This window comes from Malaclemys terrapin, chromosome 10 (genome assembly GCF_027887155.1).
Source record: "Malaclemys terrapin pileata isolate rMalTer1 chromosome 10, rMalTer1.hap1, whole genome shotgun sequence".
NCBI classification, from domain to species: domain Eukaryota; kingdom Metazoa; phylum Chordata; order Testudines; family Emydidae; genus Malaclemys; species Malaclemys terrapin.
In genome coordinates this window covers 38,549,427-38,692,554 of record NC_071514.1, presented here as the reverse complement: position 1 = coordinate 38,692,554, position 143,128 = coordinate 38,549,427, and the positions used below count along the sequence as shown (strand labels likewise).

The following is a 143,128-nucleotide window of genomic DNA, read 5'->3' as shown; positions in this document are numbered from 1 at the left end:
CAAACTTCAGGCACCCTCTAGAATTGGGGGAGTTTGGATCTGGGGGTTTGGTTCTAGCTCATCTCCTAAGCATAAGGCTTAAGCCGACACTAGGAAATTGAAAGCCTGCTGAAAGTGGTGTTTGGCCTCTAAAAATTCACTTCTGGGTCAGTTCAGGTTTAAGGGGGGGGAGCTTAGTTTAGTTCAGCTGTTAATAGACAGGAAATAGTTTGTCCATTCCTGGTTAACATCAGCTCCATGCAACAGTAATGAAGCCATCAGCTTCCATTCGGCACCTTTAGCTATTTGCTGGAGTCCACCTTCCCACTCTCCTTTGTTATCACATTCAGTTACAGCCTTTTATGGGAGGGAGGTTGCACAACAGCAGCCAAATCACTAGTCCCCCTCAGTCAGGCCTGCTAACTGGCTAGTTTAGCAATAAATGCAGCCCTCAGCTGCTGCAGCTAGGGCGACCAGACAGCAAGTGTGAAAAATCGGGATGGGGGTGGTGGTGGTGGTGGGGTAATAGGAGCTTATATAAGAAAAAGACCCAAAAATCAGGACTGTCCCTATAAAATTGGGACATCTGGTCACCCTAGCTGCAGCGAGCGAGCGTGGAAGGAGCCGGAGCATTAAGATGTTGGTTATTTTTACCTTCAAATAAATTCGGTGTGTGCAGTGCAGCCTGACTCTTGCCTATTTATCATGGCTCCAGCAATTACTCTGATCCCTGCATGTTGGCCACTGTCTCATGGCCGTCCTTGAATGATTGGACTTCATGGCCCAGGAGGTCCCTTCCAGTCCTAAATCCCATGTTCTTTTAGTCACTCAGAAATCACCATGGGATTTCTCTTATCAGGCCACGTTCCTGCAGCCCCTGGGTCTGGAGATGATATAAGGGAGGGAGGCAGGGTAAAGGTCACAGGGGAAGGGGCACGAGATGGCTGCTGGGAGTGGCTTGAGCTACACAGTGGAAGGTTCGAAGGGCAAAGCATCAAAAAGAAGAGGACACCTGGGGGGACAGAAAACAGGATGTCCTCCCTGCAGCTCCCCTAGTCAATCTGGGCAGAGGGAGGTGCTGACCACTCTTACTTGGGATAACACAGGAAGGCTTTTGATTCCATGCTGGCTGTGTCCTCCATCGCATCCTCAGCTATAACTTGCCCCGCCCCCAACTTTAGGACCCAATACCAAACCCTCTCTGGAGACTCAGCCATACAGCTGCACCTGGAAGGTGTTTCAATCAACGCTGAGTGAGCATGTTACCTTAGTGCACTGGGGCCTGTGGCTGCCTGCCTATGCCTCGCACACCTACAACTCTTGGTTCATTACGTGTAATGACATGGTCTCTGTTCCCCAAGGGGTGATGACAGCACCAGTCGAGGGGCTTACAACTGCTGCCTACTGTGAGATTGTTAGAAGCCAGCAGGAGGGGAACGAGCCACCCGCCCGCGCTATGTTGTGCATATGCATAATCTTGCCACGTTTTCTCTCTGAAGGGTAGGAAGCTTGTATCAAGTCTGGTATTTAGAGCAAACAAGACTCGCCAGCTCTTTAGGAACCATGAGAAAACAGGACGCATCCATGCTGGTAGCCTACCCACAGCATGCACAGTGCAGACAAATGCTACAGGACTGTCATGGGGGGGTTCTCTACCACAGTGTGTGCTGGGAAAGGGACCCTCCATGGGGGGATGCGATGGTCATTAGAACATCTGAAGGAGACCTGGTGAAAGAATTGTATCTAGGGTCTTTCTGAAAATGCAAATCAATAGAAATGAAACAATAGCAAAAAGCAGTAACATTACAAGGTGAAGAGCGAAGACCTGGAGCACACGGTGCTTGGCACTGCATACGCCATCAGGCATTTCAGACGAAGATGGGCCTGAGCTGCAGGCTTTGGGTCCGGGTTTGACCGTTCCCAAGGATTCAATGAGTTCAGGTCTGAGGTTTTGGATTAGCCCCAGAGATGATGAGGGCAGCTGCAGAGATATGGGACTGGGGAATCTAGTGAGTTTATGGTATTTCTATGATATGAACATTTGGGAAGGGATTTCTCACGAGATTGTTTAAAAATGTCACTAGTGATTTTGACTGCCTGAAATTTGGAATGCTCTGTTTGAAACACCTCCCATCTGAAAATTAAAGTGTCTCATGTTGGGCTCCCAAATCACTAGCCAGCTTGGCAAACCTTGATGGTTGATTTCATGTGAACTTCTGACAAATGCTTGGGAGCAGAGCTCTCTTTGTGAAAGATTCGCCATCCCTGGCCTCTCCAAATTGAGTTGAGAAAGCTCCCAGTCTATAGAGTGACCAGATAGCAAGTGTAAAAAATCAGGATGGGGGTGGGGGGATAATTGGTGCCTATATAAGAAAAAGCCCCCCAAATCAGGACTGTCCCTATAAAATCGGGACATCTGGTCACCCTAGCTGCAGCGAGCGAGTGTGGAAGGAGCCGGAGCATTAAGATGTCAGTTATTTCTGCCTTTAAATAAATTCGATGTGTGCAGTGCAGGGGTAAGAGGTGGGGAGGGGGAGGGAGTGGGTGAGTTGTTGAGGATTGTCCAAGTGCAACCACCAGGCAAACAAGAAGTAAACAAGTCCTGTGCAGATGCTGCAACTTACTCAGGCTGATATCCTGCAAGTCTGCCCCAGAGTTACATCATGGCCCTCATTAGCAGTCGTCAGCACAATCCCACAATCTCAGGCTTGTTCCGTATTTGTCAGGAGAAGGATATAGTGCTCTGTAAAAGGCTCTCCCCGGGGATGGCTTGGAAGCTGTTTAGATTATTTTTCTGCAGCCTCTTGTGCTTTCCCCTAACAAGGCAACAAGCCACATTAATTCCATATACCGGGGCCGGCCCTTACATAGAGAACCTGCCACTGCATTCTTCACAAGATCCCCCTGACTGGCAGAAATCAGTGCTCATGGCCAACAAAGCTCTAGAGGTGACACACTTGCAGACCCTCAGAATGTCACACCTATCTGAGTATCCACCAACCCCTGAAGTCCTATAGGTGTGTGCACAGCGCGGGCTAGCGCAAAGGGTCACACAGCGCATGTGTAGCTAAAGCCTGGTCTACACTTAACATTTAGATCACCCTGGCTACACTAGCATGTGGTGTGAAAAATTTCACACCCCTGAGGGCTGTAGTAAGCCATCCTCACCCACCGGTGTAGATGCTGCTAGGTCAACAGAAGAATTAATCCATAAGAACATAAGAGCGGCCATACTGGGTCAGACCAAAGGTCCATGTAGCCCAAGATCCCATCTTCTGACAGTGGCCAATGCCAGGTGCCCCAGAGGGAATGAAAAGACCAGGCAAGCATTGAGTGATCCATCCCCCGTCATCCAGATCCCAGATTCTGACAGTCAGAGGGTAAGGGACACCCAGAGCATGGTTTTGCATCCCTGACCATCTTGGCTAATAGCCATTGATGGACTTATCCTCCACGAACTTATCTAATTCTTTTTTGAACCCTGTTATAGTTTTGGCGTTCACAACATCCCCTGGCAACGAGTTCCACAGGTTGACTGTGCGTTGTGTGAAGAAATACTTCCTTTTGTTTGTTTTAAACCTGCTGCCTATTAATTTTATTGAGTGATCCCTGGTTCTTATGTTATGTGAAGGAGTAAATAACACATCCGTATTCACTTTCTCCACAACATTCATGATTTTATAGACCTCTGTCATATCTTTCCTTAGTCATCTCTTTTCCATGCTGAAAAGTCTCAGTCTTTTTAATCTTTCCTCATATGGAAGCTGTTCCATATCCTTAATCACTTTTGTTGCCATGCTCTGTACCTTTTCCAATTCTAATCTATCTTTATTTTTAGACAGGGTGACCAGAACTGCATGCATTATTCAAGGTGTGGGAGTACCATGGATTTATATAGTGTCATTATGATATTTTCTGTCTTACTATCTATCCCTTTTCTAATGGCTCCTAACATTCTGTTAGCTTTATGGAATGCCGCTGCACGTTGAACAGATGTTTTCAGAGAATTAGCCATGATGACTCCAAGATTCTTTTTCAGTGGTAACAGCTAATTTAGACCCCATCATTTTGTATGTATAGTTGGGATTATGTTTTCCAATGTGCATTACTTTGCATTTATCAGCATTGAATTTCATCTGCCATTTTGTTGCCTAGTCACCCAGTTTTGTGCGATCTCTTTTTAACTCTTCGCAGTCAGCTTTGGGCTTAACTATCTGGAATAATTTTATATCATTTGCAAATTTTGCCACCTCATTGTTTACCCCTTTTCCCAGATCATTTAGCAATATGTTGAACAGCACTGGTCCCAGTACAGATCCCTGGAGGCAGAGCCCTCCCTTGGGTATGGCAAATTGGGGCGACTGCTCTGACCCCGTGCTTTGGAGGGGCCCGCGGGACGCCAGTGCAATTGGCCAGCGCGGTCAGTCCTGGAAGTGATAGATTCATCACTTCTGACCTGGACCCCACACCCCTCTAGGGCCCTGCCTGGGGAACACCCCTATTTACCTCTCTCCATTCTAAAAACTGACCATTTATTCCGACCTTTTGTTACCTGTCTTCTAACCACTTACTGATCCATGAAAGGACCGTCCATCTTGTCCCATGACCCAGCTATCACTGCTCAGGGAGGTGAGTTACCTACAGCAATGGAATAACCCCTTTTGTCAATGTAGGAAGCGTCTACACTATGGTGCTACAATGGCATAGCTGCAGCGCTGCAGCCGTACTATTGTAGTGCAGGTAGTGAAGCCTTAGCCTAACTCTCTTGCCCTGCGGTGCTGCTGCAGAGCCAGTGCCTCTAAAAATATCCTGCTCAGTTAGAATTGGTAAGGCCAGCTGTGGTCTATTTCCACGCGGATGACACAAGTTGCCAGGTGCTTGGGCAAACTTGGGCAAGACCAGGACACGGAGATATGGTGTCACTGTGACATGAGGCAGTGTCACCCTGGCACGAGGTGGTGCGGGGTCACCCTGGCACAGGCCACCCTGCAAGCTGTTGAGGGCATGGAGCAGACCCCACCCAAACACATTCCAGACTACAGTGCAGCCATCTCCTGCTAGTCCCCCACCACCACCACCCCGAGACACAGTTTTGGCCAGGGCTGGAGCTGCTGTGGCCATGACCCCACATGCTCCAGCCCCTGGGGTGAATTTCAGCCCTGCCTGAGGGGAAGCTTTCTCTGGTTGGCTGCCTTTCCCACTAGCCCGCCTCTTGGGGGAAAAGCAGCCAATCAGAGCTGCTGCAGGAAGCACGTTGATCTCCTTTGCCTCAGGAGCCCACAGGAGTTATTGGGGAGTGGGGGGGAGGAGTGGTCCCTACTATCCCCCCCTAGGTCTGGGAGAAGGGGGTGAAGAAAAGCCACCTTTGTGCCCCCTCCCCTGGGGCCCACGCTCTGGAGGCATCACACAGAACCTCTCCCCTTCTGGTCTTTGGCTGTGTCCTGTCTATCAGTCCAGGCTGGGTGGGGGGATAGTCTCCGGCTGTGCTGGTTTACAGGTGAGTCATGATCCACAGAGCTGCGGATTTCTGCATTCAGAGATCAGCCGAGGGAGAGAATGGATGTGAATGTATTTCATTATTCGATAGCGCCTTTATTCCCAAGGAGCTTCACAAGCTAGATCCTCACCACACTGACATGCAGCAACTTCTGGGGTGGAGGTGGCAGCACACAGGCATATGGTGCATGACCTCCTTCACACCAGTGGGCAAAAGGGAAATTGACCAAAGACAGTGGGGTTTACCCTTTCTCTTACAAGAAGGACCATGGGATCTTTAGGGTCTAATTTTCAGACCCTAGAGAGGTGCAATCTACACAAGTATGGGCCTAGTTTCCACTAGGAAGGCACTTTCTTTGTACACATGTGGATGTGCATGTAAAAAGGCATACCTGTCTAGGAGCCAGAAGCAGACAGGCCCTCAGATTTCAAGGACACATCAGAAAACCCCACACTTGAAACAGTCAAGTCAGCAGCATCCAATGCATCTACCTCTGACGGATGGCGGGTTGAGTGGATGCTGCCAGGATCTGAATATCTCGTTTCACTTGAGGATGTCTTGGTATTACAGAACTGATGCATAGCATGCTAAGCCACCCCACCGGCCTTTCTGGCAGTGGATTTTCAGTGGGCCATGGCTGAGGCTGGTGAGGTGCAGTGGCTGAGTGGTTAAAGTGCTCAGCTACACGCCTGAGGGCGGTGGGCTAGTGTTGCTTGATCTCACACCGAAAAGCCCCCTCCAGTTCACCAGCTGCAAAATGGATACTGACCCCTTGGATTAGGGCAGTCAGATGTGATGCTGGCCACAGCACTTCCTTGGGTACTGTTAACTGACATGCCTGAATTGTGTCAGCCCAATGAGCTAGGTTTGGGGGAGCTCTTTGACATTGTAGCCCAGCGGATTACTTCACTAGCTATTATATCCTACTAATCCAGCCAGCCATATCAAATATGTTTCTCTTGCTGAATTAATCCATTTCATATATGATTCTTATATTTGATCAGTATTAATTCCTATGAAATGAGGATGTGTTGAGGCATATGATATGTGTTTCCTAATAATTATATATAGAATAAGTTTTGCTGAAATGCAAGAAACCTACCGGCCTGTATCCGGTAAGATCAGCTAAATAGCTAAAAGTATCAGTTAAGAGTAAGTCAGCATGAAGGCTGGCAACCTTTGGCACAGATAGAAATGGTCCCTGAACTTTGGAGAACCAAAGGGAGGAACTACACCCAACACTGAACAGGTTTATCCAGTGTCTGCAACTGGTTGGTAACCGCTGAGTACACCACAAACCTGGAAGTCACCAAGAGAGCCTAGGTTGGCAGTTTTTGGAGTGAGACAATCCTTATTAAAATATGTAGAGAGTAAGTGTCATAATCCACTAACCTATAGGATAAGGGTACCCATAAATTTCTTAGGGTACGGAAATAAGATTTGGGTATAGTAGGTCGGGCCTGAATTGCATAGTGTCAGGATCCTATAAAATACCATGTAAGGATATCTTAGAGAGCTTTTTTCTTTTCTTTCTTCTTCTATATTCTATAGACTGTCTTTTTATCTACCTATCATACCATCTTCTATCACGCTATCAGCTCAGCTTGTGCAGTATAGTATAACTGCTCAACCTTCCTAACCATTGGGGAAGCTAGCACCATCATGTTATCGGGCATGCCAGGAATAAGGCTGGTCCTTCACCTCCTATTACCGGGTCCTCAAGGAAGGGTGTGAGTATGTTAGGTTATGGCACTTATAATAGGAATGTTACCACCAGGAGTTTTGGAATTCTTTTACTGTTTTGCAGTCATAAGTTTCATTGCATTTCTTATTTTTTTGTTAATCTCAATAAAACTTTTATCAATTTGGTATTGTCCTTAGTGTAAGTGTTTTTGCCAAGCACCCCGAGAGTCCTCTCCCGATATAGAACTCTCTGAGTTCTCAGACCCTGTAGTCTGAATTGGACAAGAACCTATAAATCTTCTGGTCGGATGCGATCAGTGGTGAGCCATAAAAACTAACCCATCAAATTCAGGTCAACAACATGCAGAAGGCAATGCTTTCCCCCTTTCTCCTCCCACGCCCCCCCCGGTACTTACCCAGCAGTCTGAAGAGCTGAAGATATCTGCCCTCGAGATATTGACACCATGGAGAGATATGGGAGCAATTTTAGACTGGGATCTTAAACAAACAGGTTTCAAGATGGAGCTTGATAAGTTTATGATGGGGTTGCCTACTATAGCAGGGTACTGTGTAAGCATCCATGGTTCACGAATCCAGGTCTGCTGAACCTGGGCCAGCTCGCTCTCACCCGTCACCACTGGGAGGCCCTACACAGCCACACCCAGGGAGCACTGTGGAGATTAGGCACTGCAGGAAATGCTGCCCACAGGGTCCAGAGTGACAACACCCTTCTGATTGGCCATGCTCACTATTTAATCCTGGAGAGCACCCCAGGAAGTTGGCTGGGCAACCGTGCAGAATTCTGACCTGCTGTGACTCCAGACATCGCCTTGTTTTCTGATCTCCAGTTTCCAGCCCCAGCCTGTCTCTGGCTTCCTGATTCCAGCCTGGTAACTGTCTCTGACCTCCGGTCTCTGACCCCAGCCTGACTCTTGGCTATTTACTTGGAGCTCCAGCTATTACTCTGATCCCTGCATGTTGGCCACTGTCTCATGGCTTTCCTTGAATGATTGGACTTCATGGCCCAGGAGGTCCCTTCCAGTCCTAAATCCCATGTTCTTTTAGTCACTCAGAAATCACCATGGGATTTCTCTTATCAGGCCACCTTCCTGCAGCCCCTGGGTCTGGAGATAATATAAGGGAGGGAGGCAGGGTAAAGGTCACAGGGGAAGGGGCACGAGATGGCTGCTGGGAGTGGCCTGAGCTACACAGTGGAAGGTTCGAAGGGCAAAGCATCAAAAAGAAGAGGACACCTGGGGGGACAGAAAACAGGATGTCCTCCCTGCAGCTGCCCTAGTCAATCTGGGCAGAGGGAGGTGCTGACAGCTCTTACTTGGGATAACACAGGAAGGCTTTTGATTCCATGCTGGCTGGGTCCTCCATCGCATCCTCAGCTATAACTTGCCCCCCCCAAAACTTTAGGACCCAATGCCAAACCCTCTCTGGAGACTCAGCCATACAGCTGCACCTGGAAGGTGTTTCAATCAACGCTGAGTGAGCATGTTACCTTAGTGCACTGGGGCCTGTGGCTGCCTGCCTATGCCTCGCACACCTACAACTCTTGGTTCATTAGGTGTAATGACACGGTCTCTGTTCCCCAAGGGGTGATGACAGCACCAGTCGAGGGGCTTACAACTGCTGCCTACTGTGAGATTGTTAGAAGCCAGCAGGAGGGGAACGAGCCACCCGCCCGCGCTATGTTGTGCATATGCATGATCTTGCCACGTTTTCTCTCTGAAGGGTAGGAAGCTTGTATCAAGTTTGGTGTTTAGAGCAAACAAGACTCGCCAGCTCTTTAGGAACTGTAAGGGTACGGATTCACCCCTGCGGCGCCTCCTGCTGGTCGTCCAGGGAATTAGCTCATCCAGCATCTGGAGCACCCTCTGCAGGCCGGTGATCCACCTTGTCCCTACTTCTGGCCCCTGTGTCCCTCCCAGGACCCCCGGTGCCCCTTGCTCTGGGTCACTGCCCCCTGGCAGTACCCAACAGATCTGGGTCCTCCCCCCCCCCAACCCTCACCCACTAGCCCCACCTTGCCTCAGCACTAGGCCACTGCCAGTCACCAACTAGCCCCCACTCTCTGGGGCAGACTGCAGTATAGGCTACTCATCACTGGCAAGAGGGGTTTGGACCTGCTGCCTTGGCCTAGCCCTGGGCTGCCCACTGCAACCCCCAGTACCCCTTGGCCTGGGGCTATCCAGGCTGGAGCTCCCCAGCTCCTCAGCCTTTCCCCAGCCCTGCTCTACTACAGGTATCCTGTCTATCTTCCTACAGCCAGGCCCAGGCGCACTTGCTTGCTCTCAGCAGAGAGAGACTCTGGCCTGAGCTTCTGGCTCCCAGCCTTTATAGGGCCTGCTGAGGCTGTTTGGGGCCTGGCCCCAGCTGCAGCCACTTCCCCTAATCAGCTCAGCCTTCACACTGCCTACTCCCTGGGCTATCTCAGGCCCTTCCAGGCAGGAGCAGATGTGCACCCTGCTACAGGAACCATGAGAAAACAGGGCGCATCCATGCTGGTAGCCTACCCACAGCATACACAGTGCAGACAAATGCTACAGGACCGTCGTGGGGGGTTCTCTACCACAGTGTGTGCTGGGAAAGGGACCCTCCATGGTGGGATGCGATGGTCATTAGAATATCTGAAGGAGATCTGGTGAAAGAACTGTATCTAAGGTCTTTTTGAAAATGCAAATCAACAGAAATGAAACAATAGCAAAAAGCAGTAACATTACAAGGTGAAGAGCGAAGACCTGGAGCACATGGTGCTTGGCACTGCATACTAGGGTTACCATATTTCCACAAGCAAAAAGGAGGACACGGGGGGAGGAGCCCCGCTCTAGCCCCCCCCCCGCCCTGCCCTGCCCCCATCCACTCCCTCCCACTTCCCATCCCCTGACTGCCCCCCTCAGAACACCCAACCCCCACCGCTCCTTGTTCCCTGACTGCCCCCTCCTGGGACCCCTGCCACTAACTGCCCCCTAGGAACCCACCCCCTATCTAAGCCGCCCTGCTTCTTGTCCCGACTGCTCCCTCCTGAGAACCCCCCACCCTAACTGCCCCCCCAGGACCCTACCTGTCCCTTGACTGCCCCGACCCTTATCCACACCCCCACCCCATATTCACACCCCCGCCCCCAGACAGACCCCTGGGACTCCCATGCCCTATCCAACTGCTCCCCGCCCCCTGACAGGACCCCCAGAACTCCCGACCCATCCAACCCCCTCTGCTCCCTGCCTGCCTCGACCCCTCTCCACACCCCTGCCCCCCCTGACAGTCCCCCCAGACCTCCAAACCCATCTAACCCCCCCGCTCCCTGTCCCTGACTGTCCCAACCCCTCTCCAAACCCCTGTCCCCCTGACAGCCCCCCCCCCGAACTCCCGACCCATCCAACCCCCCATCCCTGTCCCCTGACCAGGGCCGGCTTTAAAGAGTCCAGGAATTAGGCTGCGCTCCGGCCGGAGCTCCGGCCGGGGTTGCAGGGCTTGGGGCTGGGCCGGAGGTGCTAGGCCGGTGCTCGGCCAACGTGCTCGGCCGGAACCGGGGCTGCTGCCCTTGGGCCCGAGCCGGGCCGGGCTGGAGCTGCTGGGGCCGGAGGTGCTCGGCCAGCACCACTTGGCCGGGGCCGGGCTGGCACGCTCGGCCGGAACTGGGGCCGGTGCCCTGGGGCCCGAGCCAAGCCGAGCCGAACCGGGGCCGGTGCCGCTGGGGCCAGGGCCGCGCCTCCCCAGAGCTCTCCTCCTCGTGTCCCCCCAGCCCCAGCTTACCTGCTGCTGCCTCCCGCCTGCCCCTGCTTTTTTTCAGACTTCCCGCGAAGATCTGATTCGCGGGAAGCAGGGGACGGGGAAGAGCAGGTGGGCGGAGCGTACAGGGGAGGGGAGGAGGGGGAAGACAGCTGCGGGGCTGAACAGTGTGGTAAGGCTGCAGGGGCTGCAAGGGATGGGGGGAGCCGGGAAGGGGCTTTGGCTGCCGAGAGGCGCTTGGCCACCACTTTTCTGTCCATAAATAGCTGACCGGGAGGAAATCCCGGACATTTTTAGATTTTTTTAAATCCCCCCCCGGACGGCTATTTATAGACCGAAAAGCCGGACATGTCTGGGGAAATCCAGACATATGGTAGCCCTACTGCATAACCATCTGGCATTTCAGACGAAGATGGGCCTGAGCTGCAGGCTTTGGGTCCGGGTTTGACCGTTCCCAAGGATTCAATGAGTTCAGGTCTGAGGTTTTGGATTAGCCCCAGAAATGATGAGGGCAGCTGCAGAGTTCAGCTGAAGAGATCTGGGACTGGGGAATCTAGTGAGTTTATGGTATTTCTATTATATGAACATTTGGGAAGGGATTTCTCACCAGATTGTTTAAAAATGTTGCTAGTGATTTTGAGTGCCTGAAATTTGGGGTGCTCTGTTTGAAACACCTCCCATCTGAAAATTAAACTGTCTCACGTTGGGCTCCCAAATCACTAGCCGGCTTGGCAAATCTTGATGTTTGATTTCATGTGAACTTCTGACAAATGCTTGGAAGAAGAGCTCTCTTTGTGAAAGATTCGCTATCCCTGGCCTCTCCAAATTGAGTTGAGAAAGCTCCCACTCTATAGGGTGACCAGATAGCAAGTGTAAAAAATTAGGATGGGGGTGGGGGATAATAGGTGCCTATATAAGAAAAAGCCCCCCAAATCAGGACTGTCCCTATGTAACCCTTCTGCCCCTCTGAGTTGGCAGCAACAAGGGCCAGGTTCAGTATCTAGGGGTTCCGTTTCAATAACGCAATGCAAAACCGGCTCGAGCCCCCACCCAGTGACCTGGGACAATTATATACCACCCCCCGGGCGCTTCTAGGAGGCAATACTTCCCCTCTCGCAAGCACGGAGTCTGAGTGTAGCAAAAGCCTTTTAATAAAGGAGGGAAACAATGCGGCATTATGTTGGAGAAACACCACAAACAGGATTCATAACACAAACCATGAGCAAAAGACCCACTTCCAAGTAAGTTTGGCAATGTCCTTTTCCCCTCAGGGTCTTAAGTCCAATCACCCCAAAGTCCAACAACCCAAAAGTCTCTGTCCCTGGTCAGTGCCGCCCCAGAGTTCAAAAGTTTATCTGCAGAGTTTTTACCCCCCCAGCCTGGGTGGAAATGGGCGGGGCACATGGGGTGTTAAGGGGCACCTTACGTGGTCCAAGGCCAACTGCCCCGCCTCTCCATGGAGTTCTGCTGCAGCCTTCACCACAAATGGCTCGCTCCACTCCTCTCCTCCAGCCGCCCCCACAAATTGCTCCGCTTGCTCGCTGTTCTATGGGCCGCTCCAATTGTCCCACAAACTGCTCAGCTCTGCCAGCCACTCCACTCCGCCATCCCATGAACCACTCCAGCTGCCCCCGCAAACTGCTCCACTCTGCCAGCTGCTTAGCAATCTACCTTCAAGCTCCCCCACTAGTTAACACAGCACTCAGTGATCTCAGCTCAGTAATTTCAGCTCTTAGTGATTTCAGTTTGTAGTAGGGGAGCCCCAGTGCTGGTGCACCATTGACCCAAAGTGAACGCAGCTCAGTAATCTCTAGTTAGACTCCTAATGAAAGCAAAATTAGCTCTGTTATTCAACTGGGGGGGGGGGGGGGGAGAGAAATTGGTGTGCCAGGCCCTCAAAAGGGACCCATACCATCAGGTACACATACCTGTCCCCAACCTCTCACAATTCACTGGGTTTTGGAACCCATGTCCCTTGTCTAGCAAATGCTACTTAGGTGATGGTGAGACCCTCTGTCATAAACAGTTTCATTGTCCTTGATTCACATAATCAGGGTAACAACACTTTATTCCTCCTGCCCCAATAACAGAGAAACTGGGGATCACACAGCAGCCAAAGTGACCATTTTGGGCTGCCCTGGGCTCATGCTAGGCGGAGTGGGTGTGCCTATGCAAACAAGATCAGCCCTTGAAGTTCTTTTCCCACACTCGCCACAATTCACCACCAGATGTCAGGGTAGAGCTCATCCTGACTCTGCTTACACCTATAAAATCGGGACATCTGGTCACCCTACCACTCTAGGTCTCCGGTCCTCCAAGGAGTCCTCCAGCAGAAGGCCAGATGTGATATTTCTCACGTGAAAAATAAGTAGAAGAACTGTTCTTGAAAATCAAGAAGGTGGGGAAGAGAGTGCTCAGGTCTTCTTTACACAGACAGGCCTTTTCCTTTAAATGTGAGGTGCCTGGGGGCAGCATGTATGAAGCCTGGGTCCATTTCAGGGTACAGAGATGCTAGCTAGCTGGGAAGAATTATAGCGTGGAGACTGGGGGATAGATGGGCCAATATCAGGAGTGCTCCAGAGCTGTCTCCCTGTGGCAGAGAATTGGGAGCCATACAGACATGATGTTAGAGGCTGCAATGGATCTATGACTACCCAGCTCAAGTGGGGATTGAACTCAGAACTAACCAGCTCAGCTCTCTACCACCTGAGCTGTGGGAGAAGCTCCTCTGCCTGCATTTGGGCCTATGACACCTATTTGAGCAGGCTAGTCATTCTGTCAAGTAGAGGGCAGTGGCGCAGATAGACTTTGTTGTTATGTATTTGCACAGCAGCAGCAGCAGGCATTTTGACAATGCTCAGTGCACTAAGGAGGGGCAGGGTGTGCCACAATGGACAGTGGTGTGGGCCTGCTGCCTGAGATCACAAGTGGTGTGTGGTTAAGGATGTTCCCAGCATTGGGTACGCACTGTACTCAGGGAAAGGGTGTATGGCTTTATCAAGGAGGAGGAGCCACAATCACCAGATCCTGTATTCTCTGCTGCATAAACATGATAAGCTTTCATTAAAGCTGGACTGAGCTGTACTCCCTGGCCCCTATTGTCTCTGCTACGCCGCTAGCCCCCCTGCCTGCTTTTGATTAGTGGAAGATTAGAGGGGAGCTCCCAGGGTCTGATTCTCCTCCCATTTACACTGGTGTAATCAGGAGTAACTCTGAGGAGCATCACTAATGTAAAACAGGCATCAAAAGCAGAGCCACATCCATGTCTGTGCCACAAAAATCATCACGGTTCAGCGTGGCTGTGTCCAAACTGTGTAATGAGGTGCCTGAGCGGGCACAGCAGAAAACCATGTTACAACCCTGGCAGATACCTACAGTCAGATCCTCCGCTGGTGTACATCAGGAAATCCATTGGTGCTACTCTGATTTACACCAGCTGAGAATCTGGGCCCTAGGTTGAACCATGGTTTTTTTACAATGTTCCCGTATTGTTTCTTTTTGCTCACTAGCCACAATGAATAATGTTCTTCTAGCATGGTTTGGCCAACTGTTTATCTATGGGTTTTTCTAGGGTTCAGGGGAGCTAGCGGACAAGGAGGGGGCTCCGAAGGGGAAGAAGAAAAATGAATTGTGGGAAATTAACTAGCAAGTATAATGTCCTCCAAGGATCCCCTCCATCAACCCGACCAGGATTCTGGAACAAGAAACAAGAGTAGAAGCAGCCTCTGAAGAATCCATGCCAGGTCACGTGTGCTCGGACTGGCCATTCTTGGGCCAGTTCTTGGCCACGTCCCATTTACCATAATATCCGTAGAAAGCTGTTAGCTCTTCTTCTATGCAAGAACTTTCTTTCTCTTCTGGTTCATGTATTGTACCCATCACAGTGGTGCAGAAACCTTCCAGTGCTAGCATCTATCATCTGTGATTTTCTTTCTTTCTTTCGAAAAATTATGTGTGGATTCTTTTTTAAACTCATTTATATTTATGTCTCTGTTTATTATTTCTGTGTTTCATTAGCAGAGTCAGGCCCAAGAAAGCATGCAGGGTGAGAGGTGCTGAGATTTCAGGTGGTTCCTGGTTCCTGCAGGAGTTATCTCCTCCACAGTCGAGCTTTATCCTTGGAGTGGCCCATTCCCCTGTGCTCAAGGAGAAGGGATGTAGACCAATGGTCCTTGTCCCAGAGCTTTAGGCAATCTTAAGTAGCTTGGGCCCAGATCACTGAGCACTTGAAGGCAAGAATCAAGACCTTGATATGATATGATATAGGAAACAGTAGGCCGTGACATGCCTCTCAGGTTCCTGTGGAAGAGAGGAACTAAAAGAGGTGGCTGTGGAGAAGGAGGTGTATAAAGGGGTGGGGGAGCAGCAGGTTCCTGGCAGGTTACACCCCTTCCCCGCTGAAGCCCCTCTACCCCAAGTCTGCAGAGTCAGGGCTTCAAGGTTGCAGAGGGGAGATACTGGGGGGTCAGGAAGAGAAGGAAAGTCCATGAGTTGGGACATAGTTTCCTTGTGCCTGTGTGGAGTTTTTCTCCTGTCCGGCATATTCTGGGCTGTTATTAGGGGCTGTGAGCTAGATCCTTATCAGGGGGAGCTATGATGATTTGCACCAGCTGAAAATATGGCCCGCTAGTTTGAGGAGCCTTTAGGGTACACTTGTGGCACATTATCAGGTTTTTCTCTGCAACCAACAAGGCTAGGAACACACTACTTTCAGTAGTAAATGAAAGCTGAGATTCTCCTGCAATTTTATTGAGAGCAGCTGAGCACCACTAGCTCTCTCTGCTCTGGCCCGTCAGTCCCTCTGCGTCTAAACATCTGGGAGAAGGTCATGTGAGGCTGCGGTGCTATATCAAGCCAGACATGACTGCATGTGGAGCTGGCCGATAAGAGCATAATTCCTCTTTTGGACCCACTCTGGCCTGTTCTGTCAAGGCGACGAGCCAGATCAGGCACACCTGGGACCACCGCACAGCCGGTCCGTTGGCCCCTCTCCCTGGCTGCAAGGCCCAGACTTCAATGTGACACATCTGCTCCAAACTGCTGAGTCATGCCAGCTGGCGCGGGGGGCTGGGAGGGCAATGCAAGGAGGGTGTGTGAGCAATGGAAACCCTGCCCAGAGCTTTTGTGTGTGTGTGTGTGTGTCTGTCTTCGGGGAGGGGTGGCTGGGAGGAACATGACGGGAGGTTTCCTCTAAGCATGCCCTGGCCAGGATAGAGATAAGGGAACTGATATCCCAACGCAGAGTCTAACTGCACTACACTGGAGTGTGCACACCAAATCTCACCCAGTCCCTCCATAGCACACTGGGCTCTTCCCAGCCAGAGGCTAGTTGCCTATCTGGACCAGCTCTGTCCATGTGGCTGCTATGGTCTCATATAGTTTGCTGTGGCTGGCTGTTAGCAGCCAAAAAGAACAGGAGTACTTGTGGCACCTTAGAGACTAACAAATTTATTTCAGCATAAGCTTTCGTGGGCTACAGCCCACTTCTTCAGATGCAGCCGTGTTTTCAAGCCTACCCACCCCCACGATCAGGAGGGAGGAGGTTGGACTGTGGCAAGTGGAAGCGCTGCCAGCAGATGGGAGAGGTGTTAGGTTTCACAGGTGCCCTGAGATAAAGGAAGGGGCTGCAATGAAGCAAATTGGGTTAAGCTAGCAGCAGCTGCCCTTCACGCCTTGGGTGATGCGTCATTTCAGCTAAGGGGCACGGGGGAGGCAGCATTCTTCTCCGAAGCAAAACATCTGCCCCAGCACAGCTGTCTCTGTCTGTGGGGCTCAGCGGGGACCGGGAGTGGGGTGCTGTAGTCAGGTTTGCGATGGGCCTGAACTGAAATCCTGGATCTGAGCTCAGGACACTCAGATCTGGATTTGTGTCCACTCTCATCTCTATTTCAGCTCCATGCGGCGCCCCCTCGGAAGAGCAGAAAAGCAGGAGCAGGCATGACATAGGGCTCAGACTCTTGGGTCCATGCTACACCCAACCAACAAGTCAGATGCCAACTGCTTCCGGTGGGACGGGCTGCCAGACAGCAGGGCTCTTCCAGGAGGGCTGCAGGAAAGCGCCAGCCCCTTCTGTTCCATGTGGCACCACCCGATGACACATACGTTGTTTCAATGTCACCACACAGTGATACAATGTCACGACGTCACCCAAATGCAAAGGAGGCACCAACTCTGTGTTGTTGGGAGCCAGCCTTGCTGTGCTGGGGTTCAGTCTGGGATCACATCCATAGCGGGGTCACTGGGTCAGCTCCCGAACACCCTTACTTGGCTCCTCTCTGCCTGTGGTTGCTCTGCTGCAGTTATTTCCTCTCCCTCCACTCAGCTGGTTTCCTGACCTTATGGTAATGGGGCCTCCAGTGGGAGGTAAATAAAGCAGCATTTGATACCTTCCTTGCTATGTATAATTTAGCTCTGCGAAAAGTGTGCTGATGGCACTGGACGCTGTCCTATATTGCTGCTGGATGGGTTCAGGTACAGAGAGGCTGTCTGCTTTAGACAGCCCTCCCCGCCCCCACTGACTCTCCACAGCCTTGACCTCCCACTGGGGCCATGCATGGACAGGTACTAGGCAACAATGGGAATGATATCTCCAGCTCTCCCAGCCCACTCTCTCCTTCTCCCTAGGTGGTTGCCCTTCCTGTCCCATGACACCTGGATGAGCTGATCTTCGGAGGGTGGAAGCTACAAGCCTCCTCATAATTAGGGTTCGTGGAAGATTTGTGATACATTCGCACACTTTGTGGGAGCAAAGGATTTGCAATTGCTGCCAGTGCACGGCAGTAAGTATGCATACAAATCAGGCAGGTAAATGAGCAGGCATTTGTGCACCTTCACGTCTGCAAATCACATCTCATTTATCAAGCCAACTTCTTTATTATGGTTTGCATTACAGTGGCATCTGGAGGCCCTGAGCGAGATCAAGGCCCCATAGTGCTAGGTGCTGGGCTCTGTGCACGGGTAACCCTGTAAAATTCTCTGGCCTGTGGTATGCAGGAGGTCAGATCAGGTGATCTAAGAGTCCCTGCTGGACTTCAAATCTGCGAATCTGTGAAAAAGTCACATCTGTTCTCTGTGCCTCTTTTTCCCCCTCTCTAAAATGGGGATAATGAAACTGACTTAGCTCTCAGGTGGGCAAAAGCACTGTCAGATCCTGGGGTGTCAGCATTAACAATGATCTATTAATTATTATTATCATAATTATTAGAGAAGCAGGGAGAGCGAGTGACTAGGAAAAAGCTCACTCAGATCATGCATTGCATCCGCAGGATTATCTGAGGAGCTACTTACTTGGCAGCTAGTTGGGCACTTTTCGGACGAGAGCTATGTCTGCCCTTATCTGGCCACTTGTGCGTTCAGTTGCCCAATTTGTGTGCACAACTGGAGTGATTAACTGCACTAATACAGTCACAAAATTGTGCATCTAAGGCATTTAAAAATATGGTCCTTAAGTGTGATTGTTAGACTCCAGAATCAACACCCGTTTAGATGGATACAGTAGTTTGCACTTACTCATTCATGCTAAGGCCTTGTTTGTGGTAGCAGACTTGCATCGGTGTAATTGAGTGGTTCTAAAATCTGTTTAAATTGCATTTAAACACACATTAAACGAAATGGATATAAACTTGATTCAATCCGGTGTTTGCACTGGTGTAGCTAGATTAATTTCAGATTGATTATTTACAAGTTATCTACTATAGACAAGGCCTAAAACTATTCTACATTAGAATTATGCCTGGAAGTTTTTCTTACCTATCGTAGGAGCCAGGAAGAAAGAACGAAAGAACGAAAGAAAGCTTAGATTCTGCAGCAGACTCAGTCCTGGGGTTGGACAAACAAATCCCAGATACAGGCTCTTCCACATGTCACACGCATTTCCAAGTGAACCACTTGGCCACCGCTCCTCAGCTTGTCTGTGTTGGTCCCTGCCAGCCATGTTCCAGGAAGTAGCACAGCTTTCCTTCTAGTTAAAGTGCAAAGGGCTGTCAAAGTCCTGATTCATGATCCTTCCTAACGGCCAGATTGTGGCTTTGGCTTCACTGCTAAAAAACGGTGTGTTTTTACCATCTGGTAACTCGCACACTTTAGCTCTAGCTCATTGTAAATCCCTAGTGGAAAGAAGACGCTGGAGTTTTACCTTGAAGTAAACTAGGTAAGATCAAACCTGGGCAGGGGGTACAGTGTTAACCGTGCCTTGTTACTTCCCACCTACAGGTGCCTTGTCTCCACTAGGCTTTTACAGGGAGATAACTATCATGTTTTAGTTATCTCGCTGTAAACTCTGCCACACTCCATAGTGACAGTGAAGACACGATGTGTGATTGTGACAGCAATAGCTTGGTCAGTGCTGCTAGGGTCTAGAGCAGGGGTCAGCAACCTCTGACACACAGCTTGTCAGGGTAAACACCCTGGCGGGCTGGGCTAGTTTGTTTACCTGCCGCATCTACAGGTTTGTCCGATCGCGGCTCTCACTGGCCGGCGTGGCCGCAGTTCGCCATTCCAGGCCAATGGGAGCTGCTGGAAGCGGCATGGGCTGAGGGACGTGCTGGCTGCTGCTTCCCGCAGCCCCCATTGGCCTGGAGTGGCAAACCGCAGCCAGTGGGAGCTGCGATCGGACGAACCTGCGGACGCGGCAGGTAAACAAACCCTGGTCTAGCGCTTTCAGACTTCCTGACTGTTTGCAACTGAATTTTGCTTCACTGATTTTTTATAATGGAGAGTCTATTGCACAATCCCTTATTTCAAGTCTGAACGTGTCTAGCTTCAACTTCCAGCCATTAGGTCTTGGTAAACCTTTCTCTGCTAGACTGAAGAGCCCTCTATCACCACATTTCTGATCCCCATTATAACAGAGGGGTGCTGGGCCAGTCAGCCCTGTGTAATTAGCCCCACCCTGCTGCACCTATGCAGTGTGCAGAGCTTAAAAAGAGGCCTAGCAGTTGAGGATTGGGGGGCCCTGGTGATGTAGGGCAAGAAGCTGGGCTTCAGCTTAAAACTGGCTGAGGCCTGCCACAGGCCCTTGGCAGGAGGATAGAGCTGACCTGGCTGGTTGAGTTGACTGGTGTCCAGGAGCTGGTGAGTAGACAGTGAGATAGTCTATTGGTGCTGGAAGCTTGCCTGTAAGGAAGGGGGCTGACGGCTGACACCAGCAGGACTGAAGACTTTGTTCTGATGTTCTTGGACTGGGGGCTCTGTTACCCTGGAAGGGATGTCATACTCTGAAGTGACTTTGCTGCAGAGACAAGTCATATGTATGGCTGGAGTGGGCTGAAGAATGAGGTGGGGAAGTTTGAGGTGAGCATGCTGCAATGCTGGGCCTTGCTATGAGGGGGTTCTCTGGGATGGTGAGTCTTGAATGCTCATGTACATGGGCAGCCGGTGACCCAGCCATTGGGGGTGGCTAGCTCCTGGCCCCTCCCCTTGTGCCCAAGGCCACGCTCCTCCCCTCCAGCCCTTCTCTCTCCATTCCCTCCTGCCCCCCCTCTCCTTCTGCCTCCTTCCCCCGCAGGCGCCCAGAGCACCAGCACCATGGCCTGGACCCCAGCACCGGGCAGCCAGGGGGTGAGGCCCCAGCCCTGGTGCTCCAGGCAGCCGGGTGGCAGTGCCTCAAGCGCCGGTGCTCCAGGCGGCGCAGCCAGCCCCGGTGTGCGGGCAGCAGCACCCCTAACCCTGGTGCTCCGGGCAGCATGGCCGCAGTACCAGCCACCCTGAGTCCCTGCGGGAGGCAGGCCAGCCTGCCTGGGCCAGCCTGAGCCAGCCAGGGTACTGGGAACCACAGAGAGGGTCCTGGCCTGGGGGTGAAGCGTGGGCTGGGCCACTCTAGGTTGTTTGGGGAGGCACAGCCTACCCCTGCCTCCGATACCCGCCACCCATGCTCACGTAGATACTGAGAGACTGACCAAAGCCTCCCTTTAACCTTTCATCAGACTCCCGAAGCTCAGTCTCTCCGTACCTACGTGGGTGTTCAAGACTCGCTCCTGTGAAAGGGGCAGTATGATGTTATGAGCCCCCTGAGAGGGCAGCAGCGGTTCAGTACCTAATATAGCTAGTCAAAATTCAAATCGCTATTCATCAAAATCTAGAGTTTTCATGGGAAAATTAATTGATTCAAATTTCTAAAAAAAAAACTGGCTCTTTTAAACGAACATGTTTTTTTATTGAAAATTTTTTAAAAACTGAAAGTTTGGTTTTCAGTTTAACTTTTTTTATTGGAAAAGCTGAAATGTTCATGGTGAATGTAGATGAAAATGCAGAAAACACTCCCCCCAAACTTCCCCCCACCAAAAAAAAAATCCCCTGAAATGTTTTTCTCCCAGTTCTAGTAATGACACAGTGTGTGATTTGGGGGCAAGTGTCTGCGCCTCGTGTTTCCTTTAGGGACCCTGTCTCATCTGCTTTACCTTTCTCCATACCTGCCCAGCTCTTCCTGGGGTGAGATAAAGACTCCAGCTCTGAACCCAGTGGGGAGAGTTCTGATTTCCCTCTTGCTGGCCATGTGTGTCTTCTCACCAGCCCTGCATGGAGAAGAGAACTTTGGCCTCTTGTCAAATAGTGATGAGACAGTCCTACCTGTACTTCTAAAGCATCACTCCCTGACTCTCTCTTTCTGCCAAGGCACGTGGTGCTGCAGGAACAGGGGGAAACCATCCTACCGGAGAGGGAAATAAATGAACTTGCCTTTATTGTCATCAGGCGCTGGGGGAGGCAGCAAGGCTGCACTGGCCCGCCCAGGTGGAACAAACACTTAGACCTGGGTACTTTATCATTGCGTTGCCATCAATATGTCTAGTGTATCATATCTTCCCCACCAGCTTCCCTGCACATCATTATTATTGCTAGTTAAATAATAATAGGAGGAGTTGTGGGGTGAGATCCCCACCCCTGCTCTGGCTCCTTTACCCCAGTTAAAAGAACAGTGGAAAAGGGGCTCTAAAAGCCCCAGTTCTGTTCAGAGGGCAGGAGGGGCATGAGGGCTGGGGCAGGGGGTTGGGGCCCGGGAGAGGGTCAGGGGTGCAGGCTCCACATGCTGGCGCTGCTCCTGCAGCTCCCATTGGCCATGGTTCCTGGCCAATGGGAGCTGCAGGGGCAGCGCTTGGGACGGGGGCAGCGTGCAGAGCCCCTTGGCTGCCCCTACGTGTAGGAGCCAGAGGGGAGATATGCCGCTGCTTCCAGGATCCGCGTGGAGCAATGGTACATGCGGAGCGGGGCAAGCCCCCAACCCTGCTCCCCGGTGAGAGCTCGAGGGCCAGATTAAAATGTCTGAAGGGCCGGATGTGGCCCCCAGGCCATTGTTTGCCCACCCCCGTGTTAGGGGCTGGGCTGGGGCATGAGGCCACAGGATGCAGTGATGCTGAGATTCTAGCACAGCCTGGGGAGGATGCATAACTCAGCCAGGCTCCCAGGGGAGTTATGCCAAAGGCTTCGGGGTGACCCATGATCAGGAAGGCACAAAGGTGGCTTGCAGCCACCCTAGCCTCCCCATCTCTTGGGTTGCAAGTTCTGTGCTGCCTCTGTGAGGCAACAGCAAAGATCACCCCTGGGATCTATTCCTGGCTTTGCCACTAGCCTGTGGCATGAGGTTGGGCAAGTCACCTCACACTGTATGCCTCAGTTTCCCCTAACAGTCTTTCAGGACAAGTTGCCTGAAAATCCTAGACAGCTGGGAGAGAGAAGATCATCAGGAACAGAAATAATATATTAGTTCTCTTATCTGTGCAGTAAAAAGAATAAAAGGCTGGGTGTAAATTGGAAAGCTGTCAGCGAACTTTCAGGGGATTCACAGAATCTGAGACATTTGAGGAAGCTGTTTGACTATAAAAATGACAATGTTTGCAGTTTCACCTCCTGTTTGTTATAAACTTTTCCGAGACACTTCTCAATGACACGGGTTCTCAAAGAGTTTAGTGACACTTTGAGAGACAAGCTGGATGAGGTAATGCATTTTATTGTCACTTACAGGTGACCTGCGTGTGGGAAAATTGTGCTTTCTCTTGCTGCTTTTTGATGATTAAACAAGTCTCAAAGGATGTTTTGCTCTTTTTACATTAGTAATGGAGTCTTGCTGACCTGTTTTCCTAGAAGACTCTATAGACAACAGGAAAACTAGTAAGAATATCATAGATACCAACCAAACGAAACCTGATTGAGTGAAGTGCTTTGAATTCAGAATTCAAGAATTGTTCTTTTGCTGTTTTTGAAAATGCTTATTAAACTCAAATGCCTAAGAACAGCTGTAAGACAAGCTCTCTGTTAAGGATTCAATATCCCTGCCTCTTCCATCAAGAACATAAGAACGGCCATACTGGGTCAGACCAAAGGTCCATCTAGCCCAGTATCCTGTCTTCTGACAGTGGCCAATGCTAGGTGCTCCAGAGGGAATGAACAGAACAGGTAATCACCAAGTGATCCATCCCCTGTTGCCCATTCCCAGCTTCTGGCAAACAGAGGCTAGGGACACCCTCCCTGCCCATCCTGGCTAATAGCCATTGATGGATCTATCCTCCATTAATTTATCTAGTTCTTTTTTGACCCCTGTTATAGTCTTGGTCTTCACAACATCCTCTGGCAAAGAGTTCCACAGGTTGACCGTGCATTTATGTGAAGAAATACTTCCCTTTGTTTGTTTTAAACCTGCTGCCTATTAATTTCATTTGGTGACTTCTCAAGGGTTGAGAAGTTGGTCTTCTTCCCTGAATCTCCAAGGAGGTCTCTAGCAAACCCCTTTAAAAAAAATTAGGCTTTTTGAATACGTCACAAAGAACTAAAAAAGGAGCCACTTTTTGTTTCCCTGCCGAGGTCACTTTTGAAATGCAAAACGACACTTAGCTCTGATTTTATTCATGGTTCAGGAGCTAGATGCCCCACACCATGGACTGCTGGAACAGTTGATCATCAAGCCGTACAGTGAGACATGCAGAACTCTGCCTCTTCAGCCCTTCATGAGCTGTCTGCACTGTGCCATCCGCTCTCTGTGCAAGGGGTTGAGGGGATGGCTGCTCTTTACTTGATTTAACAAGCTGGAATAGCTTTTTCCTCTGGGGGGCGGGGGGGGTGGGGAGGTAGCATTTCAGCATGATTGCCTCATCCCTGGGAGCTTGTTAGCTCACCGGGACAGGGACCTGGCTTTCTTCTCATTAGAGTCTGCCCTGCCAGCACGTATATAAGGGCTTGAAAACTCTGTCTCGGTGCCTCTGTGTTCTGAAACCTCTCAGTGCCTCTCTAGTATCTATGGATCCCGCTCCCTGACTCTCTGCAGCCCAGCCGCAGCTCCCCACATCCCAACCCCTCATCACTGCTGCTTCAGTCAGAAACTACTGCGTTCTGGCGCGTAGCGTCTGAAACCTTCCTCCTGGGGTCCCTTTTCTCCCAGAGCCAAGGCAGTATTTGCTTGCACCCTGCTGGTGCCATGGGCTGGGGTTACATGGCAATGGGTTAATGGGGAATAGCAGAAGATCTGACAAGTGAAAGGAAAGCTGCATGGGTTAATGGTCAAGCTTCTTGTCTGGGGATCTGATCCAGAACCCAATGAAATCACAGGAATGTCTCCACAGAGTTCAGTGGACTTTGGATCAGAACCTGAATGCTAATGGCACCCATAGCACACCATACACAGAATGCCAAATGCTGCATGTACCTGCAGTGGTGGAAATCCATTGAAGTTGGTGGGTTTATTCTGGATTTACATGAGTAACTGAGATCAAGGGTTCAGAGCTCAGCTGGTGCGAATTTACATCACCTTAGGATGTGCTCCCAGAAGTGTATTAGGGTAATGGAGAGCGGCTGTAAGATGCTGGTTGCAGCAAAGGGCTGGTAATGAGGAAGACCCTCTGTTCAAATGCCTGGCTGAGCTACTCCCTTACCATGTGACCTAGGGTGTAGTGACACATGGTCTCCTGGGCCATGCAGGGAGAAAGCTGGGGACTTGAAGCTGTCAGTCGCTGACATTCCCAATCAGTGTCTGCACTGAGCTTTCCTGAGTGCATAAACTACAAACAATAACAAGCCAAACAAAGCGTGCTTGGCTTCTGAGAGGCACACGAGGCATGAGCCTGTGGAGCAAATAGAAAGGGGGTGACATTACTTGGCCTCCCTGAGGAGGCATCGGGTAACAGTGTCAGGTCTCTGGGGTTGGCAGTGCAGACAGGAGCGTGTAAGCGTTGTGGTTGTTTGTAACACAGCTGCTGCTAAGATTCAGGAGGTTTCATGCCTGGATGCAATAGGAGGGGCATGTTTGGTCCTTGTCAGTGCTTTGAATGACAGATTCTTGGAGTAGTGACCCTTCCCCAGAGGTAGATGCTCCACCAGCTTAGATGTGTCTCTGCTGCACTTTAGTGCCATTAATATGCCAAGGAAAGGTCACCAATAGTGACCAATGAGAGGTCAGTGAGCAGTCTGTCCAGGACCAATAGGTGTTCAGAAAGGAACTAATCTTTCCACTGACTCTGATGAGCTTTGGACCAGGCTGTCAGGGCCCATGCTAGTAGTGCCTAACACTGGGCTCCTGAGATCTCCCCTCTAGGTAATCGTACCGGCATGGAACGCAGAGACCTCTCCCTGACACCAGGATAATGGTGCCACTGGGAGTTCGTTAAGCACCCTCACCCAGCACAGGGACTCCAGTAATGGGAGACTGCGGAGAACATTGCCCCATCTTGCTCCCCTTCACAGCAAGTGGGCTAATGGGGCACATATGTTGTAGCTTTGATCTTCCCTTTTTTCTTTCCCTGGGTCTCTAAGTTTCTTTCTTTCCTTCTCCATTCTGTTCCCTACACCCTGCCGCCTACATTCTTCTTCCTAGCTCTCCCTCCCCTTGCTGATGTGTTTTCACCAGCACTCAAGAATGATGCAAGAGAACCCGACAGGATGAGCTTGGGGAGTGTGCACACTGTAAATTAAGACCATCTGTATATCTCTTATTCCAATTAACTCAATAATTAGCACCTCATCAAAGACATTGTCTGCCTGAAAGCATCTCCCCAAGGCCCTGCTCTCAGAGGCATCCAGCTTGGAGTCACTAACTAGCCTGGAAAATGATCTGCTAGCATGAGTCTGGCTAGGAACTGGATGGTCACCCCATTGGGCTGGGAATGGCTGGGTGGGGCAAGTGTTATTCCATGAGCGAGCATGCCCTGACTTGGTGATATGCTCAAAGTTATTAGGCCAAATTCTTTAATGTAACTCCATTTAAAAGTTAGTGGGTTTACACCCGTGAGGAATTTGACCCATAACATTTACACTGGTATTTTAAAGGCACAATTGTTCAGTCACGTGAAAAGAAACAGTTTCAGGTAGGCTATAATTTTAACAAAAATGCATGTAATTCACAAGCCCAAAAGCACTGATGTTCTGTCCACGGGCTGGGAGTGTAACGTGATCATGCGGCGGCACAAATTGCTGCATCATTGGAATTATTTGTAAATTGCCTCAGATCCCTGCTCAGGGATCAAAAGCTTCATTAAAATTTTAAAAAGCCAGTTCCCCTGGCTTTATCTCAAGGAAGGTTCTCTAGCCTTCAGAGTTGTGAAGAGAACATTCAAAATGTGAAATCAGTGCAAACTATGCCTGAATCTGCAGACAGCTTGAAACAATAGCGGGCAGAGGTGTGAACTGACCTGCATTGACCTCAGAGGGGTGTGAGTGCTGAAGCCCATTTAAATGAATATGTAACCATATCACCGCTGATCTGTTTAGCAGAAATATCCAGCTGGATGATGAAAAGGCTGCAGTAAAACGCTTCAGGGCTGCAGTAACCTACTTCTTCCTGTCCCATCTTGGAGCGAGAAATTGTGGCTCTGAGTTACTACGCCAGAGCTGGCTGAAAAATTAGGAGAAATTTTCACAAACCTTTTTTTTGTTGATGAAACTTAAAAGAAAAGAAAAGAAACTGCAAAAATCCAGTCTGAGAATTCCATCTAGTTGTACTCGATGCCTTGTGGGAGTCTGGCTAGGCCGGCTCAGCCCATGCCCATCCCCTTATACAGGGCTAAAGTCACAACCTAGCTCTTGCCATCTTTGGGAGCAAATGCTGAATACTTGCTGCTGCTCTGAATACTCACAGTAATATAGCCCTGGCCTGCTGAGTGAAGGCTATGCACCAATTTGCAAATATAGTCAAGTACCTCATTTTTTCATGATTCAAACAACTCTAGTTTTACCTTGGTCTTCCTGCTGTACTGTACCCCCACCCTAATATCAGCCATGACCTCCGAAAAGGGGGCTAAATCTTCAGATGATGTAAACCCAAATCCATCTCTTTGTGTCTGCAAATAGAGACTGGATGCTTCTATGGCAGAACTGCTTAGTCAAACCCTAATTGTTGGGCTGAGAACAGGAGTAACTGGATGGAATTCTCTGGCCTGTGTTATACAGAAGGTAGGATTAGATGATCTAATGAGCCCTTCTGACTTTAAAACCTATGAATAAATTGTCATCTGGCCCAAGGAAATGATTAAGGCTTTGTCTTCTCTGTCACAAAGGTGATTGTTTTTTGTTTAGGGTTGGATAACTAATGGCCATAGTTATCTCACTGTAAAATGCTAATCCTGTAGCACTTATCAGGAGGTAGCTAGATTAGGTTAACACTTTGTGATGTCAAATAACCAACTCAGCAGAAGTTTTATCTAAGACAATCACTCAATTCTTAATACAGCACTATACAGAATATAGAAAGAAAACTATACATTAATAACAACCCTCTGTAAGTGATGCGCTGGTGGTAGCTTGTCCACTTCCAACTAACTTCTCAAAATTCATTCCTTCATATACTGGTTTAGAACACAGAAAATTCTTTGTCATTCTTTGATTCTATTTTGAATCTATAAGCCAATGACATTTGTAACTAATTTATCACTACAGAGACCATCTGGGACCACATTTAGCTCTTAATGCTTAGACATTAATCAATACATTACTACTTAATGGTTTGCTGTTATATTGATTATGGAGCACATCAATGTTCCCTCTAATTTTTTACATCCATGTAAGGAATGAATTTTGTTATGTGCACCAATATGGAGGTGACGTGTGGTAGGGGTTGGGCCGAAGGGTTCGGAGTGTGGGTGGGGGCTCAGCGCTGGGGCAGAGGGTTGGGGAGCGGGGAGTGAGGGCTCCAGCTGGGGGCTCTGGGGTGAGGCCAGGGATGAGGGTTTCAGGGTGTGGGAAGGGGCTCAGAGATGGGTCAAAGGGTTGAAGTGTGGGGGGTGAGGTCTCTGGCTGGGGGTGTGGGCTATGGGGATGAGAGATTTGGGGTGCAGGCTGTCCCAGGGCTGCAGCGGGGAGAGAAGATTCGCCCATGGCTCTCTCTCACCGCAGCAGCCTGGGGCCTTGGGAGAGGTGCCTCTCCCCATCTGCGCAGCCCTTGATAGCCTGCTGCACGGCCACATGGCCACGCAGCTTCAAAGGAACTTAGGAGCACAAGTGTTATTAACAAATGTTCCCTGTCCATTTTATTAATTACCGGAATTGTATCAATTATAGTACACATTTATGACAAAACATCTATTTGGGTAGTTCCTGATAAGTTAAAAGCATCTCTTGAAGGATTTGATCTGACCAATTACAAGTAGATGCTTTCTGAGCATCTAGACTATGTCAGCTGGGTTAGAGGAAGAGGACACACAATCTATTAACACACTGAGGTCCAACTAAAAACTTAGGGCATGTCTACACTGGCAAAGTTACACTGCCGGCAGTTACAGGGCTGCTCAGAGAGTGCAGAAGGAAAACAACTGTTGTGTGTTCACAATGACAGCTGCCTGCACAATAGCGTGTTCACACTTGCGGCATTTGCAGCGCTATTCGCCTGTGTGCAGCAATGGCAAAATGGCGCAGGAAAGTTACCGTTAATGGGGCAAGAAACAAAGCAGCTCGGCCGAGGAACCTGCGGCAGCAGATTGTCCAGTATCTCCAAGAGAGCTTCCTGGAGATCTCTGAGGGAGATTCCCGTGAAGTGAAGGAGTCAATCAACAGCCTGTTCCACCGCTCAGACTAGGCATGCGGTGGGAGACCAGCCTGCTTTCTGCAACCCTCCTGCCCCCAACAACTCGCTTCAGCAATTCCCAAAATCAGATCCACTTACCAGGGGCCTCCTCTCCTGTTTGCGCTTTGTCAAGATCTGACTGGCGAGGCTCCTCCGGGGTAGAAAAGAGCTCCTGACTGCATGCATCTCTGGCCTCCGAGTCATCCTCTGCCTCTGGGTCCTCCCCCCTTCGTCCAAGATTTCCCCCTCCTGGCTCAGTCCGCTCTCGACTGGCATGCAAGCCAACAAAGTATCCACAGGGGCCTTTGCAGTGGAGGTGCGGTCGCCACCGAGTATCGTGTCCAGCTCTTTGTAGAACCAGCAGCTCATGGGCGCAGCACCGGAGCGGCAGTGTGCCTCCCGTGCCTTGTGGTAGGCATTCTGCAGCTCCTTCACTTTGACCCTGCACTGCAATGTGTCCTGGTCATGGCCCCTTTCGGTCATGCATCGTGAAATCTGTCCATAGGTATCATAATTCCTACGGCTGGAGCACAGCTGGGGCTGCACAGCCTTCTCTCCCCAAACGCTGATGAGGTCCAGCAGCTCGGCATTGCTCCAAGCAGGGGATCGCCTGGTGCATGGAGCAGGCATGGCCACCTCGAAACATGCGCTGAGACCACTGCACGCATCACCGAGCAAACAGGAAGCGGACTTTCAAATTTGCAAAGGAATGTATGGGGTGGGGATGATGGTTGGTCACCTGAGGGCCGGGCAGTAGAGCTCAAACCGATGACCAGAGAGGCAAGAACAGGCATTGTGGGACACCTCCCGGAGGCCAATCGCAGCGCTGTAATTGACCAGGGTGTCTACACTGGCACCGCAGTGCTGTAGCCCTGGCGCAGAAAGCTCTACGCCTCTCGTCGGGGTGGTTGTTTTAGAGCGCTGCAGCTGCGCAGTTTCTGCGCACTAAGTGGCTTGGCAGTGTGTACACCTCGCGAGTTACAGCGCAGAAAATCGTTTTATTGCGCAGAAACTTGCCAGTGTAGACAAGGCCTTAGCTTATGATAAGACCTAAAGTTCAGTTTAAGTACAAAGAATTATAAACACGAAGGCAGAGTGACTTTGGCTCACCTACAAAGAATCAATGTTTGGTTCATTTACTAAAAATGCTTTGTGAACAACGCATATACTGCAAAAAATCAAGATCACATCAGGAATGATTTGTAAAGAGAAAAAAAAGTCTGGCTGTGAACTCTTTCATTCTGACACCTTACTACTTGTATGCAGTTTTGTTTGTAGTTGTGTAGGTCCCAGGATGTTGGAGAGCCAAGGCGGGGGAGGTGATAGCTTTTACTGGACCAATTTCTGATGGTGAGAGAGACAAGCTTTTGAGCCACAGGCACACAGAAGAGCTCTTCTTTATAGCTAGTGTTTTAGCTCTGTGACAGCTCACGCTTAAGTCGTGTAGCGTTGTACTTGCTTCCTCATTGGGTGAGGTTTTAAACAGGAGAATAACATAATGAGGAGCATAATTTCCTTGTTCCCATGCAAATAGTTGATTGTTTAAAGAACAGCCATTCCCTCCAAACAAACATTCAGGCAAACAAAAGCCCAACGATCACACATCGCTAACAATAAGGGCAGGAAGGTGGCCTAAACCAAACAGCTGTTCTGAATTCCAGTTTGAATATTTGTCAACCTGGGCTTTGCGGCATTCAAGGGACTCTTAGTAATAGCCATATCAGTGGGATGTAGTGAGGCATAATTCATGGCTATCTGTAAGGAGTTTTGCAATCCTCTGATGGGAGGGGCTAAAGAAAAATGGCCCACTAAAAAGCTTGAGAGCAGATCCTCAACGGGTACAAAAGCCCCATGCTAAATTGATTTACACCAGCTGAGGATCCGGACCCAAGCCCAAGTGCTATGCCTTTCCTGCTGTAGGCAGGTCTTTCAATTCTTCTTTACCTTCCTCTGGTACCTCCTTCTTCTGTTTTGGAGGCATCATCTCTTTGTTCTGTAGACTTCCAGTCCCAGCAATTTGTGCTTTTCACTTCTCCCTTGTCCTTCTCCTCTGCCCTCTCCCTCACACCTTCCTCTGTTATCAATGCCTGTGGCGTTTACATCATTATCAGAGGCACAGGAGCCAATTAGTCTGGCCCCCTTGGGGAATCAGTGTGAGGTAACTCTCCCTACCCTCCAGACTCTCCAACATGCACCCTCCAGGTGCCTCATCACAGCACGGTTTTAATTACCAGTCACCGATGCTCGTGAAATGCCAGCCCAGCCACTGCAGGTCCAGGTTTCATACCTGTTGTGTATCCACGGGTCAAAGTCATCTGTGGTGTAACTCCACTGAAGTTAATGGAGTTACAGCTGGGGTGAAATTGGCCCCAAGTGCCCGGAATGTATGTCCATTTGTCTTGTTTCTAGCATGACATCTGGGAGAGTGGCAGGATCCTTGCTCAATGTTTGAGTCTGTTCGAGTTCACTGTGTCTGAATGGGAACTTGTGGGCATTTGGCAAGGAAGGAGGTGATAAAGGGCTGCTCTCCTGCCCTGATTAATCATGTTCAGCATCAAACTGTGTAGTACCTGCTGTAATGTAATATGACGAGGTCCTTCAGGGGGGGCCTGGTTCCATGCACAACCACCCAGTTCTGAGAGTTGCTCCCCTTGGAAGAGTTGCCACCAGGAATTCTTACCCAAGCCTTAAACAGTGAGAGGAGGCTTGTGTTTCCCACTGGCAGATTCAATTACCAGACCTCACAGCCTCCCCGGTTGCTGAGCCCTCCCTGCCTTGGGCCTCTACACTCCGAGCGCTTGCTGGTAGTGTTGCTTGGATACTCAAAGAAAGCAAAAGGTGGCTGCCAAGAACCTGCTCCCTTTACTGTTGCGACAGGAAAGTCCTGTCACAAGCCTCGGCAGTGAGAATCACTCTTCACCGCCACACTGCTATGAGCTGTCCACCGACCAGCAGAAGACATGTTTCCAGTTTGCCCTACATCCCCCGCCCCTCCCCAGACTCCCCTTCCAGCCTTTCACAAATAGCAACAGGGACACAGAATGAAAAGGGAAGGAAACCAGAGGGAGATGCAGAGGATGATGCAAGATACCTCCAGGTTTCTGATGAACTGTCAGGGTGATTGGAAGGCTTTCTATAAGGGCTTTGGGGGAAGGGGTGTTTTGGGGGGGAGGGTGCAGGGACGAGCTTGTTGAGTTTATTAGTGTGTCCACTGACCTTGGGAAACTTGAAATAAATGCTGGATGCAGGAAGAAATCTGTTTAATTTCATTAAACCCTTGTGAGTTCGGTGCGATCAAGGTGCAGCGATAACCATCGGTAACCTCTCCTCCCCACTGTAATCAGTGCATGTGCTGACATTAGGGTGACCATATTTCTCAAAGGGAAAATGGGACACCACATGGGGCTGGCTCGAGCCGCCTCCTCCCCACCCAGCTGATCAGCCGACGTGTCCGTCCCCCCCCCGACACTGTTGCTGGTTGCTCAAGGATCCCCCCCCCCCCCCCCGGAGGCTGTCTGGTCGCTCAAACTCTGCCGGCCCCTCGCTCAAGGCTGTTGCTGGTCACTTGAGCCCTGCCTGCCCCCGCATGCTGAAACCCTTCCTGCCACCCTTCCCCACAGCCCTGCCTCCCCCTGCATGGAGCTGGCATCTCCGCTAACCCCCTGCACATTCCTACGTACCACACCCCACTTTTTTGGCAAACAGGACAATGCCCACTTTTGCCAAAAAGGTTGGGATGGCTGGGACAGGGCTTTAAAAAGGAACAGTCCCAGCCAAAACAGGATGTATGGTCACCTTCGCTGACATGGATCTGGCAGCAATGTATGCATCAGTGTGATCACAGGGAGGTGGGGCTCACCTGTACTGTACAATACACCAGCCTTTTGACAGCTGGCTGCTGCCTTCATTCCTTTTGTGCAACCACAGTGAATCTTTTGCAGCTCTAAGGAGAACTCCCCTTCTCGCTCTCTCCTTGCTGGTAGTGGTGTCTCACTAACAGTAGTGAACAAATACAATCCCTCCAGGAGATGCTTAGGGAGGAGGATCTCAGCCTCTCTCCTTCTCTCAGCTCAAGGTTGCTGATGGGATGCCATTAAGGCAGTTGGCAAAGTGCCAGTATTTGGCCTCCTGCACCACTGCAGAGTGGGTGTATCCTCGCCCGCTCCCCAAACCAACTCCAAAGGCACCAGGAATCTGCCTGGGCGGGATTTCTGGGCATTCTGTGCGCGTTGGGGCAGGTTATGAAAAATCTGCAGTTTTCTGAAGAATTTAAGATCTAAATGAAGGAAGAAAAAAAAAAAAAAGCCCTTCTGCATAGAGCCCTTCCAGTATAATATGATGCTGTGCTGACTTGGTCTGTGAGGCCAAGATCTGGTTTGAACTAGTATAAATGGAGGATTCTCTGTAATTTGAAGTCTATGAATCAAGATTTGAGGACGTCAGTAACTCAGCCAGAAGTTAGGGGTCTATTACAGGAGTGGGTGGGTGAGGTTCTGTGGCCTGCAATGTGCAGGAGCTCAGACTAGATGATTATGATGGTCCCCTTCTGGCCTAAAGTCCATGATTTAGAGCCTGAACCAGAACCCATTAAAAATCCATTGGCTTCAATGGTCTTTGGATCAGGCCCTTCCTGAATCTGCAAAGACTGAAGCAGGGACTTTCAAAAAGGTGCCTGTGGGTGTTAGCTACTCCGAGTCCATTGCGTGTCCGTGGGAAATTGGGCGCATAACTCTGTTAGGCCCTGTTGAAAATGCCAGCCTGAAACAATAGCCCTGCGCAAGGTGGGCAGCCCCCAATTCTCACCCTTGGATTTAATGCTAAAGTTGAGCAGGTCAGAATCGTTTGTGGGGTTTTTTCCCTTTTCTCCTCCTTAGAAAATTCGGGAGGAGAAATAGCTGTCGTTTCAGCAATGAGTAAACAAATCAGCAAGGCAAGTGAGGCAATATCTCTTATTGGACCGACTTGGGGGAAGGGACAAGCTTTCGAGCTTCACAGAGCTCTGCCTCAGGTCTGGGGAGGGCAACCAGACAGTGTCTGAGCTGAATCCAAGGTGGGACAGATTGTTAAGGATAAAAGGCTTAATGAAGTGAGCAATAGAGGATTAGCGGGCAGCAGGGTGTGTACCAAATTGTTGTAATGAGCCATAAAACCAGTGTCTCTAAGGCCGTGTTCTTTAGTGTCCAGCAGAGTTACGAATTTACATTCTTGTAGGCAGTTGAGCATGGCCCTGTTGGGGAATCAGTGTGAGGTAACTCTCCCTACCTCCCAGACACTCCAAAACGCACCCTCCAAGTCAGGGCCAGCCTTAGGGGCGCTGTGCACAAGGACAGAGGTGCACACTGCCGGTGTAGTGTCAGAGACTGCTCCCTGGGGAGCAGCGCGTGGGGGGACACCCAGATTTCTCCCCCCTTCCTCCCGGTGGAGGAACATGCCGGGGAGTGTAGACACACAGATACAGCTCACGCCCCTAATGCAGGGGTGGGCAAACTTTTTGGTCTGAGGACCACATCAGGGTTCTGAAACATTACAGAGGGCCCAGTAGGGAAGGCTGTGCCTCCCCAAACTGCCTGGCCCCCACCCCCTATCTGCCCCCTCCCATTTCCCGCCCCCTGACTGCCCACCTCAGAACTCCTGACCGATCTAACCCCCCTGCCCCTTGTTCCCTGACCGCCCCTTCCTGGGATCCCCTGCCCCTAACCACCCCCCTGAGACTCCACCCCCATCCAACCCCCCTGCTCCCTGTCCCCTGACTGCCCCGACCCCTATCCACACCCCTGCCCCCTGACAGGCCCCCTGGGATTCCCACGCCTATCCAACCACCCCATTCCCTGTCCCCTGACCCCTATCCACACCCCTGCCCCCTGACAGGCCCCCCGGGATTCCCAAGCCTATCAAACCCTCCCATTCATCGTCCCCTGACCGCCCCCCCTAGAACCTCTTCCCCTCCAACCACCCCTTGCTCCCTGTCCCCTGACTGCCCCCTGGAACTCCCTGCCCCTTATCCAACCCCCCCGCTCCCAGCCCCCTTACCATACCACTCAGAGCACCAGGACTGGCAGTCGTGCCGCCCGGCTGGAGCCAGCCATGGCGCAGTGAAGTTTTGCAGCCGCGCTGCCCGTCAGAAACTCGCAGCTCTGCCGCCCAGAGCGCTGGCGGCACGGTGAGCTGATGCTGCGTGGGGGGGAGCAGCAGGGGAGGGGCAGATGCTACCCTCCCCAGCTGGGAGCTCAAGGGCCGGGCTGGATGGTCCTGCAGGCCGGATGTGGTCCGCAGGCCGTAGTTTGCCCACCTCTGCCCTAATGTTCCTCCATGCTTCCTAGGGGGCTGTGAGGGGGTAGTGAGTAGGGTTACCATTCGTCCGGATTCCCCCGGACATGTCCGGATTTTTTAACTAAAAATAGCGTCCGGGGGGAATTTGTTAATGTCCGGTCTTCCCCCCATCCCCCCCATGCAGAGCACGCGCGGCTAACAGGGCAGCCGGATGGTGCCACTTACATGGGGCTCCGACAGCAAGAGAGAGTCCCTCCTCCCCCCTGCAGCAGAGCTCACTCCCTCCCTCCCTCCCTGCATTCACCTCGGGCAGTCTGGAGCTCCTCCCCCACTGCTGCCCAGCGTGCCGGGAAAACGGCTCAGGCCGTTCCTGAGCAAGCTCACAGAGAGACCTTAGGCAAACCGAAGGCCAACGACAAGGGAGCCAGGGGGTCGGAGAAGGGGCAGGGAGGTTCCGGAGGGGGCAGTCAAGAGACAGAGGGGGGGGTCGGGAGTTCGGGGGGGGGGCTTTCTGGGAGGTGTGTGGATAAGGTTTTGGGCAGTCAGGGTACAGGTAGGGGGTAGGGTCCTGGGGGGCAATTAGGGAGGGGGGTCTTAGGAAGGGGCAGTTAGGAGATAAGGAACAGGGAGGCTTAGGTAGGGGGTGGGGTTCTGGAGGGCAGTTAGGAGCAGGGGTCCCAGGAGGGGGCAGTCAGGGGACAAGGAGCGGGGGGGGGGTTGGGAGTTCGGGGGGGGCTGTCAGGGGGCAGGAGTGTGGAGAGGGATCGGAGCAGTCAATGGGACAGGGAGCAGAGGGGTTTAGATGGGTCGGGAGTTCTGGGGGGGGCTGTCAGGGGGTGGGGAGTGGTTGGATAGGGCATGGGAGTCCTAGGGGTCTGTCTGGGGGTGGGGGTGTGGATAAGGGTTGGAGCAGTCAGGGAACAGGTAGGAGGTAGGGTCCTAGGGGGCCAGTTAGGATGGGGGGGAGGGTCTCAGGAGGGGGCAGTCAGGGGACAAGAGGCAGGGAGGCTTAGGTAGGGGGTAAAGTCCTGGGGGGCAGTTAGGGGCAGGGGTCCCAGGAGAGGGCAATCAGGGGACAAGGAGTGGGGGGAGGGTTGGGGGTTCTGAGGGGGGCGGGAAGTGGGTGGGGCAGGGGTGGGGCTATGGCAGGACAGGGATGGGGCTAGGGTGGGGCTCCTCCTGTCCTCTTTTTTGCTTGCTGAAATATGGTAACCCTAGTAGTAAGGAGCAACACCAAGCGCTCTGTGTATCCATGTCACTTTCCCCACCTGGGCTGTGCAGTGAGGCAAGCATCAGGAGCTGCTGCACTCAGCCCTCCCCTGCAGCCCAAGTGGGGAAAGTGACCAGGATGCAGGGAACCCTGACCTCGCTCCTCACTCCCCCCTCACAGCCCCCTAGGGGTGCATGGAGGAACAGCGTCTGGGGGCGGGGAGGAGAGAGCAGCAATGCCAACTGCTCCGTACATCTAGGTCAGTTTCACCATGTGGGTGCAGGAGGGGTGTGAAGGGGGCAGTGTAGAGGCTAGGGGAGAAGGGGGGGAGTGCAAGGGTTAGGGGCAAAGGAGGAATGGGGAGCCTATGGGGGCTAGGAGCAATGGGGGGCGCTGCGTCCATGGGGGCCACGGATGCCAAAATATAAATTCACTGAGGGTGCCATTTTCCCTAAGGCTGGCCCTGTCCAATGCCTAATCACACCACAACTTTAATTACCAGTTACTGGTGCTCGTGAAATGCCAGCCGAGCCACTGCAGCAAAGAGGGATCATCAGAACCACTTGTGGTGGGTTTTGTGATGGGGACACATGGCCATTAGGGACATGACTGCAACTGAAATGCACATCTTAAAAACAGAGGTAGATGGGCCCGCACCATGGTGTTTGGCTCTGGTTCCAGCTCTCTGAGTGTGTTTGGATCAAGGGATTTTGGATTGCGACACCTTTTGCAGGGGATGGGGGGGGGGGGAGGGAGGGACAGTACAACTTAGTAACCAAAGGTGACACAGATCAAATTTTTATTAGTTTTACCAGTCATATTGTCATCTTGTTACTATGACAATGGATGACTGACATGAGCTGTCAAACCCACACTGTTCTTGCATCCACTGCTCCTCCACCATGCCAGGAGCATCATTAGAAAGGAATTTGTATTATAATTTAATTATTATTACAGTACTGCATAAAGATACCAACCACAATTGCAGCCCCATTGTGCAAGGCACTGTAGACACTCCCAGAAAGAGGCAGTCCCTGCTCCCAAAGAGCTTACAATCTAAACAGACAAGACAGACACACAGTGGGAGAAAGGAAATATTATCCCCAGATGGGGGATAGAGATATGAAGTGACTTGCCCAAGGTCACACAGCTAGTCTGTGGCAGACCAAGAATTGAACCCAGATCTCCAGAGTCCTGCCAGCCTGTGTGTGTGTTTGTTTGTGTAAACATCCTACATATTCACTCCTTGGGCTTCTCAGTGCATCCTGGCTATGGAGTGTCTGTCTTTCTTGGAATATAAACATCTGGGGGCTGGAACTGCTCATGCTCTGTATGCTGTGCAGTGCTGAATTCATTAGTGTTGAATAAATAATTTAGTAATAATAACCTCTACTGGCTTTTTGGTACTCTTTAGTTGTTTGTATACATTTAGTCTGAGCCTTTATGGTGGAGTTTTTAAATAGTCTCCATGCAGTTTGCAGGCATTTCACCGTTGTGACTGTTCCTTTTAATTTCCGTTTAACTAGCTTCCTCATTTTTGTACAATTCCCCTTTTTGAAGTTAAATGCTACAGTGATGGGTTTCTTTGGCATTGTTCCCCCTATAAGGATGTTACATTTAGTTACATTAAGGCAATGGTTCTCAAACTGGGGCCGCCGCTTGTGTAGGGAAAGCCCATGGCAGGCCGGGCCAGTTTGTTTATCTGCTGGGTCTGCAGGTTCGGCCGATTGTGGCTCCCACTGGCTGCGGTTTGCCGCTCCAGGCCAATGGGGGCTGTGGGAAGCGGCGCGGGACAAGGGATTTGCTGGCCACAGCTTCCCGCAGCCCCCATTGGCCTGGAACAGCGAACCGCGGCCAGTGGGAGCCGCGATCGGCCGAACCTGTGGACCCGGCAGGTAAACAAACTGGCCTGGACTGCCAGGGACTTTCCCTACACAAGCGGCGGCCCCAGTTTGAGAACCACTGCATTAAGGTCACTATTATTGAGTGCTTCAGCTATGTTCACCTCTTGGATTTGATCGTGTGTTCCACTTAGGACTAAATCAAGAATTGCCTCTCCACTTGTGCGTCCCATGACAAGCTGCTTCAAGAAATAGTCAATTATGGTGTCAAGAAATTTTATCTCTGCATCACGTCCTGAGGTGACATGTACCCAGTCAGTATGAGGATAGTTGAAATCACCTATTGTTGTTGCATTTTCTGCCTTTGAAGCCTCTCTAATCTTCCCATGCATTTCACAGTTACTGTCACCATCCTGGTCAGGTGGTTGGTAGCATATTCCTGCTACTACACTCTCATTGTACAAATATGGAATTTCTATCCCCACAGATTCTATGGTACAGTTTGAGTCTTCTAAGATTTGTACTTTCTATGACTTTATGCTTTCTTTCACATATAATCAGAGGGGTAGCCGTGTTAGTCTGAATCTGTAAAAAGCAACAGAGGGTCCTGTGGCACCTTTGAGACTAACAGAAGTATTGGGAGCATAAGCTTTCGTGGGTAAGAACCTCACTTCTTCAGATGCAAGAACCTCACTTCTTGCATCTGAAGAAGTGAGGTTCTTACCCACAAAAGCTTATGCTCCCAATACTTCTGTTAGTCTCAAAGGTGCCACAGGACCCTCTGTTGCTTTTCACATATAATGCCAGTCTCCCAGCAGCACAACCTACTCTATCATTCCTATATGTTTGGTTCTCTGGTACTATCATGTCCCATTGATTACCATCAAGTGCCATCAAGTTTCTACAATGCCTATTATACCAATATCCTCATTTAATGCCAGGCACTCTAGTTCACCCATCTTAGTATCTAGACTTCTAGCATTTGTATATAAGCATTTGTACATTTTATCAATATTCAGTTGCTTGCCTTCCTGTATTATATTAAATGGGACTCTTATATTTGACTGTTCCTCACTAGCTCCTACTTGTACTTTTGCCAACTTCTTTCCTATCCTTAGAGTTCCTTCTTTAATAAATTCACCCCTAGGGGATATGTCTGCCCATACCGTGTGCTCCTCTGCACCAGTCAGCTTTTCCCCAGGCCCTAGTTTAAAAAAATTATCTGCAACCTTTTTAATTTGACATGCCATCAGTCTGGTTCCATTCTGATTTAGATGGAGCCCATCCTTCCTGGAGAGCTTCCTCCTTTCCCAAAATGTTCCCCATTTCCTGATGACCAATATTATAGACTCATCCATACATTAAGATCCTGCAGTTCTGCCTGTCTTCCTGACCCTGTACATGGAACTGGAAGTATTTCAGAAATCTGTATATATCTTAGATATGTTTGTAGTAAAAACAAGACGTTTATTTAACAAAGAACAGAGGTTTGTGAACAAGCAAGTAGAAATAACAAAAAGAAATGGTTACATATAAAATAAAATCATAACATGCTTTCTGGAGCCTAAACTTAACTAACAAGGCACTATCATGTCATATAGTGTAAAAGTTCACTTTGACAGTCTGTGCCCCTGTAGTCACCCCTTGCACAATATTGTAAAAATCTTTGTACAAAGTATGCCTTGTGAGGTATCATTTGAATACTCATAATTTGCTGATCATTATTTTGTCCTAGTAAAATGTGTGGCAACATCGTATGTAAAGTTATAAGATTTCACTATATGGCATTACTGTCACACTTTTCCTGATTCGGGTCACAGCTGTGAATGCCAGATTCAGGACAGACTATAGGAAACAGGGCAGACACTCCAAAACTGGTGGTATATTCTATTTAAGATCTTACCAAGCCAGTAACAACAGTGAGCTCTTGTAGAACTACACTAGTTCACAGAGAGCCACACAACAGTCCCCTACGCACTCCAGCCCCTGGTTACCACTCAGACAACTGGACTTAGTGATGTAAGGTTATTAAAACCAAACTCTACCATACATTCCAATCCCAAAGAATCATACACTCACCCCCAGGTCAACATGTACTTTCAAGATATTACAAAAGACCACACTGCAGCCACACTTTCATAAACTAACTAAAGATTTATTTATTTTTAAAAGACAGAGCATTATTAAATGGTTAAAGGAATCATATACATTACAATCGATTTCAGAGTCTGTAGGTCAGTATAATAGAAGTGACAATAATTCTGCTAACTTGCAATAAGTGTTTCTGGATCACCCAAAAAGATCAGTCCTTTGTTTAAATCTTCCTTCATGTTTGAAAATCACAGTCCAGAAAAATGGAGCAGGACTGAAAACTAAGAATGATGTCATAGTCTGCAATTTATACCTCTTAGTCCAGGTGCATGGAAAGTTACTGGTACAAACATGGAGTCCTGGGTCACCTGTGCCTTGCTAAGTCATGAGGCATTCATTGCCTACGTGCTGCCTGAAGAGACCTCGTGAGGAGTCCCTGGAAAAGCTGATTGTCTTTAATGGCTGGCTAGTCTTGATGTAAATCTGTGTTGGGGGTGTTATCCAGAAACACAACAGGTTTGAGATACAAACACCTAGCAACATTTCATAACTTAACATACAATGATGATACATGCATAGAGACAGGATAATCGTGGTTAGCAGATTATAACTTTTCCAATAATAAAGTGGCATACTTTGTACAAGATTTATCACAACAGTGTGATACATCAGTGTAAACATGGTGACCTTTCCTTTATAGGACCACAGTTACTAAAACACATTCCAAATCTGGGGAGTGGTCAAACCAGATCCTCAGAGACAAAGGATAAACTGATGCCTCAGCCAGGTGTGAACAAGGTCAAATGGGCCATCACCTTCTAAGTGGCTATTCATTGGCAGGAAGAGGGACATGGGCAAAAAAATCTACATCTAAGCACAGAAATAGCATGGAGTTTCCAGCCACAGAGTCTGTCGGTCACCATGTTCCCAGCTGGAGATGTTTCTCAAAAAAGGGAGAGGACTATAAAAAGGAGGGACAGACACCCCAAATGATTCCTCCCTTCTCTCTGCCACGGCAGTCACAACACCTAAGGAACAAAAGAAGCAGCGTTGGATTCAGGGCCGGCTCTGGCTTTTTTGCCGCCCCAGGCAAAAAAGCCTCCGGCCACCCCCCGCAGCGCGGCAGGGGAGGGCAGGGGGGGGAGGGTGGCCGAAGCCCCGGGGGGAGGGTGGCGAGCCTCGGCCGGGGCTCCGCTCTCCCCGGCGGCAGGGCACCGGAGGGGGAGGGCGGCCGGAGCCCTGGGAGGAGGGCGGAGTGCCCAGCCGGGGCTCCGCTCTCCCCGGCTGCCAGAGCGCCGGGGGGAGGTCGGCGAGTCCCGGTTGGGGCTCCGCTCTCCCCGGCGGCCGGGGGGAGGGCGCCGGACGGGGAGGGTGGCCGGAGCCCTGGGAGGAGGGCGGAGTGCCCGGCCGGGGCTCCGCTCTCCCGGGCAGCCAGAGCGCCGGGGGGAGGGCGGTGAGTCCCAGTCGGGGCTCCGCTCTCCCCGGCGGCCGGAGCACTGGGAGGAGGGCGAAGTGCCCGGCCGGGGCTCCGCTCTCCCCGGCGGCCAGAGCGCCGAGGGGAGGGCGGAGTGCCCGGCCGGGCTCCGCTCTCCCCGGCGGCCGGAGCCGGAGCACCGCACCGTGCCGCCCCCCTCCAGGTGCCACCCCAAGCACAAGCTTGGTGGGCTGGTGCCTGGAGCCGGCCCTGGTTGGACTGGAAGGGCAGAATCCTGTCTGAACTTCTTTCCGCCAGGAGAATTGCTGAGAGAGACTTGCTTTCAATTTACCCCAGTTTAAGTTAGGCACTAATTGTGTTTTACTTTTATTTTACTTGTAACCAATTATGACATTTAGGCCTCATTACTTGTGCTCACTTAAAATCTCTTTGTAGTTAATAAGCTTGTTTTATTGTTTTATCTAACCCAGTATGTTTGAATGGAAGTGTCTGGGGAAACTCCACTTGGGATAACAGAAAGAATATGCACAAATCTTGTTAATAAAATGATGAACATGATCTGCACTTGTATTGTCTAGGATAAGGCCTTGCAGTGCATGACCCACACTTCTGGGGGGAAATGAGGGAGTGTGCTGATGTCGCCCTGCGATATATTTCAAGCTGGTAAAAGCCTCACTGTGACTGGCAGTTTGCAAGTGCACTGACATAGCTGGGAGTGACTTACATGCTAGAGGCTGTTTGTGAGCAATCCAGGAGTGGAAACAACAACAGCAAAGCAGTGTAAAGGGCACCCCAGGTGAGAGGGCAGGGGACATAGCTACTCACTAGTCTAGATTGTATCCTGTATATATCACACTCACCCAAAATCCTTCCAATATATTACAGCCAGGTTTGGCTGTTATCTTCCATTCATGAGACATCTCATTATCCTCCTGTCTTCTCAGTAGAAAGATCCTCTGTGCCTCTTTGCAATCCTAGATATATCAGAACAGTCCTTTGATCTTTATTCATAAAGAGGACACACCCTGTTGATTGATCTTCCCTGTGGCCTCCCTCTCTTTTAATTAGCATCTGGTTCCACATGCAGATAGGTTAAATTGTGAGATGTACAATACATACCTGCCTAGACACACAGAGAGAAGTGTCGCCTATCCCCTGCCTGAACAGAATCCATCCAGGGCTGGTCACCTCCTGGTGATTTGCCTTTAACTTCAAAACTTTAAGAACATAATTTCCAGTGTAGATAGATACAGACATTTTGCAATTACTAGGATGACCAGTGCAGTACTGGCTGTTGGTAGAGACCTCACACGCCACCCTTTGGTGCACTATTATGTAGACAGGCCCAGGGGATTCCTGTAAACCCCTATGTCCTCCCACCCCCATGCCCTGTGCCATTTGGCACCAAGAGGTTCCTGTGTCAGACACAGCTTATAAATATCTTACTTCAAGTAGTAGGGAGATGTCTCTAGAGGACAAGTGGTTGGTCAGGACTGAAAAAATAAACAGAGTCGCAGGTACGATGGAGACTAAGAGCAGCAGTTCAGAAGGAACGGAGGCCACGCGGCAGAAGTCTGAAGCCAGCGTGGTTCCTGAGTGCTCACAGAATGCCTAAAGACAGCAAATCACAGATAAAGTCACCCAAGTGATGAAGCTGAAGATAGGAATGATTGCTGCAGCGGCTGAGAAGCCTCAGAAATTAACGTGGAAACCACACCTCCAGAATTTGACAACCCACACCTCTCCCGCTGCTTTTAGCCCAGTCACGCATCAGACGCTGTAAGTGACTTGGCCTGCCTACACTAGGGATTTTTGGATGTAGCTCTCCCAGTGCTATCCCCAATCTAGATGCATTGCATTGGTTTAAAGTGGGGTTCACACTGGTTTGACCAAACCTGGTGTCATACTGGGGAAGCCCCGCTATGCACCTATGCAGAGCATCTACATTGGGGGTGTGAATCAATACAGCTACAGCCCCCCGCAAAAATCACTAATGTTGACAAACTCTTGGGCTTTGCCTTCTCTGCTAAAAAACGATGTGTTTTCACCATGCGCTAGACAACAATCACACATTAACTATCCTGCTGTAAAGTCATGGTGGAGACAAGGCTCTGAAGTTGTACCAGGAGGTAAACTAGGTTGAGGTCAACCCAGTACCCTTGCCTAGCTACTGCACTATAAACAGTACAGGTGCTTTGTCTTCACTAAGACTTTACAGTGAGATAACCATGGAGTGTCAGTGATCTCTCTGTAACTTCCTTCCCCTGCCCCCACACCTTTTTGGCAGTGATGACATAGCTTTAGAGGAGGGGCAGTTTCTCAGGCCATGTCTACACTACCAGCTAACTTGGCACTGCTGTTATCGATGCAGCAGTGTCGATTTAGCGGATCTAGTGAAGACACGCTAAGTTGATGGGAGAGTGCTCTCCCATCAAACTCTGTACTCCATCTCCCCGAAAGATGGAAGCTATGTTGATGGGAGACACCCTCCCATCGACATAGTGCGGTGTAGACACCGCTGTAAGTCGATTGTACGTAACTGAAGTAGCATAACTTGCATTGACTTACAACATTAGTGTAGACCAGCCCTCAGATAGATCATGGAGGATTTTGAGAAGGAAAGAACAACAAAGTGATTACAGAGGGGTATGAACGCTGATTTAGTGAAAGCAGTGTAGATGCCTTTGTGGACACTCCTATTTAAGAATGGCTTATTTTTGGTTTAAGCAAACATGATTCTGGGATGTATTAACAAGTGTGTTGTGAGCAAGACACGAGAAGTCATTCTTCCGCTCTAGCTTTGGTTTAAGCTTAAACCTGTCAACTTAAACTAAACCGAAAACCTGGTTTAAACTGAAATAAGATCATCCAGGCAGCCTTGAATGTTAACTGTTCACTAAACAATGTATCTGAAAGTCCATATGTGGAACATTCAAGGATAAAGGTGCTGAGCTTCTCCTGCAAGATGCTCAATATCCTCAGATTTGCACTGGAGTCAGGACAGAATCAGGCTCTTAATCAGTTCAAAAAAATTAGATACAATTTTGAGCTTACGTTACTCTCATTCAAGAATTCAAACTTGTTGCTATGGTCATAACTAGAATGAATGGGTGTGGCGGATCCAGATGAGCTAATCAGAGGGGAAGTGATAACAAATCATGGTCCTGAATCAAACTCTCAGGTCCAAATACCTCTGAACTCTGGAGAAGTTTGGATCTGTCATTATATCAGTCTGCCTTGCTGGATCACACACAGGATCAGGGCCTAGGAAGCATGCATTTATTTGTATAAACACCGATAGAAAAAAAAAAGATGCTTTGGATACTAGAATGGTGGGTGTGGTACAGGAACCCACAATAACAGTGACTATAATAGGTCTTAATGATTCCATATCTTGGGAGGAAAGTTTATGACAACAAATATTTATTTCAGAAAATAAATAAAATAAAATAAAACTGCATCTGTTTCCACTTCCCGGCTCTTTGAGCTCTGGTCAAGTGAAAAACTTCTCTGGAAATCTGGGGAGGCTGTAGGGAGGACCTTTGTCATACCCAGCAGTAATCAAAAGTTCTTAATAAGAAAAAATATAATTCAAGAGTTGGAAAATAAACCTATCCCAAGTAAAGCTACTAAAAATGAGGAAAAAGTTGAACTATTTAAATAAAGTCTTAATACTGTTATGAAAGAGGGTACTACATAAATACCGGGAAATAAATGTAAATTTATAACTGGAAATATTCATAAAAATATACTGCTCCACAGACAAATTTTCTAGGGAATCACCAAGAGACAAAAGCATGGAATACACCATAATGCTGTTTTCACACAGTCACTTCTCACTGCAGAAAGGCATGTTAGGATCTCCACTTAAAAACTGGCTGATCGGTTGAAAATAATACTAACAGCAATAGTTAATAATTGCTCACATAGCTTAGTTTCCCCAGGAATCTGACACAAATGCATAAGAACATAAGAATGGCCGTACTGGGTCAGACCAAAGGTCCATCTAGCCCAGTATCCTGTCTTCCAACAGTGGCCAATGCCAGGTGCCCCAGAGGGAATGAACAGAACAAGTAATCATCAAATGATCCATTCCCTGTCACCCATTCCCAGTGTCTGGCAAACAGAGGCTAGGGACACCATTTCATAGATTCAAGGACTGGAAGGGACCTCGAGAGGTCATCAAGTCCAATCCACTGCCCTCATGGCAGGACCAAATTCTGACCATCCCTGATAGACATTTATCTAACCTACTCTTAAATATCTCCAGAGATGGAGATTCCATAACCTCCCTAGGCAGTTTATTCCAGTGTTTAACCACTCTGACAGTTAGGAACTTTTTCCTAATGTCCAACCTAAACCTCCCTTGCTGTAGTTTAAGCCCATTGCTTCTTGTTCTATCCTTAGAGGCTAAGGTGAACAAGTTTTCTCCGTCCTCCTCATGACACCCTTTTAGATACCTGAAAACTGCAATCATGTCCCCTCTCAGTCTTCTCTTTTCCAAACTAAACAAACCCAATTCTTTCAGCCTTCCTTCATAGGTCATGTTCTCTAGACCATTAATCATTCTTGTTGCTCTTCTCTGGACTCTCTCCAATTTCTACACAACTTTCTTGAAATGCGGTGCCCAGAACTGGACACAATACTCCAGCTGAGGCCTAACCAGAGCAGAGTAGAGCAGAGCGGAAGAATGACTTCTCATGTCTTGCTCACAACACACCTGTTAATACATCCCAGAATCATGTTTGCTTTTTTTGCAACAGCATCACACTGTTGACTCATATTTAGCTTGTGGTCCACTATAACCCCTAGATCCCTTTCTGCCGTACTCCTTCCTAGACAGTCTCTTCCCATTCTGTATGTGTGAAACTGATTTTTCCTTCCTAAGTGGAGCACTTTGCATTTGTCTTTGTTAAACTTCATCCTGTTTACCTCAGACCATTTCTCCAATTTGTCCAGATCATTTTGAATTATGACCCTGTCCTCCAAAGCAGTTGCAATCCCTCCCAGTTTGGTATCATCTGCAAACTTAATAAGCGTACTTTCTATGCCAATATCTAAGTCGTTAATAAAGAAATTGAACAGAGCCAGTCCCAAAACAGACCCCTGCGGAACCCTACTTGTTATGCCTTTCCAGCAGGATTGGGAACCATTAATAACAACTCTCTGAGTATGGTTATCCAGCCAGTTATGCACCCACCTTATAGTAGCCCCATCTAAATTGTATTTCCCTAGTTCCTGCCCATCCTGGCTAATAGCTATCCTCCATGAACTTATCTAGTTCTTTTTTGAACTCTGTTATAGTCTTGGCCTTCGCAACATACTCTGGCAAGGAGTTCCACAGGTTGACTGTGCATTGTGTGAAAAAATACTTCCTTTTGTTTGTTTTAAACCTGCTGCCTATTAATTTCATTTGTTGACCCCTGGTTCTTGTGCTCAAATAAATTTGTTAGTCTCTAAGGTGCCACAAGTACTCCTGTTCTTTTTGCGGATACAGACTAACACGGGTGCTACTCTGAAATCTGGTTCTTGTGTTATGAGAAGGAGTAAATAACACTTCCTTACTTACTTTCTTCACACCAGTCATGATTTTATAGACCTCTATCATATCCTGCCTTAGTCGTCTCTTTTCCAAGCTGAAAAGTCCCAGTCTTATTAATCTCTCCTCATATGACTTGCAGCCATTCCATACCCCTAATCATTTTTGTTGCCCTTTTCTGAATCTTTTCCAATTCCAATATATCTTTTTTAAGATGGGGTGGCCACATCTGCACGCAATATTCAAGATGTGGGCATACATGGATTTATATAGAGGCAATATGATATTTTCTGTCTTATTAGCTATCCCTTTCTTAATGGTTCCCAACATTCTGTTCGCATTTTTGATTGCCGCTGCACATGGAGTAGATGTTTTCAGAGAACTATCCACTATGACTCCAAGATCATAGAATCACAGAACTGGAAGGGACCTGAGAGGTCATCTAGTCCAGTCCCCTACACTCATGGTAGAACTAAGTATTACCTAGACCAGAGGTGGGCAAACTATGGCCCGCAGGCCACATCCGGCCTGCGGGACCATCCTGCCCGTCCCCTGAGCTCCTGGCCTGGGAGGCTAGCCCCCTGCCCCTCCCCTGCTGTCCCCCATCCCCTGCAGCCTCAGCTTGCTTGCTCCGCCGCCAGCACAATGCTCTGGGCGGTGGGGCTGTGAGCTCCTGGGGCAGTGCAGCTGTAGAGCTCGGCCTGACCTGGTGCTCTGTGCTGTGTGGTGGCGGCGGCAGCAGCATGGCCTGGCTGCAGCCGGGCAGCGCGGCTGTAGCGCCTCCAGCCACCGGTGCTCCAGGCAGCGTGGTAAGGGGGCGGGGGAGGGGGGTTGGCTTGAGGGCAGGGGGGTTCAGGATGATAGTCAGGGGGCGGGGGTCTGGATAAGGGTCAGGGTGGTCGGGGTGAACAGGGGGTTGAATGGGGGCAGGGGTCCCGTGAGGGCAGTCAGGAAGGAGGGGGGGTTGGATGTGGCAGCAGGGGGCAGTCAGGGGCAGGGGTCCCGGGGGGGGGGGCGTCAGGAATGAGGGGAGGGGTTGGATGGGGCGGCGGAGGTCAGGTGGTGGTCAGGGGACAGGGAGCGGGGGTATGTGGATGGGGCAGGGGTCCCAGAAGGGCTGTCAGGGAACAGGGGGAGTTGGATGGGGCAGGAGTCCCGGGGGGGAGGCAGATTAGTAGGGGGGGTGTGAGCCACGACCCCCTCCCCTAACCGGCCCTCTATATAATCTACGAAACCCAATGCGACCCTCAGGCCAAAAAGTTTGCCCATTCCTGACAGGTGTTTGTCTAACCTGCTCTTAAAAACCTCTAATGATGGAGATTCCACAACCTCCCTAGGCAATTTATTCCAGTGCTTAAGCACCATGACAGTTAGGAAGTTTTTCCTAATGTCCAACCTAAACCTCCCTTGCTGCAATTTAAGCCAATTGCTTCTTGTCCTATCCTCAGAGGTTAAGAAAAACAGTTCTTCTCCCTCCTCCTTGTAACAACCTTTTATGTACTTGAAAACTGTCATCATGTTCCTGTGATGTTATTGACAGGAACTGTGCTCATATAGATCATTGTTGCAAACAGGGTCATATGGTTGTACCAGGTCTTGTACAGAGGAGGCCAAGTGGGGTGTCTATGGAAAGGTTGCAGTTTGCTGGTTATGATTATGCTGTCTATATGTAACATTTTTGTATCTGAAGTTATGAATATTGACTATGTACTTGTTTGATTCTAAGTAGACTCAGTGAAGCATTTGGTCAGCTTCTTGAGAAAGGACTATTCTCAGTAAGTGCCCAATCAAGAAACACTTAACTGACAATAGACTTTGGGAGATGCCAATCCACATCTGAGCTTTCCTGGGAAGGTTCAAACTGTTGTAGGAGCAGCAGTGATCTGTATGCTATGTATACCTATATGCTCAAAAGGTCTGTTACACCTCCCCCCCCTTTTTGTCTCCTCTCCCTCTTTGAATACCTGTGAAGTGGCTTTCCCTCTCCCCCTCCCTCCTGGAATGCTTGTGGGATTAATGGGCTGCTTGAACAGCTGGAAGATCAGAAGAGCTCCCAGATAGACAAGGTGTCTGGAACTCTAATTAGGCAGTGATCACACACGCAATACATGGACACTTCATGGACACTGCCCAAGGTGGAGTGTGACCAACCAGATGTGGCCAAGTCATATGTAGTCGCAGGCCATGCAGAGCAGGTCCTTAAAAGGGGAAGGGGCCATATGCTCAGGAGTGCACTTACAAGACTGTACAGGAACTCCTCACTTAACATTGTAGTTATGTTCCTGAAAAATGCGACTTTAAGCGAAACGATGTTAAGTGAATCCAATTTCCCCATAAGAATTAATGTAAATGAGGGGGCTAGGTTCCAGGGAATTTTTTTTCACCAGACAAAAGGCTATATATTATATATATATATACACACACACACACACACACACACACACACACACGCAGTATAAGTTTTAAACAAACAATTTAATTTTGGTACACAGTGATGATGATTGTGAAGCTTGGTTGAGGTGGAGGAGTCAGAGGGTGGGATATTTCCCAGGGAATGACTGAGTCCTCAAGGGTTAACTCTAACAACACTCTACAAGGCAGCAGGAAAGGAGGGAGGACAGACAGAGACACACACCCTGTGTGTGAGAGAAAAAATGCGCATTTCCCCTTTAAGTAGCTGACCCCAGGCTTAAGTACATTGCCTTGTTAATTAAATCAGCTTGCTGAGACCTGAGATGGTAGTTACTGCCTAGAAGCTCCCTCCCTCCCTTGTGTGTCCCCCCTGCTCTATGGAAGATGGGGTAAGCGGGGTGCAGGAGCAGAGGGGAGGGGGAGACACCCTGACATTAGCCCCCCTTTTCCCCCCTCCCCCCGTACAGCAAGCAGGAGTCTCTGGGAGCAGCTCCAAGGCAGAGGGCAGGAGCAGCACATGGCAGTGGGGGGAGGGACAGTTGCTGCACAGGGAACTTAGGGGAGTGGGGAGCTGATAGGGGGGCTGCCGGTCCACCCTGGTTCCAACCGCCTACCAGCTAGCTGCAACGGGCTGCTCTTCCTGCAAGCAGTGGACAAAACAGGCGGCTGCCAAACGACGTTAGAAGGGACGGAGCATTTCACAACTTTAAATGAGCATGTTCCCTAATTGATCAGCAACTTAAAATCGAAACAAGGTTAACCGGGACGTCTTCAAGTGAGGAGTTCCTGTACCTTCCATAAAGGCCCTTCACTCGGACCGCCTTGCTAGTGGTTCGCCGCGTTGCATTCTGTCATGTCTCGGGAAGATTTACCTTCTTTGCACCGTGCATCGCTGTACTGTGGGACACTTACCTTGAAGGATTCTGACATCTCCAGTGCCGTGCCTGTCCTGGGAGTGTGAGTGTGACCCCCCCCCCGCCCTTCTTTTGAGCTTAGCTATCAGTATAATAAACATGCTGCTTTCTGTCAAACTCTGGTGGGTCATTAGTCTTCCCTAAGCTTACTAGCTGGCCCAGTTTTGGGTAACACAAACTAACATGTAAACAATGGCGTTGGCCTGCAAAAAGCTGATTCATTCATAGACAGATGACTTGCCTAGGTGGCTACAGACTCCATCTTGTGGCTGTGATCTTACACAGGAGAACAAAGGGGTTTCCTCCCACAAGAGAAAGAATATAAAAGGCCCTAAAACCCCCTCCATTTTGTCTTCAGCTAGCTCAAGAGATAGCCTCTCCACCCCAAAGAGATGCCCAAAAGAAACTGGAACAAAGGACAGTAACTAGGGGGGTGTGAGTGATTGCTGGACCCAGACTAGGAAGGAGTCTAGTCTGTGAAAGAAGCTTATTGGAACATCTCTGAGCGTGAGATTTTATCTGTAATCAGTTTCTTAATGTATTAGGCTTAAACTTGCGTGTTTTGTTTTATTTTGCTTGGTAACTTACTTCGTTCTATCTGTTATTACTTGGAACCACTTAAATCCTACTTTTTATATTTTATAAAATCACTTTTTGCTTATTAATTAACCCAGAGGAAATATTAATACCTGGGGAGCAAACAACTGTGCAGATCTCTCTATCAGTGTTATAGAGGGTGGACAATTTATTAGTTTACCCTGTATAAGCTTTATACAGAGTAAAATGGATTTATTTGGGGTTTGGACCCCATTGGGAACTGGGTATCTGGGTGCTGGAGACAGGAGCAGTTCTTAAGCTGTTTTCAGTTAAGTCTGCAGCTTTTGGGGGATGTGGTTCAGACCTGGGTCTGTGTTTGTAGCAGGCTAGTGTGTCTGGCTCAACAAGACAGGGTACTGAAGTCCCAAGTGAGGTAGTCTCAACACATCAGGTGGCAGTCCCAAGGGGGTTTCTGTGACCCAACCCATCACAGTCCCCTCTCAGTCTTCTCTTTTCCAGACTAAACAACCCAAAAGAAAGATCTCTTTCTTGAGTGGTAACAGCTAATTTAGACCACGTCATTTTATATGTATTGTTGGGATTATGTTTTCCAATATGCATTACTTTGCATTTATCCACATTGAATTTCATCTGCCATTTTGTTGCCCAGTCACCCAGTTTTGAGAGATCCTTTTGTAGCTTTTCGAAATCTGCCTGGGACTTAACTATCTTGAGTAGTTTTGTATCATCTGTAAATTTTCCCACCTCATTAACCTGTCCTTTAAATTGGCTTCTGTACCCAATGACTGGAAGTTAGCTAATGTAACACCAATATTTAAAAAGGGCTCTAGAGGTGATCCCTGCAATTACAACCGGTAAGTCTAACGTCGGTACCAGGCAAATTAGTCGAAACAATAGTTAAGAATAAAATTGTCAGACACATAGAAAAACATAAACTGTTGAGCAATAGGCAACACGGTTTCTGTAAAGGGAAATCGTGTCTTACTAATCTATTAGAGTTCTTTGAAGGGCTCAACAAACATGTGGACAAGGGGGATCCAGTGGACTTAGTGTACTTAGATTTCCAGAAAGCCTTTGACAAGGTCCCTCACCAAAGGCTCTTACGTAAATTAAGCTGTCATGGGATAAAAGGGAAGGTCCTTTCATGGATTGAGAACTGGTTAAAAGACAGGGAACAAAGGGTAGGAATTAATGGTAAATTCTCAGAATGGAGAGGGGTAACTAGTGGTGTTCCCCCAGGGTCAGTCCTCGGACCGATCCTATTCAACTTATTCATAAAGGTTCTGGAGAAAGGGGTAAACAGTGAGGTGGCAAAGTTTGCAGATGATACTAAACTGCTCAGGATAGTTAAGACCAAAGCAGACTGTGCCGAACTTCAAAAAGATCTCACAAAACTAAGTGATTGGGCAACAAAATGGCAAATGAAATTTAATGTGGATAAATGTAAAGTAATGCACATTGGAAAAAATAACCCCAACTATACATACAATATGATGGGGGCTAATTTAGCTACAACAAGTCAGGAAAAAGATCTTGGAGTCATCGTGGATAGTTCTCTGAAGATGTCCACGCAGTGTGCAGAGGCGGTCAAAAAAGCAAACAGGATGTTAGGAATCATTAAAAAGGGGATAGAGAATAAGACTGAGAATATATTATTGCCCTTATATAAATCGATGGTCCGCCCACATCTCGAATACTGCATACAGATGTGGTCTCCTCATCTCAAAAAAGCTATACTGGCACTAGAAAAGGTTCAGAAAAGGGCAACTAAAATGATTAGGGGTTTGGAACTGGTCCCATATGAGGAGAGATTAAAGAGGCTAGGACTCTTCAGCTTGGAAAAGAGGAGACTAAGGGGGGATATGATAGAGGTATACAAAATCATGAGTGATGTGGAGAAAGTGGATAAGGAAAAGTTATTTACTTATTCCCATAATACAAGAACTAGGGAATTGTATGAACAATGAAACAAATGAAATTAATAGGCAGCAGGTTTAAAACACATACAAGGAAGTTCTTCACGCAGCGCACAGTCAACTTGTGGAACTCCTTACCTGAGGAGGTTGTGAAGGCTAGGACTATAACAGCATTTAAAAGAGAACTGGATAAATTCATGGTGGTTAAGTCCATTAATGGCTATTAGCCAGGATGGGTAAGGAATGGTGTCCCTAACCTCTGTTTGTCAGAGGATGGAGATGGATGGCAGGAGAGAGATCATTTGATCATTGCTTGTTAGGTCCACTCCCTCTGGGGCATCTGGCATTGGCCACTGTCGGTAGACAGGATACTGGGCTAGATGGACCTTTGGTCTGACCCGGTATGGCCATTCTTATGTTCTTATTGTTTACCCCTTTTTCCAGATCATTTATGAATATGATGAATAGGACTGGGCCCAGTAGAGACCCCTGGGGGACACCACTATTTACCTCTCTCTCAGAATAGGCTTTTGAGTGTGTGGAGTGGATCTATAATTCATGGTGGATGTTTTAAAGAGATTTGGTTTGTGAGTACATTTTCTAACTGGTGGAAGAATATTTTATGCTTTCATCTTGTCTAGTGGAGTGCATTCATGGTCGCAAATAAGCTTAAATGATGTGTTATTATACATCTCAAATATAGATGGATCCTTATCTGTCATATACTAAATAAAAGTGAAATTTTGTGCCATAATTAAATTACAGTAAACTCTGATGATATCAGTACGTGCAAATAAGAAACCTTATCACTTTCCTACTTGATGGTTTTAATGGGTGTGAATCCAAATACACCTATCTGTGTATTAAAAGTCAACAAAGACATCAATGTAAAATTATGTAATTGGCTAATTGCAAGAAAACACAACCGGGTGGTAAAAATTACCTCTGGCATATCTAGGAAGATAGGGTTACCATACTTAACAAATAAAAAAAGAGGACCCTCCACGGGGTCCTGGCCCCGCCCATTTCCCACCCCCAGCCCCGCCCCAACTCCGCCCTTTCCCCGCCCCAACCCCACCCTAACTCCCCCCTCCCACTCCCACTCCCACTCCCAGCCACGCGGAAAGGGCTGCCCGAGCACTACCGGCTTCACGGTTTGCCGGGCAGCCCCCAGAGCCTGTGCCCCCGTCCGGCGCTTCCCCAGCACAGCTGGAGCCCAGAAGGGGAAGCGCCCAGACGGGGGAGCAGGGTCTGGAGGCTGCCCGGCAAACCGTGAAGCCGGTAGCGCTTGGGCTTCGGGCAGCCCCCTTGCCTCCGGACCCTCCGCCCCCAGCCGGGCACTTCCCTGACTCTTCGGCTCTGTTTAAGAGCCGAGCTGCCCCAGCACTACCGGCTTCGGGCAGCCCCCGTGCCTCCGGACCCTGCGCCGCCGGAGCCCGGGAGGGGAAGTGCCCGGCTGGCGGCTGGGGTCCGGAGGCAAGGGGGCTGCCTGAAGCCCATAGCGCTCGGGCAGCTCGGCTCTTAAACAGAGCCGAAGAGTCAGGGGAGGAGCAGAGCAGCCGCGGGAGGGGAAGTGCCCGGCCACCATTTTCCCGGACATGTTTGGCTTTTTGGCAATTCCCCCCAGATGGAGGTTTGATTGCCGAAAAGCCGGACATGTCCGGGAAAAACTGGATGTATGGTAACCCTATAGGAAGAGCTGAGATTCTATGAAGACTCTTCCAAACTATTCCATTTTCATTATCAGAATCAGACCTTGTCGTCAAACATATTAATTAAATATGTTGAAAAAAATAAAAGTTTAAACAAACCCCCTGAGTTTGCAGATAGAAGGACTCAACAGTTTTTAGGCCCCAATTCAAGAAAGTACTTAAGCAGATATTTAACTTTAAGCACATTCTGTTATTTGCTGAAAGGGGGTATAAAAGAGGTTTGAACTGCTTCAATCATCTCAATAGGGTGTTAAATCTGAAATGTAGTTAGGAGAATTTAAATGTCTATTTTGTTAACTATTCCACTGATGATAACTTTAGCAGAAACACTCAGCTACTCTGGGATTGTGAGAAGAGTTTGGCATTTAGGTACAATATTTCCACCTCCCACCTCTGACTCCTGAGGCTCAAGAGGATTTTCAGTACACATAAATCACAGAATTAAATACAAAACCACAAAAATGGTCGGAATACAGATCAAACACATTAAACCGTCTTTGTGAGCAAATTTAAACTTAGATTTATATTAAGTAATAACAAGCATTTTACCGGACACCTTTGTGTACACACTTTTCTCCTCTCCTTCCTCATTGCTGATCTATAACAACAGCAATATCCTCAATAAAAGTTGGTGAGCCACAATTCGACTGGTCAGATAAGGTAAGTATATTCTGTGAAAAAGTTTGAATGAGATAAAAATTCATTTTATCTAAAGTTTTTCATGGAATTTTTGAATAAAACAAAATATGTCATTTAATTTCCAATTACATTTTTGTTTCATTGAAGTTTTTTTTTTTTTTTTTTAAAATTTCTCCCACTGGAAAGTGAGGAAAAATAATGTTAAGAAATACACACAATTAAAACTTCCTATACTTATCAAAACATTTTGTTTGGTTGAAAAAATTCCAAAAGAAATGGAACCCTCCCCTCCCCCGCAGCTCTTGAATTCCTTCAAAAAGCCAGTTTTCATAAAAAATTTAAAAAAATGCAATAATTTCTAACCACAATAATGTTATATTGAATCAGTAGCCAAAAAATAATATAAACCTTGAAAACAACATATTTTTCATATAATCCCCATTCAGAGGTTGGTAATTTAGCTAGTGTCAGCCACTTTTCTTCTTTCCCTCACTTCTCCTCTTGGACCCCACAGGAAGTGGAGAGGGAATGGGGGAGCTAGAGAAATGAGACACTACTGAGTTTCTCTGCCTAGAACAGATATAACAATAGGTCTGAAAGAAGTGTGAACTGATCTCATTCATCACAATGGAGTGTTAACTCAGAAGCCTGGTACTGGAATGGTGAATGCCAACATGGCTAATTTTTTCACTGCTGATTGTTTTAGGGTTGGTCTACACATAGAAATTGCAGATTCAATTAAATCAGTTATTAAATCAATGTAATTAAATCCCTTAATTTAAGGCTCTTAAATTAAGTAAATTACATCAATTTTAGCCACACCTAAACTGATTTAACAAATCACATGGGGGTGACACCAGTTTAACACTAGTCTGTGTAACCAATCAGTTGCAATACACCTGTATTGTTGTACTCAGCCTATCCCCGGTTGAGCAGGGGTTGAACATGCAACAAACCATGACTCCTTCCCCCTCCTCCAATTTAAGGAAGAGCTACTGCTGCTGGTTAACTGCTAATGGCCTTCTTTTCTTTGTGCTTTGTCACTCTACAGGAGTAGAGCTCAACTCCTGCAGTATATAGGAGAGGAGGAGCCAGGAGGCAGCATATAAAAGAGAATGAGCTGACTAGTAGGCAGTTCTCCCTCAATGCTGTTCTAGACCTGACCTAGTAGCAGCTGACTGAGCTTAAACAGAAGGTAGGTGAAATGAAGTAAGACCCTGGGGGTGTGTGGCAGTCTTATCATCTAGCAATGAAATGTTCTCCCATGACAATTCACCATCCACTCTTTAGTGTTCTATATGATGAGAAAGACACAGCATGGCTGAGTGGCAGCTGTGAGTTCTAATCCTGCCTTTCCACTGGCTTACTATGTGGTATTGGGAAAGTCACTTAACCTCTTAATGTCTCCTTCTGAAACACTGACAATACTTTCTGGAGTATAGTGAGGGTTAATTGTTGGTTAGCTAATGTTTGCACAGCCCTTTGAAGAGGTAAGGGCTAAATATCAATGGCAAGAAATGCACTTAGGGCCTGATGCTCCACAGCCTTGCACTTTGTGTAGTTAACTTTTTTTGTGCAAAGTACATGTAAATAGATGGCATATCAGGTTGGGAGTCTTGTGTGTCCTCTGCATGGAGGTGAATGAAGCAAGGCAGCGAAGAATCAGGCCTTTAATGTATGTTTGAAAAGTGATGTTGCCCTGACTTCCCGCCTAGTTTAACTGGCCTGATTTGCAGGGACACTGAGAGCACCATTAACTTCAATATGAGCTGTGTGCTCTCAACACTTCTGAAAAAACGGCCCTTGTCCTAATATATAATAATCTGCACAACTGTAAAAACGTTCTGGGGGGTGAGATTATTCTGAGCTCCCTCTTAATAAATATTGCAGGCTGCTTAGGACTTCAAAAGAAAAGTCCTAGATTTCATGGGTCTGCCCACTTAGGTCAGCTACAAGTCCTCAGTTTATTTAGGGCTCCCCCACAATGCCAGCACATGACCTCTTGGCTCCTAATAGGATGTTGCACCATTAGGCGAGGACAAGACCTTATCATGGACTGATGCAATGTCAGGAAGTAGCGTCAGAGTGACGCAACTCTTTCCTCCCACTGGCTAAAGACAAAATAAGTAGTCTCATGTCTGGGAGTGTTTTTAAAACACAAATATTTCCTTGGGGGTGGGGGGAGAAGGGAGAATGATCTTTGGCCTCTATTTAGTTATCTTTCCATTTATAGTTCTGCTTGCAGGGCGGGAAGGATTGTTTTCCTGTGTGTAACTACATTGCTGTATTTATCAGAAATAAACTGCATTAGTTCCTGCTGTGGTGTAAACTCCTGCCCAGAAATCAATTTGGTGGGGTTGGACAGAGTGAAAGTGTGTGTTTGTTCTAATTGAGCTCTTTCCAAAATCAACAAACTCTATACGCAGTCCCGGAATAGCTGGATGTTTCTGTTAATATACGACATGAAATAGTTACACAAGAAGTAGGCTCCAGAGTCAACATGTGACTGAGATATATAATTTGAGTCAATCTGCTGACTCAGGAAGACACACTGTATGGTTCACATTTTTTTTGAGTGACCGTTTAAATTCTCAGAAACTGATGCCCCTGCTCAGCCCACTTCCTGATGATGTTTTAGGGCCATTCCTGTATGCGCCCCCGAGATAAAAGTTAGTTAGCTCTACGGTGAGATCACTCTTCAAAAGAAAAACAATCCTAGCCCAACCCCAAACTCCACCAACTCTCACTAGCATGGAAGGGAGGTTTCCTCACTTCAGAGTGGTTTTACAACTTGTCTTCACTGCAGTATTTTGTTCCAGGTACAACTCAAGTGTTACCCTTCATCTGACTCCTGTCCACAACCACAAATCTGCAGCTGAAGTTAAATGGTGCTTTAAACCTTAGCTAGATATCTAGTCATTGGTGGGTTGAAGCTCTAATACTATTTGTAGTACTTGGGCAGGTGGGTCTAGGCCTACCCCCTTAAACCAGACCACAAATGATTTCTGGGGACAACAAATGGGGGGGGCGGGGAGCGGACCCAACTCATGGAAGTGAGGTCAAAGGTAAAAAATAAAGGGATCCAGGGGAGGACACTAAGCAGAGATCCCCCCCGACAACACCCACTGCTCCTCAAAGGCGTCTAAGGTGTATATGGACACTGCCTACAGAAACTCTGCTTGGAGACCTGACCAAACGAGAGAACGGAAATAAACCCTACAGTCCCCAACCACTCCCCCATCCGGCTTCCTTCTCCGGGTATGATGGATGGCATCTTGGCCAGCACCGGGAGGAGGTTGTTGAGGTGGTCCTGTGACTTTGTGGAGTAGATCAGGAGATGTGGGGAGAAGTGCAGCAAGGCTCTCAGTAAAAGGTTTTGGAGGAACTGGAAGAGGGGCTGTAACCTAACGCATTCTACGTAGACTTGCGCCAGGATCTACCTCGCATCACGAAAAGGACAGGAGTCAGAGGACTTCATGGACTGTGCCAGGTTACGTGCCCCTGCTCACAGCTCTGTGGAGGAGCCGCCAACGAATATCCCCAGTGGGCTGTGGAATACAGGCTGGTCTGCTAGGTTCCTCACTAGCCATAAATGGCAGAACCTGGCGTCAGGGCAGGACATAAGGGCAAGGAAATGGATGGTGTGAAGCATGAGCATGCACAGATGTTTTCTGGGTGTGGTTTGGAGGTAGACCAGCTGGATATTGTGCAGCCAGCTCAGGTGTTGTGCTGGGGGCCTCATGGGGCATGCTGATGGCATGTTCCAGAGGGTGAGGGGTGGGTGAGGAGCACCCTCCTGCAGGACCTGTGTGAGGAAAGCAAGAGAAGCATGAGTCCAGTCTGCCCTTGCCTTCTGGGTCACATGATGTGATGCACTGGCCAACTGCTGCGGGTCCACCCAGCCCCTCTGAGCATAGTTCAGAAGATCTCAGTCTGGGCGTGCCAGTCAGGACCAATCTCCGGCACACCAAGGGTAACTCCGTCACTTGCACACGTAGATGGGGGTTGTGTAGCAGAGGTTTGGCATGGAGATCCTTCCCCTTGGCAGTTGCTACAGACCTGGGTGCTGACACTAGCTTCCAGTCAAGAAGATCTCAGGGGAGATGTCTCAGGTGGAGATAAAAGAGCTGCTGGTCTCTGAGGCTGTCAAGGCTGCTTCCCCACTCTGAACTTTAGGGTACAAATGTGGGGGCCTGCATGAAAACTTCTAAGCTTAACTACCAGCTTAGATCTGGTCCACTGCCACCATTCCCAAGTGGATTCCCTTCCCTGGGAAGCCTTGAGAAACTCTTCACCAATTCCCTGGTGAATACAGATCCAAACCCCTTGGATCTTAAAGCAGGGAGAAATGAACCACCCCCCCTCCTTCCTTCCACCAACTCCTGGTTAATACAGATCCAACCCCTTTGGATCCAAAAACAAGGAAAAAATCAATCAGGTTCTTAAAAAGAAGACTTTAATTAAAGAAAAAAGGTAAAAATCATCTCTGTAAAATCAGTATGGAAAATAACTTTTCAGGGTAATCAAACTTAAAGAGCTCAGAGGACCCCCCCTCTATCTGTGTTTGCTGTACTTTGAACCTGAGGCTAAACACTCTAGTAAAGGTACATTTACAAGTTGAGAAAACAAAGGAAAACTAACACGCCTTGCCTGGCTATTTACTTACAAGTTTGAAATATGAGAGACTTGTTTAGAAAGATGTGGAGAACCTGGATTGATGTCTGGTCCCTCTCAGTCCCAAGAGCGAACGAACTCCCAAAGAGCACAAACAAAAGCCTTCCCACCCCGCAAGATTTGAAAGTATCTTGTCCCCTTATTGGTCCTTTGGGTCAGATGTCAGCCAGGTTACCTGAGCTTCTTAACCCTTTACAGGTAAAAGATTTTGGAGTCTCTGGCCAGGAAGGATTTTATAGTACCGTACACAGGAGAGCTGTTACCCTTCCCTTTATAGTTATGATAGAGGTGGTGGAGGAAGGCACGTGCCTGCACACTCTACCTGCACTGTAGAGGAGTCTGTGCAGGGTCTAAAGGTGGAAGGTGTAGACCTGGCTGTGGAAGCAGACCCGGCCCAGTCTGCTTTCCCCACAGGGGAGGCTCAGGACACCTGCAGAGACCCAGTATAGCCCCCTGCAGAAAAATTCCTTCTGGAGGTGGGCCGGGGTGCATGGGGTGGGCTTGGCTGCTGAATCACTGCCCGAGCAAGGCTAGGACCAGCTCGTTGAGCACCAGCATCCTCCTCCGAAGGGAAAGACACCAAATCAGCCCCATCTCCCCCTGCAACCAGTCAGACACCTAGATTGATTCACTTCGCTGAGGAGGAATTAGTGGCAGAAGGGTACACACCCACATAGAGCAGTGGGCCCAGGCCCCACCAGAGGGCCCCAGGCTCCAGTGGGAGGTAGGACGTCTCAATGCCACTCCACTGGAGTTGGCCAGGCTCATGGCTCTGCCTCGCTCATCAACTCATGCTGTGTAGCTGTGGCTTGAGCCTGGCCAGCTCCTTCAGCGCAGTGGTCGTCACGGTGAGCGGAGGCAAAGTCTCCATGTGGCCGCGAAACACTTTGCAAGTCTCTTCAATCCCACGCCCAGGTCACAATCTCAGCCCATGCAGGCTGCCCTCAAACTGAGTCCCGGCTCAGCTCCTGCCAGCACTTCTTTCCCTTTCAACTCCTCCCTCTTCTCCACCCTCTCCCTAGGGCCCCCCTTATCCTCCTACCCCTTTCCCCTTCCTCCCACTGACTAACTTCCTCTTCACATTCACAATGCAACGGGTTCTCAGCTCTGGCCGGCAGCGGCTCCAAACCCGTTCCTGCGGTGGAGTGTTTTTCTTCCCCTCTTGATCCGGAGCAGCCCGGGAGGAAAAGCCTGTCAGGGCTGAATTTACAGCCCTGGATGCCTGCCTGGCCCGATCGCTCTCACGCGGACGGAGTGGAGCTGGGACCAGCGCTCCCTCGCTCGGAGGTGGATGCGGCGTGGCTGGGAGCGCACGGCGGGCTTTGGGAAGAGAGGTACCCAGACGTGGCTGCTGAGCGCCCGGCTTCACCGCCCTGCCCCGCGCAGACAGCCCCTTCCTCCGCCGGAGCCGCCCGCTGGCTCTGGACCATGCGCCCGGGGAGGGCCAGTTTACCTGCGGGGAGCAGCCGGTCCCGGCACCAGCAGCCACAGGTAAGCCCAGCCGCCCCCCACTCACAGCAGCCAGCCGGTTAAGTCAGGACAACGCGCTGGGGGCGAGGCGAGACATTTCAATCTCTCGTTTGGCCATCCCTGGCTGTCCCCGTGCCCAGAGGAGAGGGGCACTGCCAGACCCGCAGCCTGCGACTGCCCCGTGAGCTGGGGGCAGAACAAGTCACTCTGCAAAATTGCTTCGTCTCTCCATTCCCCAGCACCCCCCTTAAAAAGCACCGCATAGTTTGTCGTGTGAGGCAGGGAGCGGAGAGGAACTGAAAGATCTGTTATTGCATCAGATTACTGGAGGCTGGGGGAATAGAAACTGGAGAGGTAAATGTGGTTCCTCCCTCTGTGTAGGAAACTCAGCATGGACTGTGCAGAGGCCTGGGTGGGGATCTGAGATGGAGAATTCCTTGACCATCCCCCCTTCCTTGGGTATTACCAAGGCTTTTAGCTAGTTGTTTAGTCTACTTGGTGGATTTGGGCTAATGCCAAAAATGTGCTTCATAGAATGATTCTATGATGTCTCTTGGCAAGTTCCTTCTTTTTCTTACAGTCTGGAACCATTTGTTTTTAAGAAAACTCTCTCCATTTTAAAAAAGAATCATAATTTTTTATTTTAAAAAATGCCTTTTTTTCTGTCGTCCTGAGGTGCCCCAGCATGTATGCAAGCACAACTTCTGGAGAGGAAGAGTTCTCAGATTACAATTTTCTGTGTATAGATTCTTCTATGGTCTGTTTAAACCCGATTCACTAGTGGTATTTATTGTTTCTCGTTTCCCTTCAATTTTATCACTCCTTAACAGTGATAAAATGACTGGACTGGAGCCTGGCCTGTGGCCATGAGAATAACTTTCAGCAACTGGCAATATAATCTTTTGTAAAAGGGGCTGGTTATAATCCGCCCCTCTGACACAAAGGTTATTCTCATGGCCACAGGCCAGGCTCCAGTCCAGTCATTTTATCACTGTTAAGGAGTGATAAAATTGAAGGGAAACGAGAAACAATAAATACCACTAGTGAATCGGGTTTAAACAGACCATAGAAGAATCTATACACAGAAAATTGTAATTTGAGAACTCTTCCTCTCCAGAAGTTGTGCTTGCATACATGCTGGGGCACCTCAGGACGACAGAAAAAAAGGCATTTTTTAAAATAAAAAATTAACAGTGAGTTTTCCCCAAGCCCCTCCCCCCTTGACTGTACTGGGTTTTTATTAATTCTCACAGATTGTCCTGTCTGTCTGTCTGTTTTCTTGTTAAGAGAATAATGTGCTCTTCAGGCTTCAGTTACAGCTTCTTACCTATTTATGACAGGTTTCAGAGTAGCAGCCGTGAAGTGGGCTGTAGTCCACGAAAGCTTATGCTCTAATAAATTTGTTAGTCTCTAAGGTGCCACAAGTACTCCTGTTCTTTTTACCCATTTATGGAGAGTTTAAGTTCCTGTGGTTTATGTACAATGTGTATGTTGGGCCAAATGCTGTTTTCAGCAATGTATTCAACTCTCTCATTTAAATCAACAGGCATTGATGAACAGATCTAAATAAGTACTGTAAGGTTTATTTTTATGGTAACTATAGTACTTGCATCAACAAAGGGGCTCAGTGGGCAGAACCTAGGAAATACCATTTGTGTGAATGTGTGTATTGAATAAATGCCATTTATTCAATAGTGTATGTGCACATGCATGAGCTTTCAGTTATGTTTTGGCTAAAGCTTTTCTTAATTCTTTAATAGATCATTAGAGCAAGTATAGTTACACTTAAATATTTAGTGCTTTGTGTTGTCTGCCTTTAAGTGGCCACCAGCTCTAAAATGTATGTCTCGGCTTGTTATATCTTAAATTAAACTGGTACGTTTGAACCAGATCTGTGCATAAGACAGCACCTGCAAACAAATACCCTATCTTTATAGCTTATTTGCTACAAGCATTCAGATAGTACTATCTCTTTTTGGATACAAAGCACACTTGATTGTTCTCCTGCCTTATTGGACCAGCTCTACACTAAGGCATAGAGCATTCTTCCTTACTTATGATACTCTTCAAGTGCTCTTAGAAATAATTCTCCTATTTGCAATAAAAATGATGCACACCTGCAGGTAGGGATGGGAGTGAGTGAGTACACAACTTCTTAAACATTAAACATTAACTCAGAATAAGTGAATTTGGTTAAAGGGAAAACTTGGCTTTACTCTTCCTCACCATTTGAAAGATCCAATAGTGAGGTGCTTCTTCAGGAGAATAAGCTGTGCAATGTGAGTAAGGGCTTGAACTTTGACATCTTCCAGACCTGATCCTGCCACTGACCTCAATGCTGGCTCGAACCCTAAGTCAAAGGCTGCTGGAGACAGGGCCGGCTCCAGGCACCAGCCTGTCAAGCAGATGCTTGGGGCGGCTGCTCCAGAGAGGGGCGGCACATCTAGGTATTTGGTGGCAATTCGGTTGGACGGTCCCTCATTCCCACTCAGAGCGAAGGACCTCCCGCCGAATTGCCTCAGCAGATCGCGATCATGGCTTTTTTTTTTTTTTTTTTTTTTGGCTGCTTGGGGCGGCCAAAACCCTGGAGCCGGCCCTGGCTGGAGAAGTTATTGGAAGCTGATCTCCTTTGTAGGGGCCCAGGGTCTCTGAGATCATGAAACCAGCATTGCAACTGGACAGAAACTCTCATAATTGTAGGGCGAATTCCAGTAGCTTTTGGGCAACATTTTAAAACACTTACACTTTAAGACAGAAAAATCTGACTGCCTTCGCAAGCTGCTTGTTTCATATGATGTCAGTTTTGTTTTCACATGATAGCTACCACCAGTGTTATCCAAAATGGTGCCCACTGTCTTATAAAATGCATATTTGCAGGTTATAAATGGATCCAGGACCTGGCAACAGGATCAAGTACTTCCTACCTCTTTAGGCTGTCAGTTCAAATCCGGCCTGTGTGCTGGCTAAAGCTGTTATCATCTGGTCACCAATGTGGGCTGTAGAGAGTTGTCTCAGCTGTCGGTCCAGCGCCATTTGCATGCATTAAAAGCAGCTTTTAACAGTGTATTCTCAGTGAGAAGGGCTTCTAGCAACAAGGTGCTTTTTGTCTCTTTGAAATAGCAGTGCTGAACTGAGCAAAATGCTGGCCTGAAGAAGAGCTCTATGGAGCTCAAAAGCTTGTCTCTTTCACCAGCAGAAGTTGGTCCAGTAAAAGATATGGCCTCACCCACCTGGTCTCTCTCAAAATGGGTACAGACCTTTTGAGGCTGGAGTTCTCTCCCATTTCCCATCTTTTGGCATCCCTTCCTCTATCTTGCCATCCATGCCTTGTCCCTGCCCCAGAATCTTTTGTCCTTTCCCGTGTGCTTCATGGGACCCAACAGCACAGATGGAGCTTCAAAGGAGGCTCTGCAGTAGTTGGCAAAGCTGCTTATAAGGAATCCAGAACTGAGGAGGACCCTGGCTGGGAGGGACTGAATAAATCTCTTTTAATGGATGGTGAGAGACGAGGAATGAAAACGTAATTATGATTCACCTAATCCCCTGGCCAACTACTGATACCCTCATGGGGAGCTGTATGCTATAGAGTGAGAGCAGATGCTTCATGGGGCTGCTGGAGGAGCATAAGTGTGATATGACTATAGAACTCCTGCCCTTAGATCTAGACAACTGGTGCGTGGACAGGAGTTTAAAAAAGTGGCTAGAGATCGCTTGGCTTGTTGCTTACCTGTCTCTTTTGGATTGGCTGAGAGTTGGTGATTACCTCCTCATACCACATGGGGATAGGAGGAGAGAGGCTGAACTGAGAGACTTACACTTCTTGTTGTTGCTATATTGTTCCTGAGTTGTTGGGCATCTAATCATGTGGAGGAAAGGCAGGGCAGCTGTATTGTGTGGTGTGGCGGCCACGTGACGGCTTGGCCCCTGAGGGCTGAAATGATAGACACAGTTGTACTTGTTCTTAGCTGTCAAAACAAAAACAAATTTATGAAACCTCCTGAGCAGGCTCTGGGGATGGCAGCCCCGATAGACATGTGCTGGATGGCTTCATTTAATTCCTCTCATTTTGGGAGAAGGCGGTGGGGTGGGAACCTCACCCGTGCCCTTTTAAAAATCTCAGAAATGTGCTGGATAAAGCAGATCGTGACCAACCAGTTCCTGTTATAAATATGATTTTGTTCACATTTCCCCACTTTAAAAAAAGAGAGCATTTCTCTTCTTCTCATTTCTCTCTCCCTCCCCCCACAAACACAGCTTCTGGGAAAAACCCATCTGAAAACAGGAATAAAACTATTTAATCCACCCACCTTTTTCCCCCAGTCATTATTTGTGAGAGGTTTCAAAATCGCTCACAAAGGACTCTGCACGTGTTGAAATTCATTCAGGCATTTCCCTTGCCTCCGCTTCCTACACGCAAAGGATGGTATGATGAGACAATAGCCTTTGTTTTTGTAGCTTTATCTGTGCCAGGTGCTTATCAGTCTGGTAACTCTTAAGACCACAAACTTATAAACCTTTCTCATTTAAGTAGTTCCATCCAGTACTTGTATATGTAAGGCAGGATCTGGGCCTAAAGCTATAGTCCCAGTGGAGGCAGCTGAACTATATACAAGGAAAAGAAAAAGGATTTCTTCCCCACCTCCCACCTCCAATAGCAGTGTGTTCATATATTACTTATTGTGCATGCAAACTGCTTTTAGCAACACTTAGCGCTTATTCATTTTTTTTTTTCATCCTGGAGTGCTTTATTAATAATGGAAATTGACAAATAGCCTTAGCAATAGATTACAAAGTTCAAACACAGATTAAATATCAAATGGGCTGTTTATTTGGGATTTGTTCTTAAATGAAAAATATTTACCCACAATGCTATTCATGAATCTGGCCCAGAGTGGCATGGGATGGCAGGAATGATGAGACTAGAAAACCTAGCCTTTTCCCTCTAGTCCTCCTAACCCTCCTCGGGCGGGTGGGGAGGGAGAAACATCTCTCAGGCCTTGGCTACACTGGCAATTCACAGTGCCGCACTTGCTGCGCTCAGGGGTGTGAAAAAACGCCCCCCCTGAGAGCAGCGAATGCAGCGCTGTAAAGTGCCAGTGTAATCAGCGCCTGCAGCGCTGCACACTACTCCCCTCGGAGATAGGGTGACCAGACGTCCCGATATTTCCTTGTTTGTCCCGCGTCCCGACCGATGTTGCTCCAGAGCTGTTCTCCCCCCCCGGGCAGTGGGACGCGGGAGCAGCCGCTGCTGCAGCTCCCACTGCCGCGGGGGGAGGAAGCAGATGATGGCCAAGCTTGGCGGCTGCGGTTCTGGCGCCCGGGCTCGGGCCTGCTGCGGGGACCCAGCAGCGCGCACGCTGTGCCCAGCCCCTGGCCAGTCATGTCTGGGCTGCTGCCCAGCTGGTGCAATCCTGCGGGAGGCCCCGGGGCGGAGGCATCGGCAGCCCCGTTTGTTCCCCTGAGGGACCCGAGTGGGACGGGGGGGCTGGGGCCAGCTGACCCCACTCCGGGGCCACCGTGGGATAGCACCAGCTGGGCAGCAGCCCAGACGCGACTGGCCAAGGGCTGGGCTGGGCGCAGCGTGCGCGCTGCTGGGTCCCCGCAGCAGGCCCGGGGGCCAGAGCCGCAGCCGCTTGGCCATCGTCCGCTTCCTCCCCCCGCGGCAGTGGGAGCTGCGGCAGCGGCTGCTCCTGAGTCCCGCTGCCCAGGGGGGGAGAACAGCCGCCGCCTGGCCCCGCGGGCTGCCCCTCTCCTCTCCCTACCGCCCGACTGAGTCCTGCCTGTACTCGGGGCCAGGCCGGACTCTCACTCACCGTGGCCCCGCGCTTCCCCTGCATCTCCTGGGCCTCCCTCCAGCGCTTGTGGAGGAAGGGTGTTTGGGTTTTTTTTTGTTTTTTGTTTTTTTTTTTGCCCTCCCCCCGCGTCCCGATATTTGACTTGGGTGATCTGGTCATCCTACTCGGAGAGGTGGAGTACTTGCAGCGCTGCGAGAGAGCTCTCGCAGCGCTGGCGGCGTGACTACACTCGTGGCAGCGCTGTGAATCCGCAAGTGTAGCCAAGGCCTCAGTTCAAGCTTCAAGAACATTGTTTCAGTGTCTCCTCATAATGAGTTAGACGCTGGTAGTTCAGTGACTGTTAACAACTGCCAAGTTTTGCAACGGCCTTAAAGTAAATGTAATCAAATGGAAATACTGTAATAATTCAGTCTACCAAAAAAAAACCTGTATGCTAGAACACAAACTCATTAGGAATTGGGGAGAGGAAAAAAGTCCTTTGTGCATTTAAATTAATAAACTTACTGTTGCAATAATGTAGTATTTTGCACTTAATTTATTGTGAGGTTGGGGTTTGGTTTTTTTTTTGGTTAAAGAAATTTGTTGTGCTTAGTCTGATCACTTCAAAAATAGTATTTAGCATTAGAATAGCTTAGGTTTTGACATTCATACGTCCATCAAGGAGAACGGGAGGCGGAAAAGGATATGTTTTCCCTTCTGTTATAGTTTTCTGCAAGGCTGGGTTAATCACAGCAGCCAGTCTGTCTTCATGTGAGGATTACATACGTGAGTTGGGCCCTGCCTGCTAAAATTACAGCAGTGTTGTCAGGATCTAACTGTGCCAAGAAATTGCCTTTGGTGTGGTTTGGAGACGGTGTGATGGTCTTGCACTCGCTACAAAGTCGAATTGTGTTTGCTGCTTGGTTGCATAATTTTCTTTTTAATTAAAGTTTGGAATTTCCAGAAAACTGAATTGTAGGAAAAACCCACAGGAACATCCAAAAATCTTGGGATCTGCACTCTCTATTCTTCACCTCAATTTTCCAGATGGTGCATCATGACCATGTGAAAACGGGAAGGAAAGATAAATGGAATCTCTCTACGACCTCAGCTACAGAATTTGCTCCTGAGTGGTCACTATAGATGGATTTTAACATAAACTCCTCTTGAAACACCCTCTCTGTCCAGAACTCAGACGCTCCAACTGAGTACATTCAGATCAGGGTCTGCATTTTGAAATTTGAGTCTCTTAACCACCACTTGGGCAACAAGATGGCATCCAATACTCACAAAGTCAGAAAAGCTGCTGTATCCTGTCAGACCTGCTTATGGTTCATTTTGCTAATCCATGAAGCAGTGGTGTCTAGTGGTTAGCGGGCATCACTTGGTTCTAATCCCAGCTCTGCCTAGTAACTGCATTGTGACTTTAGGCCACTCACTTCCTATTTCTCAATGACTCAGTTTCTCCACCAGCACACAAGGTTTGATAACAAGGGTGTTGTGAAGCTGAATTGGTGTTTGTAAAGACCTTGCAGTGGCAACATGTTATCTAACTGACATCTGACTTTATCAGTGTCTCCTCTCTCAGGGGCAGTAGAAGACTTCCGGGAGTGGGGGTGTGGAAGGTATCACAGGTCATCTGGCAGTCGGGTATTCTTTCGTTGAGGACTTTAGCACTGTAAACAGCCAGCATCATTAAGTTGGTGGGTGTTTTTTTTTTTAATTAAAGGAGGTTAAAGGTAAATTGCCAAGGAGCCTCCTGATCGCATTCTTACCCAATCCCCAAGTACCGGCTTCCAGTGAGAGCACTTCTGTAACCGAGGGGAAAGGTGAGGTAAACAAACCTGTCAGAAACAGGAAGGGTGAGGAGACACCCACGTGACTCTGCTGTCAGAGTCACTCCATGTTACTATACTTGTGAACTACATAAGGGCAGGTGCATGAGTCTTCTTGCTGCAGTGCCATGTAAATGCCAGCCTGGCCTCTCTGGGAGGACTGCGATGACTGTAATCTGGGTGTCCCAGGCTGACCTGGTACTTCCCTAGATGGTCACCAGTCAGTTGTGAGTGGACCCCATCGCTGGATCTTAAGTGCTTCTAAGCCAGATGGGTCTGAGAGAGTCCTGTCACTGTTCGTAGCTCTGGGCCTATAAGGGGCACTCCTGGACTTAGCCCCCCTGTCTGCCTCCTTAGGAGGGAGGATGGGCGACTCCAAAACCAGTGTCTGAGACCTCCTGAGTGTCCCACAGAACTTCAGCTGGGCTGTGGGCTCTCTGGGCTTCTCGTCCGACCCTTCAGGGATAATGTGGCAGGGAACGTAGGTGTAGCAATGGAATTTCTTAGCCACAATCTTCTTGCCTGTAAAAGCACTCAAAAGCTACAGATCTCTGAAAAGAACAACGCTCCTGAGTTGCCTCCTCCCCATGTCTGATCTCTCCCCTTCTGTGACTCTCAGGTTTGTCAGTGTTTCAGGCTGGGCAGAGTCTAGGGTTGCCAACTTTCTACTTTGCTGAAAACGGGCCTCGTCCCTGCTCTGACTCTTCCCCTCAAGGCTGCGCCCCTGCTCCACCTCTTCCCCCTCACTAAAGGCTCATTACTCTCCCTCATCCTCCCAGCTGGGCTTCCTCTGCTCAGGGCTGGGACAGGAGCTGCAGCCTGATGTGGAGCCTGCTGCCTGCCTGCCCATGAGATGCAGGTAGGAGGCAGCCCTGGCTGAGCAGGAGCTGGAACGGGTTGATGACCTGGTTCCCCCGCTCCCCCCACCTGTAACCAGACTCTTGGTGTCTGGTCAGTACATCTGACAGGTTCCCTTTTTGACCATACTTTCCAGTAGAAAACCAGATACCTGGCAACCCTAGAGAGTCCTGCTTCCATGTGGCTCCCTGTGCTCAGAGCAGAGACTTACTCTCAAATAAAGTCTCTGTCCCCTTGCCACATGCTCAGCTGGAAAACTCTAGCTGCCTCTCTCTCCACTTTCTCGTCACCTGTGGGCCCCTGTGCAGAAAATCCATTGTTTCCTTGGCGGTGGGCCAGCCATTCAGCCAATCAAAGTCAGTGGCTCCAAATCGCTCTGTGATGGCTTCTCAGTGATAGCCCGTCATGAGGTGTCAAATACCTTTCCTGGGCAGTGCTGCTGTCTGGAACTCAGTACAATTGGCTGCCTGGGGCATAGAACACACAAAAGGAGTTCATAATCTGATACAGACGTGCGGGTCTGGCCTCAGACTAACAATCACCTATTATTCTCCTGAGGAAGCGGGTGCTGCACACAGCTTCCTAGTGAAAGGAAGAAACCGAACCGTAAAGCCCATGCTCATGCTGTGGCAGTTCCTGCTGCCTTTGCTATGAGAGAGAGGTTTTCTCACCCTCTTTCTTCCTCTTCCATCTTACCCCCCCCACCCAACTCTTAGCTTTTAAGTCCTGTGGATTTGTGTCCTGCTCCAGGGTATGTGGGGGGTGAGAGGAGCGATAGTGATCATGTGCAATAGCTCCCAGCGTGGATGCTCTAGTCCAGTGGTTCCCAAACTGGGGTTCGTGAATCCCTGGGGGTCTGTGAAATGTTACAGAGGGTTCTCGGGGGGGGGGGGGGGGAATTCCATAATGGCGGACAGAGCTAGTCCTAGGGACTCTGGGCAGCACTGGGCCACTGGACTTCCACGAGCTAAGCAGATCAAAGCAAGCATATCTCTCACACTGAGAACATTTAAACTTCAAGATTCATTATAAGAAATGGAAAGGGAGGTGGATATTTTTTGCTGTTTTTAAAATTAAATAGGCAGCGAGTATTGTGGTTTTTTTTTTTTTTTTTTTTTTTTTTTAAATTATTATGAAGAACAAGTTTTTAAGCTTTGTTGTAATGTGCATTGTTTGTCTGGACTGCTCAAGACCTGAATGCTTGTGTAGGAGGAACTCTTTGAGTTGGCTTTTTAAATACTTTCATGCTGTTTCACATCTGATACTCCTTGATGAAACATAGAAGCCTTGTCTTATAACAGGCTTATTCAAAGTGATACAAGCTACAAAAGTGAGATATTGTAAAAGTGTTGCCATTTTCATAATGTAATAATACTGTAATGATTAATAAATAGTGTGTAATATGCATGTCATAAAAACAAATTTTATATTTCCCAGATCACTGCTTTTATAATTTATACTCGGATAAAGGAGAAAATCCCTGGAAATATTCATTTTTTAGGAGGGGGTTCGTGAGACTTGACACTTTAGTGAAAGGGGTTCACAGGTTGTTGAAGTTTGGGAACCACTGCTCTAGTTTGAAGTAAAAGTGAGTTTATTTTGGAGTAAGTACTCCACTCATAAAGCAGACTATTTGGAATAAAATCACTTTTATTCTGGAATATCATGTTCAGAGGGGGGAATTATGCCAGAATAGCTAGGCTGGTCAATTTCTCCTGTGTAGACAAGACCTTTATTTCACCCCACACTTTCTATTTCCTCCATGTTTCCCTCCCAGTCATGTTCTGCGAGCACTAGATCTTGCCAAGATCAGTATGGTCTTGACATTAAGTGGCATTTCCAGATGTCTGCAGCCATTACTATGATGGTCCTATAGCTCCCTCTGCTGGAATGATAACCCATTGTAACAAATGAATACATTGAGCCATATGAAAGGCACTAACTGACATTGCTGAACACTAACACAAGAAGTCCACAGGTTGGGGGATGGTGTGAGTAGGGTTACCATATCTAATAAATAAAAAAAGAGGACCCTCCACGGGCCCTGGCCCCACCCATTTCCCCATCTCCAGCCCCGCCCCAACTCCGCCCCCTCCTCCCTCCCCACTCCCAGCCACGCGGAAAGGGCTGCCCGAGCGCTACCGGCTTCACAGTTTTCCGGGCAGCCCCCAGATCCTGCGCCCCCGGCCGGCGCCTCCCCAGCGCAGCTGGAGCGGGAAGCGCCCAGCCGGGGGCGCAGGGTCTGGAGGCTGCCCGGCAAACCGTGAAGCCGGTAGCGCTTGGGCTTCGGGCAGCCCCCTTGCCTCCGGACCTTGCGCCCCCAGCCGGGCACTTCCCCTCCCAGGCTCCGGCAGCGCAGGGTCCGGAGGCATGGGGGCTGCCCGAAGCCGGTAGTGCTCGGGCAGCCCGGCTCTTAAACAGAGCCGAAGAGTCAGGGGAGGAGCAGAGCCGCCATTTTCCCGGACATGTTCGGCTTTTTGGCAATTCCCCCCAGACGGGGGTTTGAGTGCCGAAAAGCCGGACATGTCCGGGAAAAAGAGGACGTATGGTAACCCTAGGGGTGAGTGAGAGACAGTGTGTTGAGGGAGAGTGTGTGTGTCAGCATGCTGTCTCTTTGGTTGCTTCCAGTGGCTGTCTGAACTTAATCTGAGGCAGAAGCTGGTGCACAGACAGCTGGTGTCCTCCGGCACCCCATCTCAGCAGAGACCGGTACATGGGTGGGTGGAGGGGGACACCCCAACATCAGCCTCTGCCTCACTCCCTGGCTCTGCACAGCAGGAGTCTCTTCCCACTCCTCCCAGCAGCAGCCTGCCCTGCCTGCCTGCTGCTGTGGTCCTAGGGCCAGAGGGAGCAGGATTCTGTGTTAGTTTGATTCCCTCTGAGTTCTCCTGGGTCTGTGGGGAGAGGAGGCTGTGGGAGTTCTATCTCCTCCCCTGTAGTCCAAGCAGGAGTGTGTTTGCTGCTGGCATGCTCAGCTGGGCAGCAGCTATGTAAGCTCTCCATGAGGAGCAGTTTCAAAACTTCCTGGGGCTTTGAAAGGGGAGGAGCACATGCCTGTGTAGATGGATTCAAGGCAGTGGAGCTCAAAACAGTGAGCAGAGCAGTCACAATGGGCATTGTGGGATACCTCCTGGAGGCCAGTTACGGTGACATAAAGAACGCAGCATCTACACCACAGATTCTCAGACTGGGGGTCGGGACCCCTCAGGGGCTCGCGAGGTGATTACATGGGGGGTTGCAAGCTGTCAACCTCCACCCCAAACCCCGCTTTGCCTCCAGCATTTATAATAGTGTTAAATATATTTAAAAGTGTTTTTAATTTATAAGGGGGGGGGTTGCACTCAGAGGCTTGCTATGTGAAAGGGGTCACCAGTACAAAAGTTTGAGAGCCACTGGTCTACATTGACGCTTTGTTGATCTAATTTTGCTGCAAAAAGCTCTATGCCTCTTGTCGAGGTTGTTTTATTTTGGTGGCAAAACAGGAGCATTTTTGTTGGCAGGAGGAGCATTGTAGTGTGCACACCTCCACTGTTTTGTTGACAAAAGCTGCCTTTTGCAGACAAAATTGTCTAGTGTAGACAAAGCCTTAATTGAGTGTAGGGTCTTGGTTTGGTCTCAGCCAGCAAATCTTGATAGCACAATAACATTGTCAGCATCTCGGACACTAGCTCAAAATAAGAATTAAGACTGGTCATATTAAAGAATATCTGGTTTATAACATTTGGTTTAAAATGAATATGGCAAACTTTAAGGTTAATTAACCCAATTACCTGTGCTACACTTAACTGAATTCTAGGAGTAATATATGCAAACGTACAAACACAATACAGTTGCATAATATAAATTATGGAGGATATAAAAAGTTTGGAGGATTAAAAAAGATTGGCCTAGAAATACTTTTGAGAACCCTTTAAATCATTAAAGGAAATGGCTCAACTATTTCCCCCCACCCCCAAAAGGTTAGATTGAATCATGGCTGAACCATCACACGCTGCTATTGCATGTTTGGATTTAATGAAGAGTGATAGCAAATAACTTAACTCAGTTCAATTTTTATTTAAGACAATTGATCAGTACTGAATACGCACTATGCAGACTACAGACGAAAAACATATGTTACCAATGTGAGAGTGGAGAAGTTTGTAGCTCACTTTGCTTCCAACTAACATCCCCAAATTCATTCCTTATATATTGGTTTAGGACAAAGAAAATTCCTTTGAGGAGGGAAAAGCTACTTTCCCATAATGTATCCTAGTGTTTTTTCTCTCTTCAGTATCTCTCAATTTACCTCAGTACTTGATGGATTTTTTTTTATGGTATCTTAGTTTATATGATTAATAAGCGAAAGGAATTTCTAATCCAGTTTTTATTATTAACAGCTGTGGTAACAGGCAACTTCTAATGAGTTAAAAACATCTTTCAATGGATCATGTTTTCATAAATCACAGAAAACATCTGCAATAACAAATACATCTTATCAATCACGGAACTTAATTGTATTATAAGTAAGGCCCTACTTAATTTGCGATATTGTGGCTCCCACAATATTAGGCTTCCACCGCAATTTTGGTTTTAATTAGCTTACTTTGCACAGTCTACAACTTTGCATTCACTTGAGGTTTGCAAATCCCCCTTCCCTCCCCCAGTACAGTAGAATCCATTTATCCAAGCTGATAGCGGCTGGGGCTCAGGCTGTCAGTTGCAGCAAAATGTTGGGTTATCCAAAAACAAACATCCCCCTCCCCCTCCCATGGGCACATGCCTTTCCTTCATTTTTTCAATTAGGTTCAAGTTAACTACAGAGAACTTTTCAGTTGAATAGGTACAGAGACTAAATTATACAAATGCACAACATAAAAAGGATTGTTGTTAACATATAAAAGCACTATAGTGGATATTAAAACCCCTAATGCTGCAAAGCCTCACAAGTTTATCCAAGGTTTTACGATATTTGGTGTTTGCTCATAAAACCCCAGTTTTTGGAATCATGGGATTACATGAAAATCTCAGCTTTCATTTAAACAGTCTATAGTCCTCATGGTTGCAGAGAAAAGCATGAAAAAAATGACCCTTAAAGGTTTAAGAAGTAGAAGGCAAATAAACCTAAAATGTATTATTTACAAATCTCAGTATTATGTGGGACCCGTCTGGACCATGATTTTTGAATGATTGGGATTGGCAATACGGTGTAGGCATGAAAAATGTGATTGGCATTTAACAAAGGCCTGTATTACAGGATCTGTGGCTTCCATACTGACTGCAAAATCATCTTTCCAGATAAAGATTCTATAAGGTTACTACTTGTGAAGACTTTTGATTTATTGTGTATCATTTGCATTGGACTGCCATAAAAATTTTGAACATTGTATGTGGTTTTAATAACAAAGCTATTGCCTACCAAAAAAAATTTAGAATGAAGTATAGCAATTCCTCCAGCCAATGAGCAAAAACTGACCAATCAAAAGCAATGTCCATTGAATTTGAAATACTGGGATTATGCTGCATTGCTCTCGCAGTACCGGTAGTGATAAACACAAAGGATTTCAGGTTTAATTATCACCAAAATAATGCCACAAGCAGCACAAGTCTCACTGCCCCCAATTTCATGCTAGAACATCTCCATTTGGGAAGACCCCTTCGATGCATCTTTCCTTGGTATCGTGCCATGGTGTTGGCAGATGCATTGTGTATTTCTTATGAAACTAGCCTGCTGTCTTCATTTTACACCCCTGGTTCTCCCCAGTTGTTACCAATGAAAAATCACATGGCAAGACATTTTGCGTGGCAAGTTCTGTGTGACTTGGTTTTGGCCCCTTTTGCTTAAATCACTGTTTTCCTTTTTCTTCTCTTTCAGGCAAGTCAGAGTGAATCCCCTATTGTGCATCCAGGACACAAGGTGGAGAGTGACTTATAATGGCTGGGAAACGACACTTAGAGGACCTGGACCCTGTGGCCTACAACAAGTTACCTCGGCTGGAGACAGAGCCAAATTGTGTCCTCCCCACAGGCTTGTGTAAATCGAGCCCCTTGCCTAGTCATGGTTCTGAAAACCATTTCAGCTACAAGGGAACCTACTTTGCTTACCCGCTGCAAAGCCCTGATGGGCTCGAGTCTCTGACCCACTGGAGTCCAGCCGCATCTTACATGCAATATCCAGGTAATGCTGTCAGCCAGCACATGAGGACAGATGGTGCGCTGATGAACTGCCTGCTGTACGGACGAGAAGCTGAGAGCCTGGCGGTAAGACTACGGAGCTCCGGTGCTGACAAAGGGAAGGACAGCATGGTCCGAGACCACCTGGTTGTTCAGGAGAAGTGGGCAAATCATATGCAGCAGGCTCAGGGCCATGCTTTCCCAGTGCAAAAACCTGGGCTCCTAAACAAAACAGTTGCTCAGGCACCTACAGGCTATGCCACCTTGGCAGTGCCCAAGCCAGTTTATAGAAACCCTGTTTGCTATGTGGACCCCAGGGCTTCTATGTCCTTACAAACTCAGATGGAGAGCACGCAGAAGAGGCCGTTGGAAGTGGAATGGACTGTACCAACCCCAGTATCCTCAGGGCACCATATCCACGCAAAAGACCAGTCTTGTGGGACTGCTTTACCCAAGAGAGTCCATCACTCTGATCCCAGCTTCCTGCAGTTACACCAAGGCACAGGGGTTCCCACTAAAGAGATGGTAGCAGCCTCTGTAGGCTTTCCACCTTACCATGCAGCATTTGAGAAATACAGAGTACATCAAAGCACCTCCTTTCTTGAAGCAAACTACCCTGCTGTGTACAACAACCAGAAAAGGGTCAAAGATGTACATGGCAGCAGCTTATCCCAACATACATGGTCCAAGCTACAGCCTTCCGCTGCCAGCCCACTGGCCCATTCCCAAACAGCAGCCTATCGGGATAGATCTCCAGCCTGCTACTCGGTGTCTCACTACCCACTGACCTCACACAAGCAAACGTTTCTTTATCAGGAGGCCCCTCATGCTGAGGAACAGAATGGCACTCTGTCAACCTTGCCAACTGCAGGTGGCTACAAAGGAACCAACTTTCCAGGAAGTGGGGAACCTCGGCCCTTTTCTAGCACTTACCTGAGGCATCATTCCCCGAGAAGCTATTACGCCAGCCCTCTGGAGAGCTATGTGTATAGACCAACTGGTCCAATTCCAGTGGCCTCTCCAGCTTTGAAGCCTGGAGTTTCTTCTAGAGAACCTGAGCTCCAGCAGAATTCCAGCTGCAACGTGGACTATCTGCAGCAGAACCCCAGTTTTGTTTTTGCACCTTCTGACATGGCTTTGTACAATGCCTCCTTAGCCAATACGGATGCTGGTCATGATCGGCACATTGATAGCAGAGTAGCTACTTCTCATGGGACTCAATCGGTGAGGGAGAACCCCAGAAGCAAAGAGGTGGCTAGCCAGCACAGTGCTTTCCAACTGATTGGTGCTCTAGATAGGCTATCCAACAGCTCCGAAAGGCTCACTGAAGCACTACCTAGAGGAGAGCCAGGCTATGGCTTGGGCCTGTGTCAGACAGAACAACCCAGCCTGCATGGAAAGGAACAAGCCCACTCGGAGAGAAGATCCAGCTTATCCATGAAAGAGCCTATGCACAGAAACACAGGGATTCATGAAGCTCAGTTAGGAGCTCCCATTGTCATTACTGATAGTCCAGTTCCGTACTACCACAAAAAAGAAGAAGCCCCCAAGGTCAAAGGCAGGCTTGTTTCCTCACCCCAGGTCATTTCTTCTGAGGAGGGACTGAAAAGCCTGAGAGATGCAGATTCTACTCCCTCCTCCCCGCCTATGCCAGTTATCAACAATGTCTTTAGCCTGGCACCTTACCGGGACTACATAGAAGGGTCCAAAGGGTCGGCAGGGATTCCCTTCTCAAAAGATCATCAAGAGGAAGAGTCCCCCTTCCGAAACAGCCTGTCAAGTGGAGACTGTAAGGCTGTCTCAGAGCCACCTTCTGCCAAGGATTCATCAGAAAAGCCTATTGGGAAAGAAGCAACCCAGGCCCTAAAAGCAGAGATGGAGATGGGTGAAAACCTCAGTGTGATACAGCAGGATGGAAGCTGTAACAGCAGGATTTGTGAGATCTACAAGCCAAAGATTCTGCCACGCAGACTGCCAGCAAGAAGTGAGCCACAGAACGGCAGCATCAGTGCTCCAGCTGCCACTGGGAACCGGGAACTTGCTCAAAATGATGTAGTGCTAGACCTCAGCTTGAAAAAAGAGCTAGTGAAGGCCAATGATCCTCTGAGCCCAGCTGGACAGATCGAGGTGACTCCTAAAGGAGGATGTTGTGAGGAGGCGGCGAAAGAGGGACCACTCAAAAAGCAGAGGGTGTTCAAGAGTTCCAAGACCCAGGCCTTGCCTTTGTCAGTGGAAAATAGCTCTGGGGACAAGAGCAACTTCCAGAGCTCGACAGCCTTCATGTTCAAAAAATTCAAAATCTCGAAATCTATCCCAACACGAGCAGTGCCCCCAGTACAGGCCAACAGCCCCACAACACCCAAGCAGGGCCCCCAGGCAGCCCCCCAGGCCAATAGTCCCCTGGCACCCAAGCAGGGTCCCCCAGCAGCCCCTCAGGCCAACAACCCCCTGACAGTGATGCAGGGTCCCCTGGCAGCCACCCAAGCCAACAGTTCCCCAGCACCCACCCATGGCCCCCCAGCAGTGTCGCAGGGCCCCCTAGCAGTGTCGCAGGGCCCTCCAGGACCCGTCCAAGCCAACAGTCCCCCGGCAGTGATGCAGGGCCCTCCAGCACCCGTCCAGGCCAACAGCCCCCCGGCAGCGACGCAGGGCCCCCCAGCAGCCACCCAGGCCAACATCCAACCCTTGCAGATGACGTGCCTTTATCTGAAACTTCCCGACATTTCAAAGTCTCTGTCTCCCAGTGCCCCAGAGGCCTCCCCAGCACTGGGCGAGGCCAACGTCTCGCTGCCCAGCAACTGTGAATCCCCTGCCCAGCAGACTTCATCCAGCCAGTATTTCACTGCATTGCACATATCTCTCTGCAACAGGATTTCATATTTTGTGTCCGGAACATCTCCGGAGCTCCTTAAGCAGTGGCTGAGGAGGGTGGAGCTGGACGGAGAGCAGAAAGAGAGCTCGAAATCTCCCCTCAAACCCAAGAATGGTTCCCGGATCCTGGAAGCTCAGAAAGCCTCCAAAGGCAAGGAGATTTGGCTGGGTTTCCAGGATATCAGCATGCTCCTCAGCAAGCTGTTGTCTCAGTTGGAGACCTTCATGTTCACTCGCAAGTGCCCCTTCCCACATGTGGTTCGAGCAGGTGCCATCTTCATCCCCATTCATGTGGTGAAGGAGAAACTGTTCCCCAAGCTTTCTGGAGCATCTGTGGACCACGTGCTGCAGGAGCACAAGGTGGAGCTGCGCCCCACCACCCTGTCCGAGGAGAAGCTTTTGAGGGACTTAGAGCTTAAGTGCTGTACTTCCAGGATGCTGAAGCTGCTCGCCCTGAAACAGCTGCCTGACATCTACCCAGACCTTCTGAATCTCCACTGGCATGACTGTGTCAAGCACTATCTTGGTAAGTGGTGCTAAATCTCCAGTAAGCCCTTTCCCACCCCTTAGATTGTTCTGCCAATGGGACATTTTCCATATGTTAGTAGCTCTCCAAGAGAGGGGTCAGCTGTACATGTCCAGTAATGGGCATTTTATTGTGTAGCTGAAAGTCTAATGTGCTCAAAAGAACACTGATCCTGTCTCTCTCCTACATTCCCTTTCCCATCACTGCTAACTAGCTGATCAAGGTCAATTGACGTACCCTCCTTTCCAAGCAGCCTGCCTCCCCCTCCATCTGACTCATCCAGTGGTGTTGGATCACTGGCCGGTGTTTGATCATTTCCGGAGGAATGCATTATGTTAGTCTGACAGTTCCTGAATTGCAAAAGCTCCCACTTGGCCAACACATCCGGTGCGGGTGGATTAGAATGGAGAACAGTTTCTGTTGATGCCGGGATAAGTTGGAACTGTGGGAGAAGAAATAAGGAAATGCAGCTTTCTGGGAGAGATACAAGGCTCTTTATAGAAGCTGGCCTAAATGTTGTTGTGGCTCTGTAACGCCCAGGCTTTCCAAAATGACAAGTGACTTCGTGTGCCACCATTTTGTGGTACCTACCTTGGCACGCCATAAAGGGGAATTGACCTTTAGAGGGCACTTTCTGAAAATCAGGTCTCAGGGTGGGTACTCAAAAAGAAAAAGGCACCCAGAATCATTAGTCACTCTTGAAAGCCTTCACCTCAGTCTGCAGTGGACGACTTGCAGCTGTGATTAAGTGTTCCTTGTGTGGGCTTGCAAAGTACCTAGCTGTATATGTTACTATAAAGATCCAGCTACTCTCTGGGTCCGGGAGGCCTCCCAGAGGCTAATGCAAGGGTGCATTGCATAACCTCTTGGCACCAGACTCTTGTGGCCTAGCCTGTTGGCAGGGGTGAAACTCATGTCGGGAATTCATAACTGCTGGGAGTGACGTCAGGAAACAATTGTTCTGTACCGAGCTGCCTGGGTTGCAGTGTTCCATTGTATACAGTGGGACGTGCAATGCATCTGAGACAGAGCACTGCACTCTGCTACTGGGTGCTCTCTGAAGCACGGAGTGGCTAGTCTAATGCCATTTTGTGTTCCTTAAGGAGACCACAGAAGTTGGATAATCACTGGCAGCAATTGAGGGGGAGGGTGGGGGGGCAGGGGAAGACTTTTACTTCCTCTTCCACTCCCTGTGGCTTGTCCATTTTGGAGACATGAGTTAATAAGCATTAACATGTTTACAAGCATATTGAAAAGAGCAGTAAGTGGAGAGGAAGAGGCGAAGGATAGAGGAGAGGTGAGTGGAAGAAAAGAAGAGCAAGGGATAGGGGAGGACAGATAGAAAAGGGAATAATATGAGGTAGAAAAAGATATATGGTGAGATTTCCAAAAGCTCTCCGCATTGAGTTAGGGCTGTGCAGAGTCCTCTTGGAAAACTGACACATACAATTTCTTAAAGGTTCTAAGCCACCAAAAAAATTGACAGACCAAAAAAACCGCTGAAAGTTCCTATTTTATCTTCTTCTGTAAGGTCCCGTCTAAGCCCACTTTCAACCATAGCATGGATGAGGCTGAAAAAACTCTAAATGGGATGTGTGGTGTGGGGTTTTGTTTTGTTTTTTTTTTTTTTTTTTTTTTTTGAGTTCTCTCTTAAACCTTTTAAAATTTAAATTGTGTGGGAGGCAATCATGGCTTTTGGGTAGTATTCAGCCACGACCAGCTACGCCCCATATTTTAACATTTAAATGGGTGGAGGGTCCAAAACTGCAATTTCAGGAGGCCGGACGATATTAATGAGGTCTGATTCTCCTTGCAGTTGACACATGCTATCATTAGTGACAGCCTTTGGGCATGCCATGCTGCCACTTGATGAGATGGATGGGTCTGGAATGGCTGTGGGCCAGATTCTGATCCCACCCTCTAATGATTGACCTCAGTTGATCAAGTGTTGGGCGTCTCCTGTGATGCTTGTGAATGTGTCCTCAGGCCTGCTTGGAATGTCATGCATCATGTCGGGATTCCATTGCCAGTTCTGCTCCTGACCCCACCCAAGGGCTGTTGTGTCAGGCCTTGGCTACACTCGGGACTTCACAGTGCTGCCGTGGCAGCGCTGTGAAGCGCGAGTGTAGTCATGCCGCCAGTACTGTGAGAGAGCTCTCGCAGCGCTGTATGTACTCCACCTCTCCGAGGGGAATAGCCTGCAGCGCTGCGAGCGAGCATGCCCGGGGGGGGGGGGGGAGCTTTTCACACCCCTGAGCACAGCAAGTTGCAGCGCTGTACAGTGCCAGTATAGCCAAGGCCTCAGAGGAATTGAAGGCAGCCAGCCAGTTTTCCCAGCTGATTCCAAACCTGCATGGAAGATGTTGTTGCAGCCAGCTGCCCCAGCACCCTGCTAGCAAGGGAGGGAAGGGAGCTGAGAATGGAAGGGGGCCAGGGTGTATGGCTAGGCAGAAAGGGGACAGAGCAGGCAGGGGTATGTTTGATGGATAAACTAGTCCCTTGTATAACATGTTGAATTGTGCACACACAGCCTGGCCAGAAGGGCCTCTGAGCGCCTGGCCTTACCCTCTGATTTTTCTCTGGACACAGTGACATGTCTCAAGAGAACCGCTCTTTTGCTGTCAGAAATGTCATAGGATTGGCAGGACGGTAGAAAACGAAGAGTGTGGCAGACGCCTGATGGGGAGGTGGCATGATCTTTACAGTAGAATCTCTCTAAAAAGAAATATCAAGCCTGCAGGTGTCCGATCCTTGTCACAGAGCTCCATGAACTCTCAACTCTCACCTGTACTGCAGTATATGACGGTCTGGTCAGGGCTCAGGGGTGCAATCCAGGCTAGTGAGGGGTTATCACCATTTAGCCTGTAACACTGGGTGCCTCACAATGTTTTGCTGCTGTAGCTCCCAGCCTGGGCCACTCACAACCAGCCTGCCACCATGTAGGTCACACCTTGAGTGTCTCTGTGCTTAGATGGCCCTGGTTCAGCAGCTCTGACCCCAGCAGCCAGTCTACAGCCCCATTCTGGTTTTCACCAGCCTTGGTTACAACCAGCAAGATGACCCCAACACACCCCCAATCCCAAATTTCCCCAAAATCATGTGCTCTGCAATATTCAGATCTCTCCTGGATAATATGGTTCATTTGTTCCTCTAAAGACAAACATATCACAACTTATTAACTTAACTTGGGGGTAAGCACACCCTTCTGTTCAAACACAGCACAGAGCTGGTTTATGGTAAGAATAAAATCTATTTATTAACAATAGGACATAAGTGATGCCAAGTAAAAAGAATAAAGCTAGAAAAGGTTACAAGTAAAACAAAAGTGAAAACACACATCTAAAAGTCTAAACTTAATCTAGCAAAATACTGGCTTTGTTCAAGATGGATTCTCTCACTAGTCATTCTTTTTCCTAGTCATGACTGACCTTCCCTCAGGATCTTCCACAAAAGTACAAGGTTCTGGCTTTCCTTGTCATCTTAGGTGAAAGATCTTTGCATAAGCAAGTTTCTGTCCTACATTCGGTTCTAGAGACTTCAACCCCCCTTTGGTTGAAGGACCCATCTTTCTCAGCTTGCAAGGGCTCTGTTCCGTTGTGCCTATCTAGCCATGGATGCCAAAGATGGCTTCAAGTCTTTACTTATATCTTCCAAAGTTCCAATGACTTTTTGTTTTAAGGGGCAGGATGACCTCCTGCTATTTTTTCTTCCTGTGATCTTCCCACCCCCTGGCTAGTTTCTATGTAAATAGGGCTTCAATTGGTTTTTAGTCACACCTTGTTTAATCTCTTTGGAGACACATAGATAGCTGTGACATTCCCTCCTGTGTGGGCAGACTGTACAGCCTGATATCAATAAAAAGAACAGGAGTACTTGTGGCACCTTAGAGACTAACAAATTTATTAGAGAATAAGCTTTCGTGGACTACAGCCCACTTCTTCGGATGCATACAGAGTGGAATAAATATTGAGGAGATATATATACACACATACAGAGAGCATAAACAGGTGGGAGATGTCTTACCAATTCTGAGAGGCCAATTAAGTGATAATCAAGATAGCCCAGTACAGACCGTTTGATAAGAAGTGTGAGAATACTTACAAGGGGAGACAGATTCAATGTTTGTAATGGCTCAGCCATTCCCAGTACTTATTCAATCCTGAGTTGATTGTGTCTAGTTTGCATATCAATTCCAGCTCAGCAGTCTCTCCTTGGAGTCTGTTTTTGAAGTTTTTCTGTTTTAAGATAGCCACCCGCAGGTCTGTCATTGAATGACCAGACAGGTTAAAGTGTTCTCCTACTGGTTTTGAGTATTATGATTCCTGATGTCAGATTTGTGTCCATTAATTCTTTTGCGGAGAGACTGTCCGGTTTGGCCAATGTACATGGCAGAGGGGCATTGCTGGCACATGATGGCATATATCACATTGGTAGATGTGTAGGTGAACGAGCCCCTGATGGTATGGCTGATGTGATTAGGTCCTATGATGATGTCACTTGAATAGATATGTGGACAGAGTTGGCATCGGGCTTTGTTACAAGGATAGGTTCCTGGGTCAGTGGTTTTGTTCAGTAATGTGTGGTTGCTGGTGAGTATTTGCTTTAGGTTGGGGGGTTGTCTGTAAGCGAGGACAGGTCTGTCTCCCAAGATCTGTGAGAGTAAAGGATATGTGTGTATATATATATCTCCTCAATATTTATTCCACTCTGTATGCATCCGAAGAAGTGGGCTGTAGTCCACGAAAGCTTATGCTCTAATAAATTTGTTAGTCTCTAAGGTGCCACAAGTACTCCTGTTCTTTTTGCGGATACAGACTAACACGGCTGCTACTCTGAAACCTGATATCAATGAGTATCCATGATTCCCTATGTAGTATTAATACATAAAATTCATAATGATATTGATCACCGTGTGTCCTTAGAAGAGACCTCGCTCGATATGTTATAACACAGTAATATTGTAAACAATTGCTTGATTCACTTGTTTATCACTTGAGGTTCAGTTCCCCCCGACCCGTCTTTATAGACCAGTAAAGCTTTGCAATGTATTCTTTGAAAAGTAAAACCCAGACCCAGTGTCTGTCTCCTGCTGGATGTAGATGCCAGGCTGTCTTCTCCCTCACCTGTTAGTGCAGGGGTCTGCAACCTTTCAGAAGTGGTGTGCCGAGTCTTCATTTATTCACACTAATGTAAGGTTTCGTGTGCCAGTAATACATTTTAACATTTTTAGAAGATTTTTCTATAAGTCTATAATATAGAACTAAACTATTGTTGTATGTAAAGTAAATAAGGTTTTTAAAATGTTTAAGAAGCTTCATTTAAAATTAAATTAAAATGCAGAGCCCCCCCGGACCGGTGGCCAGGACCCGGGCAGTGTGAGTGCCACTGAAAATCAGTTCGCGTGCCGCCTTTGGCATGCATGCCATAGGTTGCCTACCCCTGTGTTAGTGTGAGGTTTGCCTTCACCTCTTGTTAGCTTGATGGGTCTGGTTCTGAGATATGTAAATACATTCTCATTGACTTCCAAAGTACTTGAGAAGTAATTCCCAGGTGGGGAAAACACATTCCTTTTGTCTAGGGCAGACCTGTTTACCATCTCTTCCTGGCATAACTGGTTTACATACACTTGAGTCATAATTTCACTCTTAATACACACCACACATTGCACAAGGATATTAATGATCAGTGTATTAGTTTTCAAATAATACCTCACAAGGCTTATTTTGTACAAAGATTATTACAACACTGTGCAGGGTGTGAATACAGGGGTGCTTAGTGTCACAGTAGGTAAATGTGTGTAGCTTGGAGTGCCATTAATCCTACCTCTGGCATTTCACACTCTTCTCCACCTTCTGCCCCATGAAACAAGGTACCCTGCCCCTGAGCTCTATCAGTGTAACCAGTCAGTCCTGTTCTTGCTCACTGCTACCAGATACCATGGTGATGGGTAGTCTTTTAGACAGCAAGTAGATAGATCAGTGCTGCAGAGAAGGTCTGAGAATTCTAGGTCAAGGCACTGCTTGGCATTCAGTTCCGAAGCCCCTTTTCCCCAATGCAGATCATGGGAGGAATAGTCTGCTGCATTTCAGTCAGCATTCGCTACAGGCTAAGAAACTAACTGAATTTTAAAACCAAACCATACCTGAAGCAGAATGTTTGTTTGGTTGTTCTGATCCAAACAAAGTAGCTTTACCTTTTGGGTCCGAGCAGTTATTTAGCATGGGGTAGGTTGGGCCAAGCTGGGCAATATATGCTCACAGCAGTACCTTTTGATTTTATATATTATTTATATATTATATGTTATATATTTTAACACAAGAACATGGTTACACTCTTGGGTTGTCCCTTAATTTTAAAGGGACGTGTTCTGTCCCTGTGGGAGGGACTCCTTCTCCAATTGAATTCTCAGTGGCTGCATTTCTTTTGCATACCCTGTCTGCGAATGCCACCCAAAAACAGCCCTGTAAATAGATGCTCCGAGCTACTAACTGTCCACGTATGAACCTGCAACAGCAGAGGATTAGAATAAAAAACAGGGCAAAGGAACCTAAAAAAATCTTGACCTTTAACTGCTGTGACTATACAATCACCTGCTTTTGTGGTGGTTAAAATGTCTTTCTAGTCATTAGGGCCCTGTTCAGCAGAGCAATTAAGCATATGTTTAATGTGAAGCATGTATAGTCCATCGATGTGCTTTGCTGAACAGGGGCTTTGGTCATCTCTAGGTTCCATTAATGAGAAAGAAGGAGGTCTTTGCTCTTACTCCTCTATTCTATACATTTAGGTGTCTTTGAAGGTGTCTTCACTGGCATTAGCGTCTCTTCTCGAGTATTAAAGTTAAATCTCCCACAGAACGTTTGCGCTTGCCCCTCTGATGTCGCAAGGCAGTAACTGGAGGAGCACTGCATCATTAGAGGCCCTAGTGTTGGGATGAGGTGTTGAGGTCTGTCCTTCCCATTTCCCCCAATGGAAAAAGTCAATGGAAAAGTTACTGTGTGTGTCATTGGTGACACTTCTCTGGGAACTTTGGTTTGCTTTTGTCTTGTATAGGCAGAGCCAGTTGGCCAACTTTGACCAGAAACAAAAAGGGTCTGATCCCTATATGGAACATGTAGGTGGGATTCTGTGCAGCGCTAACTGGATTTATTTCCACTGAAAGCCTTAATTACCAGAAACATGGTGTGTTCCCAGCATGTGCACCCAGACCCAGCTTGTGTTTCTGCAAGGGAAGCGCCTCTTGCAATTTTTTTGGAGTGATCCACACGGAAGGCATATTAAACCATACCCCTGGCACAATGAGGTTACAATTCCCATTTTATTCTCAATGGAATCATCATGCTTTATATCCTGGCCCTGGAAGGTGCTGGTTTGGAGGTGCCCTGTCCCTTGTGGAATTGAAACCTCAATTCCATATCAATCACAATGCAAATCAGCCAAGATTATGCTAGGAATTCCCAGTTCCTCTGGCCTGGTGAAATCCCTCTACAGCCTTAACAATAGGGTGTGCAGGGCTCTAAGTGGTTAGGGGAAAAGAGATTACTCCATTTTCCCCAAGGGATCAGTTTGCACCCTGAAGAAAATAAGCGTAAGTCTCTCTGTGTTTCAAAGTAGAGACCCTGATCCTACTGTAATTAGTTCCAACTCCCCCTTCCTAGTAGCCTTTGAATAGTGTCATCTTTGCTGCGCTTCAGATGATTACCAATAACTTTATTTCTTACAGGTCCAAGTTCACAAGCTGGCCAGCATGCCTCCAAGTAGGTATTTGTTCTTTGTGTGTGTTTTTAATATATTAAAAACAGTTGAAACCATGCTGTTGGGGAGAACACCCAGTTATTTATGGGGCACAGAGGTGAAGTGGCACTGGTGTCTGAGAAACTGGCCTTCCATCACAATACTGGACAGCAGATTACCATCTGCCCTTGTGTATGTTAGTCTGTCTGGGGGAGACGAGAGAGGGAATGACTTGCCTGGAGTGTGTTGGCAAAACTGGAATAATTCTTGACAAAGTAACTCCTGCCTATTCCTCCTCTCAATATGCCTTTAAAATTCCATCCAGAACAAATCCCTTTCAAAGGAGCTTAAGGGAGTTAGGTGCCCAAATCCTTTAGGCTCCTTGGAAAATCCCACCCAAAATAATTGGACACTATTTGGTCGTTAGGTGCATCGTAGTTTTGAACACTTAGAGAACATTAGCTATCTTTGCTAATTCCTTTTTTTAAATTGCATAGGGGTGAAAGCCCTACTCCAAGAGTAATTCTCAATGGCTCATTGTTAAACTGGGAGGACGCACCTAGTGAGGTATTTAAAGGGTGTGTCTTGGGTCTGTTACTACTCAATATTTTCATTCGCAACATACCTGATGGAGTGGAGGCTCTACTTACAAAATTTGTGGATGACACTATGCTGGGTGGGGTTGCTAGCACTTTGGAAGACAGGATTAGAATTCAGGCAGGTCTTGACAAATTGGTCTGAAATCAACAGGATGAAATGCAATGAAGACGTGTGCAAAGTACTAGATTTAAGGAGAAAAAATAAAATAACAAATACAAAATGGGGAATAACTGGCTAGGCAGTAGTGCTGCTGAAAAGGATCTGTGGGTTATACTGTATCTCAAATTGAACGAGTCAACAGTGTGATGCTGCAGTGAAAAAGGCAATTGTGATTCTAGGATGAATTAAGAGTGTTGTATCTAAGACACCGGAGAGGTTTCAGCATTGGCCTGCTAAACCCAGGGTTGTGAGTTCAATCCTCAAGGGGGCCCTTTAGGGATTTGGGTGCAAAAATCTGTCTGGGGATTGGTACTGCTTTGAGCAGGTGGTTGGACTAGATGACCTCCTGAGGTCCCTTCCAAACCTGATATTCTATAATTGTTCCACTTTAGTCAGCACTGGCGAGGCCTCAGCTCCAATCTGGAGCTCTGCACTTTGAGAAAGATGTGAACAAATTGGAGAGACTCCAGAGGAGAGCAACAAAAATGTATATGAGGTTTGGAAAACATAGCCTATGAGTAAGCCCCTTTGTTTTCAGTTTAAACTGATTTTTACTGAAAAAATCCTGGGTTTTATGAAAAGTATTATTTGTTTTTTTCCAATTTTCACCCTACTTTTGTAGCATTCTAATATATAAAAAGTACTCGTTTTATTAGGAAAATACAAGACATTGCATGAGATATATGTACGATAATACATTAGTGTGTGTGTGTGTGTGTGTGTGTGTGTGTGTACAAAGCTGCCTGTTGAAGCAAGGCCATCTATTCATTTAGAAGAGACACACAATAAACAAGCAGGCACGCACGCAAGCTCTGAAGCGTGTGCGCATCTGAACGTACTGATGAATCTCACGCCCACCACGTACACATTTCAAGCTGTTGGCAGATAACGGTTTAAAGATCTGACAAAAAGATGAGAAGGAAACTAAAATCTGTATCAGTATGTGTTTCAGAACACAAGGAAATATTCAAAAGTTTAAAAAAACCCATTGGAGAAAAGGATGAAGTTGAGTGTATGTGCTGCAAATGGTGTGGCCCAATTATTACATGTAAATATTTATAGGCTAACAGTTCTAAGTCTGCAACAGTAAACTGTTTATTCAAATGAAAAGTTTTTTATTTGGGGATTAGAGATATATTGTTTTCTTAAACTCTGAGGTGGCATTGTGTATTGAGTTCTGTTTTTAACTCTGCAGCAAAGAACATTGAATTCCATTCATCAAAGCATTAATCTACTGAATACATTTTTCCCCATCCTTCTGTCCACCAAAATAAAACCTGATGTTTACCCAGAAAAAATAATAGTTTTTTCCACCAATTTTCACCGGTTTTCGTCGTCGTTGTAATGAACACTGATAAATTCCTGGGAAAAATTAAATAAAATAAAAACCAAAAACGAAGGGCCCTACCTATGAGGAAAGGCTGAAAGATGGGGGCATGTTTAGTCTACAGAAGAGAAAGCTGGGGGAGATCTGATAAGTATGTTTTAAAGAGGATGGTGATCAATTGTTTTCCATGGTTGGACAAGAAGTAATCCACTTAGTTTGCAACAAGGGAAATTTAGGTTGGATTGTGTGGGAAAAACTTTCGAACCATGAAGATCATCAAGCACTGGACTAGGTTACCAGTGGAGATTGTGGAATCCCCAGCACTAGAAGTTTTTAAGAACAGTTTAGACAAATAGGGATGGTCAAGGTATACTTATCCCTTTCTCAGTGTGGGCAAATGGACTAGATGACTTCTTGAGGTTCCTTCTAGCCCTACATTTCTATGATATCCTAGATCAGATCTCATCAGTACATAACAGCTTCCATTTCCTCATGCTCTAGGCAAAAGCAGGGGCTAGAACAGGGAGGAACAGTGCAGACGTGGCTTCCTATCCAAGCTCTGAAAGTTACCCTGGTCTTTTAACTTGATGGTAATTGACTCAGAGCAACTGGTGAGTTGTAGAATAAGCTGGTCTTGTTTAAATCGTGAGGGGTGGGGCAGGAGCCAATGAAACCCAGTTTTTTGGCCATAGAACATCATTGCCAGAACCACTATAATGTGGAGGTAGTACTTCCATGACAGCCATTTAAAACACATGGCAGAGCCTCCACTGGTAGCTAATGGCATAGGTTCAAATTCCCCATCCTAGTCATAAGCTGGTGGGTAACCACAGTGCTCTTCTCCCTCAGCAGCGTATTGGAATTCTAGGCACTGCTGTCAGAGGAATACGGTAGCGAGTGCTCCATCTCTACTGCTGGATCTGAAGGGACCTTTACCAGGCTCCCTTTCAGGTCACTGGCAGTAAGCCCCAAAGAAGGAGGAAATGGAACCCATTGCATTTTGGCTAGTAGACTAGGGTTGAAATTGTATGGTGTGCCTATGGCTTCAATTCCTGCAGATGTCATCCTCACGTGGTCCACACAGTGCAATGAGAGCTTTATTTTAAGCAGGTGAAGGTGCTAACTTAACTGACCATGTCCTCTCTTCCTCACCTAGGTGAACCTGGTGCAGGGACTCTGACAGATGAAGGCAAAGCAGTAGCAGTGGATTACGTGAAGAAGAAAGCGACTGGGGGCCTGATGGGTGCAAGAGCTGGAACGCCGGCCAACTTGTTCAAGGGAAAGCACAGGAAAGGAAAGTTTCTGATCTCATCTAAGCAGGGGTCTCCTTTCCAGGAGGGGGCTGCTGCCCTGGGACCAGAGAAAACCCATCTGCTTGACGAGAAGCCTCAGGGAAGCCGCTCCCCTCCTGATGGAGAGGATACTTTGCTCAAGGATGGGAGACCATCTTCCCAAGTTGTTCCCAGCTCCCTGGATTCAAAACCAAATGGACTCCCACCACCCTCTGGTGCCAAGAGGCAACTTCTCCAAACCCACAAGCCTTGTAGGACCCTTCAGCTGAAGCTGACCAGTAAGGCATCCAGGAAGACCAGGAGTACCTCAAGAGTTCTGCACCTCCGGAACTCAATGGTTCGGATCAAATTCCAGAGGGTCCTTCGGGGAGCGCAGAGGACTCCTCTCCATGGCACTCGGGGGATGAGGGGGAGGAGTCCAGCTTCAAGGCGAGGCTGCTCCCTCCTCAGCAAGACCTTCAGGAATGAGGCGGAGAGTCCGATGTCCCCATCCAGGTACCCGGAACTGGTGGGCAAGCGGATCAGACATCTGTATGAGGAGAATGACAAGACAGAGGCCTGGTACCAGGGGGTGGTGCTGAGGATCCACAAGCATCACAAGGACCCCCTCAAGACGGTGTATGAGGTGAAGTATGACAGCGAGCCCGAGTGGCAGTACTACCTGGAGATCCTGCAGGACTACAAGAAAGGCTGGCTGAAAGTGGATGAATGAAAGTGGACCTTGGCCTTTGCTGGTGGCTTACAGCACTAGTGGCTCCAACTCAGTATGAGTAAAAAGCTCTGGGGTTTGTTTATTGTCTTCCCCACCATGGTCCCATCTCTGTCAATGGACTAAATGCACCCAGGTGTCGATGGAGAGAAATGCCACATAACTAAATGAGTTCATTCCTTTCTCCTCCCCCACTCACCCTGCACCTTCTGAATCGACACCAAAGCACCAATGTGCCTTGTGCCTGTAGTAGGAAGTCCAGAAGATAAATTCTACATGGAAGGCCATGGGCTTGGTTCAGTGGGAGAGGAATAATTGCATCTATTCAAAGCAATATTTCCCTCAGACTGACCATTCTCCCCTAGTCCATAACCTCCCATTGTTCCTTATTGGCATGGATATCCCCCACCAGGGAGAGCAGTCTCCTTCCTGGAGGCTGGGCTCTTGCATGGAGGCCACCTTCAGTGTTCAAAGGGGACAGGCCCTCCACATGCACAACCCCAGCAGCCTATAGAGGGCATCACACCAAGCACATGTAGCTCAGGAATACAGCAGGGAAGTGGTGTCACACTGTTCTTCCACTAGGCACCTTTTCTTTTCATCTCCTTTACTCCCACTTGATTTTTATCGGATCATCTCTCTCTCTCTTTACACAGCCTCCCAGCCACACTCATCCCTCTGTTTTCAGATAGAATGTATCTTTCATGCTCACCTGACTGACAATTTGTGCAGGTTCCTGTTCAAAATGCACCCTACGAGCAGTCCCCGCTGGGTCTAGCTGGTGACACAACATCCTTGAAGCTGAGTTGCAATTGGACACCCGGGGCTTGATTCTGTTGCCATGGAGTCAGTGGGAGTCAGGCCCTGACTTTCCGTGGAGCAGGATCTGGCTCTTACAGTCAAATGTTGTGATTTTCTGCACTCTATGCAATCCTGTTGGAGATGGTTTGATCTTGCACAGGATCTAAACTGGTGCTGAATTTGGTCCTTATACATCTCCCCCTGCCACCCAACACACACTTTCTTAATTTTATTTTTAATATTTCTTTTTAGTTTAATATTCTATGGTGGGTTTTGAAAGTGCATTTTCTGTGGAGCTGGAAGCTCTACAAGAGACAGACTAAGCCCACTCATGTTAGTGGTCTCATTGCTTCCAGGGCAGCTTGAGTGGGCTTGCTGATGGGTACTTTTAAAATGTACAGCACTGAGTACATTCTGAAGGGACAGGGGCAGTAGTTGGCTCTGTTTTCCATTGCTAATCTTGTAAACCTTTTCCCTTTCAACCAAGAGTGGCTGATCTGTATCTGATCTGCTTGGCAGAAGTAGCCTTTTTTTTTTTTTTTTTTTAATGGGGAAGGGGTTGTTTGAGTCAATGTTTTGGGGGTGGGGTGTGGGGGGAGAACCTTTACTTTCTGCCCCTAAAGGAAGAAAAGCTAACCATCTACATCTTCATTGCAATTCTCCCCACCACTCAGCCAACATTCACTTCTCCCTCCTTCTTTATACATACTTTATTCATTAAATATAGCTTCTTGCTTTAATTCCCTGCCCTTTTTAATTTTGAAAGGCTACAGAGATTAAACAGAACATTGGGATCATGACTTCCATAGTTACAGGACTGATTTTGTTGTTTTAAATGAAAACATTTAAAAAATGTTATGAATTTACCTTTGTAAGGAGCTGCTGCCTTGAAGTTTTGTTTTTTTTGTTTGTTTTATTTAAACTTTTGGATTCCCCTGTTAACTTTGTTGAGATAGTGTCACCAGTTAGGAGCTCGATTCTTGTCATAGCTGAGAGACATTCTGAGTGGGTTTTAAAGACTGATTTATTTTTTTTAAACCTGATTACAATGCAGGTCCTGGATGCTCACTCCTGGGTGACTTTTTAAGGAGTTCTTAGGGAATGCACATGCCGGTGAAAATCCTTTATACTTGACAAGGAAATGGGGACTATCCTAATGTAACAATAAAATGGGGGTGAGAAGGAGAGACCTCATATGTCTTCAGAACAGCGACCATTTCACTTCCTATAACACTGTAATGATTCCGGACATAATAGTGAAGTCTCCCTCTCATCAGCTGAAGTGAATGGGTAAGAACTGACACATCTATGCTCCACCAGGCAACCAAATGGGACTGGTTATTGTGCGGTAGAGAAGTATAAGAGCAAAGGCCTTTACAGACTCTACACACAGGTATTTTCAGCTGGTCGGGGGAGCTGAGGAACAAGTTAAGAGAATTCCCCCCCCCCCCCCCCCACTACAGGAAGTATTTATTTTCAGCCTACAAAACTAAAACCAGTGAACTAGTCTTTCCAAAATGGTGTTTTCCTGCTTCTGGAGGCAGTTGCTGCTGCATTGAGTACCATTTGATTTTTAAAATGCTTATACTGAACCCGCAGGCGACTTGGAAGGAGGGGTTCCCTGTGCCGTCTGTGCACTCTCTTGCCATGTGCAGTCTGTGAGTAGCATTGTAAAGCTATTCGGAGACCAGTGTTTGTAAATAATGTAATTTTTTTGTATAGAGTCGAAGTGGGAGAAAGTCCTTCACGTTATTTAATATTTTGTAAGAATATCACCGTAAGAGGTGCCTCGCCCTGATTAAAGTGTTTGGTTTGTTTTTGAATACTCTGGATTGCTCATTGTCCATATTATTACAGTAGTACCCAATCTATTATTGGCCCTGTTGTATAAGGCACTGTATGTACCCAGAGTATGAAATGATCCTTGCCCTGAAGAGTCTGCAGTCTAAATAGACGTGACAGATGAAGAGTGGGAGGGAAAACAGGAACAGGGAGGGGAAACAACTTGCCAAAAGTCTGTCTGTGACAAAGCCAGAAATAATATCCAGCTCCCCAAAAGCCCAGTTCAGTGCCTTTATAAATTAGACTATGCGGCATAGGCTAAATCCTGTTTGCTTCAGTAGGACTGCTCCTATGACAAACAAGCAGAATTTGACCCTGTCTGATATTTGTCTGTCTTACATACACAAACAAAACCGCATTTGGAGTTTTATCCTACTTCTACAGAAGCAGAAGGGTGTTCTGTTATTGATTGCAGTGGGAGCAGGGGCAGATCTATGCTATCCTGTTCTGCCTTTCAATATTGACTAGGTCTTTCTTATATTTGCACTTTGCTTTCACCCCCTTTGGAAAAATTTGTTGCACAGAATCAAACTGCACTTAGGCCTGCTGGACCTCAACCACTGCTACTCCACAGCTGTTGACCCTCACCTCTGTGTTCTTAGGGGAGGAGGTGACCATATCACAGGACTCCATGTGAAGCCTCCAGCTATGTGCTGCTCCAGTGGTACAGAGGGGATGTAAAAGTGCTACAAGGGGCCAGGGGAGAATTCCCCTGATACAGGAACAGCACAAGGCCACTGTTGATCAAGTGTATAGTCCAACTGCTTGATGACGCTTTGGTTTGATAATGAAATCAATTCAAGAGACCAAATAACCAATATCAGTCAGGGTTATGGCTAAAAACCAATAATGCAGTACAGGACAAAGGTTCAATATGATACCAGTCTGCGGGAAGCCATCTAATGCAATGTTGTTACCTTCACCTTCCATAGGGGGTATGCTCCCAAAGTTACATGTTTCAGCTTACAGCATTGACAGGATGATTTTACAAGTTACAAAACTCTACGTCACTAAAATCCACCCCAATCAGTTCATCCCAGTCACTTAACATGTTATTCTGTACCTTTACCTTCCTGATCTCTGTTTTGGATATTGGCATTCCAGCTATTGGTCCATGAAGGTGTCGCCGTAGTTCATACTAAGATGTAGAACAAATCGATCTTCATTTTTTGGCAAGTTTCCTGTCTTTTTATGCCAAATGCTGAGTTGTGCTTTGCAGGTTATTGTGGGAAGTAGCTTAGCCTGAGCCAACAGGACTCTGCGAAAAACACATGCCAATTCAGCTCTTACTACATTGTACAAGGTAGTATATGCTAACCTAACCCCACTGTCCCTGGCCCTCCACCACTCCCTTACTGCCTTCAGTGTTGGTGGCTGCTAAGGTTGGGAGGAGCATGAGAACAGCCATATGCACCTGGGTAAAGCCCTGCTTTTGCCCCTCCCTTTGAGTTGAATTTCAGTGGCACTCACACTGCCCGGGCCCTGGCCACCGGTCCGGGGGGGCTCTGCATTTTAATTTAATTTTAAATGAAGCTTCTTAAACATTTTAAAATCCTTATTTACTTTACATACAAGAATAGTTTAGTTCTATATTATAGACTTCTAGAAAGAGACCTTCTAAAAACATTAAAATATATCACTGGCACGCAGAACCTTAAATTAGAGTTTATAAATGAAGACTCGGCACACCACTGCTCCAAGAAAGCACTTCCCAAGCATCTGACACCCACAGCAGTTTGAATCCCAGCTGAGTCCCCACTTACAGCCACCTTGGCCAACATGCCAGAGCTCAAACAAGGCACTTCCAGAGCTAAAAGGAACATGCTGCTCTAGCTTGAGCTAAAGCTGTGTGTGTGAGACAGCCTTAATAACTCATGTCCTCTGTGGATCAGCACGGGAAGACCTGTATCACACACTCCCCACATGGTTACACTTGCTCAGAAAGGTCTAGAGGACATGGTAGTTAAAATGCCAGTGGCAACGCTAGGGCTCTCACCAATGCTACCACTGGAGGGGCTGCAACAGTGGGAAATTTTAAACAAAACTGCTAGTGGGGGGACAAAGCTTTCTAGACTCAGCTTGCCCAGGACCTTGCTCCTGCCAGGAAAATGTGGTTGCCTTCTGGCCCTCAAATTGTCCTTTCTCCGTGAAGATTGGAGGACTCCGAACCATTTACAGAAGGGTTTTCTGGTGCCTGGCTGGGGTTTGGTAGGCTGACATTATGCTCTTTCATTGACCCCAGGATATTTGAGGTACTGCTTCTCTCTGCCACACTGGCTGCTAGGGAAGCTGAAGGATTTTCTTTGGTCTATGGATGAGACTGACTCAGGCTGCTACTTCCTCCACAAATCTCTGGATTTCCTGCCACATCGGGCAAGTTTTCCTCTCATGAATGATCCTGTAGCTGGGGCAGACTCTCGCTGCTAAGGAAGGAGGTGAACTCTTCCATTAGTTATCAGAAGGCTGCATAGAAGCACTGTCTTAAAACCTACTATACGTTAGGAAGGGCAGGGCAGAAACCTCAAAGCATAGAGGTTAAGGGGCATAGGCTAATCTGTGTTAGGGCCCTATAGGGGAATAGCTAGGGGATAACTTAGCTACAAAACAAGGTATCATGGCAGTGATAGATGTGGCTCCAATTCGTCATGTAGGAGGGGGTCAGGGCTGAATTGTATAAGTGGAATTGCTTGGGGGCCCCAGGCTTGAGGCGAGGGGTACTTGCTCTTCAACTATCTACAGGGACATCAGGCAGAATAAAAATAACTGATTCTCAGCTGATGTGGCCATTCTGGGTTCCTTTTTCTGGCCCCACTGTAACACCAGAGCTTCAGACAAGACAAGACAAAGACTTTGGGACTGATCGTAACAGAATGGCTGAGACTCCCCTCAAGGTAAGCACAAAACAGCAACTCCCGTGAAGGGGCTAAAACTGCCAGCAGAAAAAAATATGAATGTCAGACTGGGCAGTCCCTGTTGCTCAGCAATAGCACTAATTGATTCATGACTGTTTCCTCACAGACAGTGCTGGATCGAGTCACCCTAACTTCCCCTGGGCCTAGACCCCTCTCCCAGCACCTTGGTTTTTTTAAAGCTACTTCCAGCTGTTACAAAGAACTTATGGTTGAAATATTTCACTCAGGGTATTTGGCTGACAGTATTTTAAAGAACTGGGCCATTAGCTGTTGAACGATGCAGTGGATGGGGTGGATTAAACTGGATTAAATCGGTCAATGGAGAAAGAAGTGGTGTCAAGACATTTTGCATCAAGCCCCCTGCTGGCCGTGCTCTGTATATTGTAAGATAAAAGCTCAGCAGGATACCATGTGAGGTAGATGACAACTTGGGACTTTACTCCTGCTGCTCCTACGCAGATAGTGGTTAGTATGCATGCCCATCTGTCTGAACACCACCAAGAAAAAGACATCAAACTCAATTGGGGTCTCTGTGGCTTCCAGTGAGGAGTCAATCCACGGTGGGATACCATACTTTTCCACTTGGCATTGGCTTCAATGCCTTGTATGGCAGCAACATACACTGGTCCAGGTTCATCTTTTCCAAAGTATCTATTTCAGACTGCAGTAACCCTGAATGCAGGGACAGGGTTGATCTAAAATAAGCTCAGTGATTCACACCCAGCTTTGATAATACTCTTTCATCCAGAACGCCTCAGACGCTCCAAAAACATTTCATCGCCTCCTTTCCCATTTCAGCACTACATCATTTCAACCATTCTCCTTTGTATTACATGCTGCCTGATGGCTGACCACTGAAATTTGGAAGGAAACCATAAATTGCTCCAGGGGGAACTGCAGTCTTTTAGAACAAGAACTCAAATGGAGGGCCCTGGTCACGTACTCATGCCTTCCACAAGCCTTGCAGAATTTGAAAGGACAGTTTCTTTCATTCTACCTGTTTTCTATGGGAGTGACATTGACCCAAGCAAGGCTGACCTCTAATGCAACACCATTGGATGCCACAAGGAGAGAACAAAACAATTTTTGTCCCAGTCCCACCATTCAGTCATGTCTGTGTCTTAGTGACAGATACACAAGAGAGAGATTTGTTGAACAGGGAAGACCAAGCAGCTTTTAGGGGTAAGTCAAATCAGTATGAACTGCTTGTCTATCTCCATGTTGATGGTTCAAATCTATGGCTAGCTTATGCCATTTCTTCCTAAGGCAGAAGGTGAAGGCAAACCCTTATTTCAGATGCCCTAGCTCTGTTTCATTTGGAGTCAGACAACATCCTCTCTCCTCTGATACTCATTGCAGAGGATCATTTAAGGGCTTGTCTACATTAGCAGTTCTCAACCGGGGGTCCACGGCCCCCTGGGGGTCTGCAAGCCCTTTCAATGGGTCCATGGGGCCCCGCGGCTGAAGGCCCGAACCTCAGCGCCTCCTGCGAGGCTGAAGCCAGGAGATGTGGGGCTGAATCCCGGAGCCCCGAGCCCGGTGCTCTCTGTGGGGCAGAAGCCCTGAGCCCGTGGGCAGAGTTGGGGACATGGAAGGTATTGCCTGCCCCCTCCCGCCCCCCACCCAAAAAAAACCTGCAGCGCAATAGCATGGCAGTCCCGGGGGCAGTTCCACACCTCCCTCCCCGCCCATCTCCTCGCCCCGCCCCTGGCCAGATGAGGTGGGAAGCTGGAGCCAGGCAGTGCGGGGCAGCTGTTGCTCTGGTTGATGCCATGGAGCAGGCAGTGGCAGCGTTCCCTCCTCTCCTGCTGGTCTCCCGGGTTCAAGCTGCTCCTCAGCTCCCAGTCCCCTTTGCTCCTGCAGAGGCAGCAGGTAAGAGCTCCCTGCATGGGAGACCCAGCTCCGTGGCTGGCAGACCCCTCTGGGAACAGGGACCGCACCCTGCACCATGAGCTACCCCCTGCCTGCCCACAGCCTCTAGCCACCCCTTCCCTGCACCCACAGCCATCCCCTGTGTGCACACAGCCCCAGCTACCCCCCACCCCATACACTAAGCTGTTTTAAAACTTTTTGAACTAAGCCCCCCCACCTTTGAGTCTTTGAGTTATAATTTTTGGTTGCATGCCCCCCCCCCCCCCAACCCAGTCAGGCTGGGTGGCCCGCTGAGGTGAGTCAGGGGGTGGAGGTGGCACTCCCTCCCTGGACCCCGCCATGTGGAGGTGGCTCAAGCCCCGCTGGATCCTGCCCCCCCAAAATAGAAGTTAAACTACACCCATGTAGTCCCGAGGCCCTCCTTCCACCCCACCCTCACCCCCCGCTGGGCCCTGGAGTTTTTATAGCATGTCGAGAGGGGCCTCAGAAAGAAAAAGGTTGAGAACCCCTGGTCTACGTCTGTGGTCTGTGGCCGATGTCTACGGGGTCCACGAAAGGTTGGCATTAACATAGAACAGTGGTTTTCAACCTTAGACTATGACTAAGATTTCCAAAGGGGTCCATACCTCCGTTTGACATTTTTTAGGGGTCCACAAATGAAAAAAAAAGTTGAAAAACACTGGTCTACACAAACAGTTAGACCAGAGGTAGGCACCCGATGGCACGTGAGTCACCTTCGGCACACGAGCTGATTTTCAGTGGCACTCACACTGTCCATGTCCTGGCCACCAGTCCATGCAATATAACCCCCCGGTCAGCGTGTGGTAGAAGTCCGCCTCTGGTCTGGTCTGCAGAGGGTATGAGTTGTTGTAGCTCCTGGCTCTGGAACCTTGTTGTAGCTGTTAGCGGTATTTATGCACACTGTCTTGGCCAAGAAGGTGGCTGACACGTAAGCATCTCTTCCATCACCTTTGTTGTTGCACGCATGAGTCCCATGTACACTTCTGCTTATTGATGAATGGCAGCCCTGTGCTGTTTCAGATCTGATCTACACATCTTTGCTGCTGCACCTCAGCCCTGACCTGCAGTGCTCCCTGCTAGTCCAGTCTTGGGCCTGTCTTAAATGGAGACTACCAATCACTTTGACCACAATCTTTATGGCAACATTTTCTGCCTGTGACCCCATGCATGCGCATGCATCTCGCACCTGGCTTCAATTGAAAGCATCATTGTTTCCTAGCAGACGGGTCTTTTGAGGTTGAAGGTTTGCCACAAAGAGAGAGAGACAAAAAATATTTTGAGCATGGAAAGAGCTTAGGAAGGAACATGCCCAGAACACATTCCCCTGACCTAGACAGGCACAGTCTTCAAGCCAGAAGCATACAGGCATGCATGAATCCACTCTGCCTGACCCAGAACCTGGCCTTTGGACTTTGGTTATTTCTCTGTCCCCCACCATGAGGATGCTTTGCTTCCCCTCCAGGTGAAACCAACACAGCTGTGTGTAGAAGCACTGTATCAAAGCCCTAGCTGTTGCACATATGCACCCTAGCTAAACCATAGCATGGGGAACATCCCTCAGGACCTTCCGCTTCAAACCCCTGCTGTTGGAGCTAAAGCAGAGCTGCCAAGGGCTTGGTGTTTCACATGGCGCTCACAGATTGGGCAGCTCCATCACATCAGCTTGCTTCCCAGCTGTTTTACAGGCCATCTAGCAGAGCTGCAGGCAGGTAGCAGGGCATCCCATGCAACTGTTTTCTCTGGGCCCTCAGGTGCTGCTACAGGGGTTGTATTGGCTGCCTTTCCCCCTCTGCTCTCTATGCTTCCCTGCTGGAGCCCAGGCCAAGATGTATAGGGTGCAATTATGGTGAAGGGCGGTGGTGGAAAATCAGGTACAGTGAAACCCTGCTATACTGCGATGTTTGGGGTCCAAAAAATTACATTGCGCTAACTGCAAGGTCACAGTATAGCGGGGTTTCAAGCCCATCAGTGGTCCCCAAGGCGGTGCATTGATGTGCGCCGCCTAGTGCCCCTAGTGCCTAGTGCTCAGCAGGGGAGAGAAGCTGCGGCCCCGCACCTGCCAGGGACAGTGAGCACCGGCACCCGCAGCCCTGTTGTTCTCTGTCCCCGGCAGGCGTGGGGCCACGGCTTCTCTCCGGCTTCAAGAGGAGCCGCAGCCCCGCGCTTGCCGGGGACAGGGAGCTCCCGGGCTGTGGGCGCCGGTGCTCTCTGTCCCGGGCAGGTGCGGTGCCGCGGCTCCTCTCCAAGAGGATCTGCGGCCCAGTGCCTGCCCGGGACAGAGAGCTCCAGGGCTGCGGGCGCCGGTGCTCTCTGTCCCCGGCAGGCGCGGGGCCGCGGCTCCTCTCCGGCTTCAAGAGGAGCCGCGGCCCTGTGCCTGCCAAGGACAGAGAACTCCGGGCTGCAGGCAGCTTAGCTTGACAACCAGCCAGACAATTTGACTGTTAGGGTTGGATTTGCAGCAGCACCTAACAAGTTAGGCACCTAACCCCTGGGAATTTAGATGCCAAACTTCTTTTGAAAGGCCCACCTTTAATGCTGGGAGGGTGCTGAGATTAAAACAGCAGAGTTTGTTGTTGTTGACTAACGCCTCACAAATCAGGGTAGGAACCCTGGCCTCCTGTAACGCTGGTCTACAATTTTTGAGAAGTCGTCTGCTTCAGAGATAAAATGTGCTATTTATTATGTATTTTGATGTGCTGAATTCAAATATGACAATTAGAAACAGTAGCCAACCAGTTGTTTTAAGATATTTAAGTTTTTACATTTTATGTCTATGTATATTGTGAAGATAGTAGAGTTTTAATCATAAATTGTAAACCTAGGTCTTTTCATATGTTTATGGTTGCTTTATATGATAATATTTCACCTGTCCTGTTTATGTAACACTTTAAAAATCAGCAAAAGGGTTATATAAATAAAATTTATTATGAAACAAAAGGCAAAAAACTATTATGTACATAGTTTAGTCCTATTCAGTGTCTACTCGGTGCTTCTTGGCTTGTCTCTTGTATTCATTAAATGGAGCATCTCTTGTCACTGTCCAGCAATAGTCTGCAAGCATTGATGGGCTCCATTTGCCCTGATAGCGTTTCTCCATTGTTGCAATGTCCTGGTGAAATCTCTCGCCGTGCTCGTCGCTCACTGCTCCGCAGTTCGGTGGAAAAAAATCTAGATGAGAGTGCAAAAAATGTATCTTTAGTGACATGTTGCAACCAAGGTTTTTGTATGCCTTGAGGAGGTTTTCCACCAACAACCTGTAGTTGTCTGCCTTGTTGTTTCCGAGAAAATTTATTGCCACTAACTGGAAGGCTTTCCATGCCGTCTTTTCCTTGCCACGCAGTGCATGGTCAAATGCATCATCTCGAAGAAGTTCACGAATCTGAGGACCAACAAAGACACCTTCCTTTATCTTAGCTTCACTTAACCTTGGAAATTTTCCACAGAGGTACTTGAAAGCTGCTTGTGTTTTGTCAATGGCCTTGACAAAGTTCTTCATCAGACCCAGCTTCATGTGTAAGGATGGTAACAAAATCTTCCTTGATTCAACAAGTGGTGGATGCTGAACACTTTTCCTCCCAGGCTCCAATGACTGTAGGAGTGGCCAATCTTTCTTGATGTAGTGGGAATCTCTTGCACGAGTATCCCATTCACAGAGAAAACAGCAGTACTTTGTGTATCCAGTCTGCAGACCAAGCAAGAGAGCAACAACCTTCAAATCGCCACAAAGCTGTCACTGATGTTGGTCATAGTTTATGCACCTCAAAAGTTGTTTCATGTTGTCATAGGTTTCCTTCATATGGACTGCATGACCAACTGGAATTGATGGCAAAACATTGCCATTATGCAGTAAAACAGTTTTAAGACTCGTCTTCGATGAATCAATGAACAGTCTCCACTCATCTGGATCGTGAACAATGTTGAGGGCTGCCATCACACCATCGATGTTGTTGCAGGCTACAAGATCACCTTCCATGAAGAAGAATGGGACAAGATCCTTTTTATGGTCACAGAACATGGAAACCCTAACATCACCTGCCAGGAGATTCCACTGCTGTAGTCTGGAGCCCAACAGCTCTGCCTTACTCTTGGGTAGTTCCAAATCCCTGACAAGGTCATTCAGTTCACCTTGTGTTATGAGGTGTGGTTCAGAGGAGGAGGATGGGAGAAAATGTGGGTCCTGTGACATTCATGGTTCAGGACCAGAAGTTTCATCCTCTTCCTCGTCTGACTCAAGTGAGAATGATTCTGGTGCATCAGGAACCAGCAGTCCTTCTCCGGGGGGTACTGGGCGTATAGCTGAGGGAATGTTTGGATAATGCACAGTCCACTTTTTCTTCTTTGACACACCTTTCCCAACTGGAGGCACCATGCAGAAGTAACAATTGCTGGTATGATCTGTTGGCTCTCTCCAAATCATTGGCACTGCAAAAGGCATAGATTTCCTTTTCCTGTTCAACCACTGGCGAAGATTTGTTGCACAAGTGTTGCAGCATATGTGTGGGGCCCACCTCTTGTCCTGATCTCCAATTTTGCAGCCAAAATAAAGGTGATAGGCTTTCTTAACCATAGTGGTTATACTGCGCTTTTGTGATGCAAAAGTCACTTCACCACAAACATAGCAGAAGTTTTCTGCACTGTTCACACAAGTATGAGGCATCTCTGCTCACTTTGGCTAAACAGAAATGTGCCCCTTTGCAAAATCAAACACTGACAAATAAGAGAGCACGACATTGTATGATTTCTAGAGCTGATATAGGGCAATTTGTTCAGCAGAGTGATGTAAGCTTCGTTATGATTGCATCATCCATGACTTCTAGGAATAACATGATGCAATTCATATAATGTATGACGCAATACCAGCTTCAGATTGTTAGAACAAAGGCCATATACTCGCCTATTATCCCAGCTGTTCCCCATGGCTATAAACTCCCTTTCCCATATATGAACATATAGCACGACAATCAATCAAAGAGGCTCAACAAATGTATCCTATTTACAGCCCCAACAGATGTATTCTATTTACCCCTAAAAAGGAATTTAAAAATTCCTTTGGTCAGCAGAAAGTATGCACGTTAAGTCATTTGTTAATGGGTATAAAAAGGCTTGCTCTACGCTTGTAAGGTGTGCTCCTCCCTCTGGCATGAGTCGAGGGGGACACCCGCTCAGCTGACTGATCAATAAAGAACTTGAAGCCGTCTTCTAGACTCCCGTGCCTCCTTGGGGTAATTGGGCAGCTCCAGGGGGAAACGAGCCCATTTGGCTAACAAATGGCGACCCAGATGGGACTTCTCTCCCTGTAGAGGGCACTGACCGACGGCCGAGGGCGATTCCGAGGAGTGGCCACCTCGAGCGGTTGGTTTGCTCGGGCCTCGGATCGTCACAATCGGCCGGGGCGGCTGTGTCCTCTCTAAAGAGAACTCTGAAGGACACGGAAGCAAGACGGCTTCAGAAGAAGGGGAAGTCTGACTGCCGGACGCGGCCACTTCGGGCGGTAAGTGCGTTTACCTCCTGGGTTTGAGGAATAACGCCCCCGAGGTGTGGGTTGGACGGTGGAAATCCCCTAGGCAGCCCGTATAAGGGAAGGTATATTAACATTGTCGTAGTATTATAAGTGTATTGTCGTCGTGTTTGTAAGTAAAGGGAAAGCAGCCAACGGCCAATGAGCAACGTCACTAACTCCACTAGTCCATGGGCTGTTCCTAACAACTATTGGGACTTGGAGCAGCCTCAGGGATTGCTCTTGTTTGTGGGAGGGGTAATCTTGTTTCTCCTCTTGATGGTGTGTTGGAAGCCAAGATTGTAACTGATTAAGGGATCTGTGTAAAATGAGTGAGTGCTGCTGATAGGTCTGAGGCTTAAGCTGACTTCAGCCGCCCCAAGACTCCTGCGAGGGGAAACCCGGTGACCAGGATATCTTGATTGCAAGGGGGGTCAGCCGAACCTCGTGGCCCAGCGGATATCTGAGTTAAAACTAGATCCCTAAAAACCCCTTGATATCTTTGTCTTGAACAAACCCCTGGGTAGAACATAATGGGGTCCGGACAAAGCACCTTCTCCAGTACGCCCCTGGGGTGTATGCTGGAAAACTGGAAGGCGTTTAGACGCCAGGCTGATTATGGAATTGTATTATGTAAAGACAATCTTGTAAGATTTTGTACTCTTGAGTGGACAACCTTCGGGGTGGAATGGCCCGAGGGGGGAACACTCAAGCCAGAGATTGTACAAGCAGTGCATAGCATTGTGACCCGGGATGGGCATTGGGACCAATATCCCTATATAGATATATGGCAGGACCTCGTAGCCAATCCTCCCCCATGGTTACAGAAGTGTAAAATACAAACTATTAAAACCTTAATGGCCCGTGCCCCTGTTAGAAAATCCTGTCCCCCTGTTAAGAAATCCTGTCCTCCGACTGTGATTCCTTCTGCCCCTGATCCTATGCCCCCTCCCCCTTTGTATCCTGGCCTCCCCGTTCTGGCATCCTCACTTGAAATCCCCCCCCACATCTCTGAGGATAATGCCTCAGCTGAAAGGGGTGAGCCGAATCGCGAGGGCCTTTCCAAACAAGAGTCCCCTTCAACTCCTCTGAGCTCCTCAGTGTCTGACCGCACCAGGAGCAAGGGTGGCCCGGGACTCCAAGGGCCCCTGCAACAGAATTATTTGTGTCCACTGCGGGAAACTGTAGCCCCTGAGGGTAATCTCACTATGGTATATGTTCCCTTTACCACTAGTGAGCTATATAATTGTAAGGGGCTTCGGGCAAAAATATAGAGGAACTTTTAGAAATAGCCATGAAGGTTTATGATCGGAGGGATGATGAGGAGCGAAAGAAGGGGGCCCGCGTTTTGGCCATGGCCCTGAGAGAAGGATATGCAGAAAGGGGGGACAAGGTTAAGGAGAAGCCAGGGCCACTTGGGAGGGGACGGGGCCCCCGCCTGGGTCGAAACCAGTGCGCTATCTGTAGGGAAGAGGGGCACTGGAAGAATGAATGCCCCCGGCGACAGGCCATGGGAAAGGGACGTAAAAACAAAACCCCGTCCCTTCCCATCCTTTACAACAACACGGAACGTTCAGGGGAGGGATCTTCCCCATAGGGAAGCCGAGGGACCCAGCGGCCCCTCCTGGCTGCGCAAGCTGCCAGTCTGGATCCCACGGTAAAAATTAATGTGGAGGGCCGCCCAATTGAAGCCCTTATTGATACTGGGGCCACTCTTAGTTTGCTCCCCCTTAGTAAGGCTCCCCGAGGTAGAGCTCGGGAATGTGCCATGGTACAGGGGATAGAGGGACAAACTACAGCTTTGGAAAAAACTTTGCCTCTCCTAGTAAAAATAGGGGACCGCCAAATTTCCCACCAATTTGTTTGCAGCCCCTCTTGCCCCATCGCGCTGCTCGGACGAGATATTCTTACTAAATTACAGGCAGAAATCTCGTTTGATAAAGGGACTATGGAAGTTAGAATCCCTAAGCAGCAGTCCTCAAATTACCAGATGGCCCTGATAAGCGCTGGAAATCACTTCCCGGAGTATCGGGGGAGGAATGAAGAAAGCCAGCTGTCAGGGGTTAACCTTGAGGTTTGGGCAGAGGAGGGAGGCGTTGCTCGAGCCCGGAATGCTTCACCAGTGCATATTTCCCTTAAGGAAGGAAGCAGCCCGGTTCGAATTCGACAATACCCTCTTAAGCTGACCACTAGAATCGGGTTAAAACCTCTGATTCAAAAGTTTCTGTAGTGTGGGTGGATCAGGGAAGGCACGTCCCCGTACAACACTCCGATAATGGGAGTGCCTAAGCCTAATGGGCAGTATCGGTTGGTCCAGGACCTGAGACAGGTTAACAAGTTAATAGAGGCTCCCTATCCAGTCGTCCCAAATCCCCATACTATTTTGGGCCAAGTTCCCAAAGAGCACAGTTGGTTCTCTGTAATAGACTTAAAAGATGCCTTCTTTTCCATCCCCCTTGATTTGGAATCTCAGAAACTGTTTGCCTTCGAGTGGGAGGATCCAGATACTCACTATAAGGCTCAATACCTCTGGACCGTGGTCCCACAGGGACTTACCTGTGCACCCGAGATTTTTGGCAGCCAGTTAAGAAGGGACCTTGCCCCATTCCTGGCTAGACACCCCTCATGTAACATAGTCCAGTATTGCGATGATTTGCTCTTAAGTACTAAAACAGAGGCAGCTTGTAAAGAGCAGACTGTAAAGCTCCTTAATTACCTTGGGGCACAGGGGTATAAGGTTTCAAAGGAAAAAGCACAATTGGTTAGGCGACAGGTCACTTTTCTTGGGTATCATTTGTGCCAGGGAAGTCGTAGTCTGGGTAAAGAAAGAATCCAGGTGATACTCAATAACCCTCGACCTCAAAACCCCCGGGAGTTGAGGGCTTTCCTGGGGTTAACTGGATTTTGTCGACTCTGGATCCCTGACTACGGGGGAAGAGCCAAACCACTGTATGAATCCTTAACTAAAGAGGGTCTGCTTCATTGGACATGGACCAAAGAGATGGAAAAAGCATTTCGAGAGCTAAAAGAAGCCTTGGTTCAGCCTCCTGCTCTAGCCCTCCCCGACCCCCGGAGACCATTCACTCTATACGTTCATGAGAGGGGAGGGGTGGCTGCTGGAGTTCTATGCCAAAGGTCGGGACCAACCTGGCGACCCATTGGATACTACTCAAAGGTGTTGGACCCTGTCGCCAAGGGGTGGCCTGCCTGTTTACGGGCCGTTGCAGCGACCGCTCTCCTCGTACAGGAGGCTGAAAAATTGACCCTGGGAGGGGACACTGAGGTTGTGGTTCCCCACGGGGTGCCTCAAATACTGGGGACAGGTGCCGGGGAAAAGCATTTAAATCCCAGTCGACATACCAGATATGAAGTAGGGCTCTTGCTAGCCCCTAACCTAACCTTTAGGACAGTTAGCTCCATAAACCCAGCTACCCTGCTGCCTGATCCTGAGGTTTCCCATGAGACTAGCCCCACGCATGACTGTATTGAAGTTTTACAACAGGAAACCAAACCCCGCCCTGATCTCTCAGACTTGCCGTGGCCCAACCCTGAAATTGAGGGGTATGTTGACGGGTCCAGCTATGTGATAGATGGCAAGCGGTTTACCGGAGCCGCAGTAGTAATTAAGGACAAAGGAGTATACAAGTTTAAACTCAGCCCTAATTTGTCCGCTCAAGCGGCGGAGTTAGTGGCCCTAATCGAGGCTCTCCGGTTGGGAGCTGGAAAAACTATTAACTTGTATACCGATAGTCGCTATGCCTATATGGTGGTACATGCTCACGGGGCCCTGTGGAGGGAGAGGGGATTTATCACAGCGTCAGGCCAAAGAATTGCACATGGGAGTCTCATTAAAACACTCCTTGAGGCTTTGATGCTTCCCCTCCGGGTTGCCGTGATACATGTGCGTGCCCATGGAAGGGCCCCGGAGGCCGAGCAACGTAAATATAATCAATTGGTCGATCAGGCCGCAAAGGAGGCCGCACAGGAAGGGGCCTCATGGGTCCTCATGGTCCAAGATACAGAAGCTAAAAACCCCCCTCCCCGATATACAGCCGAGGAGGCGCGCCATGCACAGGCTGCGGGGGCCTGGCAGGTTCCCCCGGGATGGTGGAAATTACCAGGGGGGGAGATTTTTGTCCCCCGGCCGATACTTCAGGAAATTCTCCAGCACATACATAAAGAAGGGCATATGGGGTCAGGAGCAATGGTTGATTTGGCCACCCGATCCCTTAAGGGGCTGGGTATGCACATGGAAGCCCAGAGAATAGTTAGTAATTGCCCCGTCTGTCAACGAACTAACCAAAAGGGGTGTGGTCCTCCTGCCCCAATGGGAGGCCGGCCCTGGGCCATGTACCCTTTTCAGAGATGGCAGGTTGACTTTGCAGAAATGCCCCCTTGCAGGGGCTATAAGTACCTGCTTGTATTTGTGGATCAGCTTACGGGATGGGTAGAGTGTTACCCCACCCGGCATTGCCAGGCTCGGGCGGTTACTAAGGCCCTGTTGCATGAAATACTTCCCCGATTCCATCTCCCCGAAACGATTGAATCTGATCAGGGAAGCCACTTTACTTCACAAGTGGTCCAACAGGTGTCTCAGGCACTCGGTATACAATGGAGGTTGCATACCCCCTGGAGGCCGCAGAGCTCGGGCCAGGTGGAAAGAATGAATAGGACTCTCAAGGATACCGTCACTAAACTATGTACAGAGTCTAGTCTAAAATGGCTTGATGCATTACCACTCGCCCTTACCCGCATTCGAAGGGCCCCACGTAAGGGTCTTAAGCTCTCACCATTTGAGCTGGTCTTTGGGTTCCCTCCCCGAATCCTGATCCCGGGGTTCCGGGAAGATGTAAACTGGGAAATGGGAAAGGACTCCTTATGGAAGCAGGTCTCCGGGTTGCAATCTGTTTTGTTACAAGCTGCATCGGTACGCGGTGCCTTTCCAAGCCCTTCCCCTGGACCAGCCCGCGCATCCGTTCCAGATCGGCGATCAGGTCCTTGTCAAGAAGTGGAGGCGTGACCCCCTTACACCACGGTGGGACGGCCCGCACACTGTCTCGCTCATCAGCCAAACTGCGGTCAAAGTTCTCGGGAGCGACAAATGGACACACCATACACGGGTAAAGCGGTTTCTGAGCCCTAGCCCGGAGACTGAACTAGCAGAAGAGGACACCGGCCCTCTGCCCGCCCCGGCTCCGGACGCCCGGGGTGGCACAGGTGAAGACTCTACCTGGGAGTACCAGTACTTGGACGGACTAAAGGGACTGTTTAGAAAGAGATAATGAAATTGCTGCTAATATCTTTGTTTATATGCTTCCACCACTATTACGGTTGGGAGAATAGGTTTTTACAGCTAGGGGAGACAATAGCAGGATCCTTTAACCTCAGTAACTGTTGGGTATGCGGAGGCCCAGGGGATTGGAATGAATGGCCTTGGGTAGCCCAGCCAGTACAAGCTAAATGGTGGATCAGTAATTTAAGTATAGTCCACAAAGGAACAGAAGTTTGGGATGAGGATAGTAGCCCTTGGCGACTCTATTCCTCTGAGATGGGGATCCTTTGTCTAAACCGAACAAAACAAGAAGGGGTATATGTGGGCAATACGCTTATCGAAGATTGCCTCCAAATTGGTCAGGAATATGTTATGTTGGGTACATTAGGCCCTTATTCTTTCTACTACCCCAAATCCAGGGAAATAAATTAGGAATTAAGGTATATGACGACTTGATTAGGGAGAGGCGGTCCGTTGATTCCGCATTGATTGCTGGAAGCTCCCAAAAGTGGGGGGCTCAAGAGTGGCTCCCTGTGTAATTGCATTAGTCAGACGAATGGCTAATCAAATTGTACGCCAACGCATGATGGCATTATATCAACCGGTAAAAGCTGAGGATTGGGGGCCATAAGGCTCTCAAAATGCTTTTAAGGGGGGAGAACCTTGTTAGAACAAAGGCCATATACTCGCCTATTATCCCAGCTGTTCCCCATGGCTATAAACTCCCTTTCCCATATATGAACATATAGCACGACAATCAATCACAGAGGCTCAACAAATGTATCCTATTTACAGCCCCAACAGATGTATTCTATTTACCCCTAAAAAGGAATTTAAAAATTCCTTTGGTCAGCAGAAAGTATGCACGTTAAGTCATTTGTTAATGGGTATAAAAAGGCTTGCTCTACGCTTGTAAGGTGTGCTCCTCCCTCTGGCATGAGTCGAGGGGGACACCCGCTCAGCTGACTGATCAATAAAGAACTTGAAGCCGTCTTCTAGACTCCCGTGCCTCCTTGGGGTAATTGGGCAGCTCCAGGGGGAAACGAGCCCATTTGGCTAACAAGATTGCATCATTCATTGTTTTGCCTAAAAAGCAAGTACTGTCCAAACCCAGTCATAGATTTATTCATAGATCCAGTCAAAGATGTATTTTAGTCATTTCTGGTTTAAATTGAGATCTCTTCCCTTTATAACTCACTTATCCTCCGCCATTCCCAAGTCAAGGGTCGTATATACTGACCCAATAGCATATCTTGAAAACTAGAGCCAATCAACAATTTTAAGCATCATTTTCATTCTCAGTGACCCAGAATTAGTAAAGTTTGACTACATTTATTTCAGAAGCATTTTGGCTGTAGAGCAGTGTTATCTGAGTGTGAAACACCAGTTGCAGGGCTCATGGTGTCCCCCAGCAGGGGGAGAGGCTGTTAACAGCAGCAGGAGCCAGCACAAGGGGAGGAGGCTGGATGCAACATGGCTGCTTGCCTGAGACTGCTTCTCTCTCACCATAAAGACATTTAATCCATCCCATCCACTGCTCCTTTCCTCAGCAAAAGGCCTGATGTCGCTGGACGACTGTCAGCTAATTACACTTAGGGTTACCATATTCTGTGCCTCCAAATGGAGGACACTCCACGGCCCACGGCCCCGCCCCCAGCCCCGCCCCAACCCCGCCCTCTCCCCAAAGTCTCCGCCCCCTCCCCTGCTTCCCACGAACATTTAATTCGCGGGAAGCCTGAAGCAGGTAAGGGGGATGTGGGGGGGAGGAGGCGCGGCCCAGGCTGGCCCCCCGGCGGCTCCAGCCTGGGTCGGCTCGGGCCCTGGGGTGCCGGCCCCGGCCCCCAGCCGACCACCCCCGGCCCGCCCAGCACTGCCGGCCCCCGGCGGCCCGGCGCACCCCCCAGCTCCCCGGCTCCCCGCGGGCCCGGCTCCCCGCCGGCCCGGCTGACCGGGCTCCCCGCGGGCCCGGCTCCCCGCCGGCCCGGCTGACCGGGCTCCCCGCCGGCCCGGCTCCCCGCCGGCCCGGCTGACCGGGCTCCCCGCCGGCCCGGCTGACCGGCTCCCCGCCGGCCCGGCTCCCCGCCGGCCCGGCTGACCCGGCTCCCCGCCGGCGCGGCTCCCTGCGGGCCCGGCTGACCGGCCCCGCGGGCCCGGCTGACCGGCTCCTCGCGGGCCCGGCTGACCGGCTCCCCGCCGGCGCGGCTCCCCGCGGGCTCGGCTGATCGGCTCCCCGCCGGCGCGGCTCCTCGCGGGCTCGGCTCCCCGCGGGCCCGGCTGACCGGCTCCCCGGCCCCGCGGGCCCGGCTGACCGGCTCCTCGCGGGCCCGGCTGACCGGCTCCCCGCCGGCCCGGCTGACTGGCTCCCGACCCGGCACCGCGCCCCCGGCTCTCCCTCCGGCCCCGCGCCCGGCCCGGCATTGTGACCCTGGTTCCCGGCCCGGCACCATGCCCCCGGCCCCGCACCGCCGGCCCGGCCGAGCACCACCGAGCCCTCCCGATTTTCCCGGACATGCCCGGCTTTTGGGGATTTCCCCCCGGACGGGGATTTGAGCCCCCAAAAGCCGGACATGTCCGGGAAAATCCGGACGTATGGTAACCCTAATTACACTGAGTGAAATATTTCAACCAGCATTTCTTTATGACAGCGGAAAACAGCCATTAAAACCTGAGATGGGCCTAGGCCCGAAGTGTATGGAGCTGACTCTATCCAGATCCATCTGTGTGATTTTAACCATGAATCCACTATATTAATGGGGTAGTTGGCCAGCAGAGACTTCCTAGTACCCAACACAACCTTTATTTGAGTGATGGAATTTTAATCCCTCTGCATTGAGGAGTTCACTGTCTTCACCCTGTGGATGTCAGTCCCAAAGTTTTGACTGTTGCATTTTTTGTAGCTGGTGGGGTTATGGTAGGAACCCAGGAAAGTCTGATAAATTGAAAAGCAGTGATTTTTATCCTGGCTGTTTATCCTCCCAGAGTGAGCTGCAAAGCAAACCATATCGCCTCATGCCTCCTGTACCCCATCTGAGGCAGGGCCATCAATAGACTTAACAGTGATACAGAACTGGCTAGGAGATTTAAAAGAAGCTATGAGTAGCAAGTGTGTTGGCCCACTGAGGCTGTCATGCCTCATAACCAGAAAGTGAGGCTATTTAGAGTCCCCGACCCTCCACACCTGCTTTAATAATGACATAATCAGCAGAACAGCATTACCATGTAATATATCTGTTAGTCTTTAAGGTGCCACCAGACTCCTTGTTGTTTTTGTAGATACAGACTAACACGGCTACCCCCGATACATGTAATATATAAAGATCACATTAATGGTTAACCAGCAAATTAATGTTTCTGTTTGCCAAAGCAATATAATTCAGGTTACAGTTTCCGACATTGAGCTTTGACATTGTGAGTATGCAGCAGCATCATTCTAAGGCCCAGTGATGCCCACCAGTCAGGAAAGAAACAAATCCACTTTTATTTCAAATTTCATGCAACATAGACACCTAGAAAGAAGTGGGGCTTATAATAACGCCTTGCATAGCTATAGTGCCATTGATCTCAAATGTGTTTGGCAAACAATGAATTGGGCCTCACAACCCCCCTGCGTTGTTATTCACCCCTCATACAGATTGAGTGACTTATTCAGGGTGATACCAGAAATTTGGGGTCAGCTAGGAGCAGGATGCTGATCGCACTGGTTTATGCTTTCGCTAGTAGCTTGTATACTCAGCCATTTAGGAAACTGACCTGTGATTTGCTGTAAAGTACTGAAAATATATTTGTTAATGGTATAGCTTAGCAAGGGAAACAGACAAGAGGAGTTGGGGTAACTGTAGGTCCTTGCTCTCCAGATCTTATAGTTGTCTACCTAGATGCTCCCTTAAAGGGTATCATGGCCAATAGAAGAGCTGTGCCATGGGCTCATTGAACGGCCAAGTCAGTTGGCCAGGCAAACCGCCAGAGCTGGCTTGGAGTGTGCTAAAACAATCCCCTGTGGGGAAATATGAATGCAAATTCTCAAGAAGTGTGCCAGCTTGATACTCCTGGAGACCAAAAACCTCTCTTTAGCTCCAGGACAGATGGGAGCAGTGCAAATGTAATCCACTGGGGAGTGTTCATTACAAGTCCCCCTCTGTAGTACTCCACAGAGGCTGAGTCTGCTATATCTGGAGGGTGGAGAGTGTTGGCTGTAGTAGCTTGTGCTTTTTGTTTTGTTTTGTTTTGTTTTGTTTTTTTAGCTCTGCAGGTCCCAGGTTCAACCCCTGGTGTGTTGGCCAAGAGGGCACCTGTCACACAAACTTCCCCCACCAATCTACCGTAACCTTTGGAGTAACCATCTCTAGGGTTGAGTGGGTAACTCACTGGCCATTCGGTCCTGGGTTCTCCTGCTAAAATTGCCAAGAATGGAGTCGGTTAGAAGGGCAGTTGGTCACCTGTCCAGTCGGAGCCAGACCCATTTCACATGAGCTTCTGAACAGCTGTTAACCATCCTGAGTTTAATCTGATGTCTTAATGAAATTTTCACCCTGTTGCTTCAAAAGTTCTTTCATTCTAACAACATCCTGCTAATCTTTCAAACACTGACAGGAATACACCTTGGTCTCATAACTGACCTACTCTGGGCACACACTTGTTACCTACTCATGCAAAACTGTAAGAGCTAGTACCAGTCCCCTGAGCCATATAACCAGCTTCCTTTAGCCTAGCTCTTTTAATCCCACACTAGACTTATTTCTCTGTTCCAGGCAGCACTGAATTGTGTTCCCAATTCTATCTTTACTTTACAGCTCTTCAAGCAATAAATAGTGAGGAAGCAGCGGTATGTTGCTGCCTTCAAACTCCAGCCTCCCTTTTGTAGTTAGAGAGGCCAGCTGGTGTTTCCCTCCTACCCATACTTCACAGCAGTGACATATAGAGGGCCTGTCCAGACAAACGTGGCATTTTGAGGTGCATGTGTTGTGTTTTGATGTCAATGGGCTGGAGGAACGTAACACACACACACATTCAGAACCAGCAAAGGCTGACCTGTATTTCCCAATTCCTGTAGCCAAAGCATCACAGGAAAACTTGCATTCCTCCTCCCTCCCGTTCTGGTGGGGAGAGGTTTCACATGGAGAGGTGCAAAGTGGGTTAATGAGGAACCTGGCCATCTGGGACTCAGCGGGTACTTCCTGCCTTGCATTCCCATCCCCCATGCCAATGAAATAAAAGAGCAGGCCTGTGGTCTGCTGCTTTGTACCCTTCCTCTGTGTGTGGGTGATGGGTCAGTAGCTCTAAGGTAAGACTAGGTAGGGGCTTGTTGAAAATCAGTGCCCTTGGTTAAGGGGACTGGGGGGAATAGTTGCTTAGATTATGGCTCTCACTCTGAAAGTATCATTGCCTTCTTGCAATGAAGTTTTTTGGGTTCTGCTGTGGGTGTCTGGCTATATGCACTTTCTTAAAAGTGCAATTAGCTCCTTAAGAGGGGGAGTTTTAATGTCAGCCTGGAGTGACTTGCAGGGCTTGATTGGCCTTCTGGGGTGCTCATTTCACAGTATGATGATTCCTGAGCCCTATGGGAACAATTGCTAATGGTTTCCCCCATGCTTTCCCTCTATAAGGTATCTAGTAAATGCCTGTGTCAGGCTAGCTGTTTAAGACAATACTAGTATAACTAATTGGCTATATGTAGGAGGCTTGTTGAGGAGATCTGGGATAAGGTTAGGGGTGTCCAGACCTACTTATAGAGGAGTGAGAATTTGTTGACAAACCTCTAGTCTTGACTTTTTTCCCTGGGTCTGTGTTCATGCACTGCTTGCTACTTGTGCACTAAGCATGTACATGGAAAGTGGTGGGGGAAGAAGCCATAAAAGCTCTCCTGGAAAAAGCAAGCTAAAATCCTACTCAGAGCTGTTTTCTACAGCAGTTCTCATTGAGAACAAGCAGCTAGGTATTTGGAGTCCTTACAGCTTATCTTTCCCTTCTGTGTATGCCTCTTCTGGTGGCCCTTGCCCTTGCATGTACTAGCCCACCCTGGCTTTGGAGGGGGCAGCCTTATTTTGCTTAGGACTGTGCATGGCAAGCCAAGTGTAGGCATTCTCATACTGGTCCACTAGTTAACTCTAACCTAGAATGCCTAGTGTTCATATCTAGAGTGCTCCCCTATTGTGTGATCATAAGTTTCCTATGGCTGTAACTAGGGATGGTTCTGACTCACCAGTGCTTGCTAATTAACTATTAAAGCTTCATCTCAGTTAGCCCTCAAAGCAAGTGTAGCATTAACTTGCCTAGAATGTCTTCATCTATCTGTAGATGCTGCTTCAGGTCTAGCCTTGCTGTGACTACAAGGCATACTTCTGCTTCTGCATTAGACTCCCTTCACAAACCTCCAAGACAAATGCTTAGCCTGAGTTGTTATGGGTATATAAGTGCAGTTCCTGCTGTAGACCTAGGGGCTGGTGGGTGCTTAGCATATTAAAGCTATATGTCTACAATAAACTACAGGCGTGTATCCCAGTTTGTGTATAGCAGTGGTGTATTCAAGTATGTGTAGCTGTAGTAGAATGGGCAGTGGCACCACAGCTTAGCCATGTCAAGTACTAATTGGCCTGACCCCTGTGGGTGAGTAGCTTGTACAAGTAGGTGAGCTGGGAGGTGCTAGTGTAGAGGTAGGCTAAAAGGATCTCTAATCTGGGTTCTGCCTCAGGATTTGGAATAGGCACCCACCCTTCCTTCCTCAGCCCCTCTAGTGACACTGCAGAGTGTTTACCTGGTGATGGTTGCACCATTGGAATGTGGGTAGAAGCTGCTAAAGCTCTTAAAGTGGCTACTTGGTATAGACTTTTCTTCATGGCTCCTAGGTTTGACTTCCCTACCAAGCCTACATATTAGCTGTAGCTGACAAGTTCTGATCTGCCAGCTCGGGTGCAGTGATATCCTTGGCAAACTGTCCCACATCCCTCTCCTTGGTGTCAGGTACCATAAGAATAACATGTCCATTCTTCCTAGTTTCTGTAACAAGGGGGTTGGAGGAATGCATGTGGTGGGGTAGTGTGTGTTTGTGTGTGTGGTGGTTTGTTGGTTTGTGGAGGTTTTTTGGGTGACCCTTCCTTCCTCTTTCATCCTCTCCAGAGCAGAGCTCCATGTGTAATAGGTGATCTGGAGTAATGGAGGGCTGGAAAAAGAAGGCATCTCTCCACTCCTTGGGGTTTTTAATCTAGTCCAGTACTTGCAGTCTGCACTGTTGTATCTTCTGAGGTCCCATCTAAACAATGCTTTAAGTAGTTGAGGGAACCCATTTAAAACAGTAACTCTCCTATTTAAGAGCTAGCTATGTTAATACTCCACAAAAGACAATTGCTGCTGCAATAAGTGTGTGGTAGGAGACCATGGGGCTCTGGCTCTTTCTTGATCGCTGTCAGAACTGACCAGTTAAAAGAAAACAAGCACTAGGCTAAAACAGCATCTATCCAATGATGTGGTTTTCCCCCCACCCCCAATGTTAAACAATCTCTAGCTGAGATTAATTTGAGGAATGTTGGTTTGAAACGAGCATGGGAAGGTCCTGGTTTAAAATCCTAGTTGGAAAAGACAGAGGGTTTTTTTAGGGAGAGGGTAGCAATGGAAAACTCATTGCATAGCTTGACTTATAAATGGCAAGGAACTCAATGGCTCAATCTCTGGAGTCAGCATTGCTCTGGTTATTAAAGGTATTAGTTTAGTCTTCTATTTGCAGTTGGGCTAGTGGATCCCTTGGGGGCATGAGGCTATGAACTATCAAAGTAGCTGCTACCTTAATTAGGGAGGACTGCAGACTAAAGCAACTACTGTATCTAATTCTTCACAGCTGAGCTGCCATGATGAGATTGCCCATGATAAATCATGGAGCAGGACCACCACATATGGATAAGTCTTCAGGGCAAGAAACAACAATGGCTTCCCTAAGAAGGCAAAAAAGCACCATGAGAGTAACCCCATGCCCTGCCACTGCCTTAGTGACTGTTGCCAAAGGGCATAGATGGCAAATCATATTGGCTACAGTCACCTGCTTCCTTGCTTGCACCATTGCATGTAATGAAAGGTCTTCAGCTACTCCTCGTCAGAACCCTCTTGGCACTGTGCATACATCTTCACCCTTGCAGCCTGACTTATTGCTATCCCAGAATGCTACTGGTGGCATCTTGATGAAATCCAACAACTACTTACTGAACCACATTGTAAAAGGGCAAACTGGCTTGCATGCTGCTGGGGAAAAACATGCTAGAAGCTTACAGGCAGACTCTGTAGGCACCACAGACCAACTAAGCCTCCCAGAAGCCAAAGGGAGTGACTTAAGCCAGATCTCTGCATTTGCATTCAAGCTTGATGGAAAAGGGAGCCTGCATTATAAATCAGGAGCTGCCAAGAAAGAGAAGAATGGCATTGACACTTCTCTGGCTCTTGATGCGCTAGCTAAAATTACAGGCTTCTCTTCTATGCGTTCCCCTAAGGGGCTACAGACCGCCTATAAGGAGGACCTGATGGTCTCCCCACATGCATCCAAAGCAATGGAAGTTGGTACAATGGACTCTAATTATCCTGCAACAGTACCTGGTACTCTGTCCCAAGCACCATCACTTCTGACAGATGTGGACTTCTTGCAGTATGATCCATTGCACTCTGTTCCAAAGGCATCTGCACAGCCCCTAAAAGTTTCTCCAGATACTGCCTCTGTTGCTCAGTTAAGGCCAAACTCCAGATTGATGCAACAAGCTGCTGCAGTCAGTCTCACTAGTGAGGCATGGGGTCTGTATAAAATGACCCACTTTGCCACACTAATGGCTCCTAGCACTAGCCTAGATCAGAGGGCCACTAGTGTCTTGCCTAAATTCCTGAACTCTGCACTTCAGACCTATAGGGCTAGCCAGGAACCTTCCTATTTAATGTCACTGACCACAAGTCCTACCATGCCAGCCAGCCCAGCTGATGTTCCCACACAGAATAACTTAACCATGAGGACCAACTTCCCACAGTCCACATCTCTGGAAGCAACTAATGTTGGCCCTGCAGAACTGATGGCCAGTAGGTGGCCAGGTTCTTCCCCCATATCAAGTGGTGTGGCTGCTCATGAAACTGTGGAGCCATTGTGGCTTGGTACTGTCCCTGGGACACTGCCAGGGTCTCTAACACCATCCCTTCCTTCAGGAGAAAGTTTCTTGGACACATCCCCCAGTGTAACCGTGCCCAACCAGGAACACAATCCCTCTGAACTATCTGATGTGACTAAATTCACATTGAGTGCTCTTCCTGTTAGCATGTCACAATCCACTAACCTGCTCCCAGCCCCAGTATCTATGGCAAGACTACCCTCTGCCAAACCAATGGCCAGCACCTCTGCTTCTGCACCATTGCATGTGAGTGACCTCAGCTACTTCACAGAGCATCCATCTCCTGGGCCCCCTACTGTCCCAGACACCTTAGCAGGCCCCACTGAAGGGGTAGAGACTGAGGAGCAGCTTACTGCAGCTGTACTGATGGCTGTCACACCCACTGTTAGAGAGTCAACTGGTTGGCCAACATTACCTGTACATGTTGGGACTACTGCACAATCACATCCCCCATCTGGTTTGCCAGCCTCACCATTAAAGGGAACTCTTGCTAGTGTGGTGCATTCAAGTTCAGTAGAAGTTTCATCTGGGTTTCCTTCACAGAGTGGTGTAGGGAAAGATCTCCCTAGTCCTCTGTCAGAACACAGAGGAACCAGGGCTCTCATACCCTCAGTTCTCAAGCCAGCCACTGCTGGGCTGGGTCAGCCACTAGTTCTAACTACTAGTTTATCAGGATTATCAGACATTCCAGCTGATCTTGAGACACCAAGCTCTCTGGTGCTGGAAGAGACCTCTCCTGAGGCCTCTTCAGAACACTCCATTCTCCCTGGAGTCCCTCATAGTCTAGTAACTAGCGCTAACACTTTCACTGATGCTGCAGTCAGTGATATGATTCAGCTGACTGGAGGTGTTACAGAGGGTCCCCCTTCAATTGCAGCTAGAGTTGGCCTTTCCTTAGCCACACATCCCCTTGATTATCTCAAACTTGATGCAGAGACTGCCAGCACTTCCTCTACAGAGAGAATCCTGCCAATGGGACAGCTGGGTCATAGACTGAAAGAGCACACTACTGAAATGGCATGTGCTGGCTCTGATTCCACTAGTTGTCCAACCTGGGTGTCTACTGACCTTAATACAGCTGTGGAACAAAAAGGTTCTCCTAGCCTTGCTATTACACATGCTCCTGCCAATCTAACAATAGTTTCTCCCTCTCGGGAATCGATGAGAGGTGTCTCCTCCAAGCCAGACACTCCAGTTGCTGGTACCAGTCAGGCTTTGACCTACTCCACAGTCCTGACTAGTGTGAAGAGTATTGCAGGCTTCCTGCACGAAGACACTGCAGCCTATTCTCTATCCCATATGCTGCCTATTAGCAAAGGCCCTAGAACTCAGTCCAGTATTTCTGCTTGCTGCCCTGAGACATCCCCTAGTGTCTCAGGAGCCAGTACAGCTGCAAACATCACTAGTGCCACCCTCTACAGGGAATTCACTAAAACAGTGAAGTTCCTTGATAAAGAGCAGATGCCAGCAACTGCTGAAGTAGTGGCTAAAATGCCTACTGGTACCTCAGACCTCCCACTCAGAGCTTCAAGTGATGCTCCAACTACAGAGCTGCTTTCCAGTTCAAGTTCAACAAGGCCACAAGCTCAACCAGCACGTAAGCATTATTCGCTCCGTAGACCAGGAATGAGAAGAAGGCTGTCCACCCCAGCTAACTCAGTCTTATCCCACTCAACCACATCTCTGCCTAGTGGGACAGACATCCAGCCAAGGCCAAAGGTGCACACTTCTCCACAGAATAAGACCTTCCCTATGTTGCCCACTAAAACAAGTAGTGATACAAGTGTCATAATGGAGACTGATGCAAATGTCACCCATTCCACTCCCTGGTACCTAAACAGAACAGGGCTAGCATTGCTTGCTGGCTCAACCCCTATTGGAATTGAACATACTCCAGTGCCTATAACAGCAGCACATGTCCCAGTAGCCTCCACTACAGCTGCATCATCCAAATGGAAGCCCATATCAGCAACTCTGGGAAAGCACAAAATCCCAAGTGTGTCTACAAAGGCTGCAAACTTCAGTGGGTTGGCCTCTGAGTCTCCAATCACTGCTATGGCACCTGCTGTTGGGTTGACCTCCACAAGCATAGCTGTGTCCAAGGCTACACCAGTCAAAAACAGAACAGCTGCTCCATTGCCATCACTTCCAGCACGAAGTACAACTACACTACTTGCTAGTATAAACCTTACACAGTCTTCTGGGCCCAAAGCTCCCATTTTCCAGTCCCTCACTGAAGCCAAACCTAGTGTGATGACTTCCCTTCGTAGTACCCCCAGCATTCCACCCACAATAAAGACTACTGCCCTGCTGACTAGTGCCAGAACTTCAACCACAGCAGGCCTGCAGCTTCCTACTGTACCAAAGCCAACTAGGCTGCTGCCTTGGAGCAAAACCACTGTATCACCATTGCTTATACCTCCAACCTTATCCACCCACTTGCTGCTAATCTCCCAACACCTTTCAACAGCTAAAACAGACCTTAGTGTATTAATTAGGACAATGGCTGCAAAAAAGAACTTAACCACAGCTGCAGTGACTGCCAGGCAAGTGGCTACAATCAAAACTGGTATCACTTCAAAGCTGATTCTGCCTGAATCGAAGGTTCCAACACTGAGCTTCTCCCCAGAGGGAAAGACTGAGTCTGCACGTAGACCTACATCACCTTCACTGCAGTTGCCTGTGCATATCCTACCTCTGCAGTTCTGTCTCATTAGAATCGCTTACACAGAACTCCTGAAGAACAAGTCTTCTGATGATTACAAGAAGCTAGAGAAGGAAGTGACGTTAACTGTAAGTAGAACTCCTGAAAGTGTTTGGAATTTAGAGAAGTCCGCCAGTTACTAGAGCTGAACTTGGCTTCTCTGGTTGCCAGGCTGCAACTGAGTAGCTACTTGTTTTCAGCTCATGTTGGCTATGAAGACTCCTCCCTTGAGGAAAGGTCTATCTAGCCCATAAGGATCCTAAGTAGGATTCCTGAGGTGGTGGTGAACTAATACCCAGCCATATTGGACTGGCATCTTTAATGAGTATCCAGTGCACATACTTCTACATTGAACAGCCACAAGTTTGGCTTTAGTCATGATAAACACTACCCAGATGCAGACAAGCCGTCTGTAAGCAAGGGGCTTTGTCCTCCCAAATGATCCACTCCTCTTATGATGAGAGGAAGGTAGCTCTAATGCTTGGAACACAATACTTGGACTGTAGTAAGGCAAATTTTTCTATGCATGGCATTTCCTACTAATCCTTCAGACCCACATGGACTCTACACTTCCACAACCCCCCACTCTCCCCGCCAGACTCTGTGCTTATCTATTAGTCTCATTTGAACCTCTGCTTCACTTCCCAGTCCAAGAACGACTAGTGTCGTTGACTTCACTTCCTGGCTCTGTGCAAAAGAGTCCAGGTTCCTACAAGTCCAAACACACTTCCAGTAAGCCCTTGCTATTCATAGTGAAGTAGCTGTTGTGAAAATCTGTGTCCTTAACCAGTGGCTTTTCTTGTTTTCAGCTAAACAAGATGTTATCCAGCTATAAGAACTTTCTCAAAGCAAACACTCACAGAAACTGGAGAATATCTTACACAACACACACCAGGCCTCTGAGGAAGGCAACACCTTTCTCTGAGAAATACTAGGCTTTTAAACATGCTGTGCATAGATTCCAGTGCTGCTTGTATCTGTAAGCTATGCAGGGAAGAGGGTAAGCCTCAGGTGGGGAGTAACACTATAGATAAAGTACTTCAGGTTGTCTTGCTTCCCTTCCCATCTGGATAGGATAACTTACCAAGTCACCCAACAGAAACAGGTTGGGTACACAGTGATGGAAATTGTCTACTAGAACAGACAGTAGGTGGCTATTGGCTGACAAATGCCTTGGGGAATACCAAGTTCCAGCTTTAAGCTGGTGTTCCTTTGGAATAGCCTCTCTAAAGCGACGTGACTTGTGTTTGCACAATACCTGATACAATCCTATCACACTACTAAACACTTCTAATCTAGCTGTCTCCCTGGCCTCTCACAGGAACGGCTCCGTCATTGTTGAGAGTGAGGTTCTATTCCAGAGAGATGGCCCTGCTCCCACGAACTCTGACCTCATCCGTACAGTTGTCACAGAAGTGGAAAGGAAAATGGACACCTTTTTTGTCTGGAGAGTAGATATCAAGTCTGTCAGGTCAAATGGTAAGCACCTAGTCATTGTAACACAGTACAGTGCCCAGCATCAGGGTAGAGCTCCCACTACCACTCCTCCCCATTCCCAGATGGCTGCAGGAACAGTCGAGCCTGCCCTTCAATAACCAAGCCACGTGGCATGTGCCTCCCAGAGGTGGCTTCTGCAATCTCCACATTGATGGGAAGGGGTGTTGTCTCTCAATTAGGCATAAGCCACCTATTTGGAAACTACTGTACCATGTTTCTTTATAACCATCCAGTGTCATGAGTAAACTGCATTTGCTGCTGTAACAGTGATAGGGATGCTTTCACAGCATGCTGCATTTTGCTTCAAGGAAAATATCAGAGTAGCATGCCCTTCCTGTGGGTTCTCCATCCCTGAGATGGCGCATGTCTCCTGCCACCTCAGACTTGTTGGTACCCCATGCACTCTCCCCCTCTGGCCAAAACTTTACCTCCCCACAAATTAAAACAGTGGGTCTTCTAGTTTGGGCTTCAGGCCCAATGCCTGTGTACTGCTTGAACATCAGCTCTCCAGCATTGGACAGACAAGGGAGAGGGTGGCAGAGTAATGGCCTGGTGTCCTGTCTAGGGAATGTTACTGCTCTTCTGCCTCCCTCTTCTCTAGGTTTCAGCCTTGAGAATCTAGAACCAGAAAAGCTGTTGGTCTCATTCACTGCTCTGAGACTTGGCTCGATTGCAGCATTCGGTGGTGTGGGTAGCCAGGGCCCTCTGGACCGACTAAACAATATGGTATGGTAACTCATATGTTGAATCATATGACAATGGATCAGTGTCTCCCTTTATCTCCTGTAAGGGAAGAATGATAACCTCCTGGTTAAGGCATGGGAATGTGGGCTCTTGATATCTGCAAAGTGGGGATAATGCTTGACAATCTTGCAAGGCTGAGTGACTCACTAACTCTAGCAGAGGTCTTAGAGCCCTGCAAGTAGAGGCTAGTGAAGACCGTGCCACACAAATAAGAACCAGATGGCTGTAGATAGTAAACAGACCACCAGAACTCCAATCTAGTTCCACTGGGGTGAAAGGAAACAGCAGCTCAATTACATATCAAGGACTGCAAGAGACAAGAACAGATATTTAGGGGATGGAAACAGCAGCCTAAGTAACTGAATTAGGTATAAGGTTCCTGCTGAATAGTTGCTTCAGAAGATGGGTTGGGGAGGCTGGAGAAGCTGGGAAACAAATTGTCCCTTTTCTTCTCTGTAGGTGGTTCAGTCTCTGGGGGCCCTGTACAAAGTGAGGAACTTCTCCTTTGTCAGACTCAGGTATGGAAAACTCAAGAGGTGATGGTTCCTTTCAGAGCTCTAGACCTTACTTGGAAGCAAAACATCCAGAAGCAGCCACTTAGCCTAGTACTGCCCAGAGCTCCCCCACACTGCTAAGTGCAAAGGAGCCAAATAGCCTTCGCTAGACTGCTTTAGGGCACTGGTGGTGGGTGGGGGGAGACCCTCTTCTGGGGTGAACCTAATAATCATTCAGCAGCTTCCAACTACCATTGACCACAGGCAGGGCCGGCACAACCCATTAGGCAACCTAGGCGGTCGCCTAGGGCACTACAATTTGGGGAGCAGCAACTGCTGTGGTATTTTGGCAGCAGGACCTTCTGCCGCCTCTGTAGGGGGCAGCATTTCAGGGCGGGACCTTCCGCCGCCTAGGGTGGCAGAAAAGCTGGCGGCACTCCTGATCACAGGAGAGCAGGCATGAGACTCCCTGAATCGTAGGGCATATAGAGAGCTTGCAATACATCTAGCTACCCATAAGATGAACAGGAGTACTTGTGGCACCTTAGAGACTAACAAATTTATTAGAGCACAAAGTTTCATGGGCTACTGCCCACTTCTTTGGATGTATATAGAGTAGAACATATATTGAGGAGAGAGGGGTGTGTGTGGGTGTGTGTGTGTATATATATATATATATATACTCAGAGCATGAACAGGTGGGAGTTCTTACCAACTCTGAGAGGCCAATTAAGTGAGAACTTTTTGAAGTGATAATCAAGCTAGCCCAGTACAGACAGTTTGATAGTAAGTGTGAGAATACTTACAAGGGGAGAGAGTAGCCCACTAATAAATTTGTTAGTCTCTAAGGTGCCACAAGTACTCCTGTTCTTTTTGTGGATACAGACTAACATGGCTGCTACTCTGATACCCACAAGATGTCACTAGTATTATCTCTGCCAAATACTCCTTCCCTAAGGAAGAGGCAATCCTGGGAGCTCAATGACTTGCTCCTGTTGCCACTGTTTGTGAGCTAAATGCCTTCTTGATGCAGGAGAGGGTGAAAGGAATGGAAGCAGCAAAGTGGAGGCAAGAATCACTACATACAATTTAATTGTGTTCCATACATAGAACACTGAACCTTCAGGATAGCGGGAGTCATAAAATCATAGAATATCAGGGTTGGAAGGGACCTCAGGAGGTCATCTAGTCCAACCCCCTGCTCAAAGCAGGACCAATCCCCTAGACAGATTTTTTTTTTTTTTTTAACCCCAGATCCCTAAATGGCCCCCTCAAGGATTGAACTGCCAGTCCTGGATTTAGCAGGCCAATGATCAAACCACTGAGCTATCCCTCTCTGGATTGAAACAAACAGGTAGAAAGCAAAGGTCTCCATGCTGTGATGCTAACAGTACTCAGGGAAAGGTGCATCCTGTGAGAACTGCCTCATGTGTCACAATGCAACCTCCTGTGATGAAAGACATCTCAAATGCCTGAAGCATCATATTGGACACTGGACTCATTCTAGTTCTAGCACTGGCTCCAACTTAGTCAATAGCTTCTGGCTCTATTGCAATAAAAATCCCTCCATACAAAAGCCAATTAAAGGATGAGTAGGGGCGTGTATTAATCATCTAGTCTTAGATGCAACTGCTGTGAAATAGTCCCATGCAGGGCTCGTGTGTGTGTGTGTGTGTGTGTGTGATCCCACTCCCCAGATTACCTCCCCCATGCTACTAAAAGTCCATTAATATACACATGGAATTCAGACAAGTTTTATCACTAAAAGAATAAAACCTTGCTTAAACCATGTAAAATACTTAACTCTCACAAACAAAATTTACAGGTTTCAGAGTAACAGCCGTGTTAGTCTGTATCCGCAAAAAGAAGAACAGGAGTATTTGTGGCACCTTAGAGACTAACAAATTTATTAGAGCATAAGCTTTCGTGGACTACAGCCCACTTCTTCGGATGCATCCGAAGAAGTGGGCTGTAGTCCACGAAAGCTTATGCTCTAATAAATTTGTTAGTCTCTAAGGTGCCACAAATACTCCTAAACAAAATTTAGCCATTTCCAAGATCAGCTAGTCTTGGTAAGCTGACAAGAGATTTAGTGTTTTCCTGCAAATTACCCCAGTCTGTATGTGCGGGGTTTTTGTTGTTCACGGGATTGGGTGGAAAAAGTACACTTTATGAGCTCCTGCTATTAGGGCAGCAGGTCCTGTGGGATTGCAGTCCTGCTGCGGGGCTCTATTGTGACTTCATAGAAATTAGTGACTCTTCTGGGTGGCTGCAGTACTGTTCTAGTAACCAACTGAAATGTGGCAGCAAGTGTGCTGTCAAGCCTCCAAACCCTTGCTGGCTCTTACCTTTGTGCCCTGCTAAAACTCTCTTCTCCTTTAGGGATATCAAAGGTGACCTGGAAATCTATGGTGAAGCCTACATTGACACACATGCCCATGCTGATGTCCACCAGGTTCTGCAAGCACTGAGGGGTCTTGTTAACTACTCTGTAGACTTGACATCTCTCTCTGTGGATGGTCGGTATCCTTCCCTCTGGTGCTGTTTCACTTGTCTGGTAGAGGCCACTAAACATTTATCTAGCTCTGCTCTCTTCCAATTCCAGATTCAAGGCTTAGCTTGCAGGTTTTCCCCATTTCCTTCCTGATCAACAACAGGGCAGTCAATGAGAAACTGTTGGATCACTCTTCTGTGGAACACCAGAACCTCACCAGGGACCTTGCTGATGTGGTAGGCATACCCAGTTTCCAGCCAGTGACCCCAGTGTAATCTGAGAGGCTTCTGGGGATGGAGAGGAGACCCTATAGAATTCCTCTTGAGATCTTTAGGGCAGAAAGGAGGAATCTAGAAAGCATTACTTCAAAGCTTCAGACTAATCCTAAATATAGGCCTTGGACTACTCCTTCTCCTAGCAGATGGAGCACTCTTAACTTGGAATAAAATAGCTAGTGTTTTATCATAATGGGTGCCCCAAGCTTCTGGAAACACTAGTAATCATCAAAGTTTCTCTAGTGAAACTAGACTCTTGAGGAGGACAGTCTGCTCTTTCTTGTTGCTCACTTAAATGATCACAAAAATCAAACAACTTTGTAAAATTCTATCACAAAAGCTTCAGCTGGAGGGTTGTGGTAGGGAAGGGGAGTTGCAATTAAACACAAGGTCAGCTACATGGCTGCTTCTTAAGACTACACTACTGGAGCATGCTATGCTTAATCAGACTTTATAGTGTCTGAGCTTCAAAGCTTCCTAATGTGGTGTTCTGTAGGTGAGGATTTAGAATTCCAGGCTCAACCTAGAAGATTGACCTGGACTTAAGGCATCTGAGTTACTCCAGACATGTATGTCCTTGCTGGAGCTCCCACAACTCTAACTGGTGGGTGAAGCAACTCTTAAGCCTGGATCTGACTCCAGCTGAGGAAAGAGTGGTCTGAATGGGGTTGAGCTGGAGACAGATGTTCTGAGTATCTTGTTGGCAGAGGCTTCACAATGGGACAAAATGCCTGTGGAAGGGGAACTAAATCAGTCTAACTCTGATCCACTCTTCCAGCTGATGCATGCCCTGAAGAAATACCAAGGCCTCCTGCAAGTGGTAATTCGAGACCTCCTGTGAGTAAACACTCTACTTCTGTGTAGGCTGGAAGGCCTCTTGTCTGCCTCCTACAAGATACATTGATCCCCCTGGTGCCCCAGAAGTCTATCTGTATAGGATATACCCTACTAAGGTAGTGACTGGGAAGATGCCAGCTGAAAGTGGCTGACTAAAGCATTTATTTGTGGCGCCTGTTTCTACATCCATTATTGAGACTCCCACCCTACAGTAATTGTGTTTCTGGATCCAAAAAGCATGCCTCCCTCTTCTACCTACTAAGTTCCCACCAACTTCAGTGAGACTCTGGCTAGAAGGTAACAGTTCTCCATAAGAAGCAGTGGATCTTAATTCCCATGCTACCTAGAGCCTGTGACAATTGGTTGTCTAAGACTGAATGATTCTAGGATGCAGCCCTGGGTTAAAAGCCATGGGTCTGGCTTTCATGTCCAGACAGCCTGTGGCCCTCTGGGTGACTGCTACTGTGCCTCACTGGAATCTATTGCTCTCTCCACAGAAGTGGCTCCCTGATCTGTCATGGCAATGTGGTATTCCAGCATCCTGCCCCAGCCAGTGCAGATGTTCTGCAGACTCTTGTTCTTTCAGTTGGTCCACATGATGTGTTGGCTGGGTCAGGCTTTCAGGTGGACCCATATTCTTTCACAGTGGCAGGTATGACCGCTTGGGGATCTAGCTGAAATACTAGATGTCTTCGGTGGGGTGTTGGTCAAGTTCTAAAGTCTTATCTAGCTGTTCTAACATAGCTGTAGAACAGACCTCCAGTCTGAAACTCTCAGCTCCAAAGCACTAAACTTCAGGAGCAGAACCACAACCCCATGTGGATTGTACTGTACTACTGTTTTACCTGGGGGGGGAGCAGCAATTATTTCTTCCCCTGCCACTCAAAACTAAGAGCTGGTCACGCTTCCTGTTGCCAATGGAGGCTCAAGCACCCTGCATAAGGTGGAACTCTAAATTGTTGGCTATGGCAGCTGGCCACACCACTGCTTCAAACAGCCCACAGGGATTGGCTCCAAAGAACTACTGGCCTAATGAACCAGTTGAGACTCCTTTTCATGGAGAGGAAAGAGTACTAGACTGAGCTCCTGGTAGAAGGCAGGAGACTGGGGGAGGGTCTGTAGCTGAGAGACCAGTCTAGAAACTGCCCCTATAAGGGCTACATTCAAATAGCTTTGCTAAAAAGGTGTGGTGATCACTAGATTGCAAGGGGGGGGGGGGAAGAGGTGCTACTAAAAAAAATCTGACTTTCTTTGACAGGGCATTGTATAGTTGCTGTAGAACTAACAATCTCTCTTGACTCTAGATGATCAACTGGAACCTCCCTTTGTGTATCCAAGTTTCCCTGGATATGCTGTGGCAATTATTGTCATGTGTGGCCTTGTTATAATTGCCATTCCCATTGTGGCTCTGCTGGTAAGGTGGCAGTAATACTTAGTAAGCATAGCCTCTGGCAGAAGGCATGATATCTGAACTTTCTGTACAGTGGCTTTTTTTCCCCACCCTCTCCATTCACTTGTGGGTGAATGCTCCTGTAACCAGGGATCTACCAACAGACATGGGGTATTAACCCCAAAACTCCTTGGAATGCAAAGGGATGGCAATCCCACAAATTGGCTTGAACAGTAGTGAGCATTTCTAGAGAGACCATCTTCTAAGTGGCCCATGATGGTAATACTACATCTTGAACAACCCTGAGGCACCAGCAGATGGCTGTAACTTGCTCTTGAGCAATACAAGTGGAAACACTTGTGTAAAATGTGTACTGGTCAACTTAACTTTAGTCTCCTCCTGGATAGCTTTCAAATAGGGAATGAGGCTATCTTCAGATGTAGAAGCTAATTTAGCAGTAAAGCAGAGTTAACATATACCACAGATTGCTCCATTTCTAGGTGGTAACTTTTGCCTCTTGTACAAAAGTTGTACACTCAAACAGGCTTGTCCTGTAGCCTGGTCCACTGAGCCATTATGTGGGCTAGCCTACACAAGGGTGCATGTGGTTTAGAGCACTACATTCAGAGCAGCTGTCAGGCATTTCCTAGTCACTCACTAGCCTGTTAACACCAATCTCTTCTTGCACTTATGGTGTAATTTTTTTCTTCTGACTAGTACCTGAATTCAGGGCTATTTGGCTGGCACGACAAGGCTATAATTCAGGGTGGGAGAGACCATGAAGCAGGGACACAAACATTTGAACTGGATAACCAAGGATTCCGCTCTACCATTGAAGAGGCAAGTAACAATCCAGGGATTGGGGGTGGGGGGGGCATGTTTCCTTACTTAAATTCCATGTCTAAGGTGAGCACAGACTAGTATTCTAGAGCCTGGTAGCAATAATAAAGTGGCACAAACAAGGAAGGTAACAGGTCTAGGGATGCCACAGTGTTGCTTCTTACTGGGCTTTCCAAAGTCCACTGCTCTTCAGAGCTTTCCTACCATGTCTCAGAGTGCAGCTTTGCAGATCTGTTAATACCTTCACTCCTACAACTATTATCTGAATCTTCCTTTTCCCACTGAAGAGACTACTACCAAATCCCCATAGCTTCATACCTTTCCAATATTAAGATGTGGTAATCCTTCCTTCCAAGCTGAGAGCATATTCCTACTCCAGGCAAGGAGCAGCTTTCTAGCATTGTGTGCGAACTCCTTCCACATAATGCAATGTTAGACTTCTCCATATATGCCTTTCTCTGGGATAATGGAGTTGTCCCTCTGTAGCAAAAGGTCACTGAGTACAGGGTCCCAAAGGAAAGTCTCTTGGGGGCAGGAGAAGAGGATGCTATCTGGGGCACAGGTAGATCTCTAGGGGTGTAACTTAAACTCTCTCTTCTTTTGAACTGCAGGATGATGGCAGACATTCATACACACCTACAAAATACTCTGCCAGAGAGTGAAGATGCACCATACAAGTTCTTCCTGGCTCATGGGCCTAAATTTCCAACCTGCTGTAGAAACAGGAAGGTTCCAAGCACTCTCTCTGGTGGGGGGTGGGGGGTGTGTGTGTGTGGGGGGGGGGTGTCAGCATTCCAAATGTAAATGATTCTGAAATCCCTTGGATGGTGCAAACTTTGTCATTTCATACAGCTGAGAATTCCTTGTCTGCACCCTGAATAAACTCCATCTACACTATAGAACTACAAAAGTAGCCACAAGTGGGTTCATTTTTCCACATTCTAGAGGGAGGTGGCAGCACCAGGTGCATCCTGGTTAACTTCTTGGTGGAAGAAGTGACACCACCTCCCTCCTTGAAGAACATCAGTGCTGTAATAAAACAAAGGCCTGATCCCTCAGTGATGCTTAAATTGTGCACCACTCTCCTCTTCTTGAGGACTAGCTGCTCCTTCCAAGGGAACATGAGACAGACTTCTATCAACCCAAAATAACTCCTAGATGAAGGGCCTCTTGACCTAGCAAGAGTTCTGATTAGGTATTCAGTATGAATAATGCCCCAGCTCTCCCTGACTTAAGCAGAAATCCCCCTGTGAGATAGGGAAATTTTATTGTAAGCATGCCTTTGACTTAATGTTTTAAGTTATGTTTTAAACTCTCCTACTTGTATCTTGGCTTGCTACTGAGTCTGTAGCTACAGTGCCAAAACCTTGTCTTCTGATGGTTGCTGTGATTAGGAGGCTCAAGATACCTGGTTTCTGTAACTCTGAACCAAGGGCAGTCTTGTGACTGCTTAAACTAGCTGAGCTCTCTGAGCAGGGAGGATGTCAGACCATCTCACTCCCAGATTCTCTTGTAGCGGTACTAGTGCAGTCTCTAGGCAACTGCCTCTCAAACAGCTCCTTAAATGAGCAAAGATAAGGTTTCCCATCTCCATTTCCTAGAAGCTTTGCTGTGGGGCGCAGACCTCCCTCCTTGGTCTGTCACTTCCTGCTTAGGCAAGCCCTCTGGAAGCTGCTAGGAGCCCTCACTTGGGTAGGCTTTCCAGGCTCCCCTTTTAGCCAGAGGATACTCGTCCCTTTAAGAGCCACCCATGACTTTTCTCTGGAAGAGTAACTCTTCCATCTTGTAGGTCTGAGCAAATACAGAAGATCCAGCCCAGACTTGCTTTCACCTGCCAGGTGGACTCCTGCCCTAGTTAGCTTATTTGGTGGCAGTATCCCTGGGATGTGGAAATAGTGTCAGCTTGACTCACTATAAGGCCATGTCTCCTTAGCTGTCCTTGAATGATAGGCACTTCCAACTATCTGAGAAATGTCCCCTGTCAAACTAGGGTCACAGAAGCCAACAAGCATGTTCTGAGGAAGTGGAGAACTTCAGACTGGTGACCTAGATCAAGAGGGGTGATAGTCCAGTACTTGGAATGCTTCCACTCTTAAAGGAATCTCCTCTTGTGCTCTTCAGAGAAACCACTTGATTACCTGGGTAATGGTGCAGTTACTTCTGCATCATGGACTACTTGCATTTCAAACTCTCAGCAAGCCTGTCCTTTCTTGGCTAAACATAATTATACAGAAGAATCTGCTTGCCTTAGAAACTGACTCCTATTGTAGTCCTCAGTCTCCAGGCCGGGGGGGGGGGGGGGGGGAAGGGAAGAGAAGCAAACCATATGAGGCTGAATGTAGTAGGGTGACAGTCCACTCCTATTTCAAAGTGCCTGCTGCTGACATAGCTTTCTCTGCCACCAGCAGGATTTTTTTCCCCCCTCACAGCAAACTGGTTTAACTTGTGCTTCTTTTTTTATATGCAGATCTCATATTTGTGGCAATTATTTCAGAGAATGTGTGTACTTTGTGTGAGTCTGAATAAATGGTCTAAGAATAAACTACTCTGTTGGCATGTGCTTATTGAGAGAGGTCTTAGAGTGGGTGAAGGGTAGCCTGAAGCTGACCGGCTAACAATGTTCCAGATTCACCTCCTTAAATGAGGGGCCGTCTATGGCAGCTCTTAGCTAAAGGAGGCTTTATTAGTAGTGCTGTCTCCTTCCACAGAATCCTCTGCTCCCCACCATGGCAATGCACCCACCCCATATTACAGCAGAGGGGGCTGAAAGGAGCTTTGCAGCCAGGCATTCTATTCCTCCTTTAGCCAAGAATATCAAGCTCTGCAAAGCATTTGTTGTTCACCAAATCTTTAGCTGACCATGGCCCTTTGCAAGGAAAACGTGTGGTGCTGGGAGTTTACAGTATTCCTGGTGACAAGTAGCCTAAGATGTCAGCACTTGAACAAACAGGGTACCTAAGAACTTTCTGGGGCACATATAAGGCTTATTGTAGTTGCACAAGGAAACATCTAGCAAGCAGCTCTAAAGATGCCCCTTCAGCAGGAACGGGATGGGGATGTCTATCTCATAGAACTGGAAGGGACCCTGAAAGGTCAGAGTCCAGCCCCCTGCCTTCACTAGCAGGACCAAGTACTGATTTTTTGCCCCAGATTCCTAAGTGGCCCCCTCCAAGGATTGAACTCACAACCCTGGGTTTAGCAGGCCTATGCTCAAACCAGTTATCCCTCAGCCCAATGATACACCCAACTTTCCTCAGAGCCAGAGGAAATCTGGACCCTCCTAGACCCAGTTATGAATCACACCCAGGGCTGCCTGTGTTCTGCCTGTTGCCCAGTAAAGCAGGAGAAATGCTAGTGTTGATGAACTGTCCTTTTTAAAGATGGCTCTGGCTAGAGATGGAAGGTCCTAAAGGAGAGGAGACAAAGCAATTCAATTCCCTTAACTGCTTTACTGAGCTGTCAGTTCCCTGGAACAGCCAGAGATCCAGGTGTTTTAGACAGTGACTCCTAAGATCAGTGTGAAACCACAATCTTGCAGTAATATAGGGAGCGAGACAGGAGGGCACTAGCTATAGCTGGCTGCTGCAAGTTGAGCCAGCCAGGGGCATTTGGGGGATAGGAGAGAGTCTGGTGCCACCAGTGGGGCTGGCTGGGGGACTCTGGTGCTGTTTGGAACTGGCAGCAGGGGGTGCCCAGTGCTACACAGGGAGGCAGCTGACAGCAGCAGGGTGAGCCTGGTGCCAACTTCCCCTCTTCCCAGTGGATGCTTGACCCCCTGACCTTGCCTTTACCCTGCCCCCATTCCACCCCAAGTCCTTGCCTCTTCTCCACCTCCTCCCCTGAATGCAGTGTCCCTGCACCTCCCCCTCCCTCCCAGAAAGTCTTAAGACCCACCAAACAGCTGTTGGCAGTGGGGTGGTGGGAAACACTGGAAGGGAGAGGGAGGAGCGGTGATACAGTGCGCACAGGGACATTGGGGGGGAAAAGGAGGCAAGGAGGAGGGAGCTTGGGTGCAGTGCACCCAATAATATTTCCCCATGGGTGCTCCAGCCCTGAAGCACCCACAGAGTCAGCACCTATGCCTGGCACCATGCATGAAGCCTGCTGGTGGGCTGTGGCCTGCAGGTGAGAACTCTAGCCTGGGTGTTTGAGTCCATTCCTGTTGTCTTTGGAACAGATCCAATTTGCAGAGGGGAAATATTGGGATGTTGCAGGACTGGGAAAAAGGGGAGCTCCCTAGAACAGAGAAATCTATCACCCATCTTTGCTTAGGTCATCATCCTCTCTACCAGGCGTAAGCTTTCTCAGGCTGTACTGGCCCAGATAAGCATCACAACCAAAGCACATCGGCTCGCCTTAGCCTCACTATAGCTAGTAAAGAGAGGAATGGTGGGGAGGGTGCTAGCAGCCCAAGGGGATCAGAGTAACCCTGCCAGGCCTAACACACCTTCAGAGGGAATTCCAGGTCAGCCTCTGGGCATCCTTGGTTTTACCTGCCCTGAGCCCATGAGGCTGTGGGAGGTGCTGTTTGGGGGCTGGCATCCCTCAGCATAGCCCCTCCCCCAATGAGGTTCCAAATTGGGCAGAAGTATCATGGTTAAGCCTCATACACTGCCTCCAGTGCAGCTAATTGGGGCATGCTTGGCTTGGCTCCCAGGGCTTGTGCTGCTTCTGTACACCTCTCTCCAGACGTTCCCTTGGTGATTTGCAGAAATCCTGCTTCCTCTTCCTTCCCCAAATAGTATCTGCAGGAGGGGAGGCAGGGCTGGCTGCTGGCCTGAGGTGGTCCAGCAGCCCAGGCAAATAAAACCTTCAAAGCAGAGGAAAGCCATCTAAGTATGGAAATATCTTCCTGCATTAGCTCTCTCTTCTTCCCCTCTAGGCATGTGTCCAATGACCTTGGTACTGCCTTCTTTTTAAGCTGCATCTCTGGGGCCTGATTTCTGCTCTTCTACCACAGTAAAGCAAAAGACCACCTGGTTGTGAATCCATTCCTGTACCATTAATTGTCCAGTAAAGGCAGGGAAACCCCACCTGGCCTCTCTGCCTTGCCCCCAGCTCTTCTATGTACAGATCACTGGGACGTTGTGTGCTATCCTCCCACCTTGTGCCCAAAGGTCAGTTTTGAAACTCCCATTGGGACTTGCAGGTGTAACAGGAACAGAGGAGAAGTCGGATTTCCTTCTCCTCTCGCTTCTCTGCAGTCACTGCATAAAGAAACCACCTGAGCATAACTCGCTCCCCAGCAGCTCCTGGGGCTGAGAGGCCTGGGGTTTACCCTGAGAACAGAAGAGAGAAACATCCCGTAAGGGTCTGAGTCTGGACGGCTCCTTTGCATTCGCCTCCGAGCTCTAACTTTCCCTCGACAACAAGCTGTGTCCTTCCAGTGGGCAGGAAACCGAGTCAAGAGCTCATCCCCACCCCAACCTCGGGGCAGACGCCTCTCGCTACAGAGAGATTAAGAGCAGGTGGATAAAATACTGGGACTCACCTCTGTTCTCCTCACCAAACCTTCTGGCCAAGGGCAGCCTGCCTTCCTCCTGCATCCTCTTTACCACCCCGACCGAGGTCTGCAGGAGGAGAGGCAGGGCTGGCCCATGGGCTGCTGGGCTCAGTTGAAGGAGCAGCCCAGGCCATAAAACCTGCAGAGCAGAGAAAAGCCACCTCAGTAGGGAAATATCCTCTTCCTGCACCAGCTCTCTCTTTCCTACACTAGACCGGACCCCTGGCCTCGCCACCGCCAGCCAGAACGCTCAGTTCCACCAGGAAAGGGTCAGGGGTAGGCTGGCATTCTACTGTGGTTTCCATAGTCATTACTTTGTTCGTGGGGGATTGGTAAGGATTTTTGCTGGGTTTTGAAGGAATTACATTGGACTGCAATTGTTCCAACAGGGGGAGGGCCCTCTCCCCTCATCTGAGTCTGTGATCTGCTCCTGCAGAATGATAACCCTTTACCTTCCGCATGTCTTGCACGTGCGCCTTCCAGGATCCCCCTGAAAGGTCCCAGGCTGCCGTGCCCATCTGGTTTAGGAGATCTGCTGTTCCGACATGGATGGAGGCACTCAGCACCTGGGGAAACAAACAGTTCAGCCATGGATGCTGTTCTTCCTTTCAGGGTTAAGGGTGTAGTGGGAGGGGGTTTGGGGCCCAACTCGATGAGCAGCCCTTGCTTGGGGTTTGTAAGGGACCCTGACCAGTGCTCGCTCACCAGAAGCTGAGGCAGTTGTTCCTCAGGGAAAGTCATCGCGTTCGTTTGATTTATTTACCGCCAGTCTCTCTGTTTGGATGTGTCCTGGCATTGCCACCTATTACCTCAGTGACTGGCTGTGTCATTCCAGGGGGCAGGAAAGAGACCCCAGAGCCGAGCCCACCCCTCCTCCCGGAGCCACAGCTCTCTCTAGCCAGAAGGGCTTAGCATGGCTGTATAACGTTACTAGCATGTGCCTACCTCTGTTGTCCTTGCCAGAGCTTATGGCCAAGGGCACCCAGCCTCGTTGTCGCTTTATCCTTCTGAGCAGTAGCAGTATCTTCAGAGCACGAGGCGGGCATGGAGGGTATTCTGCCACCAAACTGCTTCAGCACCAAGGCCACAAACTTTCTGAAGAGGAAGGTTGTCTCAGTACCGAGACGCCTCCTCCCTCACTTCCCTGTGCTGCGTAGTAAACCGGGTGTCACCTCCCACACCCTGTGAGAGTGCCCTGGCCTTTCCCACCCACCAACCCTGCCCTAGCCGCAGGCAGGCTCCACTGGACGTGCTTCTGACACACATGCAGGGCCGGATTTATACCTTATGCGCCCCTAGGCACAGCATCTTCAGTGCCTCCCGGCAAGGGCGGTGGGTATAATAGGCTTGGGAAAGGCTAAGCCTTCCCTGGAACAGCTGCTGCCAGGACATCTGAGCCATGGTGGCCCTGCCCCTTCCCTGAGGCCCCCACTGCCTGTTGCTGCTGCCTGCCGGTAAGTCCTCCACTGCATCACCACTCCCCCTCCGAAAATCCCCACTGCTTGTCCCGTCCCTCCTCCTCTAGAAGCCAGCAGCGGGCGGGTAGGGGTGTCTGGAGGGGGAGTGAGGCAGCTCAGGCGGGTGCTTGGGAGGCTGGCGACTTTGCCCAGCGCCGGCGCTCGGGGGGCCAATGGCTCTTCTCAGGGGGCCGGTGCTTGGGGGGTTCCATGCCAGTTCTTAACTAAAGGAGGTTTTATTAGCAGCATTCTCCTCCCACAGAATCCTCTGCTCCTCACCATGGCAATGCCCCCACCCCATACTACAGCAGAGGGGGCTGAAAGGAGCCATTTCATAGCTCTGCCCCAAGGCATTCTAGTCATTCTTAAGCCAAGAATATCTGCTGTCGGGAAAATCTGTAGCTGACTGTGGCCCTGCAAAGGGGAAACCTGTGATGCTGGGGGTTTATGGTATTCCTGCTGACAGATAGTGACTTAACATCTTAAACTACTTGTCAGCAGCTTGAATAGACAGTTTCCCTGAGAATCTTCTGGGGAACATCTAAGGCTTCTTGGAGTTGCTAGATGTTTGCTTGTGCCAAGCTGCGATAAAGATATCATTCAGTAGGAGGGGGGATGGTGGAGGATACCTACCCACACACAACTTTCCTCACCACTATGGGAAATCTGGACCATCTTAGACCTGGTTATGATGATTCACGACTGTGGCTGGCTACATTCTGCCTATTGCCCAGTAAAGTAGGAGAAATGCGAGTGCTGCTGAGCTGTCCTTTCTAAAGATGAAACAGTCTAAGGATGAAAGGAGACAAGCGAGAGGAAACAAAGACACAAAGCAATTCAGTCCCTTTAACTGCTTTATTGAGCTGACATTTCTATGGAGCAGACAGTGATCCAGTTGTGCTTTATACACAGTGACTCCTCCTAAGATCAGCGTGAAACCAGATTTTTGCAGTAGTACTTCTGAAAGAGTTCTCAAGGCATGTGAATGCTCTAGGCCACTCTCTCCATGCAGGTACTCTAGCAGGCAGTTCTGTAACACATGGGCCAGCTATTCACACCAACAATGAGCAAAATCCCCAAGCACTTCAGCATCAAAGAAGGGGTTTGTTTGTTTAATAAAGTATGTGCTGAGATGGCCCATGAGCTCTTGGCAGGCCCCCCTCCAGCTGCTGCTGTCCTGCAGGGAAGAGTGCCCAGTCAGAGGAGCCAAGACAGCTAATGGGATCAAAAGGGAGAGCAGCTGCTGACAGGAAGCAAGACTGTCGAGCACCAGCTATAGCTGGCTGCTGCAAGTGGAGCCAGCCAGGGGTGGAGGGAGAGTCTGATGCTACCAGTGGGGCTGGCTGGGGGAATCTGGAGCTGGCTGCAGGGGTAGCCCAGTGTCACACATGGAGGTAGCTGGGGGATGACAGCAGCTGGGGGACCCTAGTGATATGTGTGAAACCTGCTGGGGGACTTTGCTTAGGTTGTCATCCTCTCTCCCAGGCACATGCTTTCTCAGGCTCTCCTGTTTTAATGGTTCTGTCCAACAGGCCGTATTGGGCCAGATTGGCATCACAACCAAAGCTCCCCAGCTGGCCTTGGCCTCACTATGCCTAGTAGAGAGAGGAATGGTGGGCAGGGTGCTAGCAGTCCAAGGGGATCAGTGTGCAATGTAAGCACAGGTGCTCAGGGTAACCCTGCCAGGCCTAACACACCTTCAGAGGGAATTCCAGGTCAGCCTCTGGACATCCTTGGTTTTACCTGCCCTGAGCCCATGAGGCTGTGGGACATTCCAAGTGGGGCAGACACCCCATGAATGGGCCTCATACACTGCCTTCAGTGTAGCTAGTTGGGGCATGCATGGCTCCCAGGGCTTGTGCTGCTTCTGTGCACCTCTCTTTACACTTTCCCTTGGTGATTTGCAGAAAACCTCTCTTTTCCTTGCTGGCCTCCTCTTCATTACTGTGAGTACTATCTGCAGGAGATAAGGCAGGGCTGGCCCCTAGGCTGCTGGCCTGAGGTGGTCCAGCAGCCCAGGCAAATAAAACATTCAAAGCAGAGGAAAGCCATCTAAGTATGGAAATACCTTCCTGCATCAGCTCTCTCTTCTTCCCCTCTAGGCATGTGTCCAATGACCTTGTTATGGGCACTGTTTTCTTTTTAAGCCTCATCTCTGGGGCCTGATTTCTGCTCTTCCACCACAGTAAAGCAAAAGACCACCTGGTTGTGAATCCATTCCTGTACCATTAATTGTCCAGTAAAGGCAGGGAAACCCCACCTGGCCTCTCTGCCTTGCCCCCAGCTCTTCTATGTACAGATCACTGGGACGTTGTGTGCTATCCTCCCACCTTGTGCCAAAAGGTCAGTTTTGAAACTCCCATTGGGACTTGCAGGTGTAACAGGAACAGAGGAGAAGTCGGATTTCCTTCTCCTCTCGCTTCTCTGCAGTCACTGCATAAGGAAACCACCTGAGCATAACTCGCTCCCCAGCAGCTCCTGGGGCTGAGAGGCCTGGGGTTTACCCTGAGAACAGAAGAGAGAAACATCCCGTAAGGGTCTGAGTCTGGACGGCTCCTTTGCATTCGCCTCTGAGCTCTAACTTTCCCTCGACAACAAGCTGTGTCCTTCCAGTGGGCAGGAAACCGAGTCAAGAGCTCATCCCCACCCCAACCTCGGGGCAGACGCCTCTCGCTACAGAGAGATTAAGAGCAGGTGGATAAAATACTGGGACTCACCTCTGTTCTCCTCACCAAACCTTCTGGCCAAGGGCAGCCTGCCTTCCTCCTGCATCCTCTTTACCACCCCGACCGAGGTCTGCAGGAGGAGAGGCAGGGCTGGCCCATGGGCTGCTGGGCTCAGTTGAAGGAGCAGCCCAGGCCATAAAACCTGCAGAGCAGAGAAAAGCCACCTCAGTAGGGAAATATCCTCTTCCTGCACCAGCTCTCTCTTTCCTACACTAGACCGGACCCCTGGCCTCGCCACCGCCAGCCAGAACGCTCAGTTCCACCAGGAAAGGGTCAGGGGTAGGCTGGCATTCTACTGTGGTTTCCATAGTCATTACTTTGTTCGTGGGGGATTGGTAAGGATTTTTGCTGGGTTTTGAAGGAATTACATTGGACTGCAATTGTTCCAACAGGGGGAGGGCCCTCTCCCCTCATCTGAGTCTGTGATCTGCTCCTGCAGAATGATAACCCTTTACCTTCCGCATGTCTTGCACGTGCGCCTTCCAAGATCCCCCTGAAAGGTCCCAGGCTGCCGTGCCCATCTGGTTTAGGAGATCTGCTGTTCCGACATGGATGGAGGCACTCAGCACCTGGGGAAACAAACAGTTCAGCCATGGATGCTGTTCTTCCTTTCAGGGTTAAGGGTGTAGTGGGAGGGAGTTCGGGGCCCAAGTGGATGAGCAGCCCTTGCTTGGGGTTCGTAAGGGACCCTGACCAGTGCTCGCTCACCAGAAGCCGAGGCAATTGTTCCTCAGGGAAAGTCATCGCGTTCGTTTGATTTATTTACCGCCAGTCTCTCTGTTTGGAAGTGTCCTGGCATTGCCACCTATTACCTCAGTGACTGGCTGTGTCATTCCAGGGGGCAGGAAGGAGACCCCAGAGCCAACCCCAACCCTCCTCCCAGAGCCACAGCTCTCTCTAGCCCGAAGGGCTTAGCATGGCTGTATAACGTTACTAGCATGTGCCTACCTCTGTTGTCCTTGCCAGAGCTTATGGCCAAGGGCACCCAGCCTCGTTGTTGCTTCATCCTTCTGAGCAGTAGCAGTATCGTCAGAGCACGAGGCAGGCATGGAGGGTATTCTGCAGCCAAACTGCTCCGGCGCCAGGGCCGCAAACTTTCCCTAAGGGGAAGGTTGACTCAGTACTGAGACGCCTCCTCCCTCCATCATCTCTCCCTTCCCTGTGCTGCGTAGTAAACCGGATTTCACCTCCCGCACCCAGTGAGAGTGCCCCGGCCTTTCCCACCCACCAACCCTGCCCTAGCCGCAGGCAGGCCCAATGGACGTGCTTCTGAAACACAGGCAGGGCTGGATTTATACCTTACGAGAGAGATGATCCCCACCCCAACCTCGGGACAGAAGCCTCTCGCTACTGAAAGATTAGGAGCAGATAGATAAAATACTGGGACTCACCTCTGTTACCCTTGCCAAACCTTCTGGCTAAGGGCAGTCTGCCTTCCTCATGCATCATCTTTACCACCACAACTGATGTCTGCAGGAGGAGAGGCAGGGCTTGCCCATGGGCTGCTGGGCTGAGGTGAAGTGGATGAGCAGCCCTTGCTCGGGGTGGGTAAGGGACCTAGACCAGTGCTCGCTCACCAGACGCCGAGGCAGTTGTTCCTCAGGGAAAGTCATCATGTTTGTTTGATTTATTTACCACCAGTCTCTCTGTTTGGAAGTGTCCAGGCATTGCCACCTATTACCAGTGGTTTCACCAGGAATTGAAATTACAGGGGGTGTCCGAATTTACGGGGTGGGGGGTCAGGGCCGATGAGGGGTGAGACTGTGAGGGTGAAGGTGGCACCATAGTAAAAACTGAAAAATGTTTCATTACCATTTTATTAGATTTAACTCATGTTTTAAAATCATCACACAAATTAAAGTTGGCTACTCAAGCCTTCTATGAAGCACTACGTCTACATCCTTCTTGGTTTCTTGTTATAATTTTGCACAACTCTGTTAATGAACTTCTTGAATGCAATGTGTTCATCTTCGGTGGCTTCTCGTGTGTCCGGTACTTCCATTCCTTCAATTGATATGCTCATTAGTTCATTCACATGATCAGGCAGAAGGCGACTTCTTTCAGATCACAAAATTCTATTCAATGATGAAAAAGAACGCTCAACTGTAGCTGTTGTGACTGGGAGTAGCAAGAGATGAATTCCTACTTCTTTCATCCCAGGAAACAGAACACAAAGATCGGGTCGAGCCACTAGTGATGATAAAAAAGAAGTTGAAGTCAAATCTTCATTCATTCGTCGTATGATATTCCACTCTGTGTTCAAATTCTCTATTCTGTCCTGATCACATGGCAGCCCCATTGCTGGTAGTGCCTCATTCCACTCAACTGTTGGTGTTTTATAGGACAGGCATCTGTAAAAGCTACGTAGAGGTTGAGTAGAATCTAGAAGTCGCTATTGTAGATTTTTAAGAATCAAGTCTGTGTACTTTTTCAGTTGTCTTAACAAACACTTCTTGTCTTCTTCACTTAAGGATTTAATATAAATGCCTTCATTAGTCAACTTCTGGACTGAAGTCTTTGCTTCTTCCAGTACTTTTTCAATGGATAGCTCTCTCATTGATCCAAATGTAGCTTGTATTGCTGGACAAAGATCTACTACTGTTGTAGCAGATGCCTGGATGGCATTGTTTAATGACCCAAGTGGTTTCAACAGTAGACTTACGAGAGAGAGAATGGCAATAGTCTTCTCTAAACGTAGTAGCAAAAGTAATCCACCAGCCTCACTACTTAGATCCATCCCATCTTGGTAGATACTTTCCAAAGCCAGTAATAACGGCTGGAGTAATTTTAAGACAACAGCCAAGGATCGCTCATGAGAAAGCCAGCGGGTTTTCCCAGGTTGGAGTAATTTGAACTTCAGCCAGTATATCTTCTATATTTTCCAAGATATTCAGTCTTTTTGAACAGCTGTATAAGGAAGCTAGTCTATATTCATACTTTTCAAATCTATTATACTTTTTCAGATACATGTATTTTATCATACACTGTATATGCTTTAAAAGTGTGTTTTGATGTTTCAATTCAAATTTCCAAACAGTCACTAAATTGGCATGTAACTAGTTCACAAAACAGGGGGTGGAGGGTTGGGGAAATTCGGGGGGGTGTAGGGAAATCACTGATTGCTCCAAAAGTGGTTGTGCGGGGTGGGGAACAAACTGCACCCTCATCCCATTCTCCCCACCACCCTGAGCCTTTTAACCTGCCACACCCCGTTCCTCCTGCTTCTGTCCCATCCTCGCCTCCCCCCCCCAAGATCCACCCCTGCTGAGCCCCTCTCCACGGTCCCATCCCTGCCTGGCCAGACTGCTTCAGAGCTGCACTTTGGGCCATGTGATCCAACCCATCACACCCACCTTATAGTAGCTCCATCTAGGTTGCATTTCCCTAGTTTGTTTATGAGAAGGTCATGCAAGACAGTATCAAAAGCTTTACTGA

General features: G+C 48.5%; 2 protein-coding genes and 1 long non-coding RNA gene across 4 annotated transcripts; 2 read left to right on the top strand and 1 right to left on the bottom strand.

Moving 5' to 3' along the window:
• Positions 1-40,177: 40,177 nt before the first annotated feature.
• On the bottom strand, positions 40,178-64,968 carry LOC128844453 (uncharacterized). The gene is made up of 3 exons (XR_008446475.1): positions 64,477-64,968; positions 42,579-42,692; positions 40,178-41,311 (listed from the first exon to the last, which is right to left on the bottom strand). It is a non-coding gene; the product is annotated as an uncharacterized LOC128844453 (long non-coding RNA).
• On the top strand, positions 59,914-94,013 carry C10H15orf39 (chromosome 10 C15orf39 homolog). Of its 2 annotated transcripts, XM_054042199.1 has the most exons (4): positions 59,914-61,573; positions 75,874-79,569; positions 87,290-87,323; positions 90,543-90,632. In XM_054042199.1, the coding sequence occupies exons 2-4, from the start codon at positions 75,933-75,935 to the stop codon at positions 90,544-90,546; spliced, it is 3,675 nt and encodes a 1,224-aa protein (XP_053898174.1). In that variant the 5' UTR covers positions 59,914-61,573; positions 75,874-75,932; the 3' UTR covers positions 90,547-90,632. The 2 variants fall into 2 exon arrangements, with proteins under 2 accessions (XP_053898174.1, XP_053898173.1); XM_054042198.1 differs by lacking the exon at positions 87,290-87,323 and having other exon boundaries at positions 90,543-94,013.
• A 29,678-nt stretch (positions 94,014-123,691) lies between these two features.
• LOC128844474 (uncharacterized) lies at positions 123,692-130,735 on the top strand. Its single transcript, XM_054042235.1, has 9 exons — positions 123,692-123,718; positions 124,137-124,195; positions 126,554-126,690; positions 126,777-126,901; positions 127,719-127,777; positions 128,275-128,429; positions 129,082-129,191; positions 129,885-130,007; positions 130,619-130,735. The coding sequence occupies exons 1-9, from the start codon at positions 123,692-123,694 to the stop codon at positions 130,667-130,669; spliced, it is 846 nt and encodes a 281-aa protein (XP_053898210.1). The 3' UTR covers positions 130,670-130,735.
• The last annotated feature ends 12,393 nt before the right edge of the window (positions 130,736-143,128 follow it).

What these genes read in the sequence shown, in the direction of transcription:
- LOC128844474 (XM_054042235.1), top strand. Translation starts at nt 123,692, where the DNA reads ATGGATCAGTGTCTCCCTTTATCTCCT. An exon ending in AGTGTCTCCCTTTATCTCCT is followed by an intron (nt 123,719 to 124,136) that starts GTAAGGGAAGAA and finishes TCTTCTCTGTAG; the next exon opens with GTGGTTCAGTCTCTGGGGGC. An exon ending in GTGGTAATTCGAGACCTCCT is followed by an intron (nt 127,778 to 128,274) that starts GTGAGTAAACAC and finishes CTCTCTCCACAG; the next exon opens with AAGTGGCTCCCTGATCTGTC.
- C10H15orf39 (XM_054042198.1), top strand. Translation starts at nt 75,933, where the DNA reads ATGGCTGGGAAACGACACTTAGAGGACCTGGACCCTGTGGCCTACAAC. An exon ending in CTGTGTCAAGCACTATCTTG is followed by an intron (nt 79,570 to 90,542) that starts GTAAGTGGTGCT and finishes TTCCTCACCTAG; the next exon opens with GTGAACCTGGTGCAGGGACT.